The sequence below is a fragment of the Papaver somniferum genome, chromosome 7, assembly GCF_003573695.1.
Source record: "Papaver somniferum cultivar HN1 chromosome 7, ASM357369v1, whole genome shotgun sequence".
NCBI classification, from domain to species: Eukaryota; Viridiplantae; Streptophyta; class Magnoliopsida; order Ranunculales; family Papaveraceae; genus Papaver; species Papaver somniferum.
In genome coordinates, this window is record NC_039364.1 from 171153398 (window position 1) to 171297576 (window position 144179).

At 36.4% G+C, this 144179-nt stretch overlaps 4 protein-coding genes and 1 pseudogene across 4 annotated transcripts; 3 read left to right on the plus strand and 2 right to left on the minus strand.

Moving 5' to 3' along the window:
• Window positions 1–39761: 39761 nt before the first annotated feature.
• On the plus strand, window positions 39762–41446 carry LOC113295538. Its single transcript, XM_026543867.1, has 2 exons — window positions 39762–40526; window positions 40859–41446. Exons 1-2 carry the CDS (start codon window positions 39762–39764, stop codon window positions 41444–41446), a joined length of 1353 nt encoding a protein of 450 aa, XP_026399652.1.
• A 29187-nt stretch (window positions 41447–70633) lies between these two features.
• On the plus strand, window positions 70634–74079 carry LOC113299055. Its single transcript, XM_026547978.1, has 2 exons — window positions 70634–73595; window positions 73677–74079. Exons 1-2 carry the CDS (start codon window positions 73278–73280, stop codon window positions 73980–73982), a joined length of 624 nt encoding a protein of 207 aa, XP_026403763.1. The 5' UTR covers window positions 70634–73277; the 3' UTR covers window positions 73983–74079.
• Window positions 74080–75897: 1818 nt separating this feature from the next.
• LOC113299056 lies at window positions 75898–80233 on the plus strand (annotated as a pseudogene).
• Window positions 80234–95292: 15059 nt separating this feature from the next.
• Window positions 95293–95790, minus strand: LOC113295539. The gene has a single exon (XM_026543868.1). It carries the CDS (start codon window positions 95788–95790, stop codon window positions 95293–95295), a length of 498 nt encoding a protein of 165 aa, XP_026399653.1.
• Window positions 95791–111285: 15495 nt separating this feature from the next.
• Window positions 111286–112490, minus strand: LOC113295540. The gene is made up of 6 exons (XM_026543869.1): window positions 112317–112490; window positions 111928–112042; window positions 111750–111831; window positions 111603–111654; window positions 111415–111469; window positions 111286–111317 (listed from the first exon to the last, which is right to left on the minus strand). The coding sequence occupies exons 1-6, from the start codon at window positions 112488–112490 to the stop codon at window positions 111286–111288; spliced, it is 510 nt and encodes a 169-aa protein (XP_026399654.1).
• Between the last annotated feature and the right edge of the window lie 31689 nt (window positions 112491–144179).

Genomic DNA, 144179 nt, shown 5'->3' on the forward strand with positions numbered 1-144179 from the left:
AAACGAAGGTTTATTTCAAAAAATATTGTGAAAGCTCACATCTCATACATATGATAAAGTTTTGTATTTACATGAAAGCTCAGAAGCAAAATTTTATCACTGGACACAAGTTCATCATACATATTTTCCTTCGTGTCATCGTTATTTGTCTTTAAAACGAAGGATTATTCCGATTTCATGAAAATTCACTTCTTTTATGATAAAACCTTGGTACACATGAAAGCTCATAAACTATGTTTTATCACTGGACCTAGGTTCATATAAAAAAAAATCTCTTCTAAATCAGGGATTATAGTTAGTTTTCAAAACTAACGATTAAACGAACATACGTTTTCAAAAAAAACGAGAGTTTTTTCATAAAACTCACATTAATATACACACATGTATATAACTTCATCATGATCAAAGAATGAACAACCCATGATACTCATGGACATCAGCAAAAAAAAAAAAAAATGCACCTGGTCGGCCAGAATTTGGTCGGCGGCGCGCTCGGCGGAGAACTTCTCCTGCTCCTGTTGACGTGAAGGTGGTGGAGGGGTGATGGAAGCACTGGTCGTGGAGTTAAAAAAAAGGATTAATCCCTTTTATATCAATTTTATTTCCAAAACCTAATTTTCTAAGGATTTCCTTATTGGGCCCGACCCGCGAATCCTAACCAACCACGGACTCGTCGTCCAAAACAGCGGTTCACAACAATTTATGCTCATCAAACGACGCTCCAATCATGACATTGAATCCTTTATCAAGTCGTGGTTTTCTCATGCTCTCTAAATCCGGTAACGTCTCAACTTACGACTAAGTTCAATTACTAGTATTATTATTTATGGCCGGAAAATCACCATTTAATGCTGACTGAGGAACACAGCTTTCCTCAGTAAGCAGGGGACTTAATGTAGATGGTGGATTTTCGACAAAGGCTAAAATCGTAAACTCATAATTATACAAAGCTCTGATTCAGCAATCAGACGTGAGTATCGAGACACGGGTCTCTCATCGAATTCTCAACGGAGAGTACTTTCTCTCGGAGTACATGTAGATATTAGTCTCACGACTGGACAACGGCATATCTCATGAATACTGAATACTTTAAGTGATTATTTCTATATATTATCACGAGATGGACGGCTCCTAGACAGCTTTCTCTGCTAGTATAGAGTGATAACGTCTTCAGGAACAAACAACAAGTTTACCCTGACTATATAAAGGATATGACTTAGCGACAAGCTCATATCGGGATAATTAATGCTCCTAGACAGATTTCTCTGCTAGTATAGATCCACAAAGTTAATTATTCCTAATTAAGATTAATTCTGCCGTGACATTCACTACTGAATTCCCAGAATAATCTATTATTGCTCCTATTCCATGGCCGAATCCACGATTGGTCCCATGGAATGGCAATAAATGATTGTTCTGATTCTATGATCGAATTCACAGCTTGATCTCATAGAATAGAAATAACTATATTATCTCATTACTCCGATTTCATGATCGAATCCACAACTGGTCTCATAAATGGTAATAGATAAATCTTAATTACTCCGATTCTATGGTCGAATCTACGATCCCATGGAATGGTAATGCTCACTTTATTATTCTGAATTCGTAGTCGAATCCTCAGCTGATCTTATGAATTAATAATAAACATCTTATTGCTTAGTTTTGTGAATTATTCTCCACCGAATTCCACAATTAGTAATAAATAATCAACAACCGGGCGTCTGAGCTGCCTCTAAGTAAGCCCCGATTCAAATGGTGAAGGTGTATTCAACGACGATACACTAACAGTCACCGCACGAACGAGTATTTCAAAAATACAACGAAACGATGAACCTATGCAAAATAGAGAAGAAAATAATAAATAATTAAAAATATTGACCAGGGTGCTGGGAGCACGGACACACGACCGACCGACCGTGTCGTGGTCAATCCCACGCCAGTTTTATATTTTTAATGCATTTTTATTATTTTCCATGATTTGATGAAAATTCTCCTATTTTATCAAATCTCCTTCGTCTCGAGGAAACTCCTCGGTTTCATGGTACTTCCATAAATCCATAAAAAATAATATAAAATTAAGGAAAGGAGTGTGGGGCGTGACCATTGGCCAGCCGGCCATGCCTTGGTCCCAACTGGCCCCACACCCCACGGTTCCTTATTATTTTATTATTATTATTATTTCTCAAATTTCATGAAAAAACTCCTTGATTTCATGGTATTTTTGCACAAATCATCATATAATAATAAATAAAATAAAATTATGAAAAACTTGTGGGACCAGGCGACTAGCCGGCCGACCATGCCCTAGCCGGTTCCACACGCCCTTTGATTTATTATTTTATTATTATTTATCCTATTTTTCCTTGAATTCATCAAATTCCTTGATTTTATGGTATTTCTCTCAAATTAGGAAAAATTCCCTCAAATCATCAAAAATACCTAAAAAATATTAAAAAAAATTATGAAAAACTCGTGGGACCGGTTCATAGCCGGCCGGCCATGCCTCCATAGTCCCACACGTCCATGTTTTTATTATTTTAATATTTTGCTTCCATGAACTCATGAAAACTCCTTTAATTCATGGAAACTCCCTGAATTCATCAAATTTCTCAAAATTCATGAATTTTTCATAAAATCATCAAAATATTATAAAATTAAGGAAAAGGCACCATGGGACCGTGGTCACGACCGTACGACCATGCCTTGACCACGGCGGTCCCACGCCTCCTCATTCCTTATTTTATAATTATTTTTCAACATCTCATGGTGTTTTTCTCAGTTTCGTCGAAACCCTAATTTTGACATATTTTCTCGAATGGATGCTCAAATGCACGCTAGAAAATATCAAAATTCTCAGGACTGAGACGCGGATTGCTTGGGGACACGATCACGCTATCTTGACCGACCAGGATTGCCTCTTTGGCTCACGGAAGCTGGTCCCATCAATTTTCACAGTTTTGACCTAATTTGCACAATTGCTCGTATTAGGTCCAAAACTCTTCCAAACACTTTGGATTTTCATGAAGTGATCGTCAGGCGGTCATGTGACAACCCAGGGTCGGTTTCATGACTCCATGGTCGGTCCCTCGCCTCGTCATAATTAATTAGGTTTTCTCACCTAAGGCTCAGACGAGTATTTTGAATAAATGATTAAGCCAGCATTTAATCATTCTTCCACCAACAAATTGTCAACTCTTCAGGAGTTCTTCGTATTTGCTCACGTGAGCATATGGACACTACATGGTTGATCCACGGTCCCATGTAGTCGCTCCCTCCTTCGTCCCATGGTTAAACTTCTGACGAACCATCAATTGATCAAATTAGGGTTTCTGAATCCAAGGATCATCATTCCAGATTCCAACCTTAATAATTTTACGACGGCCTCATGGTCATTAATTTTATTAATTATTCTCGGTTCTACACCAGTATTCTAATTAATATTTTTGGTACGCTGCCAATAAGCCATCAGATGAGCAACACATGCTCAGACGATCAAATATTCAACAATTCATCACATGAGCAACACTTGCTCAGATGATAAATATTTGCTCAGACCAAGGAATATTGGTTCAACAATCAATATTCAACGATCCATCGAATGAGAAATACTTGCTCACTTCATCGTAAGAACTATACCTCTGTCTCATGACATGTTCAATTCATGAGTTTCAGAACATCATGTTCAACTCAGCAACTACATGGGCTCATCGTCCCATCAAACCACGAATTCATCAATTGACTAACAAACCACGAGACGTCAATCGTGTCACTTGGGGGGATATCACTTAGGGTTTTGGTCTGGTGGTCTACGGCACGTGTGTTCAAACACACGATGGAATGTGAGAAAGTCATGCAATCAGTTGAAGGAATTCACGAGGTAATGGGTGGAAAATCGACCAAGTCTCCAAACGTTGAGCAACTGGTTTCAAACACGATCTCCACTTCCCCACTCCTTGATTCCATCAACTGTCAAACTTCATGGACTCATGGTGTCTAAAATTCCAGCAATATAAATAAGTCTCTGAATCATGATTGAATCATCATCATCATCAGTATCATCAATCTCACGTCAAACTGACAACGCGAGATCATCAACTCATCAATTGAGCAACTACTCTCAATTGAACAATTTTAATCACTAAGAGCTTATCATATTCAGAATTCACACACCCACAATCTTTGATTACCATTGATTCCACACATTTTTCAGCTTCCCTCCTACAGATCAACCCATCCTCTCTTGTGACCGAATTTACTCTGGAACGGTCATTATCTTGATTTAGGCCGGAGTATTACAGATTGATCTCTCGAATCTAAAGCACCACCTTTGCAGCGGTGCATCTGTGTGAGGTTTAACATTTCGCTCGGTTTGAGGAGTCTCTTCCGTACGGTCGTCTCCTCAATTCCTCAAAAACCAGCAAATCGTTTTTCCCCATCTACAACTGGCAGGCCTGCTAATGCCCAGGCCAATCGGCATCCTTCCGACTCGCAAGCGGAGCCACCAAACGTTTACCAAAACAGTTGGTCGCGCGAGTTACAAAACCCTAATTACTATTAAGCGACATTATATTACTGCTGCAAAAGGATCTTGGCCGCCCAACTTCGCCAGCCGAATTGACCGGCCTAGATTCAATCTCAATAAACAGGCATGGTGCGGATATGTTCACCAGCGGCCCGGCTGTTGTGCTGGTTGGTATAACAACTTCCAACGCACGGCTAACACCAAAAACCGTTAGACAAAAATAGGTTGGCCACACGGCTTTTAAAAAACCTATATTAATCAAAGACGTCCATTAACTGCCGCAGATCATCTCGGCTGCCCAACTTCACTAGTCGAATCGGTAGTCCACACTCCTATTCTAGGCTTTCAACAAAATGTCGTCGTGACCATTGGCCTCTCTTCTTCCATAAGGAACAATCGGCCACGCCGCGGCCTACCCATATTGCTTCTAAACGATCACCCAAAGATTGCACAAACAACTGGGAGCATTTGGTAAACAATTTTAGTATTAGATACATGCCAAAATTTTTATATGGATGTCTAGCATAATATACTAAAAAATCACATCAATCGGATTAACGAGCTAAAAGATACATCTTAAAAGGAGAGTTAGGTCATGGCTGAAAACTGACAGAATTCCTCCTGAATTCTTCCTGAGTTTTTACTGTCGGGCTGTTTTAACCTCCTGAATGACCTCAAAACCTAAATATTCTCTCGGTGGAAGATGGGAAATTCTTTTCTGATAAGAATGGAGGGGCAGATCGTCAAAATCCGAGTTCGTATGAGAATTCTACCGCAGTTTTAGTGAGGGTCTCACATCTGAATTTTCTGATTACGAAATTTCATGAATTAGCACAAAATTCTGCAAATCATCTCAACCATCCAACTTGGCTAGCCAACTTAACCGGTTTAGATTTAATTTGGGCAAACCAATAGGATGTCAAAATGTCTACCAGCCACCATTCTCCTATAGGGACCGATCACCACATCTTTAATGTAATGGGTAGCTCCTGGAAGCTACCCACACATGACCACCCGCCACCTAGCTTGCGCGTGTGAATATGGTGGATTTTCTACAAGGGCTAAAATCGTAAACTCATAATTATACGAAGCTCTGATCCAGAAATCAGACGTGAGTATTGAGAGAAGGGTCTCTCATCGAATTCTCAACGGAGAGTACTTTCTCTCAGAATACATATAGATATGTAGCCTCACGACTGGACAACGGCATATCTCATGAATACTGAACACTTTCAGTGATTATTTCTATATAGTATTAATAGACGCATTTATGTGTCTAATTTGTCCTCAATGTTTCGTATTGTTAATACTTGTTTTCGTCCTTATTATGGTGTTTTGTGTGTTTGTAGGTATTTTTGGAAAATATTTATTGTTAGAAAATTCGGCTCGAAAAGTTGCACGGAGCACCCCCGGAGGACATTTGTTATTCGGACTCTCATCATTGGTTAAGGGGCACTCAATTACTAAGGGGCAACCCATGTCACCCCGAAAAGGCAGATGCTATTCGCACCCCAGGATCGGATAGGGAGACACCATCTTCAAAAATTTGAATTTTCATTTTGGCGGGAAATTTTCTTCTTCAACTGGCAGATGTTTCGATCGATTTTTGGACGTGATTCTGTGCGATTCAATCGCTGAAACTTTGTGGAAAGATGTGATATAACCATATTAAGCTATTTCAGGTGTTATCTCGGGCCAGAATTGGCTGAATCAAATTGTGGAGCAAAACAGGGAGCACGTCATTGTATGGAGACTGTCACGGGATTTGCATGAGTTGGAATGAGTTTGCGTATGTTAGGATGACTCTAACAACCATCTGGAGTGTGAAGGAGATAAATATAGTAATTTGGCATCTTCAGAACTCGTGGAGAAAACAAATATCTAAATTATTTTCTAAACAGACCGTGAAGAATAATGGAAGATTATATGAAGTTATGGCGAGATATTTAGGCCCTGTGGAGTATATATAGGGTGTTGGGAACTCAGAGAGGGGCTGTCGAGACTTAGGGAGGTTTAGGGAAGCTCAGAAACAAAGAAAAAAATTTACAGAGAAACTGCCGAGTTGCAGTCGGGGAAGAAGGTGAATAGTGAACTCGATAGTTGAAAACAGTCGCAGAAACCATGGCCTAAACTTTCAAATCCAAACTCTTTGTAGCAGTTTTGTAACAATTATTCCAACAATTAATAAAGTTTGCAACAGTTCACTTTCGTTCTCCCGTTACAGCGAATTTTGTAACAATTATAACTGTTACAAACTCACAGTTTCATACCTTTTCACTCTTTTGATCATCTTTTGAGCCATAGACCAATCTTTTGAGACCATGATTGATATGAGGAGCTAAACCCATCCTATGGGGAGACGGAGGAAGCTATTCTGACAATGAAAAGTGGTAAATTCTATTTTAAATAATTTATGCAATTTAAATTATGATTTTTTGCCTAGAACAAAAGAGTTTTTCCAATGATTTTTATTAAGAAATTGTTATTTTAATTGATGGTATATGCTTAACTTTGAGTTCTTGATATTCCATGCTTTCAACTTACAATTGCTTTTTTATAAAATCTATTTTTGCAATAATTAGAATCACTTAAATGGGAAATTGCATAATAATAATAATAATAATATCACTTTGGAATTGATAGAATAGTGGAACCCTTAGCCCAAGTTTCTCCAAAATCTTGACATCACTTTTTGAATCAAATTTGCAATATTTATTTAAATCTAAAAATTCTTTCCTTCACAAGTATGAAAAGAACCTATTATTTACCACTATTACAACAACTTTGAGAACACATCAAATTTTTGGCGCCGCTGCCCGGGACTTGTCTTTAGGATAGAGTTTTTAGGTTTTTTTATTTTTTTTTGTTCTTCTTTACGTTTTTGGGTTTTTGTCTTTTCCTTTCAGATTTTGGGAATTTGGAGCGAAAGAAATTTTTGCCAAAGCTTTTGGCGAATATTTAAAGACTTGAAGTAAAAGGCAAAGCGAAAGGAGCTAAAGAAGAAGAATTTTTTTTTTATAGAAAAAGAGAGAAAAAAAAAGAGAGTGTTATTTTATTAGATTGTATTAGGAATTCTTTTTATTTTGTATTTTTCTTTTTCTTTTTGCACTTTATTTTTTGGACCTTTCTTTTGGACTTTGGACATTTGGACATTAATTTTTTTTAAACCCTACGGAAGGGTAGATTAAATATTAAACTGTTTGCAGAGAAGGACGGTGATTACGATATCACCTCGGCCCCTCGGGTTCGTACACAACATAGGAGTTGTGGCCCGAGTCGACGACAACGGTTCATCCCCCGTATGGAACGGGAGGTAAGTCTGTCGAAACACTCGCGAATCCCCTGTCAGCGAGTTACTGTATTCCTTCGTTTGCATATATGATGAGGAACTGAAAAAGGTTGTTTTAAATTCCTAGTAAAGGGCAAGGACTGGCTATACAAGATAAGGGTTCGGATTTCATCACCGTTTTCTTCTTGCCCGCCTTAGGAAAACGAAACCAAACGCGAACCTAAGCTTTAAAATTTGGAATAGAACGAGACCTATAGGGTAACGAGCTTAGTAGGAAAGTCGTTCGAAAAATATTGGTTACTCTTTTAGCATACTTCAAAATTCATGATGGTTTCTGTGAGTTGAATGCGTGACTACACCTCCTTGTGATAGCGGTGAGGCCTTGGGTATCAAAGCTCCACTGATCTTCCCTCGCCTCAATTAAACTTACTTTGACTTGGATTGATTCCAGAGGGGTTTGCTTAAATTGTAACGAATTTGCTTTCGAAGGATTAGAAGCTGGTCTAGAAACAATCTAAGTGGAACCATCATGCTTTTTGTTTGCTAGAAATCAGTAGGTTTGCTGTGGTAGAGTCAGCCTTGTTTGTGTTTGCATAGAACTTCCCTTCTTTTTAGGACTTTTCTCTTTTTTTTTTTTAGAGTATGCCCGAAAGGGCTTGGAAAAGAAATACTTTTGGCCGTTTGATTAGTGACGAGCCTAGAAGTTTTTCTTGTGAAAGCGGGGAGCTCGAAGACTCTTCTTTTGAGAGCCCCGTTTTTGGAAACTTCAGTTTTAAAAATCTGTCTCTTCGTGAGGAAGGTACCCCTAGTACTTCAGCTGTGCCAGCGATAGCAACTTTGAAAGATTACATGTTCCCAACTAGGACCAACCGAGCTTCGTGCATTAAATTGTCAGCCAGTACGGCTAATTTCGAGATAAAACCTAGTATTCTTCAGATGATCCCTATATTCTTAGGAAAAGATGATGAGAACCCTTATTTTCATATTAGGGACTTTGAGGAAATCTGTGAGACAGTTAGAATAAAAGACCTCACTGATGAAGTTTTGAAACTTAAGATGTTTCCCTTTTCCTTGAGATATAAAGCCAAGACCTGGCTGAACAACCTACCACCTGAGTCCATTGAAACATGGCAGGAACTTGTTGCTTCTTTCTATATGAAATTCTACCCTAAGCATAAAACTGCAGTTGTTAGGCAGAGAATTAGTGCTAGTGTGCAACAAGAGGGAGAGTCTCTTTATAGGTTTTTAGAGAGATTCAATGATCTCCTATCCCAGTGTCCCCACCATGGATTTCATAAAATGAAACTTGTTGAGATTATTTATAATGGTTTAGACTATTCGACCAAAGCCATGGTCGAGTTTATGTGCGCTGGTGAGTTCACCAGTAAAAATGCTGATGATGCTTTTACCTTCTTAGGAGCTATCGCTGAAAAATCCAACAGTGGGAGTCTTGTGTTGAACCCCCTAAAAGACTCTTGGTTAATAGAAGTAGCACCAATGTGGTAGATACAAGCTTCGAGTCAGATGCTAAGTTTGCTGCTTTGTCTTGAAAGTTAGAAGCTTTGGAATTGAATCAGCCTAATTATAGGTCTCTTGTTGAACCTGATGGTAGGATTAGAGCCACTCAAGTCTCTAGTTGTGGAGTAGAGCCCAATAACTCGTTTTGGGAAGGTCATGTTAGTGAAGAACAAGCCCATGCTGTCTATAACAATGCTAGGTTTGAGAACCGTCAGAAGTTTGACCCATACTCAGAAACCTACAACCCTGGTTGGAGAAACCATCCTAATTTTTCTTGGTCTAAGGTCCAGAATCAAGGTCAGTCTAGTAATTCTCAGCCTCCCCCAGGTTTTGGTTATGCTAAGAACTCTTCAGGTCAACCCCAGTTTTAGAACCCTTCGGATAAAAAGATCACAAGTTTAGAAGACACTCTAGCCTCGTTTATTAAAAACTCTGATAAGATCAACCTAATGGTTTCTCAAGGGATAGAAGAAAGTAAAAAATATAGGTTATGCTAACTCCCAAGCTATTTCTGAGTTAAAAAACCAGGTTAGTCAGATAAATGAATCTTTGAGGGAAAAAGGTAAGTTTCCTAGTCAAACTCAACCCAATCCTAAAGCAGACAAAACGTACAATCATGTGAACTCTATTACAACCCTTAGGAGTGGAAAGAAAGTTGACAATAAGGTTGCCATGCCTGATAGTGAACATGTTGTAGTTCACCCTTCTGAGCCAGAAAATGAGGAGACTGATAGAGTCTCTAAAAAGACCAATGAGGGTCCTGATGAGCCCAGCTTTGTTCCCAGAGCCCCGCTCCCTCAGATGCTAGTTCCGACTAAGAGGGAGTCTAACTTTAATGATATATTGGAGGTTTTTAAGCAGGTAACTATCAACCTTCCACTACTAGATGCAATTAGGCAGATTCCCTCTTATGCCAAGTTCCTTAAGGACTTGTGTACGTGAAAGCGTAAGCTCAGTGTCCAGAAGAAAGCCTTCATAGCTAGTCATGTGAGTTCTATTATTCAGAATACCACTACTCCTAAGTATAAAGACCCAGGGTCCCATACCATTGCTTGTACAATAGGTAAATACCGTGTTGAGAAAGCGTTGCTTGACTTAGGAGCCAGTGTGAACTTACTTCCGTACCATGTGTACCTTAAGCTAGGACTTGGTGAGATGAAACCTACCCAGGTAAGACTTCAGTTAGCTGATAGGTCTGTTAAAGTTCCTCGTGGAGTGATCGAGGATGTTCTCATAGAGGTTGACAAGTTTATTTATCCATTGGATTTTATTATCCTAGATACCCAACCTATCCCTTACCCAGAGAACCAAATACCAGTGATTTTAGGTCGCCCGTTTTTAGCCGCGTCTAATGCGATCATAAACTGTCAAAATGGTATTATGAATCTATCTTTTGGTAATATGACTATTGAGTTGAATATTTTAATGTCAATAAGATACATTCTGAGCTAGATGACACGTGCATTGAAGAGGTTAACATGATAGGAACCTTAGTTCCGAAGTCTGTACCAAACACCAAATCGGAAGATCCATTAGAGAGTTGTCTAGCCCGTTTTAGCATGGATTTCGACGATGATAGCAACATTGAACAAGTAAATGCTCTGTTGGATTCTATTCCTATGTTAGATACCGATAGATGGAAATCTAAGTTTGAACCATTACTAGCTACCGAATCTACCTTAAGCCCTTATCTCAAAGAGCCTAAAGATCCTCCTAAGTTGGACCCCAATTATGCATTTGTAGGCCCATCTGAGATTTTTCCTATAACTTCCGATTTGGATAGTGATCATGAGATTAGGCCAGTAACCGTGCTTCAACACAATAAGGAAACTCTAGGGATGACCATAGAGGATATGAAACATATAAGTCATATAGCTAGTATACCTCAAAAGAATTTAGAGGATGAACCACCTGATTATAACTCAGAGAAAGCAATTGACCTTTTTCAGGAACCGGATGGTCTAGAAATTAGGAATATTGTGAATAGTTTATCTAGAGACACCCAAAACTCTAAGTTTGGGGGGTAGTGAACTAGAAGAAGCTCTAGAGTATTTTAAATACTCTCCGGATCCGGAAATTCAAGCCATAGTTAAAGGTCTTACGAAGAATAGTGATTACCCTAAATTTGGGGGTAGAGATTGTCAATTATCCCCAATAGAAGTCCCTAACTTGGGACTCAAGCCTAGTGCATCTGAGGTATCGCTTGAGTCTATTCAGACTCCACAACCTGATCCGCCTGATACTGTTCAGGAGGAAATCCATATATTAGAAACCCGTTTTTCGGATGAATCTATTTTTCAAGACACTCTTATGAAGCCCAACTGGAGGCTCTGGATAGATCCGGTTGTCTTGCAAGAAACCTTAGATGAGGATGTGCTCCTTCTGTTCATTTTTCTGAACCAGTGCAGTTGTCTCATATTGGTGTTAGCTCTATTTGGTATTATGGACCCACAACTTTTTCGGCTATTGGTATATGACTTTGGAAGGTGAAGATCCTTTTTGAGGTATTTGATGTCTGGCTGAAGACTTTAAACTTAGCACTTCTTGGGAGGTAACCCAATATCACGCAACACGGTAATATCTTTCCTCAACCCTTTTTGCTTCAAGTGGTAACAATTTCTCCTCGTTCATGCTGTTAATTTTATCATTGGAAACATTGAGGACAATGTTAGATTTAAGTTTGGGGGTATGGGAAAATCTTTTAGTTGCAATAAATAAATACGCTCCAGAGCCTAGAGATTTATGCGTATTCAGGATGGCACTAACTAATCTAAGTGGATGGAAGCATCTTGGTTGTAGGAGTTGAGGAACCAATTTGATTAGATGGAAACATCTATAAAGTCTATTCATAAAAGCACAGAGCTCAGGTGTTAGAAATAACATGATAGTTGCACCATATCTCGTTGAGTCCTTTTCATTTATTTTCTTTTTATTTTATTTTTTCATTTTAAACTATGTTTCTCTAAGTGATTAGGTGGGGAACACGATTCAAGTTGTTACCACTGCTACGGTGAATTAGAGTGACTGAGTTACTAAAAAAAAAAAAGACCAGAACAGTTAAACCAATCGGAATAAGTATTAACACTTGGATAGAAATATGCGTGTGTTCTCCCTGTTTCCGTCGCCTAAGCAAGCGTAGAATGCAGGACCCGTGGAATCTATCGTGTAATCTGCTGACAAGAAGCATGCACTTGGATCAAAAAGATCTATTCATGCCGTTACAGCGAATTTTGCAACAGTTCACTTTCGTTCTTCCGTTACAGCGAATTTTGTAACAATTATAACTGTTACAAACTCACAGTTTCATACCTTTTCACTGTTTTGATCATCTTTTGAGCCATAGACCAATCTTTTGAGACCATGATTGATATGAGTATCTAAACCCATCCTCTGGGGCGACGGAGGAAGCTATTCTGACAATGAAAAAGTGGTAATTTCTATTTTAAATAATTTATGCAATTTAAATTATGATTTTTTACCTAGAACAAAAGAGTTTTTCCAATGATTTTTATTAAGCAATTGTTATTTTAATTGATGGTATATTCTTAATTTTGAGTTCTTGATATTCCATGCTTTCAACTTACAATTGCACTTTTATAAAATCTATTTTTGCAATAATTAGAATCACTTAAATGGGAAATTGCATAATAATAATAATAATAATAATATCACTTTGGAATTGATAGAATAGTGGAACCCTTAGCCCCAGTTTCTCCAAAATCTTGACATCACTTTTTGAATCAAATTTGCAATATTTATTTATATCTAAAAATTCTTTCCTTCACAAGTCTGAAAAGAACCTATTATTTGCCACTATTACAACAACTTTGAGAACACATCAAGTATCACGAGATGGACGTATCCTAGACAGCTTGCACTGCTAGTATAGAGCGATGACGTCTTCAGGAACAAACAACAAGTTTACCCTGACTATATAAAGGATATGACTTAACGACAAGCTCATATCGGGATAAGTAATGCTCCTACACAGCTTGCTCTGCTAGTATAAATCCACAAAGTTAATTATTCCTAATTAAGATTAATTCTGCCGTGACATTCACTACTGAATTCCCAGAATAATCTATTATTGCTCCTATTGCATGGTCGAATCCACGACTGGTCCCATGGAATGGCAATAACAATTGCTCCTATTCCATGGTCGAATCCACGACTGGTCCCATGGAATGGCAATAAACAATTGTTCTGTTTCTATGATCAAATCCACGGCTTGATCTCATAGAATAACGATAACTATATTATCTCATTACTCCGATTTCATGATCGAATCCACAACTGGTCTCATAAATGGTAATAGATAAATATTAATTACTTTGATTCTATGGTCAAATCTACGATCCCATGGAATGGTAATGCTCACTTTATTATTCTAAATTCGTAGTCGAATCCTCAGCTGATCCTATGAATTAATAATAAACATCTTATTACTCAGTTTTGTGAATTATTCTCCACGGAATTCCACAATTAGTAATAAATAATCAACAACCGGGCATCTGAGCTACCTCTAAGTAAGCCCCGATCCAAATGGTGAAAGTGTGTTCAACGACGATGCACTAACAGTCACCGCACGAACGAGTATTTCAAAATACAACGAAACGATGAACCTATGCAAAATAGGGAAGAAAATAATAAATAATTAAAAATATTGACCAAGGTGCTGGGAACACGGACACACGACCAACCGACCGTGTCGTGGTCAGTCCTACGCCAGTTTTATATTTTTAATACATTATTTTCCATGATTTGATGAAAATTCTCTCATTTGATCAAATCTCCTTCGTCTCGAGGAAACTCCTCGATTTCATGGTATTGTCATAAATCCATAAAAAACAATATAAAATTAAGGAAAGGAGTGTGGGGAATGACCATGGGCCAACCGTCCATGCCTTGGTCCCAGCCGGCTCCACACCTCACGGTTCCTCATTATTTTATTATTATTATTATTTCTCTAATTTTATGAAAAAACTCCTTGATTTCATGGTATTTTGCACAAATCATCAAATAATAAATAAAATTATGAAAACTTGTGGGACCGGGCCACTAGCCGGCCGGCCATGCCCTAGCCGGTCCAACATGCCCCTTGTTTTATTATTTTATTTTATTTTTCCTTTAATTAATCAAATTCCTTGATTTCATGGTATTTCTCTCAAATTAGGAAAAATTCCCTCAAATCATGAAAAATACTTAAAAAATATTAAAAATTATGAAAACTCGTGGGACCGGGCCCTAGCCGGCCGGCCGCGCCTCCACGGTCCCACACGCCCTTGTTTTTTATTATTTTAATATTTTTCTGCTTCCCTGAACTCATGAAAACTCCTTCAATTCATGGAAACTCCCTAAATTCATCAAATTTCTCAAAATTCATGAATTTTTCATAAAATCATCAAAATATTATAAAATTAAGGAAAAGGCACCACGGGACCGTGTCCATGACCGGCCGACCATGCGTTGGCATCGGCGGTCCCACGCCTCCTTATTCCTTATTTTATAATTATTTCCATCATCTCATGGTGTTTTCCTCAGTTTCGTCAAAACCCTAATTTTGGCATATTTTCTCGAATGGATGCTCAATTGCACGCCAGAAAATATCAAAATTCTCAGGACTGAGACGCAGACGCCTTGGCGACACGAGCACGCTATCTTGACCGACCAAGATTGGCTCTTTGGCTTACAGAATCCGGTCCCATCAAGTTTCACAGTTTTGACCTAATTTGCACAATTGCACGTATTAGGTGCAAGACTCTTCCAAACACTTTGGATTTTCATGAAGTGATCATCAGGCGGTCACGTGACTACCCAGGGACGGTTTTATGACCCCATGGTCGGTCCCTCACCCCGTCATAATTAATTAGGTTTTCTCACCTAAGGCTCAGACGAGCATTTTCGAAAATAAATGATTAAACCAGCATTCAATCATTCTTTCACCAGAAAATCGTCAACTCTTCAAGAGTTCTTTGTATTTTCTCACTGAGCATATGGACACTACATGTTGATCCACGGTCCCATGTAGTTGCTCCCTTCTTCGTCCCATGGATAAACTTCTGACGAACTATGAATTGATCATCAATTGATCAAATTAGGGTTTCTGAATCCAAGGATCATCATTCCAGATTCCAACATTAATAATTTTACGACGACCTCATGGTCATTAATTTTATTAATTATGCTCGGTTCAACGACCAGTATTCTAATTAATATTTTTGGTACGCTGCCAATAATCCATCAGATGAGCAACACATGCTCAGACGATCAAATATTCAATAATTCATCACATGAGCAACACTTGCTCAGATGATAAATATTTGCTAAAACCAAGGAATATTGGTTCAAGAATCAACGATCCATCATATGAGCAATACTTCCTCACTTCATCGTAAGAACTATACCTCTGTCTCATGACATGTTCAATTCATGAGTTTCAGAACATCATGTTCAACTCAGCAACTACATGGACTCATCGTCCCATCAAACCACGAAGTCATCAATTGACTAACATACCACGAGACGTCAATCGTGTCACTTTGGGGGGATATCACTTAGGGTTTTGGTCTGGCGGTCTACGGCACGTGTGTTCAAACATACGACGGAATGTGAGCAAGTCGTGCAATCAGTTGAAGGAATTCACGAGGTAGTGGGTGGAAAATCGACCAAGTCTCCACACGTTGAGCAACTGGTTTCAAACACGATCTCCACTTCCCCACTCATTGATTCCATCAACTGTCACACTTCATGGAATCATGGTGTCTACATTTCCAGAAATATAAATAAGTCTCTGAATCATGATTGAATCAGCATCAGTATCATCAATCTCACATCAAACTGACAACACGAGATCATCAACTCATGAATTGAGCAACTACTCTCAATTGAGCAATTTCAATCACTCAGAGCTTATCGTATTCAGAATTCATACACCTACAATCTTTGATTACCATTGATTCCACACATTTCCCAGTTTCTCTCCTACAGATCAACCCATCATCTCTTGTGACCGAATTTACTCCGGAACGGTCATTGTCTTGATTTAGGCCGGATTACTACAGATTGATCTCTCGAATCTAAAGCACCCCCTTTGCAGCGGTGTATCTGTGTGAGGTTTAACATTTTGCTCGGTTCGAGGAGTCTCCTCCGTACGGTCGTCTCCTCAATTCCTTAAAAACCAGCAAATCGTTTTTCCCCATCTACAGATTGCTGACCACAGTGGGAGATCATTCTCTCGGTTGCAATCTCAATTCGGCAGGATGGTCGATCTTAGGTATGGTTCAGTTACCAATCCGGGTTCAACACCCAACTCTAACATTGCAAGTCCTAGTGGTACTCCAAGCAAGTACTACTCCTATTAACGTTGCAGGCTCTAGTGGTAGCGCTAACACCACTCCTCCGGCCAGCAATATCACGTCACATGTTATTATCACTCTTCCAAGCACTGGTGCTCCAGAGATCGCCCCTGCAAGTGACGACACTGGCGCCATCAACAATCCACTCTTCGGTTGGTCTCCTGAAGAAACCAGAGGAAATCAGCTTGATCTCATGAAGGTTCAGACTGACGTGGCTGCAACACAGAAAGAGTTGTATTCTTATCTCAAAACTCTCACAGAAAAGTTTGCGTCTGAACGAACTCAGCCTTAGCGCGAAAAAGGAGAAGCTAAAGAAACATCTTCAACTGCTGATCCTGAAATCTCTCCAATCCATGTTGTACAAGATGAAGAATTCCGCAAAGCTGCAGATGACTCTCCAGCAAAGGAACTTGCAGGCTTCATCGCTCGTGAGGACCTGGAACGCTTCATGGAGGATCGAGGAAAAGACAAAGCATCATGTTCATCGTTATCAACCTTCATACCCTGTTGCTACGCAAATAATTTCTTTCCCGAAGGGCTACACTTCCCCAACGTTCGCACTATATAACGGAACATGGAGCGCTCGAGAACACGTCTCTCGATCCCTGGAGGCACTAGGAGAGCATGAACAAAACGAAATGATCCCAATCTACAGAGCCTTTCTCTGCGACTCCAGACTCTCTCAGAACTTCATGAAGCAGCCAAACGATCAGCGACTACACCTGCTTTGCTGAGCAAAGTCTACAAGGTCGAGGAACCTCGGAGCAGCCGATGCCTGATCAACAAACAATACAATGTCCAACCTTCCATGAACGTTATTGCTCAAGCAAAAGGAAAGCTCCTGCTCAAACATGAGACATCCAACACCTCATCCTACAAAAGCATCAAGAAAGGATAACCAATCTTACACAAACCTCGATCCGGCATTAACGAAGGGGAGATGATCGGACATACTCAAACTTATCATGAAGCAGTGATCGAGTTACTAGAAGTCTGGGTTCAAGATGGTGCAATCAAATCGCTGCTCATCATAGAGAGCCAACTGAAGAAAAATGAAGAAACCCAGGTACTGTCACCTTCATAGATTCATCAAATCATCCAACAAGTAACTGCAATATTTTGAAGCAAATTTTCAAAGAGAAGGTTGATCCACAATAGCTTCAACGAGGGACTGAAGGAGTACACAAGAGTCCTCTCCCAATCAGAAGCTTTACACTCTCTCTGAACAACCTATCAAAGAGGCAGTTCAATCCTGGTCGAACGTGAATTGCTCTATCTGTCGAAGGCACGAAGGAGAGACATGTTCACAGCACTGAACACATCATGTCAACAAGTCCATTCCGAAAATACTTTTTGAGCCTCCATCCAAGGACCAAGAGGTGTACGACTGGGTACTGCTTACCACAGTCAATCTCAAAAGAAACGAATTGGGAAGAACGTTGATCGATGCTGACACCGCCATCAACAACATTCCACTGAAAACCATCGGATCCACATGCATCACTCGACAAGAAGATACTCATGCTCCATCTCAATCAGATACCTTGAAGGAGCGCTCGGAAATACTTATGGCTATATCATTCTCAAAGTGAACATAAGTTCAACCTGGACAGAAACCAAGTTTCACATAATCAGGAAGATCCAGGATATGACACGTCCTTCAGAAGAGCGTGGATCCACGCTGAAAAGATTGGTACTTACAAAGCACCTTTGGTTACATATCTCTCCAACAAAGAAAGTTCTGATCCAGAAGATTTGACGGACATTCCATCATCAGAGCACTTGGAGGAATTTCGAACTTTGACGAGATTGAAGCAAGTACCTGCAAAAGATGCATAGACATTCATCAAGAGGTTCCACACTCAGGCAAGTCTCATTCCTCCCGTGTCTACGTCATTTATTTCCTCACATGCTATGTATCATGGGGACTTAATTCTGCTAGCAACTCTGCAAGACGTTATGAATGGTAACTCCATCACATTAGTATTTTACCAAGTGGTTGAATCTGACATTTCTCTGAATCTATCACTGAGACGTTCATTGCTGAGATGATGTCCAAACATGGCAAAGAACACTTTGGGAGTTTCTACATAGCCTTGCAGGAGCGTCCATGTGTGCCACAAAAATAGAAAGCTCTGACTTCTGCACAAGTGTTGAATCCCACTGCTGCAACGAAAGGAATGCTGAATCAACAGAACAAAGTCGGGGCCCAGACGATCAAACCTAAGACATGCTTAAGGGGTATGACGCTTCAACGCTCAATCATCTAAGAAGCCTTCAAAATGGTACTCCCAATCAAAGAGTACACCTTCGATAACGGCGCCTATGGATTCAACACAAATATCTCGACACTGATTCAACACCAGCACGTCACTACATTCGATAAGTCTTCATTATATCATTATAATACTTCTGAAGTAGATGCAACATCATTCACACATGAATGTTACCAACTCCTTCAACATACACTGGGAAACCTGAGGTGATTCCGTGAAACTTCATCGACGGGACTTCTCTACATCACAAAACCCTACATGACTGAGGAACTTGTTCCCTTCACCGATCTAGAACGGAGAATTCTGCTGCTATCTTCCACAACAACGTGGATTCACTTACAAAGCCGCTTCACGATTTAGTCATGCTTTCAAGAGCACTCAGGTTGAACTCCCAGTATACCGGATTCTCAACTCACTAGTTCGTGAATGTAAAAGGCTCACTGGATGAAGGAGCAAAAATTATATCTATAATCATAGTTCTAGCCTTTTCGGTCTTTAGAGCAACTTCAACCATGGTATCAACATCAACAATAATCTCTATAGGAACACCATCCATGATCTTAGCATCGACAAGGATATCTGGAGCATAATAATTCATGGTCTCAGTACCAACGGTCTCAGGAGAAACATCCTCATGACAAGGCTCCGTCAACTAACCATTCTCTGAAGTATTGCTCGAGGAAACTGACTTCTCGAAGCACTAATGATTCATATCAAGGCGTGTAGACATGAAATATTCTCACATGAAAGTCTTTCTGAAGATTGCAGGATGGGCGGGCACAACACCAAAGTCTTCTACAAGATGTTCTCATCACCTCTACAAATGAGATACAACATACTTCAGCAAATGGGTTTACAAAAACGTACCAACGAGTGAGGAATGAGACGATACTTCCTCAACAAAATATGTTCGTCTATGTCTCTTATACAACCTACCAAAAGGGTGCATCAATCGGACGTACGAGCTGAAAGATATGGCCTTTACCGTCAGGTCTACGAAATCTGAAAAATTTGTACTGGATTAAAAATTACAAATGTGCACGCTTCATTGGATGACCTCTACAACTCCAAATTGAGTGATTCTTGTCTCATGGGATAACTCAATCTCTTAGATTCAAAATTTGGGGTCAAGCATCAAATTCCGACGTCGTATGAGGTTCCTACATCTTCCAGAGCATATAATATGCAAGCAGCAATTCTTAGACGATATTCATGACTTCCACAGTCGATCAGTGTCCACCAGGTCTTTCCACTAAGTACTTCATCAAGGTACCTCCAACTTCGACCATCTAGGTCTTTACATCAATTTTTCTACCTGGGTCCTCTATCCAAGTCTTGCCAGAAGAAGAGAAAACGAAGAGGAGAGATCTAATCAAAATACTGGGGACTGACGATCCACTGATCATGACGACCAGTTTCACAGTCCAAGACTCGTGGCACCAGACTCTCATGTACTAATCATTCATCATAAAATTAATGCTACCATCGGTACATGAAACCGTGGTCACTACATCATCCCATCTCAAGAGTAACCTCAGCTATGGTCCCATGACCGGGGTTTCAGAAGCGATGTTTCTACGACTGACAGAAGCAAGATGGCGCTGCAAGCACCATAATCATGTATCAATCAAGGGGTCCTGATATCAAACGAATCAACGACATTAAAATCCTTCACCAACCGTTCAAGACATAAGCGAATGGTTTAAGAACACAACATGAGTGTTTTACAGCAAGCTCGGCTGAGATGATTTTACACTGTCCTGTACAAACCGACGAGCTGGGAGCAATTGGTGAAGAATCGAGGGATGGGTCATATACCATTCTCTTTGTATGAAGGTCCTCTACAACATATCCAAATCAAAACAATTGGAGAAACGAGCAAAGAGTTGTGACCAAAACATTGGACCACATGCCAGCTGAAAATTTTCTGAAGATCTCGTGGAAGTTTACTGTTTCGTCGATTTCACATCCTAAACATGCTCGGAACTGGAAATTTCTTGGGCATGAGGATACATGGGTCGACCACGAAAATCCGACATCGGACGAAGATTCTACAACAATTTTAACGAAGACCTAACTTCTAAATTTTCTGATGACGAAATTCTTCATTCATCCAATCAGGAGCTACACCATCAACACAAAGCCGAACTTCATCTTCAGCCGATAGTCTCACTTGCTGAAGTCGGTAGTGCTTCTTCTAATGAGGGACGACTCTCGGATGATCGAGAGACATACTTCCAGTGTCTCTGAAAGGTTGATTTTCCTCAGTATGAGCATCCGCAGAAGTCTTCATCTTTGACTTGATATTTTTGGAGCGCTCCACGGAAGATCCCGAAGAGTGGCTGTAACCAGAAGTCACCACTATCTAAGGCGCAAGGCATGGAGTCATGGATATACCAATAATAAACACGCAACAAAAATGGTAATCCTCAACTCTTACTTATTTACGGTTTCAAGAACCTAGTGATAATAACGTAAAAACCTCGAAAAACTTGCTCGCTTCTTCAAACTTGCCAAGACGAGCAAAATTCATTATTTAAAGTCAACACCTGACTATGCGTGAAACTATGAATAATTCACATAACCTTTCATGTGAACATTCGCTGATTTTCTACATGTGTGCATACACTATAAAATTGCAAAACTCATACATACATTATTTCATCACGTATACAATTGCTTACTTTCAGCAATTGCTCAAAAATCATGACTTGATTTTCATAAAGCCGTGAACAACCCACATAAATTTTTACTATGTGAACACTCACTGATCTTCAAAAACTGTACAGACGTCCATTCTACAATTGTGAAAACTCACATATAGACATTATTTCACCATGTATAATTGTCTACTTTCAACAGTTGTTCAAAATCAAAACATTGATTTTACAAAATATATATATTCAACGTGAAACTCACGTAAATGTTAGAAATATATCTATATATTTTTGCTCCCTCACACAAACATCTGTCTTTGAAGCGAGAGTATATTTTCAAAGATTTCCGAAAGCTCGAAGATAAATTTTTTCATGAAGGCTCACAAACAAAATTTTATTACTAACAGACGCACGTCTATCGAAAAAAAAAAAACTTTTCTCTCGTACGAGCATCCACCTTTGAAACGAGAGTTTATTCCACTTTGTGAAATCTCACATATTTAAAATATAAAATTCCGATTTTCGTGAAAGCTCATAGACGAATTTTATATCATTAGACTCAGGTCTATTTTGTTTGTTCATTAAACTAACGAACGAACGAACGAGCGTCTATTCATAAAATAAGGATTTGTTTTCATGGGCCCATCCCGCGAATCCTAAAACGACCAAGGTCCTGTCTTCCAAATTAGCGGTTCAACGCCAATCTATGCTCATCAGACGATGATGCTCTATCATGCCACTGAGATCTTCATTCAAGTCACGGTATGCTCATACTATCGAAATCCGGTAACGTCTTGACTTACGACTAAGTTCAATTACTGTTATTGTTATTTATGGCTGGAAAATCACCATTTAATGCTGACAGAGGAACACAACTTTCCTCAGTAAGCAGGGGACTTAATGTAGATGGTGGATTTTCGACAAAGGCTAAGCTCTGATCCAGCAATCAGACGTGAGTATTGAGACACGGGTCTCTCATCGAATTCTCAACGGAGAGTACTTTCTCTCAGAATACATGTAGATATGTAGTCTCACGACTGGACAACGGCATATCTCATGAATACTGAACACTTTCAGTGATTATTTATATATAGTATCACGAGATGGACGGCTCCTAGACAGCTTGCTCTGCTAGTATAGAGCGATAACGTCTATAGGAAAAAATAACGAGTTTACCCTGACTATATAAAGGATATGACTTACCGACAAGCTCATATCGGGATAATTAATGCTCCTACACAGCTTGCTCTGCTAGTGTAGAGCCACAAAGTTAATTATTCCTAATTAAAATTAATTCTGCCGTGACATTCACTACTGAATTCCATAATAATCTATTATTGCTCCTATTCCATGGTCGAATCCACGACTGGTCCCATGGAATGGCAATAACAATTGCTCCTATTCCATGGTCGAATCCACGACTGGTCCATGGAATGGAAATAAACAATTGTTCTGATTATATGATCAAATCCACGGCTTGATCTCATAGAATAGCAATAACTATATTATCTCATTACTCCGATTTCATGATCGAATCCACAACTGGTCTCATAAATGGTAATAGATAAATCTTAATTACTCTGATTCTATGGTCGAATCTACGATCCCATGGAATGGTAATGCTCACTTTATTATTCTAAATTCGTAGTCGAATCCTCAGCTGATCCTATGAATTAATAATAAACATCTTATTACTCAGTTTTGTGAATTATTCTCCACGGAATTCCACAATTAGTAATAAATAATCAACAACCGGGCGTCTGAGCTACCTCTAAGTAAGCCCCGATCCAAATGGTGAAAGTATGTTCAACGACGATGCACTAACAGTCACCGCACGAACGAGTATTTCAAAATACAACGAAACGATGAACCTATGCAAAATAGGGAAGAAAATAATAAATAATTAAAAATATTGACCAAGGTGCTGGGAACACGGACACACGACCAACCGACCGTGTCGTGGTCAGTCCTACGCCAGTTTAATATTTTTGATACATTATTTTCCATGATTTGATGAAAATTCTCTCATTTGATCAAATCTCCTTCGTCTCGAGGAAACTCCTCGGTTTCATGGTATTGTCATAAATCCATAAAAAATAATATAAAATTAAGGAAAGGAGTGTGGGGCGTGACCATGGGCCAACCGGACATGCCTTGGTCCCAGTCGACCCCACACCTCACAGTTCCTCATTATTTTATTATTATTATTATTTCTCTAATTTCATGAAAAAACTCCTTGATTTCATGGTATTTTGCACAAATCATCAAATAATAAATAAAATTATGAAAACGTGTGGGACCGGGCCACTAGCCAGCCGGCCATGCCCTAGCCGGTCCCACACGCCCCTTGTTTTATTATTTTATTTTATTTTTCCTTTAATTCATCAAATTCCTTGATTTCATGGTATTTCTCTCAAATTAGGAAAAATTCCCTCAAATCATGAAAAATACTTAAAAAATATTAAAAATTATGAAAACTCGTGGGACCGGGCCCTAGCCGGCCGGCCGCGCATCCACGGTCCCACACGCCCTTTTTTTTATTATTTTAATATTTTTTGCTTCCCTGAACTCATGAAAACTCCTTCAATTCATGGAAACTCCCTAAATTCATCAAATTCTCAAAATTCATGAATTTTTCATAAAATCATCAAAATATTATAAAATTAAGGAAAAGGCACCACGGGACCGTGGCCATGACCGTCCGACCATGCCTTGGCCTCGGCGGTCCCACGCCTCCTTATTCCTTATTTTATAATTATTTCCATCATCTCATGGTGCTTTCCTCAGTTTCGTCGAAACCCTAATTTTGGCATATTTTTTCGAATGGATGCTCAATTGCACGCCATAAATATCAAAATTCTCAGGACTGAGACGCGGACGCCTTGGGGACACGAGCACGCTATCTTGACCGACCAAGATTGGCTCTTTGGCTTACAAAAGCCGGTCCCATCAAGTTTCACAGTTTTGACCTAATTTGCACAATTGCACATATTAGGTCCAAGACTTCTCCAAACACTTTGGATTTTCATGAAGTGATCATCAGGCGGTTACGTGACTACCCAGGTACGGTTTCATAACCCCGTGGTCGGTCCCTCACCCCGTCATAATTAATTAGGTTTTCTCACCTAAGGCTCAGACGAGCATTTTCGAATAAATGATTAAACCAGCATTTAATCATTCTTTCACCAACAAATTGTCAACTCTTCAGGAGTTCTTTGTATTTGCTCACGTGAGCATATCGACACTACATGGTTGATCCACGGTCCCATGTAGTCGCTCCCTTCTTCGTCCCATGGTTAAACTTCTAACGAACCATGAATTGATCATCAATTGATCAAATTAGGGTTTCTGAATCCAAGGATCATCATTCCAGATTCCAACCTTAATAATTTTACGATGACCTCATGGTCATTAATTTTATTAATTATGCTTGGTTCAACAACCAGTATTCTAATTAATATTTTTGGTACGCTGCCAATAATCCATCAGATGAGCAACACATGCTCAGACGATCAAATATTCAACAATTCATCACATGAGCAACACTTGCTCAGATGATAAATATTTGCTCAAACCAAGGAATATTGGTTCAAGAATCAACGATCCATCGAATGAGAAATACTTGCTCACTTCATCGTAAGAACTATACCTCTGTCTCATGACATGTTCAATTCATGAGTTTCAGAACATCATGTTCAACTCAGCAACTACATGGACTCATCGTCCCATCAAACCACGAAGTAATCAATTGACTAACATACCACGAGAGGTCAATCGTGTCACTTTTGGGGGATATCACTTAGGGTTTTGGTCTAGCAGTCTACGGCACGTGTGTTCACACACACGATGGAATGTGAGCAAGTCGTGCAATCAATTGAAGGAATTCACGAGGTAGTGGGTGGAAAATCGACCAAGTCTCCACACATTGAGCAACTGGTTTCAAACACGATCTCCACTTCCCCACTCCTTGATTCCATCAATTGTCACACTTCATGGGGTCGTGGTGTCTAAAATTCCAGCAATATAAATAAGTCTCTGAATCATGATTGAATCATCAGTATCAACAGTATCATCAATCTCAAGTCTCATCGACAAGACGAGATCATCAACTCATCAATTGAGCAACTACTCTCAATTGAGCAATTTCAATCATTCAGAGCTTATCATATTCAGAATTCGTACACCCACAATCTTTGATTACCATTGATTCCACACATTTCCCAGCTTCCCTGCTACAGATCAACCCATCATCTCTTGTGACCGAATTTACTCTGGAACGGTCATTGTCTTGATTTAGGCCGGAGTACTACAGATTGATCTCTTTAATCTAAATCACCCCCTTTATAGCGGTGTATCTGTGTGAGGTTTAACATTTCGCTCGGTTCGAGGAGTCTCCTCCGTACGGTCGTCTCCTCAATTCCTTAAAAACCAGCAAATCGTTTTTCCCCATCTACAACGTGATTGGTCAGAATAACTAGGTCTTGCAAACAAGACAATTCAGCAGCCTGCTGCATATTTTCCACGAAAATACTCGATACATCAAACATGTCACAAACTGGGGGATGTTCATCATGGTATTGGTCTGGCGGTTTACAGCGTGCGGCGTGCAACATTCCCATTATGAGAAAGTATCAGTAAAAGCGGATAGTTAGTGGCGGCAGAGAAGTAATGGGTGTGTACCGACCCGTCTTCCCTCATTAAAAGACGTGGTTTTCAACATTTTCACACGATCTCGCTTTTCCATCACTCAACTACTCTCATTTACTATGAGATCAGGGTGCGTTCAACTATGACTTATATAAATAGGTTTTCAACCTATTTCAACCAACAACAGAGTTTTGGTTAACAACACAGTATCCAGAAATAACACCAAGAACTGATAGCTTACATTCCGCAAGCCAGTTCCATATTATGATACAAGTCAAAAAATAGACACACCTTCAGAGTTACCCATTTTGATCTCAACACCTTCTTTGCTTCCCTCCCTATGATTAACCTTTCTCCTTCATTTTGTGACCGAAGCAAGGCTGGAACGACCATTTCTTGGTTTAGGCCAGGATTGTACAGACTGATCTCTCGAATCTAAAGTACTCCCGTGCAGTGCATTTGTTTAGGGTTTCGATTCGTTTCTCATCAACACACCCAAATTTACCAAAACCGGCAGAATCAGTTTTTACCCCAAAACAGCTAGTCGATTAAGATTATTGTGAGGTGATTGATAACACTAGGTTGTTCTTCGGGAATATAAGTATGGTTTATCAATTGGTTCCTGTTCACTTTGATTTATCAAAAGACGGAACAAAAACTCTTGGGTATTTCTGTGGGAGACAAATTTATTCAATCCTATACACTTTTCTGTGTGAGACAGATTTGTTTATCAAGTCTTCGACTTTGGTTCGTAGCAACTCTTAGTTGTGGGTGAGATCAGCAAAGGGAATCAAGTGCATAGTATCCTGCTGGGATCAGAGACGTAAGGAACGCAACTGTACCTTGAACCGATGTGAGATTGATTAGGGTTCAACTACAGTCCAGTCTGAAGTTAATTGGTAGTAGGCTAGTGTCTGTAACGGCTTAATACAGTGTGGTGTTTAATCTGGACTAGGTCTCGGGGTTTTTCTGCATTTGCGGTTTCCTCGTTAACAAAATTCTGGTGTCTGTGTTATTTATTTTCCACATTATATTTTTTTATATAATTGAAATAATACAGGTTGTGCGTTGTTCAATCAATTAGAATATCCGACCTTTTGGTTGTTGATTTAAATTGATTGACACTTGGATATTGGTCTTTGGTAACATACAAGTTTATCTCTCTTGTATTTAATCGAGACTCGCAGTTTGCTTGAGTAAGATTTAAATCGAGAGATAGAGATATACACTCTTTGATATACTTTTATCTAGATTGAGTCTGACTGTCTAGTTGATTCTCTAGAAAGTATATTAGAGTTTGTCCATACAGATTGCTAAGCGAAATATTGGGTGTGGTTGTTAGACCCCCACTTTTTCAATTGGTATCAGAGCAGGCAAACACGTTCAAGACCTTATAAGTCTGTGTTTGTAGCGATCTGACTGTATGGACAGAGGTGTTATCTCAATAAACGTACCACAAGTCTTCGATGGCTCTAATTACTTATGGTGGAAAATTGTTATGCGAGTTTTTCATCAAGCGCGTGATTTTCAATCATGGGTATATGTTGTTAATGGCTATGATGCTCCCGTTGTGGCAGTTGGAAATGTAAACGTTCCCAAGAATATTGGTGAATACATCCCTTCTGAGATACTTGCTGCAAAGCAAAATTCTGACGGTTTGAATGCCATCATACATGCCATTACCCCAAATCTTCAGCACCATATGTCAAATTGCACTAAGTCTAAAGAAGCTTGGGATATCTTAGAAACCGTTTTTGAAGGTAATACCAATGAAAAGGAAGCTAGGCTTCAAAACCTTAATTCCGATTGGGAAAACCTTCGTATGGCAGATGAAGAAACATTTGATGAGTTTAATCACAAAGTGTCTGAAATTGTTAATGCATCTTTTGCATTGGGTAAGACTATTCCTGAAAAGGACATTGTGATGAAAATTCTCAGATCGCTGCCATCTAGATACGATCTAAGAAGCATGCCATCGCTAAGGGAAATAACCTTGATAATCTCTCCAGAAATACGCTGGTTGGAAAGTTTAAGATCTTTGATCATGAACATTCATCCAAATCTAAGGATGTTGCATTCAAAGCACTAAAGGACACTAAATTACTTGATAAAAGTAAAAAAGTGTATATCTCTGAAGATGATCACTCTGAGACAGATTCATCAGATGAAGATCTTGACAAATCAATCTCGATGATTACAAGACAGTTTAGGGATCTTCTGCTGAAGAGAAGTAAACGGTTTTCCAGAGATAAGCCTAAGGCATCAGTCAAACCTCATAATCGTGTTCCTCCTAAAAATAAGGATATTTATGAAACTGATGATGAGGATATGCCTCAGTGCTTTAAGTATAAGGGATTTGGTCATTCTGCAAACGAGTGCCCAGATCGTAGAAAATACACTGGGAACAAAGGTCATGCGGCAATTCTTGATGAAATGTCTGACAACTATGATTCTAATGAAGACGAAAAATCAAGTGTTGCACTTCTTGGTGAAAATATTGATTTTGATAATTGTATCAATACATACATCAAACTTGATATTCTTTCAGAAGATAATCCAACTATTCTGGAAGATAAAGTTGACCCATCCTTTGGAAACTCTGGTTGTAATGTTTCAGGTTCCACCATGTGCCTAGCTGTTTGCACATCTCAAAATCCTGATTTTTATCCTAACTTGACGTGTTCTTATTGTTCTTTAAAGGGTCATGAACTTTCAAGGTGTTACAAGTACAAACACCAACAAAGGCACGTCAACAAACTTCAACGAAGAGCAAATCACTTAGCAAGGAAGCTTAAACTTGCTCAGAAGACCGTTGAGGTATGTAGGATTTTATCTTCGTCTAAGAAGTTCGTTTCCAAGGATATGGATAGACCAGTTGAGAAGAAAGTATGGTCAAGTCGTTTTGATAGACAAAAGTCTATGGATTCCTCTCAAGAGGAAAATGGTGGACAAATTGTCGTTCACCACAACGCAACTTGATTGTGTTGTTGTTGAAATCTTGTCTCATGTGCCTGATCAAAAGAGACAATAATTTTGTATCCTTCAAGCTTTGAGAAAAGTTTTTTTTCTTTTCTTTTCATAGATTTTCTTTCTTTGTCTATCAAACAAAAGAAAGGGTACTATCGACAATTCTACTCTTCATAGGGTTGAGAGTTGGTCGTGTACGAACCTGTTTAAAGGTTTCGAAACCCTATATTCCTTTTTCCTTCTCTGTAACCTCTTTTTATCTCATGACTACTTGTTGAGCAAATTGTGATTTCCTCTCACAAACCCATACGTTTATGGATACTCCAAGCATGATGTCTTCTGATGGAAAGGATGTTAATTTGATTGTTAAGCCATCAATCATGAAGGAAAAAAAAATCTCCGCTTGCTCCAACATTGAAAAGGAAAAGAAGGAATGTGAGGAAGCCAAGAGCCGTTCCTTCGAATTCTCAGAAGTTTTCTGATGTTCTTGATGTGTTGAAGGAGATGCGAAAGGAGATTCAACAAATAAAGGCTTTTGTGTGTAAGACTCATAAAATTCAGAAGGCCCTGGTTCGACAACATCAGCCGAGAAAGTTTATTGATATTAACTCCTATCTTCATGAACCTTATGTCCAAATGTCTGTTGATGACAAGGAGTTCGGGGACGATAAAGAATTCTTAAAAGGTCCTAATGCCTAGTAAATCTTCTATTTTATTGTTTTATTTAGAAGAATAACTAGAGGTTGGAATAGCCATTATTGTGATTACACATAGCTATGTCCAATGTTTTCATCTTCATGTTTTTAGGTTTATATTGGTTAAATTCTAAAATTGTTTGGAAGATGATTTTTGCAGTATTAATCTTTATGGTTTCATATATTGCAATATTATTATGGGATATGTGTGTTTGCGTCCGTGATTGTCCCATACTTTGTCAAAAGCAAAGTCGTTCATGAGTTGATATGCGTATATTGATAAAAGAATGAATTGACTTTTGACAAATACAAAAGTTAAGCCTATTATGTCAATTCTTGATGGAAGATAGGTTAAAATCTTTTGTTTTCAAGGATTATGACTATTGTATGTCATTGTGCAAATGGTGATGGAGAATAAAATGAATCCTTGTGTATTCCGCAGTAATTGATCTTCCCTGATCCATATTTTATGTATTACTGTGAGGCTTCGTAATGTGTCTTATGTTGAGCACTAAACAACCAAGTTGATTATTTTTATGATTAGCTTTGTTGTTGTTCTGTAAGGTACTTTATGTAGAGCATATTGAAATAAATTAATCATCTTGTTTGGTTATTTAGTATGACTCCGTAAGTTTTCTTATGTTTGAGCGTTTTTGACTGGGTTGATTATTTTCATGATTAACTTAGTCATTGCTCCATAAATTCTCTTATGTCGAGTATGACCAATTAAATTGATTACTTTTGTGATTAATTTAGTTGTGTATTTCGATTAGATTGATTATGGTTCTCTTGTGATTAATCTAATTGAATTTTTTTAAGTCTCCATAAGTTTACTTGTGTTGAGCATATTCGGTTAAATTAATTATGGGTTCTCTTATGGTTAATTTAATTGAATATTTTTGGATTCAAATTCATATTTGTATGTGATTTGTTAGGTCCAAAGAAATTCTTTTTTTCTTTGGAAATTAAGGTCGCTCTTGTTGTTCTTTCGGGAATGACATAATATGGGGGAGAGTTCTTAATTGAACTTGTGCTTAGTTGCCAAATCTTTGTGGGGAGTGTGGCTGTGGAATTTTATAGGGGTTATATTGTATCTTTATTGACTCATTGATGAATGCATTTAGATTCGGCTTTATGATTGCATCTAAATTAGATGATATATGCTTTATTTGGTCATGAAATGTCTCGTTTGGAAATTTCACTAGGATCCCGTTCTTGTACCTTTACCAATTTTAATGATAAAAAGGGGGAGAATTAATATGTAGTTCACACTACAAATATATATGGTTTTCGGATCATTATGTAAGGGGGAGTGGTTTCCATGTGAGATGGAGTATTGACTAAGGGGGGGTGACATATCACCATAGTATTGTCGTTAAAGTTGTGATACAATTGGACTTTGACGTTGTGTAATGATACTATGACACTGTATAACAATGATTGAGAACTCTTGTTTTCTCGTTGTTATAGCTACGAATTTTCAACAACGGTGATGCTAAACTTACAACCTTTTGGATCATTGGATTACTTGGAAGTGACGAAGATTTCGAGTAATGTTGAAGATTAGGCATGTGGAATAGGAGCTACAAAAGTTTATTTATATATTTTTTTGTATTCCATGTGTATTGATAGTTTTGTCACTAAAATTGACAAAGGGGGATATTGTTAGAGCATTGCTCGGTCGAACTCGCATGCGTTGCTATCTCAAGCATGTTTGTCAATGTTAGTGATCAAAACTATAAGTCTTGATTTCTAGTCTACTATAGCTAAGGTCTCGGACTAGGATATAATGTGTAGTTGATCTCAAGAACTTCATGGCAATCATCATACAAGACGAAGGACTACTCAAGGAACCGGTGGATCTTCATCAACTAAAAGGTATGTGGAGACTTGAACTTATCTATCACTCAAAAGTCTATTTATCTCCTATCTTGATACAAAAGTCGTTTTGCTATATAGACTTAGATTATACACATTTGGTATTTCGAGCCGAGTTTATCTCACCTATCCATTTCTCGAAATATGTGTTGGTAAAGCTTTCGCTTTAGCCATGATCATCTTTCCCCAGTGACGAAAGTCATGTTATGTTTCAATCACTTTGAAAATTGCTCTGACGAAAAATGGTTTGTGAATAACAACTATATAACGTCCTCTGAGAATGTTTCAATGATTGAAATGAGATTTTAGACTATATAACCGTTGGAGGATATAAGCATTAATGTGGAAACACATATATGTATAAGTCCTTATTGCTTGAACCAAAGTTTGCGAACTTTGTTGATCAAGTGAAACCGGAGAAGTGTGTGAGCTAAGTCCGCGAACCCAGTCCGCGAGCAGGCGAAGTTCTCAAACCCGAGAATTTCTGCTGGAGTTTGTGAACTCCATCCGGTAACTTAAGTCCGCGAACTTGAGTAGGTTATGTCTAAAAACAATGTTTGTGAACTTATCTTTATAAACTAAGGAATGCTATTGCAAACCGTGGCTTTATAGTTCATGAACCGATTCGAGTGAATCAAATCGTTTTTACTTCAATTGTGTCTTGTGTAGTACATGAGATTTCCTTGCAATTGAATAACTCTCTAACTAGTTCATTTGAGTCATTTGAACTAGTTATGGAGAAGAAGAATATGGTTGATGTAAAAGTTATCATATGGCTAACCTTTTGGTTAAATATTGTTGAACCAACTAATGTAAAAGTTTGGGTACGGTTACACAAGCTTACAAACGTGCATTTCATTTGTGTATAACAAGCTATGTTTTCGATCTAACGGTTGATAAATATTATCTTGAATCTAATCAAGTTTTCATCTAACGGTGAATATTGAATGCTTTGTTACTAAGCTAACATTGATTGCAAACCCTGATTAGAAAGACTATATAAGGGAGAGCTCTAGCAACTGGGAAACCTAATCCCCACACCTTACGTGTGATACTAGTTGTAAGCTAGAGTCGATTCTCCTTTAACCTTTGGTTTCTTCTTCTAAACCAGGTTAACGACTTAAAGACTTCATTAGGATTGTGAAGCCAGACCGATACTACTTTTCTTGTAGTTGTGTGATCTGATCTTGTTGTTTCTATCGTACAAGTACAATTGTAATAATTGGCTTGAGATTTCTATCTCCGATAGGCAAGATAAAAAGTAATCACAAACATCTTCGTCTCATCGTTTGTGATTCCACAATATCTTTTTCTCTGCGTCGATTAAGACTATTGTGAGGTGATTGATATTACTAGGCTGTTCTTCGGGAATATAAGTCCGGTTTATCAATTGGTTCCTGTTCACCTTGATTTATCAAAAGACAGAACAAAACTCGTAGGTATATTCGTGGGAGATGGATTTATCTATTATCGTAGACTTTTCTGTGTGATACAAATTTGTTTATTAAAGTCTTTGACTTTGGGTCGTAGCAACTCTTAGTTGTGGGTGAGATCAGCTAAGGGACTCAAGTACGTAATATCCTGCTGGGATCAGAGAGGTAGGAGCATAATTGTACCTTGGATCAGTGTGAGATTGGTTGGGGTTCAACTACAGTACAGACCGAAGTTAGTTTGGAGTAGGCTAGTGTCTATAGCGGCTTAATACAGTGTGTGTTCAATATGGACTAGGTACCGCGGTTTTTCTGCATTTGAGGTTTCCTCGTTAACAAAATTCTGGTGTCTGTGTTATTTCTTTTCCGCATTATATTTGTTATATAATTGAAATAATACAGGTTGTGTTATTTAATCAATTAGAGTATCCGACCTTTTGGTTGTTGATTTAAATTGATTGACACTTGAATATTGATCTTTGGTACCATCCAAGTTTATCTCTCTTGTATTTAATCGAGACTCGCAGTTTGCTTGAGTAAGATTTAAATCGAGAGATAGAGATATAAACTTTTTGATATACTTTTATCTAGATTGAGTCTGACTATCTAGTTGATTCTCTATAAAGTATATTGGAGTTTTTCCATACAGATTGCTAAGCGAAATATTGGGTGTGGTTGTTAGACCCCCACTTTTCACCCGCATTTTCAGTTATCACTATGGATCTTCAACAACAAAGGTGCTGAAACGAACACATGAAGAACCATATAGGAACTTAAAGAAAGAAGAATTCAAGACGATGTCGAAAAACCAAGGAAATCAAGCATGATGGATTTTGAGCTGAAAGATCGATATATTTTAAATCCATATGTATTGATGATTTTTTTATTAAAATTGACAAATGGGGAGATGTTAGCGCACTGCTCGGTCGAACTCGCAAGTTTTTCCATCTCAAGCTTGTTGTTAACGTTAGATACACAAAACTATATCTTGGTTTTTAATCTACTAAAGTTAAATCTCATACTGGATTTATATAGGTTGGTAGTTGAGTATCAGACGTCATTAATAACCCTCGAAGATTGAAGACTAAAGATCAACGAAGATACTTGGAGAAGTTCATCAACAAAGGGTATGTAAATAATGAACCATTTTGTTTACTCACATGAATTTCCATTATACGTATATGAAATAGGTCGTATAACTTCCAGTAGATTTTATATTTTCAAATAAGAAATTTCGAGTCAAGCTTGTCTTGTTAAACATCTCGAAATACGATTCAAGCAATAGATAGTTCGAAGCAATTTATTGTTCAATTACTATGTTTTGGAAATCGCCCAAGCAGCGATATGTTATATCCATAGAATTTTGGAATGTTTCAAAACATCAAAAGAGAGTTTCAAGAACTTATGGAGATTTGGATTCCACGTATTGTACCTAATACGCATACCACAGATATCAAAGGTTCCATAATATAGGTAGGCACATGTACCTAGTACGCGTACCTTATAGGTTCTAGATTCGTAAATGGGTACGTTATACATACCTAGTACACGTACTGTAAAGGATCTGATTTCGTGAACAACCAAACGGTACACATACCTAGTACTCATGCTGATTGTCCATGATTTCACGAACTGGTCATAGGTACGCCTACAGTTTCGCGTACCTACCTAGTACGAATCATGCAGATGCTTATAAATTATTTTCCTAAATATGTTTATTATTGTTACGACTCTCATAAATACTTCAAAGACATCATTGATCGCTAAAACAGTTTGTGTTGAGAATCATGATTTAAATCTTAAGAATCTAAATGAAACAATGTTTCTTTTAAGTTCGAAAGGCATATTTGGCAAGTACTATTATTATACACAGTTCCGGTATCCGGACCATAATGTATATTCTTCTATGTGATTTCATGACATATTTCTCACATGCTTACATGGAATCCTAACAAGAGTTTCATCTAAACAGGGAAAGTTATTGCTTGAATCTCAAGTTATCTTAGCTTGAATTCTAAGCAACCTCAGTCTTGAAAATCTATGAATAGAGAGACTCAATTGACTAGGAAATTCAATCCTTGATACTTCGGTATCCTAGTTGTTTGCTAGAGTCGTCCTTTATGAACCTAGGTTTCCCTTGAGAAACATAATTAGGTTTACGACTTAAAGACTTCACTTAGGGATTCGTGAAACCAGGTCTGACTATCTTTACCTTGATAGTTCGTGTATCCTGATCTTGTTCATTCTGTCATTGAGATTTTAGTAATCTTTTTCAAGAACGAGATAGATAGAAATCGCAATTTTATTTGGGCTGGGTTTATTTTGTTTTTGTTTTTTCAATTTTAACTTTGTGTAATTTGTAATTCCTTTTTAATCAATGAAATTTCATGTGATTCTGGAAAAAAAAAAAGAAAAAAAAGTAGAAATCACAAAGTCCTCTTCGTTTCAGACTTTGTGATTTCTCAAGATAGATTTCTAAAAATCTTTTTAATTGATCGGTTTAAAATTGTTCTTTAGAGGTAATTAGTAATCTAGGCTTCTCAGCTAACTGAGTGTAAGTGTTTCGGATTTGTGAGGTTTGCTAGCTTTGTTTATTGCAAACAGATTTCCAAGCTTTGAAAGATAGATAACAAGTTTCATATTTTGCATAATTCAGATTCAATTATTTGGATACAACTAGATTGATCTTGGATATTGATTTTTTAGATCGTCCAAGTGCTCGTATAAACAATCAGGTTCACAGACTCTATTGTCTATAATTTCTGAATATGAAGAGATAAAGATATTAATTCTATATACGTATTGTCAAGGATCGTTAAGTTGGTCTACCTGCAATTATATTAGGTTTTGTTCATATAGGCTTCCGAACGAAAAAAAATTAATGGTGTACTTGGTACCCTCTCCTTTTCAATAACAATTACGAACTGCTCGAATTTCATACTGCCGAGTTCTTCCGAGAAGAATATGTGTAGCAGTCATGTTTATAACGTCACATATAATTGAGTCTTCATTTCTAGGAAAATAAAAGTTCACGAGACACTGATGTGTAATATCATGAGAAGTGGAGCCATTAACCCATCCGACTGAGTAACGATTAGGAAATAACAATAACTTCTAAATATAGGATATATGTCCAAAATAACTAGAGTTATAAATAAACTAATACCTAAAATAACTAGAATTTTTTAAAAAAAAAATACAAATAAGGAAATAACTATAACTTCCATAAGATAGATATCCTACATCAGAATCAGACCTAATTTATGTTGTCAACATAAAGTATAATAAAAGTAGCGGATGAAAAAAGATGTATAAAAACTGAGTAATCAACCAAAGACTGGTGAAAACCTAGTTTAAAAATATAAAAAGTGAATTGACTAGACCAAGCTCGATGGGCTTGTTTTAAACTGTATAAAGCTTCATGTAAACGACAGACATGACTAAGAAATTTCTTATCATAAAATCCTGGAGGTTGAGACATATATACCTAAGTCACATAAGTTGTCTAGCGATAATAAGACGATTTTAGGGGCGAAAATTCGTGCGACGTTGACTTAGTCAACCTCAAATTTCTCTTCGATCTTCTACTCAATTCAAGATTTATCGCTGCAATTTTATTAGATTTTCATGTTCTCCTCTTGATTATAAGACTATCGATTTCTTTTTTTCTCTTTTTTGGTCACCTATTTTAGCAAATTGAAGCCTTTTTTGTTATGACCTAAACCTAGAAATTTTCTGAATCTTTTAAATTCTTTTTCTTAATATATTATGATATTTATAATCTCTTAGTGTTGTTTCTTTGATTTAGTTTCATCTTATCTCTGATTTGGACTTAACTCAAAGTTTATTCTCTTTGTTTTTTAAGCTAGGTCATGATCTAATGGAGGTGCAGACATAGAGATTCAGAGGTATCATCATGAGATTATCAAATCAACCGTTACTTGAGAGGAAAACTCTTCTCTAGATTTTAGGTATGGTTAATTGTTACTTCTCAACTGGAGTTATATCTTTACGCAAAAGATTCTGAATCTGATAAGGGTTAAATTAAAATTTTAGTCAAATTGAAGGTTTTTCCTGGGGTGTTTTGAGAACCTACAATAGAGTACGGATTTGATTATGCTATTACTACAAAGATTCTTATTCTCTATCAAGTTAATCTTTGGAATGATCTTAGCTGATGATGTTTTATTCTCATTATGAGTTTATCTGTATGAAGCTTTACTAGGGGTAATAGGCTTTAGTCTCTCTGGTGGTTGCTTGAGGGAGTTAATCTTCAGCTCCATTGTATTGAAAGTTGTGTTATAACATTATTAAATTATTTATTATGATATTCTTTAATAAAAAGCAGATATGAAGTAATTAAGAGAACACTAATGATTTCATTGAAGATGGGTGGAAAATTCAGATTATTTGCAACACTTGGCATATCTCCTCTTTTTCTCTCCTCTAGGCCTTTGATCTTCTGAGTATGGAGAAAATGTTTATTATTCTGTTCAGTTTCTTTCAATTAATTGTCATTCCTAAAAGAAAGTGTTGTCAAAATCTTAACTGCGGGGATGCACTCTTCTTAGTTTTCCAAGAATTTTCTTCTGCATTTGCCTTTGTTTTTCCCTTTAAATTCCCCCCTCTCCAATTTTTCTTTTCACTCATCTTTCCTTGCTGTTTTATCTTATTTCTGTCTGCATCTCTCTTGTAAGTTTGTAAATGGCAATTCTTGCTGCTCATGTTAGAATCCTTGACTTAGATGAAGATGTTGAGGAATTTCCGTTTAGGTTTCCTGCTCTGCTTTGTGATGACAGTCGTAATTATCATAAGACTTCTGTCAAGCACCATCTCAATAGAATCTGGACTATTGATTCTCCAGATTTTAAGCTTGCAAAACCTTATGTGCAAGGTATGGGTATCCAAAACCTGTTTGTTGTTATGTTTAAGAAGAGTAAGGATAGAGATATTGCTTTTCTTGCTAGGCCCACACTACTATTTGGTCAGCTTTTTGCAGTTCAACCTTTAGGGGACTTGGATTCCATTTTTGATTTGTTATGGGAAAAAACTTTAATGTCAGTCCAAATTCCAATTCCACCTGATTTAGTTAGCAAAGGGAGGGCTAGAGAGGTTTTAGATCAGATAGGATCTTTTGTTTCTGTGGATACACCTGCTGGGAATCTTAATGAAGCTAAACTGATGGTACCATTGAAATCACCTTTGACAAGAAAAGTGGTTATCAACACCAGTAGGAGAACTTATTATATGTCTGCATTTTACCCAAAATTTCCTTTTCGTGCTTGCAAGAAATGCATTGTTCTTTACCATGATGAGGAGAGATGCAGGGAGATAATATGAGAATTTTTGTCAGGGCTTTGCCTGCTCCGACGCCGAGGGATACACATGTTGCCGTTACAAATGTGATGCCTAACTTTGAAGATGGTGAAAGTTCAAATGATGTGAAGTCCAATGTTGTTGTTGCTGCTGTTGTTGTTTCAGATGATCACTCGAAGCCGTCTGCCTTCTCTGTAAGTTTGCAACCCTCTGTAGCTCTCAGAAACTATGGTTCTTCTTTCTTTGCTCTCGTTACTTCATCAGTTAATCCTAGGATTTCTTCTCTGACAATTAGGGAGCCTGTTTCGTCTCAACCTGCTACTGTTGTTCAATCCCAATCACTTATGAACTCAACTGGTTTTTCGTCTTATGAAAATATATCTTTTGAATCTGATGGACTTATGCATGATAGAAAGAGGAAAAGAGCTAGGACAGTTTTTGAATCTGTATATCTTGGCTTTAGTTCAATATCTTCTTCTTATACTATGATGCCTACTCCTCATTGGCCTCCAATTACTTCAGTGCCTTCTTTTACTCCTCCTGCTGAGGTTTCCTTTAATGCGGGTAGCTTAGGTCTTACTACTAGCCAAAGTAATTCTGATGCTAATGTGTTTTAGTCAACTTCTTGTACTGCTTATGCTCAGTCTGTTTTCACTTCTGTTGGCTTCATATTCAACCTGCCTCAGAACTGAACCACTCCTCAGAAGTTTTTATGGACTCAAGTCAGGAAAATGGATTTATTTTCAATGCCGGTCAGAATGAAGAATTCAAGGATGAGTTAGTGCTTGAACCTGTACCATTAGCTTCGCTTCCACCTGAACCTGTTGTAATTGATGAAGAGTTTGAAAAAGAAATTGATCTCATGATGATGGACTCTGACTCTATGGATGCGGAACCTCCTATGGCTCATGAACCTGTAAGTAACTTATAACTTCCCCTTTAAATTTCTTGCCTTATCAATTTCTAGTTTAGTTAACTTTTAAGTCTCACTTGCTTTTCTTTTAATGTGCTTCTATTTTTCCTGGTACTTTTGTTTTTTGTTTTCTGCCTCTTTCTAATTTTTACTAGCTTTTTGAATAGTCTTTATCTGAGCTATCATGAAGTTTTTGTGTTGGAATATCAATGATTGCTGCTTTGATAGGAAATGAATTCACCTTTTAAGTCTATTTAGGAAATACAAATTTGATGTTATCTGCCTGATTGAAACCATGGTTGATAATGATTCAGTTAAGAAATATAGCCATCACTTGCCATTTGATTCTTGGTTTGTTGTCCCCTCAGTGAGAAAATCTGGAGGTCTTGCTCTTGGATATTTTGAGAAATCTAACTTAGAAGTTATCAGTTCATCTTTCAATATGATACATGTTATGTGTGATATTACTCCTCGTATTAAAAACTGCTTGATATCTTTCGTGTATGGCTCTTTAAATATTTATGGTAGGAGAACCCAGTGGAACATATTAAGTAGCATTAACGAAGACGCAAACATACCTTGGATGTTATTAGGAGATTTCAATTTTATTTTACATGAGTCAGAAAAACAAGGTGGTATTGCTGAAAATTCTTTATCCTCAGATTTTATTAGAGCTAAAATGATGGATCTGAATATGAATGAAATTTTCTCGTTTGGTAACCCTTTTACCTGGTGCAATAGACGTTTTAAGAATCCTGCTGAGCTTATTTTAGAAAAGTTGGATAGAGGTTTTATCAATGATAAGTGGGTGTCTGTTCTTCCTCAAACTAGAGTTACAAACTTAGGTAGAGTTTATTCGGATCATACCCCTATACTTCTGAACTGTTTTCATCTGGAAAAAAAGCTAAACATTCTGTATAAGTTCTTCAAATGTTGGCAATTGAACCCTGATTTTAAGGATGTTTTGTCTAACTCTTGGTCTAAACAATTGAAAGGTTCTCCGAGCTTTATAGTTGCTGGTAAACTCCGAAATGTGAAAAATGATCTTTGTCTCTGGAATGTTAATCATTTTGGTCATCTCAAAACCACCATTCTTAGGTTCAACACTGAGATTGAAAGACTTCAATCAATGTCATATTCCCCTGAGTTAGGTTTTTTCATTTTAAACTACTCTAAGCAACTTGACTATTGGTATGAAAATGAGAATGCTTTCTATAAATAAAAAGCTAGAATAAATTACTTTTTACATTATGACAAGAATACTCAATTCTTTCATAACACTGTAAAGCTTAGAAATATGTATAACACCATTCATACGGTTAGGAATGAACAAGGCAACTGGCTAGATTCTAGGGAAAAAGTTGTATCTCTTTTTGAAAATCATTTTAAAAGGTTTTTCTCTCTTCTAACCCTGCTAATTTTGTGGATATTCAAGATGTGTTGAATGATGTTCAGCCTATAATCTCTGATGATTTGAATCTCTCTCTGGTGGAAATTCCTACACTTGATGAAATTTTTTCTACAATTAAGATTATGGAACCCTGGAAATCTCCTGGTCCGGATGGATTTTCGGCAAGGTTTTTTCGTGATAATTGGAACATTGTTTCTGATCAGGTTGTAGAGCATGTCCAGAACTTCTTTAAGACTGAGTTTTTATTGAAGAATTTGAATTACTCTTTCATAGCCCTCATTCCAAATGTGCAAAATCCTTCATCACCGAATGATTTTCGACCTATTAGTTTAGCCAACACTGTTTACAAAATTATATCTAAAATTCTAACAAATCGTCTGAAACCTTTGCTTGACACTATAATCTCTCCTTTTCAGTCAGCTTTTGTCTCTAACAGACAGATACAAGATAACATTATAATAAGCCATGAAATCTTACATTCTTTTAAAAAAATGAATAAGAGAGTTAAAAAAGGTTATATGGCCATTAAACTTGATCTTTCGAAGGCTTTCGATATATTAGAATGGTAATTTATCTTAGCGGTCTTCAAGGAACTCGGTTTTTCGGATGATTGGTGTCACTTAATTTTTCAATGCATCAGTACTGTCTCGTATTCAGTTCTTATCAATGGGTCTCCGGGGGAAGTTTTCTTTCCTTCTAGAGGTATTCGTCAAGGGGATTGTCTGTCCCCCTAAATTTTTATTCTTTGTATGGAAGCACTTTCTGAAATGCTTCTCAAAGCAGAACTGAACAGTCGGATCCAAGGTTTCAAGGTTAAAAACAACTTCCCAACTATTACTCATTTATTTTTTGCTGACGATTGTATGTTGTTCTCCAGAGCTTCAATAGCTTATGCTAGAAATCTTATGCAGATCTTGAGCAAGTTTTCTCAGGCTTCAGGTCAGGCTATTAATTTTGAAAAATCTGGTTTTTTCACTAGTGCGAATATGCATCATAAGCACATAAAATTTCTTTCTAGAACCTTGGGAATTAAATATCTGTCTAGTTCTGAAAAGTACCTAGGAACTCCTCTGTTTATTAATAGGGATAGAACAAAATCGTTTCAATTTTTAATTGACAAGTTCTATGCTAGATTGGGCAATATGAAAAAATCAAATCTGAATGGTGCTGGCAGAACTGTAGTAACTAAGCATGTTTTTTCTAGCCTTGCAACTTATCACATGTCATGTTTCCCCTTTCCGAAAAAGCTTACCGCCAAGTTTGATGTTATTCAAAGAACTTTTTGGTGGGCGAAGAAAAACCCACGTTGTGCAACTTATTTCCGATCTTGGCTTGATATTGGAAAATCAAAGAGTTGTGGTGGTCTCGGTATTCAGAATTCCTTTGCTCTGAACCGAGTGTTTATCTCTAAAATAGCTTGGAGAATTACTCAGTTTCCTGCTCACTTAATTTCTAAGTTCTTGAAAGCTAAGTATTTCCCAAAACTTTACTGGAAATTTATAAAGCTGCTGACACTTCCTCATGGATTTGGAAAGGAATAGTTAACAGCCTTAGTTTCATAAAGTCTAATGTTGTCTACAAGATTAACAATGGAACCTCTACTAGAATCTGGTCTTCCAACTGGTTGCCTAACTCTACTACCCCTCCTTTGTCTATTAATCCAAATTATCATAATTTTACTTTGGTTAGTGAGCTTATTGATTCACAAAATAATATCTGGAATGTTGGCCTTCTGAATGCTTTGTTTTGTCTTGAAGATGTTGTCAAAATTCGTTCTATGCGTCTTAACACTTTCTGTGATGATAATATTATGTGGGCTAACACAAAAGATGATAATTTCTCTATAAAGTCTCCTTATAAGGTTTTCACAAATGATTTTTGTTCTGCTGAAGATTCAAGTTTTTGGAAAAAGGTTTGTCTCTTCATTGTCTTCCTAAGATCAAGTTCTTTATGTGGAAGATGTTTGCCCATATGCTGCCTGTAAACTCTACTATGAATGCCTATAATAGTTCCATTGATACATCTTGTCCCCTTTGCTCTGGTGACTCGGAAACAGTTCTTCACCTTTTCTTTCAGTGTCCTGTGGCTTTGCATATTTGGTTTGCTCTTTCTTTGCATCATTTACTCTCTTATGATTTCCCTTGACCTGATGAGTATTCCCTTAGATGGTTTGATGTGAGGCTAGGTAAATCTCCATTTCCTGTGGGTTGGCCTAGTATATCCGCAATTGTTATGTGGTGCATTTGGAAGCTGCACTGTGAAGTAGTTTTTCAGAAACTAACTATTAATTTGGATAAAGTCATTCTTAATACTAGATGAATGATAAATACCTATATAGTTTTCCCTGTGGTGCATGTTGTTGGGAAGCCTGTAAAAACTCCCCTTCGGGATGTTAGCCATATTCTTTTCTTTGATGGCTCTTTCGAAAAATTTAACCTGGGTTTTGGCATGATCTTATGTGATGTTGCAGGTGGTTTGAAGTTTTCTCGTGCTGATTTTGGATTAGTTCCAGATGCAGTTGGTGCTGAGGCTACTGCTCTGTTTTTGGCTATCTACTGGGTCCGGGAGTTGAACTTATCCAAAGTCCTCTTCGTTAGTGACTGCCTCCAAGTTATGGATTTTGTTAATGGAGTCGGTTACTCGGCCGTATGGAGATGTAGTGATCTTCTAGCAGATTGTCGAAGTAGTCTTTCTAGTAGTAATGGGTGTAATCTTGTGTATATTAGGCATGAAAAGAATAAATTTGCAGACCGGCTTGCACACTGGGTTAGGAAGTTGTGTATTAAAGATGTTTGGTGTTCTTTTCTTCCTTTTTTGAACTATCCCGAGAGGAATGAACAAATTGTGGAAGCTTGTAAGTCCCTTCTTTGTTAAATGAAATGGTTGTTTCTCAGCAAAAAAAAAAAGACATATATACCTAATTAACAAAAGTGTCATGAAAAAATGTATTATCACTTCAAGTTGACGAGTATACTTCTGTTTATATACAACAACGAAGACAATAATATGAATGATAGTTGGATTAACAAATAAACTTGATGTTCCATCATAGTCAATCTCATAATGCTAAGAGTACCCTCTGGAAACAAGGCAAGCTTTATAATGGTTAATAGAACCATCATATTTCTGCTTAATGTGATATACAATTGTAAGTAGGGTTATTTAGTTTTTGGTACTTAGGTTTTGACCAAAAACTGGTTGGTCTAACATTTGTCCAGCCTTTGCGTTTGGTACTTAGACCAGACGTTGACCCATGTTGACTAGTTATATGATGACGTGTCTAACTATTTGACTTAGTTTATTTTTTATGCACCCCTTAAATAATTATGTATTCATTACCAGGGTCCCCAAAAATGATATACGAATACATCGTCAAAGAGATCGATTTCAAGGGAAATTTAATCGATATCTTCTTTTCTTTACACAGATTCCTGGTTTCGTAGAGTCCTTTATTTTTGAAACCTATTATAAGGCGCCAAGCTTTTGGTTTTGAGGATCCTATAGATTCAAGTGCCCCAAATGTGGATAAGGGGATATTTAATAACTTATAATAAAAAAATAAAAAATTCTTAAATAATTAACCTAAAGCCAAAAACTAAACCTAAACCTAATCCTCTTCTTTTCTCCATCGTCTCTTCTTTTTCTTCTTCCTTTTTTTTTGGTTGTTCTTCAACGACGATTCTTCGCAACTTCAATTAGATAATTACTTCATCGATTCTCCTCAAGTAATTACTTCAATTAGGTAAGAATCGAAAACCACCCTTTTTTGTTGATTTTGATCGCATAAATAGATAGGATTTGATCAGATTAGGGATTTTAAAATAGTTGCAAAATTTCATACGATTGGGAAATATTGGTTTTCCCAACCGTAAATCAATTATACGGTTGGGAAAATATAAACTCCCAACCGTATTTTAACCTGGATTTTTTTACGGTTGGGAGTCCCAACCGTATATGGTAGTTACGGTTGGGAGTCTTCAACTTTCCCAACCTTATGTTAAATTTAAAAAAAAATTGATTTTGATTTTCAAACCCTAACTATAAATTAGTCTAACTTAATTACTAATCATACTTAGTTTAGTTAATCTAATTATTAGCACTAACTAACGGAGGATATTGCCATTAACAAAATTAATAGGTTAAGGGATTTTGTTGTTTACTATTTCATGACTCTCTATTTTGTCATCTTGTAGATACTTTTAGTGTTCACACTTCTGTACGGGTCAAATTGTAGATACTTGACAGTAGCAGAACTGAGGCCCTTTACACACCCACCTAAATTACGGGGAACTTTCTTACGCTACAAATTACCTAATCCGGATGGTAAGAACTCAATGCTAAAAACCACTAATGATGGTCATTAAGAATCTCTAAGTTGGTCGTTTTTGAACATAATTCAGGCTTATGATGATAGATATGGAACAATGTCCCTAAACGAGATGTTCAATCACCCTCACATTTTCAAGCAAACAAAAGGGATCTGAAGCTGTTTGAAACAATGGGTTCTGGTGGTTATTCTTGAAGAATTGGGAGCTCGAGATGCAGTAGGAAGTTGGGTTGTTTGATTTGCAGAAGTTTGAGTGGAATTCATGCTCGAGAGAGAACAACTTTGATTCTTCTCTGTCCGTACAACTAAGAGGTGTTGTTGGTGGTTGATTGCGGCAGTAAATGGTGATGATTGAGACTAGTTTACAAGTCCCGAAAGAAATGGAGTTAGGGTTTTGATTGAACTTGAATTTGCAGGAATTGGAGAACTAGATAAAGAAGGGTTTCTTGATGCACAACAATAACATCAGTTTTTGCTATTATGGTGTTTGTACAAGTGCTTGAATGACGACCATTGTGTTAAGTGCCCATTGGGAAGCTGTAATGTATTAGTGATTTTTTTTCATTTCGTTTAGAGCTCTACTATAATCACCCATTCACCCCTCACATTTTCTACATCACAGTAATTCATGAAAGTGGGCACTTACAGATGACGATCGATTATGCGCCCATGGCGAACTTCGCTGATCCTTGGATGCTTGCTAGGCTTTATCCACCATTATATGGTTCATTTTGAGTTTGTAAGAAGGCTATTCTCCAATTTTGTGTCATACAAAAATGAGTAATTTTTTTTCATAATTTAAATGATCCAGTCTAAGCCCAAAACCCAAAAGGAATGATATTACGTAGAAATTTTAGAAGTAGGATCAGAAATTGTAATCAATTGTTGGGGCACCTGGTAGCGAATATATAACTATTTAAGGGGTGCATAAAAAATAAACCAAGTCAAATAGTTAGACACATCATCATATAACTAGTCAACGCGGGACAACGTCTGGTCCAAGTACCAAACGTAAAGGCTGGACAAATGTTAGATCAAACCTAGTTTTTTGTCAAAATTTGAGTACCAAAAACCAAATAACCCTTGTAACTAACTAAATTTATAGAGGTAACAAGTGGCTAGAATCCAAATATGATTTCGTAACAAAGCATCATATTCATCATGCATGGCAAAACATGTTTAGGACTTTTAGAGACTTGGTTGAAACAAGTGACTTCAGATGATGGAATATTAATTAATAAATAATAAACATTTAGGTGTTAGAGCATAGCTTGGTTGAACTCACCAAGCGTTGGTATGTCAAGTTTGGTTGTCATATTTTAATGACTCATAACTCATCTAAAGTCGCTTGATTGTATACTAGAGTCAACTTCGTTTAGGTTAGACTAGAAAATCTAGGAATGTTGAGAATACGAGTATTACTCCGAAGACCTGAAGAAAGTGAAGAAGAAGCACACTACAACGATAACATCATCCTTCCTCTTGAGGTTAGTAATATTGAGTTGAACTGTTTCATTCCTAACGTATCTTTCAAGTCGTGCTATATTGAAAACATAACTGCGAAGCTGTATATACTATACATATTGTATGATACTCTAGTGATGTGACATGGTCATATTTATATGATCATAGTATTAGGGAATTAGACTACGAAGTATAACACTTATCTTTTGAACTTCGTAGATATGACATCAACATAATTGTTATGATTATGTGAATGGGTTGTGGTGAAGATTTCATCCTAGGAAACAATGTTTTACATTCGTTTAAAGGAAGTACATTCATGAACTTGTTTTATGAATCGAAAGGGAAATCTCTAGGCTTATTAGTACGGCTATTCATTGCAAATCTTTGGATTACCAATATGTGTGAGATGGTAGAACCGATCGTAAATTTGTTATGTATCTTGGTATAACTAATCAGAATGCCTGAATATGATTTGGTGTGACTAGTTTTTATTAATTGGTGTAACTAATCCTAAGTAATCACCATGAGATGGTATGATCGATATTTGTAATTGGTGTGACCGATCCTAGTAATTGGTGTGACCGATCACAGAGTGTTGTGTAATCGATCCTTGTAATTGGTGTAACTGGTTCTGGTAATTGGTATAACTGATCCTGGTAATTGGTGTAACCAATCCTAGTAATTGGTGTGACCGATCACAAGCAATACCATGAGTATATGGTAACCGGTCCTGGTAATTGATGTAACCGATCATGTTAACTGATGTAACCGGTCCTAGTAACTTGTGTGACCGATCACAAGTGTTTCCATATTAAGGTATAACTGATCCTAGCGATTGGTAGAACCGATTGAACCCATGTATGTGATTTTATATTTGATCAATCACATAATGATCTTGGAATACAGGCGAACCAATTCTAAACTTGTTTGGAAGTGTGGTATAACTGATTCTAAGAATGTAAATCCATGTAAATATGAATAAGGTTTACATAGAAAAGATGTCAACATACTTTGAACACGTTCAATAACTCTTATAATTTATTGTTCAAAGATATCCCTTAGTACTCAAGGAGATCCCGTGCCGAAATAAATTGAGAATCTTTTAATTAAGGTTTTTGGTTTTATATGCTTTAATTACCAGCAATTAAATGCATATCTCTAGAGAATAAAAAATTAGTAATGTGCATTTACTAATTGGAGATTTTTTATTGAGAGATTTCGGAAATTTTGGACAAGCATTTATTGGAATTAGGAAAAACCGAATTTTGCTATTCATTGCATATCTTGAGAATATTTTCGGTTTTGGAAACTCCTTGGTGTCCAAACATCCTTGGTCTATAAATACCTAAGTTTCCATTTCTAGCAAACGATCCTAAGAGCCATGCAAACTTCATCTTTTTGTTGTTTCTGATGGAGTCGCCTATCAGGAAAGGAAAATACCCTAATTAGGCGAAATCTCTTATGACCGCTCGTTTAAAGACTTCCGCGGGATCAAGAAGTTCTACGAGTACGTTGGTGGGAAACTAGATAATTGCACTGTTATTAATTTTCGATTTATTTGATTGACTAACGGTTGTTGAAACTTTGATTGCACCTAGTTTGTTTATTCTTGAGAATCTTCTCTTCTGATATAAGATTCACTCAAACTAGATCGAAGTATCGACAGAATCTTCAGAACTGTTTGTAGATCTAAAGACATCTTGTGATAATTCATTGTTAACAGACTCCGTTCTGTGTGTGATTGATCACAAGAGATTCAAGTGGTGTTGTGCAGGTGTTATTAGTTGCGTGAGATCGACATTCTTTGAGATTTATTCTGATTGAGTGTGAATCTAAACTTAACTACTTTTGTAGTTATTGCATAAATTGATCTAACCATGGAAATGAGTTTATTAGATTAAAGGAAGAGACTTTGCGTATGACTTGAGATATCTTTATCTTGAAAGAATCGAAAGAGTTGTTACCAAACAGATTTGTTGTTCCTTTACTGTTTGGAGTACGATCCAGAGGAATTATTCCAGTGTGTGCACTCATCGAAGTCGGAAGCACAGGGATACTCAGGAAACTAAGTGAACTAGGGGTAGTTGCTTGATCTCAACTATACGAAGTTGGTTTAGATTTTGTATAACGGCTTAATTCTGAGAGTATTCAATTCTGGACTTGGTCCCGGGGTTTTTCTGCATTTGCAGTTTTCCTCGTTAACAAAATATTGTTGTGTGATTTACTTTTGTTTTCCGCAATTATATTTTTTTTATATAATTTAAAGTAAATTACACAAACGTTAACTCCGATATACTTGATAGTGATCCTATAGAGTTTGGTTAAGTCCGAACTTATTATCAGGTATCATACTTTAGTATTCGTAATGTCTCGATCTCGTATCCATAGACAATCACACAAAGTGTGAATACAGATTTGTTGCATTGTATCGACGTTGTCCATAGACGATCACTTTCGGTAAGAGGACTTATAGATGGATAAATAAAAGATTGTGGTATATTTGGGTACCCTCGTTTTTTTCGGTAGCAATATGGTACTTTGAGGCTGAATAAGATCTAAAACTTTTGTGGTTTTGAGTACCATCAAACAATCTGGTGACTATGGGATGATGAGACAATTGTGTATGCACCGACTAATAAGGAGATTCTAAAACAAGAGAAGGTGAAGAATTCAGAGTATACGATGCAATTGATGGCGGTGGCGGATATGGCGAGCAAGAGAGAGATTGATAGTTCTTGGAATCTAAAAGCGAAGCATTAGGAAAATACATTGAGAAAAAATATTTTGGATTAGGTGATATATGATAAATCAAAAGAGCAGAGGTATACAATCGGGGCAACGACAAAAAAAAATTCATGGAAGAATAACAAGATTATGCGAAATAAGATAACCAAAAGAGATCGGGAAGAACAATGAGAAATATCAAACTCATTAGAAAAAAAGAATTTCATAAAAAACAACGCGATGAGAGATACAAAAACGATTAAATAAAACAACAAGGCCCATATAACCCTTATGAGACTCACTGGAACTGATAAAAATGTACCCGACGAGTTTTAGGTTCTAACTTGTGTTTGTGTTAAGCTCGGGAACCTAAGAACGACAACCAAAAGACCTCGAGAAATTATAATCACGAACATGTGAAAGTGTAAATTATGTAAGAGAAGATTTTATAACAGAGATGGACATACGGCTAATTAAGTAGAATATGTGGTGGATGAATCTACCCAAAGATTTTCATTCGGATTATCATACCATGTGAAGGAGGTATCGGTTAACTGACTTCGGGAAATCCATCATGCACATGTTTTCATCTTTGGCGTAGGAATTCATCGACGATACGATTTCCCGTGCGTTCCCCTTGCATCCGCATGTCTTGCATTTAGGTGAGGTATACTCTAGACGACCACTTCAGACAAATATGGAAGGTCCAATAAATCGTAAATATCATGTTTTTTACTCGATTATTAGTTTAAATATACCTTGCAATTGCATCTCCAGTCACTCCTGGAAGATCATTCTTTGTACCGCCTTAGGTACACCATCATCATGTTCTCTTGCTTGCTTCATTAGTCGGCGCAGCTCTTACTGTCGCCTAATAGACTCATCCAATTCATGTTGCATCCCGTAGAGATTCTGCTCTCTTATACTTGTCGGTCCCTTTCCTTTGAGCGGATCCATATTCTTTCTGGCGCTCTGTCTCCTTGCATGATTGACGCTGAAACCATTATGCGAATGACTTTATCTTCATCGTTAACCTCTCACGCATCCTATACGATTACAATGTTCATGTTGAAAGGAAATCTATTTGTTCTGGACTCACTAGTAGCACCTGGGAACATCTTGTTGGATGAGAGACTAACATCCTGTTTGTTTGCAGCTGACTCGGCGTCTGGATCTGAGTCAACCTCTGACTCGGACCGAGTCAGCAGTCAGACCGTTTGTTTTGCATTTTGAGTCAGATCTGACTCGACCTATGACTCAGACATAACCCCTGACTCGGACCCGTTTGAGTCAGGTAACAAAATACCCCTGACTCACAGGACCAAACCACTGACTCACGTTTTTTGAGTCAGATGAGTCAGATCTGACTCAAAACAAACATATTGAGTCAGATCCAGATGAGTCAGGTGATTTCACTCAGATCCAGATGACTCAGATCCAGACGACTCAGATGAGTCAGGAGTAAACAAACATAGTGTAAGACTCCCATTTGTTTTGGACTCACTAGTAGCACCTGGGAATATCTTGCTGGATGAGAGACTAAGCCTCTCCCACTGTTGTCTAATTGTTGTTAGGATAAAATTGAGAAGGAGGCTAGTCTAAGTCACAACAAGTACTATACCCAAATAGAGAATGAGCCAAAAGGTTCATTCCCAAGTACCATTTCCTTTCCTTTCATAGTTCTCCCTCTCTCTTACCTCATCTTCACACATGTCCTTATTTTAGTATATTACTAAACTACCATTTTCCTATTTTTTAAGTTACCCTTGACTAAGGATTCCAAGATAACCCAAAAGTCAAGTTATCTTCCTTTTGGGCCTTTGAATTTGGGCAACCCAACTTCTTTAAGGGGTTGGATTTAGTCCCCAAGTCCCTTATTTTCATAAAGATAATCATATGGATTAGGGCACCCTCATTTCTCTAGGGTAGCCCTTTCTCATGTACCAACAATAATCGTTTTTCAGAGATAAACACTTTAATTGATTCTACTAGCATGCTTCTTGATATTGTTGTCATCATGACTGATCCCGAGGCTCCTTCTTCTTCGACGACGATATTGGAGAATCAGAATACATGACTTGATTGTTGCAAGTGCACTGGGTCCAATAATAATTGGATGTTCGATCTTCCTACGAGAATGAAGTCCACTGTCAATGCTCGGCGAGCCCAACTTCCTCAAATAATTTCTGATCTTAGAGAGGGTGTTAATAAAATCCAAGCAGATATTGATGCCTTTACCTATGCCCATTACAAGGCAGTGAAAGTGGCTGCGGAGATAAATAAAAATAGAACGGTTTTTTGGGGACCATGGTTATTTTGGGGGGACCATGGTTTTATTTTGGGTAAAGACATTAGAAGTAAATCTAGGTCACCCCTTATCTAGATATTTATATTAATACTTAAATTACCCTCTTGATGATAATTAGTTAGTGTTAATAATAGTTAGCGTAGTGATTAGTAAAATGATTAAGCAGAATTATTGAGAAAGTAAAGTTGGAGAAGATGAAGAAGGAAAACATGAAAAACAAAGGATTTTACCAACCACAACCGAAGGAAGAGTATTTGGGTACCCAGGTATGTTTCAAACTTAGATAATGTTGGTTGAATTGCTCCAAATTTTCAAAAAACTGTAAATTTTTAGGGTAGATTTGGGCTTGTTCGGTTACCTTATGTGAAGAACAGGTTACCGAACTCCTCTGAAAGTGTAGTTCGGTTACCTTTTCCATATACGCAGGTTACCGAACTCGTTCTTTAATGGAGGTTTTTAGTTGTTCGGTTACCTTTTTCATACACGCAGGTTACCGAACTTTGTTTATAGGACTTACAGAGTAATGTTCGGTTGGTTCGCAAACTTTAACCCAACAACATATCTAACCGAACTCCACATGTATGCAATTAGTGAAGAGTTCGGTTTGTCAATATTTTTTGCGAACAAACCGAACATAGTGGAACAAGTTCAGTTAAATTGAAACTCAACATAGTAGGCAAAATAACACAGTTCGGTTACATTGGAAAAAAATTTCTTTTTGGAATATAAGTAGAGTTCGGTTACTAGATAGTTTTAAAAAATTTTGCGAACCAACCGAACAAGGTAGGTAAAGTTCGGTTATATCATAACTCAACATAGTAGGAAAAATAACACAGTTCGGTTACATTTTTTTCTGTATTATGGGTAGAGTTCGGTTACTAACTAGTTTTAGAATATTTTGCGAACCAACCGAACTCGGAGTTCGGTTATGAAAAATTAAATTCGTGATAACCGAAGTGTTCTTCGTGTTCTTGGTTTCAGAATGTTCGGTTACAAAACTAGTTTTTTTAAAACTATTCCTAACCGAACATGCCACTTTAACATCCATTTAAACCATATTTTGATGATTTCTACTCAATTTTCCTATCCAAAAACGAATTAAAAAGATTGATGGATTTTTCAATCGAACGAGGAACGTCAAGGAAAGAGAGAAGAAGAAGAGAATAAACCTTTTTTTTTAAAACTAAAAATTTTCGATTGCTCTTTTGATTTTGATTTTGGTTAATAAATTCATTTAGATTAGATGTATATGATTAGATTTATATAGTTATTAAGTTAGTTTTAATTTAAATTAAAGTAAAGGGTAAATGGGTATTTACCTAATTTTGGGACACCCCTTATAAGTATAGGGAGGTTGGCCTAATAAGACCATGGTCCCCCAAAAAAACCATGGTCCCTAAAATATCATTCTAAAAATATTGAATAAGCCAAAGTTGTGTTGGTTGATAAAGCCCATCTTTGTTTTTTTTTTTGTATGGTTGGATCCAATTTAACATAAAAGAAAGTTCTTTAGGTATCCAGGTCAAGCAGGTTTTGGGGTGTTGTGGCGTGATAGGTGTTTAAAAACACTTCTTTAAGTATCGATTGATTATACTTTCTTAGCTAGTTTTCTTGTGAAATTGTGTTATTATCTTTCTTTTATATTTTATGGAAATTTTGGAGCTTATTACCGAAAAGAACAAGAAATCGTCCAATTAACCACAAAAGAGTCAGAATTATCATTGCATGGAAACTACTACGGACAATCACGTGGGCATATCGTACAATCGAAGCTCGTGTCAGCTAATGAAGTGATTCAAAGACCAAAAGACGTTGCTGGTTGTTCGGGAGCTAAAAGAGAATTTTACAGGGGATTAGTCCTCGACTGATTTCGGGGGAGTTGAGTGTATTTTAAATCTCAGGGATTTTGAGAGAGTTTGAGAGAGTGTAGGGAGTTTGAGAGAGTTTTGTGTTTTTGAGTTCAGGGAGTTTGGGGGAGTGTAGGGAGTTTGAGAGAGTTTATTAGAGGGAGTTTGGGGGAGTTTAAGAGAGTTCACTCCTAACTCATTCTCTTTTAAGAAACAATAAACCCTTATTTGCAAATAACATTGATCTTTAATCAAAAGAAAAAAATAAATGAAAATGATCATATCTTTGTATCAATAGTATGTTATTTTGTGCAACGAGATAAAAAATTTTCCCTTCAATTTAACGGTCTCCATACAATTCTAACTCCCTTTGTTCACGAACATTTTCCCACATATCATCCGCTATACTCTTTCTCCATGCATTAGCTTCTTGACATTGTTTTTCTTGAGTTTGTTGTGTCAAAATTTCATCGTCATTTACAAGCGTTGATGGATGGCTATCTTCCTCTTCCTCGACCGGAAACTTATCTGAACGGCATTCTTTTCGTAAGAAGTTGTGTAGTCCTGCACAAGATGTCATTATCTCTGCTTGCACCTGATACGGAAATGGAGGTTGAGACTTAAATATCAAGAAACGAGACTTCACAACACCGAACAATCTTTCAACTACATTCCTCAAAGAAGCATGACGCATGTTAAATAATTCTTCAGCCTTTTTCGCATGATTACCCGTACCAGAAAATTCTTTCAAATGATAACGTTGGCCACGAAATGGTGTTTAACAATATCGTCGGTTTGCAAAACCACCATCCCCCAAGTAATATTTACCTGAATAAAACAAAAAAAAAGAAAACTTCGTCAAGTAGAACCCGAATATAACTTAACCAAAAAACTCAAAACTTCACATTAGATAAAAGTAAAATTACCCTGCGGTATTTTCAGTCCATTTCTTTTTGTCATTGCGTCGTTAAGTATTTTCGAATCATGAGCAGACCCTTCCCATCCACTGAGCACATATATGAACTCCAAGTCGAAGTTGCAAACCGCTAACACATTTTGAGATGTAATTCCATGTCGATTCCGATAAACGGATGCATTTCTTTTCTCTACCATTGTTGGGATATGTGTACCGTCCATAGCTCCAATGCAATCCTTAAAGTAAGGAGAAAATCGTGTACTCTCACGAATTTTAAATGGAGTTGCACTTGTTGGCTTAGCCATCATCCTCGGAGCTATAGAATTTAAAGCTCGCAACATCATGTTGAAGTTTTTACTAACTGTCCACCGAGAGCGACCAAATGTGTCACGTACTGTGCAATATCGTGAACTTTGGCCAACAACGAGTAAAAATGTACCAAGCATTTCTTCAATAGAAACACATCTTGTATCACATAATGATGTAGTTTCTATAATGATACAACATAGTTTTAGAAAAATATCAGGGTACATCCTATAACTTCTTCGAAAGTCTTCTGGGTCTTGACGCAAAACTCTCCTTATATAGTTATATCCAAAAAAAGTAACTGGGCGTCTCATTGGTCTTTCAGTACGCTGACTTTGTATGTATTGCAATTGCTTGATTATATCCATCAACCATGAATGCACCGCTGAAAGTATATTCAAAAATATGGATAGTTCAAATTCATTATTGTTGCTTACCTCTTCATCATCACTGCTTTCTTCTTCTATATCAAAGGCTTCATCTTCACTATCAGTAGATAAATCCAAATCAGACATGTTCACCTAAAAAGATGATAAAAGTACTTTTTTTATTAGAATCATCATTATTTCAAAAGCATAAAAGTATATGTATATATAAATAAGCATATAGAATATAAAGTTCATAAATTCAATCATAATAACCATAAAGATGTCAACCCATAAAAATTAGTAGCAATCAATCCATAACAATAAGTTCTCAACTAGGAGAAAAGAAAAATTAAATACTAATAGTTATGAAGAAAAACGATCAAATGTTGTAACTCTAAAAGCCCATTAAACCTAATAGAAACTTGCAAAGATGACAGGTTTATGCTTTTAACTTTGAACCAATCCACAACTTTCTCTCTTCAGGAGTAAAACGTATGAATAAGTTCTTCTTGTGATTGTTGTCCAGCATTTCAATTACTTTCAGCTTATCTTCCAAAGAAATTTCATTCATGCCATAAACAAGATCCCATACTTGGTTATCTTTCTTATCCTTATCAATTCTGCGCATTTCTTTTTCAATTTTGCGGTCTTCTTTCTCTTTCGCAACAAGAGCATGCATTAAATCAATAGAAGAAGCAATCGATGAACTGTTGGCAATCAATTTCTCTAGATAATCAGACTGCCCAGTAGGATTAGTTGATTTAGAAGAGTCACCAATGTCACACCTTGGTCTTTTCTTTGGTGTCGTTTTTCTGACAGGAATTTTCTTTGTGTTCATATCTTGAGTTTCATCTTTATCTTGTTCATCACTTTCCTCTAAGCCATATCCCACGTATGATACGTTAAAAGTATTATCATATTGCTCTCGTTGAGTATAATCAACATCGAAGTAATCATCTTGTTCATCTTCCTTATCACAGGTTCTAGCACTTGTACCCTCATGGGTAAGATCAACTGTAACTTTTCCAGAAGCACATTTATTCCCAAAAACAATAAGAAAGTCACCATAGTCTTTACCATTATCTTCCCTTAAGTTAGTTTGGTTTGGATGGCTCTGTTAACATACAAAAAATAAATAAAGGATAAAGCATGAATTAGAACTCTGCACAAAATAGAAGAAAAAAATATCAAATTTAGTTTTCAGTAAGTAACACACACATACCTCAAAGTAATTGTTCCACATCTCGTCGGATCCAGTAATCATCTTGTTAGCATCATCCCAACCGAATCCAGAAGTACAAGATTTAAACAAATCCTGGTATTGACCAAATATAGTCTTCAGCCATCTATGTTTCCCTTTATAGTTCTCAAAAGATTTGTCACAACCACATGCTTGGTTAAGTTTTGGAAGTATCTCCTCTTCCACTATTCTCTTAGTAAAACATCCACTAGTGTCTTTCTTCTTCTCAAGTGTAGCTTCTACCAACAGTTCCAATAATTTCTCAGTCTCTCGAGTTGTCCATTGTTTGTAATTCGTAGTCACTTCCGTTTCCGGTTCCGTATTCTTATTCTTCCTAACATTCTTTTTCTTCTTGTTGTTTTCAGCAGGTTGGCTGGATTTTTCCATTCTATGGTGTGACATGTTAGCTACATTAGTACTTAGACTAATACTAGAACTTAACAAAGCAAGGATAGTAATAACACCAAATAGTCTAATGTAAACATGATAAAAAAATGTGATACTAGATTACACAGTACTAACACGCAGAGCTACTTAGCCAAATTGTTAATCAAAGAAAATCCCTTAGCAACTCCTTGCAACAAAAGCACCGTATGAATTGGCTAAAACACGCCAATACGGAATGAAGTACGCCACTGTATTGAACTTTGGCATATAGAATAAAAGAGAAGTATGTGTCTAAATAAGAGGACTTAACAAGTGATAGTGATTCTCAATGACACCCATGCAAAGTAGCAAGCCAATTAATGCATGATGACATAACAAATTATGAAGATAGCTGTAAAGGAATTCTGTTTCACCGAAACACAGTTTCAGATTGTCCAATCTTTGTAGTACTAATACTTACCTGATCCTCTTGAAATTTGTATGGTACACTTACAACTCAATATTACACAACACACCAAAAAATCATAGCATTCCAACGGTTCATTAAAAAGATACATTACTCAGAACCCGACTACTTTCAATACGTGCATACAGAATTCAGTTCCGGATTTCTCACACTTTGGTGTACCTAAAATGATCAGAACTTCATGAAATTTCTACAGTAGGAAACCTTCATATATACAAACATCATACTAAAATTTCAGCTTTGTCCGGTAAGCGGAGAATGAGATAAATAGGAATCAGTCCCCTATTCGGGATTTAAACTCAGCAGACCATAGTCATATATTGTGCAAGCTTTGCAGTAGAAAACGTGACCTGATCCGCGTGAACATTTTACTGTACTTCTATAACAAGGTAAACTACGACATACTCAAATTTCATCATATTCCAACGGTTGAATATAAAGATATCATTATAACAAAAGCACTGTATGAATTGGCTAAAACACGCCAATACAGAATGAAGTACGCCACTGTATTGAACTTTGGCATATAGAATATAAGAGAAGTATGTGTCTAAATAAGATGACTTAACAAGTGATAGTGATTCTCAATGACACCCATGCAAAGTAGCAAGCCAATTAATGCATGATGACATAACAAATTATGAAGATAGCTGTAAAGGAATTTTGTTTCACCGAAACATAGTTTCAGATTGTCCAATCTTTGCAGTACTAATACTTACCTGATCCTCTTAAATTTTTTATGGTACACTTACAACTCAATATTTTACAACACACTCAAAAATCATAGCATTCCAACGGTTCATTAAAAGGATACATTACTCAGAACCCGACTACTTTCAATACGTGCATACAGAATTCAGTTCCGGATTTCTCACACTTTGGTGTACCTAAAGTGATCAGAACTTCATGACATTTCTACAATAGGTAACCTTCATATATACAAACATCATACTAAAATTTAGCTTTGTCCGATAAGCGGAGAATGAGATAAATAGGAATCAGTCCCCTATTCGGGATTTAAACTCAGCAGACCATAGTCATATATTGTGCAAGCTTTGCAGTAGCAAACGTGACCTGATCCGCGTGAAAATTTTACTGTACTTCTATAACAAGGTAAAATACGAAATACTCAAATTTCATCATATTCTAACGGTTGAATTTAAAGATATCATTATAATCAAATCATGCAATTTCTTACCAAGATCTTTTGAACCACAAATTAGGGTTTTGACAGAGAGAGAGTACCCACAAAAAAAAACTATACACACAATCAAAATAAACAATCATGGAGATCAAAGATATGAAAAACAATCAAAATAGTACACAAATCAAACTATTATAAACAATCATGGAGATCAAAGAAGAAAAAAACATACCTAGAAAAAAATGTTTCCTCTTCTTTCTCCTATGGTTTTCTACGCACCAAACTCCTTCCCAAATCTCTACTCTTTTGAGAGATTTGTTGTGAGACCAAAATACACTAAAAACTCCTTCGAACTCCCCAAAGCAACCAACTCCCTATTATTGTAGGGTTTTATGACTAACAGGGAGTTCAAGAGCTTTTTTTAAACTCCCCAGCGACTAACAGGTGTTTTCTAGAGAGTTTAGGAGACTCCTCTAAACTCCCCCACGACTAACGGAGATTTGGAGAGACTCCCTCAAACTCCCCCAGAACTAACAGGAAAAAACCTAAATACATTAAAATCTCTCGAACTCTCCCACGACTAACCCCCTGTTAATTCTCTCTGGAAACAACAACATTGTGTTTAGAAGAGATGGCAGTAGTGGGTGCTGGGCCAAGCTGGCCATAAGTCATGGCCTTAACACGACAATAGTCGTGCTTATTTAATTGGTGCACTCGGTGGAAGAAAAGGTGATTGTACGTGTAAGCTAGTAGTGCTAGCATGTGCATCTGAGAAGGAGAGAAAAATTAGGTTTCCATTGAAACCCAAATGCACGAGCAGAGAATCAGGAACATTTCCTTGATCACCGGTTCGTAAGCAGAGATGGGTTATCGTTTCCGTTGAACCTGTTGCCGTCGACCAAGCTTAGCACTGCCAGCCAAAAGTCCGTCAAAAACTCTTCTCACAGTCAGCAAAGATGAAAATGCAGTTGTACTGTGGATGTTCGTTGATCGCGGAGATGGAGAAGTAACACGAGTTTGTGATGTTGAATGGACTCTGTGGTTAGATGGTATGAAGAAGGGATTTCGTGGACGGTAGTCGAGAAAAGAAATGTGGAGTCTGGACTCTTGATCGCTACTGCCATTGGTATTTGATATCGGTGACGGCAGTGGACTTGAGTTGCTTCTGTGGATGTCGAAGAAAGATATAATGAGCTCAAGTCAAGACAGCGATGAGAATGATGGCAGGTTCAGGAAGTTCTGAGTTCGAAGTCGAAAGGGAGGAGAGTTTGCTGCAGTATATGATGGCTGTGATGAATCGGTGATGGAGTTTTGTTGGGGATTGAGGCTGTTGTCAGATGCTGATGAAGTGAGAGATGCAGAGAAGAAGGCTCGAATCTTAGGGAAGGATATATACTGGCTTACAAAGAGTATGACGCTGTGATAATTATCGATGGCAGTATTGATGGTGGTTGACTGTGTGACATGAAATAAAGAGGGAACGGTTTAGCTCCGAGTCAGTGAAGATGTTGATTGAGTGTTGCTGCCATTGAGCCGAATGGAACGAGTTTGGAGCTGGTGGTCTGTGGTTGCTGCGCTCGAGATAAATCTGGATTGATGGAGAAGGTGTCGCTGTGGTTAATGGTGGGACGGTGATCTTGGCAGAGATGGAGGTGCTGCTGGTAGTCGATGGCGCAGCAAGCCAGGGATTTGAGTCTGTCAGAGAAGTCGAGAAGTAAAAGATTTTGGAGTTCAAGGATTTTCTACGGTGATGTTCCAACCGTTCGAAAAGGCAGGGAGGCTTACGGTGGAGTTTTTTTTGTCGTAGCAGAACACAGGCGAACCTACGGTGGTATTTTCCCCATCTTATACAATCACAGGGAGTAAAGAGAATTCACGGGAATATGAGTCCGAAGGAAAGATGGATTGAAAACAGGCTGTCAGTGCAAAACTGACAAGCCAATAACGAGAAATGGGCTGGGCTTCTGCCATACACAAGCAGCCTTGGACCTGACTTCTTTGTTGGGGATTTTGACGACTTTGGTGACCAGCCTTGGCCGTGAGTTGTGCTAGGAATTGTGGCGAGTTTGGCAAGCACTTTGCATGAGATGTGATGCACGGGACACAGGAGGCGTACTTTCCTTTCTTAGCTAGGTTTCCTAGTTTCTTCAAGAGGAGGTTATAAAATTCTATATATAGGGAAGCTTAGATAAAATTTGGAATATCTTGTACTCACCGTTTTTCTCCCTCTTGTGGGGGTGGGGGTGGGGGGAGGAGAACTATCTCTTTGCTATGTTCTTTTGATTATTAAGGATGAATTCAAAGTTCTAATTGTGAAGCTCAATTATTTACAAGTTTATTTCGAGTTTTAAAGTTAATCATTATGGATTGTTTTTACTATATGGAAGGTTTATGATTGATTCTTAGATTGGTTTGGGTGCGCAATTAGATTAGTCAATTAATCATTCTAATGCTAGTAGAGATTTGAGCGATCCGTAATTCTCGTTTATCTCCTACACAAGTAGAAATCGCGAGACCTTGCAGAGGGATTCTGTGGAGCAATTGCGAGTAAAGACAACACCAGTAAGTGGACCGAGCGTACCGAGTTTAACTGCTGGGATCAACCTAAATTCACAAACCCTAAAGCATTCGGTTGAGTTACACCTTGTACGCGTACCTCAGGACGGCTCAGTTGGATAGAATCTGGTAGTCGAGCGCTTCCGTATCCAGTGACAACAGGAATTTTGAGGATAGCTAAGCGTACCTGCTATTCTACGGTTGGTGACAATTGATTCTAACAAGAGATAAACGGGTACACTGTTGAGTTAACGGTTAGTAACGGCGAAGGATTTCTTAATCGTCATCCTCTTTATCTTATTATCCTTTTTATCCTTCTTTTATATCCTCGCTGATTTAGATAACATATCAATTGCATTACTCCTCGTGGGAACGATCCTTATTACCGCTTTATTACTTGTTAATTAGTGGGAAACATCTTATATTTTGTTGAGTAAACGACTCTCATCATGGCTCATCCTGTCAGTTTTGATAAGTATTTAATGCAAATTTTTGGGGGCGATATCCATGCTTTTAATATAGCTAAAGCAAGGAATATAAAGAAGATTTGGTTTAAGTACGACTCTATAAGTGTCATATTAATATTGAGGAACAAGTCTTTGGTTGGAGGTTTCAGGTGTTGTGGAAAATTGTTTTAAATTTCTTGATATGATTCAATCCATATTTTCTCATATTTAGAAAAAGTTATGCTTGTGCAGATACCCTAGCGAAATGGGGTGCCACATCTATAGAAGGACAACGGTGCTTTGATCCACCATATTCAAAATGTAATGAGGGTGGAAGGAGATGTCTTACGCAATGTAGTGAATCCCGGGTCTCGGTCTTGTCTCAGATGATCCAAGATATACTGAGACAATTTTATCTCGGTGAAATTCTGAAACCCTTATTTTTTAATTTAATACCTAATATATATATATATATATATATATAATATATATATATGCCAAGTATTTTGCACACATTACATATGTTGCTTGTAAAATATAAAGAAACAATACTAATTTTTAAGAACAGTAAAAATAAATTGAGTTTTTGAAAGTTGAATATGATTTTTATTACTAAATTTTCATATGTTAAGCTTGTCTTGGCGAGATCTCGGCCGTCTCGGCGAGTTTATCAGTAGAATCTCATCTCGCCGAGATTTAGAACTCGTCTTGGTCGAGATTGGCTATATTGGTCCTACTTATTTATAAGTTTGTTTGAGTAGTTTATTTTTACTTTTCTTTTACCTTCGGAGGTCAGGTTCTTTATGTAGGTTTATTTCAAAAAATAAGTTGATGGGCCAAAATAACCTGGCTAAATTGGGGCCTACGCCACTTGATTGGGGCCTATAGATTACTTCATCTATCCAATTCACAATGATAAGGGGTGTCTAATATTTATGTGAACTACCAAAATTACCCTCAAAAAATATTAATATTACTAAATTATCCCCATCAATCCTTAATAAACCTAACTAACAAAAATCAGTTATGTCTAACATTTATGTCTAACATAAAAACCGATTCATCTCCTCCACTCCCTCTTTTTTCATTTTTTTGAAACCAAAAATTGTCGATGATCGACGATTCAAAAACGATTAATCGTTTTCTTTCTTCCATAAAATGTCGAAACCAAGAACTAAGTATGCTACTAACATGAATCATTCTAGTGACGACAATCCCGGGCTTGTTGAAGCGATTTGAAATAGAACGAGGGAAGTGCAAGAACAATCCCAAGCCTCTCGTATCGCACAGGAGGAAGAAATGGGTCGAATCAGGTACTTTTCTATCAACCCAATCCTCTAAACTAGGTTTTAGTAACATGCTTTAGGTTAGAAATCGAGAATTTTGAAATCCAAAAATTCCAGTGTTTAGAGAATTGGATTACGTTAGTCACGAAGTAACCCGATTCTTATTAGAAACAGATTATGTTCATAAACTTATAGTCCGATTGTTCTGCATGTGAAAAAGAATCGGGGAACGTTAGTGTATAAATAGCCCGATTGTTGTTGCCAATCTTCCTGGATCTTATTTTGTTGGAATCGGATTACATATGTCTTAACAAAAATCGATTGTTAATTTTAGAAACGGAATTTATATGTATATCGAGTAAACCGATTTCATGAATCGGTTCACACTAGCACTTGTAAAAATACGATTGTTAATTTTATATGTTTGGAATCGGATTTCATATGTATATCGAGTAAACCGATTATATACCCTGACTTTAAAAATGCATCATATTCCATTGTTTTTTGTTGCTTAAATCCGTATTCTACAGGCAAAAAAATCAAGCCGAAAAGAAATATAAAAAGAAACATGACCATGCTACTCCTAAGCCTTTGGGACCTCGTCGAAAAGACGGTCAAAATTTGAATGCTTCCCACCGAAGGGGCACAGGGAGTAAATCCAAAGGGATCAGCATCAATGACCCACCACCTCGAGCGGAGCAACAAACACATGAAGAACCTGATTCTGATACACATACTGAACAAGAACGTGGCAAGGAAGATGCCAGTGGCAAGAAAGATGAGAGTGAAAGTGATGAAGAAGAAGGTGACGAGGAAGGTGATAAAGAGATAAGAGAAGTCGTTCAAGAATAAGAAGGAGACCCTAAAGGAAAAGGTCAGAAGAAAGAAGTTCCAAAGAAGAAGAAAGGTGACCACATGCCCGACGATCTGAAGATGCTTGCTCGCGGCCTTGATGATCCACCTTTAGGGATACCAGCTGATGGGGGAAATGTGTTATGGGGTTACAAAGGCAGTTGGGCCGGCTTCGTCTACAATACCATAGTAAGTACCTAAACCTTGTGCCATGTAATGTAAACATTATTATCCGTGTAGTGTTTTGATTATTGTCCATCATGGTTGTTTGGTTTTATAGGATCACAAGCATAATGTTCGTCTTATGAAGCCTGGAACGTCAGTGAGTAAGATGAGGCAGTGGCCACTTATAGGTGATGAATTAAGCAAGGGAGAAGTTCCGGAAGTGGTCGATCTAGTCAATTCTACGGGGTTGCTTTCTGTGGTCAACAATTTGAGCCACCTTACTTATGATAGACCTCTTTGTTCCGCCTTTGCCGAGAGATACTACGGGGAAACATATCTTTACATCTTCCGTTTGGAGAAATGACGATAAATCCAAATGATGCGAAGTTCATTACCGGGGTAAGCATAGAAGGTAAAGCCGTGAAGCACAAAGATTACGCGCAAGAGCTTAATTGGGACAAGATTTATGCGTGGAACAAGGAAGTGTTCCAATGAGATGAGGAGAAGACCAAGAAGGAGATGCTAGTAGGCAAGGCAAAACAGAGGATATTCCATCTCTCTAAGCCGAGGAGCAACTTTATGGGAACAAAGAAGTTTTGTCATGAGGGAAAAGTGATAAGCACGTAAGTGCTACATTTTTACGCCCATATTACATTGGCTATGTCCGGTTAATTTCTAATAATATTGTTTTAAGACTTTTGCAGGAATTACAAGTGAAATCCATTCACCCGATGGATATATGGCCAAGTTACAAGATAAAGAGGTGTTTCTACTCAAAGCACAACTCAAGCCATCTCACGGCCAAGAGTTAGTGAAAGAAAAGTCTTCATTTTCTGTTTCAAGACCCAAGCACCTCAAACCCACTAGTGGCTAAGGAGGAACAGTGAGACGTGGCTAGTTCTACTCCACATTTCGTTTGTTCTCATCAAAGAGAAATGAGGAAATTTGAGCAGCAAAAGGAGAGATTTTCAGGTCTTCAAATCAAGCAGTTGTTTCTATGAGATCAAGGGTTTCGAGTTCAAGTCAGATAAGGAGCTGGTGATGAAAGTTTGTAATGATAGTCAATTGAGAAACAATGGGTTAATTTGTGAATGAACAGAAAGGGGATCTGAGATATGCAAAATAGATGGAGACTGCTGTTAATGGGAATTGAATGGAGATGGTTAGAAGTGGTTGAATCGAATGAAAGAAAATGAAAAGATGGTAACTACTCGAATCTGTGTGATGAGGTCTGAATTGAGGGTTTCGTCCATTGATGGCAGTGGTGGTGATAAATGATGTTGTTGATTCGTGGCTGCAGTATGGGTGATAAATTGGGGTTTGTCAGGTGCTGAATCGCTGTAACTGGATTCAGTCAAGAAATCAGAGAAGCATCAACTATAGAAGGAACTGTTAGGTTAAGATTTCGATTGCTCTTGAGAAGAATCGTTGAGCTCGTCTGGGTTTGAACGAAACAAGGAAATGTGCTGACTTGAGTTCGAGTTAGGCTTAATATGGACAGGATTTTGTGCCGGAAAGGCAAACTCGAGACTTGATTTGCTGCCGTTAATGTCTACTGTTGGTTTTAAGAACGCCTAGTGTTGTGATCAGTGGATGAAGGCCTGAGAAGACATAAGAACAGATTGTTTAGAAGGTCAGAGAATGAAAAGAAGTGTTGTTGGGGATTGTCATTGCTGTTGTGTTCTTAGACAAAGTGACTGCAGTTCTTATTGTTCAGGGTGGCAGAAATTAGTGCAGTCAGCGATGGTGTTTCCAAGGTAAGTTGTGGATGGAATACCATGAAGAGAACAGAGAGAAGAAGAGATTGTGCTAGCTGTACTGGTTGTATGGTCTGTAACAGTGAATGTTTGAAGATGGAAAGTGAAGTTGGGGTCCGAGTGTTGGCTAATTTTATTATGCTGCAAAGAAGATGATTGGATAGTCAGTGAATGGAGAAAGAAAGTGAGATGATGTGGCTAGATATGGGAACTGGTGCTGGTGGCCGAGAATTAGGAGGACAGAAAGCAGAAAATGGTGCAGTGGCTGGATGTCGGTAATGCCTAAATTTGGAAACTGAGGCTGGTGCTTGGATTGGGCCTGGCGACTATCAGCTGGGTCCAGATTAGCTTTTCTATAGCGCCTTTATATACATCTGTGAACAGAGAATCGGGGGAAGCCGTTTACACAGGGAAGAAACTAGGTTTAAGTTTTCTTACTTTTGCGATGCTTTACTTGTTATTATCTATATCATTTTTGATGGCTTTTAAGAAAACCATGTCTAGCTAAATATCTTGTTAGGGTGAAGGATGAACTTGTAGGTTTAATTTACCCATGTTCTAAAACAAGGGTTTCTACAACTTTGAACTTAATGTCATTTGTTTGAGTTTCTCTACAATGATTTATCTTCTATTCAATTTCTCATATTCTATGCCAGGTATAGGCTATTGTTAGGTTGATAGAAATACTCATTGAACCTTGTTATTGATTGTTTTATGATTATTCCAAGACTGTGTGCCAAGGCAAAATCTAAAGGTAGTTCGAATATTGCTGAGCACAATGCAAGGCTGCAACTGCATAAAGTTTTGAGTACTAATAGAGAGGTGCATTTATCTAAAGAGGAGCATGAAGTTCTTCTTACAATAACGAAATTTGATATTCAACAACAGTTTGTGAAAGATTTATCTTTTCGCAAGGAGTATTGCAAGGAAATACAAGACCAATTAAAAAAAATGCAAACTCCAAAGAAGAATAATAAGAACAAAGGATGGGGTGGAAACTCTTAATGTTTTCCTTTGTTAGTTTTTCTTGTTATTTTTTTCGGGCTTTGTTGCTTATTTTTTGTTAGTTATTTTGTTGTTTTTCACCCCTTTGGTTTATGGGTGTGGGGAGGCCTTGTGCCTCTCATCTTATAATTCTTGTAATTACGTTTTTTTGCTTAATAAACTTTTTTGACCTAGCAAAAAAAAAATATGATTATTCCAAGACTGTGTATGTCATGTATACTTAGTACTATGGATGTCTATCTTCTAGGTTGAGAACAAACAAACTTTTATGATAACTCTTTCCTATAAATCCTTAACGAAATATCTTCCGTGTGTTAGTTGCTAGATTTGCAACTTCGCACAAGTAAATTTGAGACCATGTGATAGAGCATAAGTAAACATAGCTCACAACAGATTTCATAGCCCTAATACTTCCATATTCTTGATTACAATCTTTATACAATTGCTTTATTTACCTGTTAATTTATTTTCTTAGCATAACAATCTCTCAAATATTGAATTTTGGTTAGTTGGGTCTTGATATTAATTAGTAGTAGTTTCCGCACTCCTTAAGGGAACGAACCATGCTTGCTATTGTTATTTTTGACACCGTGCACTTGCGGTAAAACAAAGTCAGTCTACCGACCTATCAAGTTTTTGGCGCCGCTGCCGGGGAGTGGCTGTAAAGTACTCACTGATTGATATCATTGATTTTCTAGTCGTAGTTTAGTTTTTATTTTCTTTACATAGTTTATTTTCGTTTTTTTTTTTTTTTTAGATTTCTTTTAGTTCCTTTTTACGTAGCTTGTTTGATTATCTTTAGGTACCTTAGATTGAAGAGCACAGTTGTAATCTCTCCAAAACAGGCAGAAAAGTAAGTCTTTCGTAAAGCTTTGCAAGGTGAGTTTAGACTGAATTCTGCATTTTGATAGCATATGCAAGATCTACCAAGTAGTTGGGATAGAGAACAATTATTCGCCTTGTTAAAGTAACCCTTTATACATGACGAGAATAGATGATGAGGGTACGAACCCTCCGGTTAAAAGTTTGAGAGACTATATGTACCCAACTAGAGTCTCTCAACTCTCATGTATTGTTTTGCCTACCACCACAACAACCTATGAGATTAGAGCAAGCACCATTCAAGGACTTCCTAAATTCTACGGTAAGGAGAATGAAAATCCTTACTACCACATTAGAGATTTTGAAGAATTGTGTGGTACGATGAAATTTAAGGACTTAGCTGATGATTATCTTAGACTTAGTTTGTTCCCTTTTTGCTTAAAGGATAAGGCAAAATCATGGTTAAATGCATTAGCTCCTTCATCAGTTAGTACTTGGGATGGCATGATTAATTTATTCTTGTATAAATTCTTTCCTAGGCATAAAACTATTGCTATATGTCAAAAGTTGAATAGTTTTCCGCAACAAGAAGGAGAATCTCTTTATGATTATTTAGAGAGGTTTCATGATCTCTTGCTATAATGTCCACACCATGGATTTGATACTCCTAGGCTCACATTGATTATATATGAGGGATTAGATTTCAAAACACTCACTATGGTAGAATTACTTTGTGGCGGTAATTTCCCTGATAAGATTGCCGAAGAAGGTTATAAGTTTTTGCATGAAGTAGCCGGAAAAACCCAAGAGTGTGAGGCTAGAGATCCCATAATGACTAGTAGCAAAGGGGTTTATAGAGTTGATAGTGACTTAGACTCTGAGGCCAAGATTGTTGTTGTGTCACGAAGACTTGAGTTGTTAGAAAGAAATGCTAAAAGTAAGCTTGTTGAGTCAATTACACATACATCTCCTATTACTAATGATTTTTCTAACCAAAGAATTTCTACTTTGGAAGAAAGTATGAGTTTGTTTATGCAGGCTACTCAAAGATCTATGGAAAACTTAGAGCAACAACTAGGTCATATTACTAACCAGTTGAATGAGCGAGACAAGGATTGGTTCCCGAGTCAAATACAGCTTGACCCCAAGGGTTCTTTTGAGGTAAGCACATATGGTGGTAAGCCGACTCATCATGTCTAGGCTGTCACTACTCTCAGAAGTGGACGGGTCATTGATAATCATGTTAGTGATGCCGAGGATAATGTGCAAGATAGGAGCCCGCCTGCTATTACACAGGTTACTCCAACACAAAAAGAAACCGAGAAAGGTAATTCTGAAATTTCTTATGTTCCTCGTGCACCTTTTCCTCAAGTATTACTAACTCGTAAAAAAGGAACTAGTCTTAATGACATCTTAGAAGTATTTAAACAGGTTAAAGTCAACATTCCCCTCTTAGATGCCATTAAACAAATTCCTTCTTACGCCAAGTTTCTAAGAGATATGTGCACTGTGAAACGAAAATTGAATGTACATAAGAAAGCTTTCCTTAATGAACTGGTAAGCTCGATTATAACCCAAAAAACTCCACCCAAATTTAAGGATCCAGGTTGTCCTACGATTGCTTGCACTATAGGAGAACATAGGATTGAACATGCGTTGTTAGATTTAGGGGCCAGTGTGAATCTCTTGCCATATTCTGTGTATGTGCAATTAGAACTTGGTGCTTTAAAACCCATTAAAGTTACCCTCCATTTGGTTGATAGGTCCATTAAAATCCCTAGGGGGTGGTAGAGGATGTTCTTATACAGGTTGAAAGTTTTGTTTATCCCGTTGATTTTATTGTTTTGCATACACAGCCTGTTTCTAATCCTAATGTGCAGATTCTTGTCATCTTAGGTAGACTTTTTTTGGCTACCTCGAATGCGGTTATCAATTGTCGAAATGGAATCATGGAGCTTACTTTTGGAAATATGAAAATGGAGATAAATGTGTTTAAGCTTTTGAATTCAACTTCAATTTCTGAAACCTGTGAACATGTATGCATGGTTGATAGTGTGAATGATTATACTCACTGTTACAATGAGAATCTCGAAAACAGGTCTAAAAACTTTGCAGGTTATAAGGAGTTAACAAAAACTGAATCATCATATATTTGCTCATCTTACTTTGCTGAGCCTGGCGAACTAGTTGTTTGTGAGACTAGTAGTAGTTGTCAAGATGCTTGTGTAAGTGTGGAACATATGGATACTGGTCAGGTAACTCACAATAACAAATTAGAAACGAAAATTGTTTGCTCAGCTCCTTTTGCCAAGTCATGTGATCTTGTGCTCGTTGACATTGGTAATGCATTGTTCCTTATGATATTTAGTGAATCCGCTGACAATATTTCAGCTGATCTAAAATCTAATTGGGAGTCTCCACTGGGAATCAAAACTAGTAGACATTCTGAACTTGTTGTTTATGGGAGTGAGTTATTTATGGATTCACATATTTTTCGGGGTGTTGATAGTGTTTGCAGGTTCATGTTCACAGCTAAACTGATATTTTGGGTTGATCCCCAACTTTTCATAATTTATCTATATGCTTGGCAGGTTGCTGTTGTGTATCATCTTCGGTTATTTTTTTGAGATTACTTGCTGGCGCAAGCAGGGAACAAATATCATTCGCTTCGTGGGAGTCAACCCATCAGATTTGTTTTCTTTACTCTTATCTTTTTTTTTTTTTGCCTATTGCATATTAGAAAATTTTCACCTTAAATTTTACTTTGAATGACTCAATTTACATTGAGGACAATGTAAGATTTAAGTGTGAGGGAGTGGTTAAGTATACAAATTTGTGCTAGGTATTCACATTAATTAGAAATTTCAAAAAAAAAAAATATGATATGACCAGTTGTTGAGCGGGTCTTACAAATTTTCTTTTGCACGACATGACCAGCTGTTGAGCGGGCCATTCTGATTATGAGTGAGTCATTCTGATCATGAGTCTTGTTGTTTAGCAGACTTCTTTACACCACTATTTAGTGGTTTGGTCTAGCTGTTTAGCGGACATTTCTCAACCACTGTTTAGTGGTCCCATCTTGCTGTTTAGCAGACGTCTCTCCATATCCAGTTGTGTAGCGGATATAAATTTTTCTTATTTTGCTCGGGACTAGCAAAATATAAGTGTGGGGATATCTGATAAGTACGTAAGTACTACATTTTTACGCCCATATTTACATTGGCTAGGTCTGGTTAATTTCTAATAATATTGTTTTAAGACTTTTGCAGGAATTACAACTGAAATCCATTCACCCGATGGATATATGGCCAAGTTACAAGATAAAGAGGTGTTTCGACTCGAAGCACAACTCAAGCCATCTCACGGCCAAGAGTTGGTGAAAGAAAAGTCTTCATTTTCTGTTTCAAGGCCCAAGCACCTCAAACCCACTAGTGGCTAAGGAGGAACAGTGAGACGTGGCTAGTTCTAGTCCACATTTCGTTTGTTCTCATCAAAGAGAAATGAGGAAATTTGAGCAGCAAAAGGAGAGATTTTCAGGTCTTCAAATCAAGCAGTTGTTTCTATGAGATCAAGGGTTTCGAGTTCAAGTCAGATAAGGAGCTGGTGATGAAAGTTTGTAATGATAGTCAATTGAGAAACAATGGGTTAATTTGTGAATGAACAGAAAGGGGATCTGAGATATGCAAAATAGATGGAGACTGTTGTTAATGGGAATTGAATGGAGATGGTTAGAAGTGGTTGAATCGAATGAAGAAAATGAAAAGATGGTAACTACTCGAATCTGTGTGATGAGGTCTGAATTGAGGGTTTCGTCCATTGATGGCAGTGGTGGTGATAAATGATGTTGTTGATTCGTGGCTGCAGTATGGGGTGATAAATTGGGGTTTGTCAGGTGCTGAATCGCTGTAACTGGATTCAGTCAAGAAATCAGAGAAGCATCAACTATAGAAGGAACTGTTAGGTTAAGATTTCGATTGCTCTTGAGAAGAATCGTTGAGCTCGTCTGGGTTTGAACGAAACAAGGAAATGTGCTGACTTGAGTTCGAGTTAGGCTTAATATGGACAGGATTTTGTGCCGGAAAGGCAAACTCAAGACTTGATTTGCTGCCGTTAATGTCTACTGTTGGTTTTAAGAACGCCTAGTGTTGTGATCAGTGGATGAAGGCCTGAGAAGACATAAGAACAGATTGTTAGAAGGTCAGAGAATGAAAAGAAGTGTTGTTGGGGATTGTCATTGCTGTTGTGTTCTTAGACAAAGTGACTGCAGTTCTTATTGTTCAGGGTGGCAGAAATTAGTGCAGTCAGCGATGGTGTTTCCAGGGTAAGTTGTGGATGGAATACCATGAAGAGAACAGGGAGAAGAAGAGATTGTGCTAGCTGTACTGGTTGTATGGTCTGTAACAGTGAATGTTTGAAGATGGAAAGTGAAGTTGGGGTCCGTGTGTTGGCTAATTTTATTATGCTGCAAAGAAGATGATTGGATAGTCAGTGAATGGAGAAAGAAAGTGAGATGATGTGGCTAGATATGGAACTGGTGCTGGTGGCCGAGAATTAGGAGGACAGAAAGTAGAAAATGGTGCAGTAGCTGGACGTCGGTAATGCCTAAATTTGGAAACTGAAGCTGGTGCTTGGATTGGGCCTGGCGACTATCAGCTGGGTCCATATTAGCTTTTCTATAGCGCCTTTATATACATCTGTGAACAGAGAATCAGGGGAAGCCGTTTACACAGGGAAGAAACTAGGTTTAAGTTTTCTTACTTTTGCGATGCTTTACTTGTTATTATCTATATCATTTTTGATGGCTTTTAAGAAAACCATGTCTAGCTAAATATCTTGTTAGGGTGAAGGATGAACTTGTAGGTTTAATTTACTCATGTTCTAAAACAAGGGTTTCTACAACTTTGAGCTTAATGTCATTTGTTTGAGTTTCTCTACAATGATTTATCTTCTATTCAATTTCTCATATTCTATGCCAGGTATAGGCTATTGTTAGGTTGATAGAAATACTCATTGAACCTTGTTATTGATTGTTTTATGATTATTCCAAAACTATGTATGTCATGTATACTTAGTACTAGGGATGTCTATCTTCTAGGTTGAGAACAAACAATCTTTTATGACAACTCTTTCCTATAAATCCTTAATGAAATATCTTCCGTGTGTTAGTTGCTAGATTTGCAACTTCGCACTAGTAAATTTGAGACCCTGTGATAGAGCATAAGTAAACATATCTTACAACGGATTCCATAGCCCTAATACTTCCATATTCTTGATTACAATCTTTATACAATTGCTTTATTTACCTGTTAATTTATTTTCTTAGCATAACAATCTCTCAAATATTGAATTTTGGTTAGTTAGATTTTGATATTAATTAGTAGTAGTTTCCGCATTCCTTGAGGGAATGATCCGTGCTTGCTATTGTGTGTTATTTTTGACACCGTGCGCTTGCGGTAAAACAAAGTCGGTCTACCGACCTATCAAAAAGCGGTGACGCCGCAACGTATCATCGCAACGGCCAATGCGTATGTCCTCTATATCCTTGGAGCTGTTATCTTCCTCGACGTTTCTGGTGCCCGTGTTAACGCCAACTTTATCCAACTGTTGCAACTATTTGACAAGATACATGACTACTCTTGGGGCACTGCCATCCTTGCACACTCTTTGACGCAGTTGAGAAAGGCTTCTAGGGCTCAAAGGAACCAACTCGGAGGGAATATGGCTTTTCTGCAGGCGTGGATATATTTTCACTTCCCAATATTTGCTAAAAGGACTTTTGAGAACAAGGATTGGGACGGACAACAGTATGGAAACAAGTACACCTACAGAAGTAAGCCGAAGAAACAAAGAATGGATTATTTGAATTTGAGACGCAGTTAGACAACTTGACGACGAAGGATGTTGTCTTTGATCCTTACAAGGAGGCTTTGGCTAAAGGAAAAGGAAAGAAGGTTGGGTGCCCATAGCAAGGTGAATATCATGGGCCTTTATTTCACCCAAGAGGATATGTAATGTACAACCCGTCGAGAGTCGCAAGACAATGCGGTTACATACAAAAAATCCAAAAGGCGCACAAGGATTTCAAATTCAATGAGACAAAAACCAAAGTACATGACAGTGATACTGTCATTGTTCACCGGCCTTTCCCATCATGTGATTATTGGGATAACAGAGCATTTCACAAATATCCTTTGGTTGGTCCATCTCGAACAGATGACGAGGCAATTCCGGGTTACATGCCGTGGTACCTCAATGTTTCACATACTCGAGTGATACGAGTAGATGAGAGGCCCATGATAGAGGACAAAGATACGGCTCTCCAATACTTGGTGCGTATTGTTACTCAATTACGATTTTGTTAATGATTTTTGCATTATATATTGAATGTTTGTTATTTGAAATTGAAACAGAGAAGACGAGTCGAATACTTGGTAACCCGGGCAAAGCTAGAAATCAGGGAAGGGAAAAATGTGAAGGCCAATGAAAAGCTAATTGATGAATTGAACGGTCTCGAAAATGTAGAAGCTGGTGCAAAGTTTGGGGAGCAGGAAGAGGAGGATGATGAGGAGGATGATGAGGAGGATGATGAGGAGGAGGAGGAGCCAAAGAAGAAGAGAAAGAGAGCCCCTACCAAAAAGATGTCTGAAGGTGCATCGAGCAGCGCCCAACCTAGGAAACGAGGACGCGGTGGACATAGTCGTCCCGTTCATGAATGAATGATTATATTCATGTTTATGTCTTTAAGTATGGATAATTACGGAGTCAAAACTTATGTCTTGTCTTAAACTTATTGTCGAATTATGTTTGGCTACACTCCTAGTCTATGAATGACTTAATCTGGTTTCTAGTTTATGAATGACTTAATGTGTGTGGAAAAAAAGGGGGATTCTAGCATTTTTTCTGTCAGAATCGGTTTACATATAGTAATCCGATTCTGACAATTTCCCAGAGGTTCAGTTTCAGAATCGGTTTACATTTACCTTTATAAAACCCGATTGTGATGAAGAAAATTCCTATAACTTTTGAAGCCAAGAATCGGTTTTCATCAACCAATATGTAGCCCGATTGCTAAGAAGAAAAGTTATGTAACTTTTAGAACATCCCGATTGTTGAGAGGCACAATTTATATGATTTTGTAAGGACACAATCGGTTTATGTGGACATACATAAAATCCGATTGTTTGATTTGAATTTGAAAAAAATAGCCGTTGAGTCCTTATCTATATAAGGACAACCTCTTTCAGCCACTCTCATATCACACACTTAGCCTAGAAAATGGAATGGTAACCGTTTGAAGATTTGTGTCTCGTTAAATCCTTTGCTAATAGTTCCGTGAACGTCCGAATGAAATCTATTCAATGTTTTGGAAGAGAGTTAAAGAGTTCTTTTACGGGCGTACCGCAAATCCCAACAACCGCAAATGGAGAGACTTGGCATTTGATTCCAATACATTAAAGGGAAATGCGAGAGTACGTAATAGTTAGAAATATGGTGTACCACGATCATCCACGAGCTCCTCTTAGGGAAAAAGTGAGTAATGCGATCATTTTTATACCTATGTCAACTACACTAGTTCACATACTAACATATAAGAATTCATTGAATTTCAGCTGGAACGTTTCAACGGGCTATGGAGAATTCGTAATGAGGAAAGAAAGTTCATTCACCACAAAGAATATACAACGTTGTACCGACGTGCTCGGAGGTTCATTGATGAGCATTTGATGTGTCAAATTCTAGAATTCCCATACTGAGTCCTATATATATATATATATATATATATATATATATATATATATATATATATATATATATAGTGGGCTAATTTTCTAAACTATGTAATGAATATTTTGTTTCTGAAAGTAAGGCATAATCGGTTTACATGTGCATTAAAAATCTCCGACTTTTGAAATCGGTTTATGTGGGTATTGATAAAACTCTGATTCTGGGTTTACGTCTTCCTAAGCATAAAACTCAACCCAGAATCGGTTTACAAATGCACTAACATAAACCGATTCTGGATCGAGTAAAAACTAAATTTTTTTACAAGTTTTGATTATCGATTAATGAAAATTAATTTCAGGATTAACTTGATTAAACATTATTTAATAATCTGAATTAGTACTAATTTAATAAGGGTATATTGGGCATTAATATAAATATTGGATAAAGGGTTTCTATCAATTTTCTCCCAATGATCCTATTTTGTCATCTAGTATTAGGCCCCAATTAAGTGGTATATGTCCCAATTCAACCAGGACTAGTATTGGTTTTTAAAACTAACAAATATTCCAAATTGATTGTCAAAACAAACTCCACTAAAACCTAATATGAATCTCATGGCTTTGGTGCCGTACTCACGATTTTCCAAAAATATTCTTATTTACACAAATTAAAATATTTAGTTTTGAAGTCGTCTAAACTCTAAAGCAAATATCAATAGTCCATGAAAATTTAAAGAAATGTCATAAAAATTACAAAAGAGGTTTGTTCAGTTTTAAAATAGTGCTGGCATGACAATGACAGTCCATCTAACTTCATGAGCCAAGATAACTCTCATAGGCCTAAAACTAGTTAACTCCGACGATTGCGATACTTACTCCATAAACCATATATGATTCAATCACTTGTTCTATGAATTACGTCAAGAAAATTCATATATTCACCTCGAATAAATGCTTTTGGATCTGTATTTCCCTTTCTTTGAATCCACACTTGAACGAGTGTTTCCCCAAAATTCCTGCTTACACGTGATTAACGCAAGAGAATAGTCCTTTATGACTGGGGTGGGGAATGATCGATCAAAATTTATTCCGGAAAAACACATCCACGGTGCGCTTCAAGCGCACAGCTTTTGTTGACTTTTAAAGTTCACTGAAACATATTTTCTTTATAAATACTCTCTAGTCTCTACTCTTTTCCTGCAAAACCTCAACCTCTTCTTCTTCTTTTAAGTTTTAACAATGAAGCTCATGAGAAGCACCCAGAGAGCTCAAGTAATCCCTTTATTACTCTTGTTTATGTTCTACTTTCTCTTCTTCTTATCGTGAATCCAAGTTCCCCCCCCCCCCCCCCCCCCCTTTAATGTGGATTTTTGTTTCTAATTCTGATGTTTCTTCTCCCAGATAATTAAATTGGCTTATTCTTTAAAATCCTTATATTTTTTTCCACTTGTCTATAACGGATCTTTTTCTGCAATTGTATACTCTAAATTTCATCAAATTTGTATTTACAGGTAGTGTTTGTGTTACTTGGACTAGTAAGTTTACTATTAAGAGGAGCTGAATCGTTTGATTATACTGCCATTAATTGTCGAAAACACACAGCGTCATTGAAAGATTTTGGAGGAGTTGGTGATGGAAAGACTTCAAATACAAAGGCTTTCCGATCAGCCGTTGCATCTCTTAGCAAGTTCCAAACGACGGTGGATCTCAGCTCTTTGTTCCCCCAGGGAGATGGCTAACCGGAAGCTTTAACCTAACTAGTCATTTCACACTTTACCTTCACAAAGACGCCGTCATTCTTGCTTCTCAGGTTCGATCATTCACTTTTGCTTAATTAACTTGATAATCTGGACACCATTTTTTATTCCTTAAACATGAATAATCATCTGATAATTGAAGTCTCTTGCATTTTCCTCACTCCATGTTTGTGGACTGAGATTTTTGTTCAGCAAATAGTGAAAGTTAAACGTTCTTGTCACAGGCGGACTATTCTTCTTAAACAAGAGATCCACAAATAAATATTCGGTGTCACTACTACCAGAGTGGTTGAGAGTGATGGTTTTAAGCCTAATACACGTTAGAGTTTATCTTCAATTTTGCTAAAAAAAAGACAGCAGCATTATTTTCTTTGAGAGACTACTTTTAGATAGGAAGATTTTGGTGGAGAACATGATTCCACAATTGCATGAATCGTAAAAATAATTCAAGATATGGTAACAGCAATTGACAGATTTTAATAACAAGCAGTGATATTTAATCCTCGTGGGTATTTTTAAAAGTACAACTAGAGCTTAAGATAAGAGCTTTTTTCTAAGATCCTACTGACCGAAAAACAACAAGGCTGCTACGTGTACCAAATTCCCCTTTCCTCCGAGAGCTTCGAATGATATTAAGTTCAGTAACCTCTCCCGGAATTTGTTACCCCTGTAACAGCTGGAAAAACAGTTCTCATTAGATAAACGGAAAATCGTTTAGACTACTTTCAGGGTCGTCCAAAGATCACTTTTGATGAAAGTTGAAAAAACAACAGTAGATTTTTTTTGTCCGATAATTTTAAAAATAATGCATTACATTAAAACCAAGGTGTCAAGGGTCTCATGGCCCATGGGGCGATGTTCTAGTGGTTTTGTCATCTTGTCTGTAGACTCAATGGCGTGTTTGATGGGAGGGAATGGAATCAGTTTCCTGGAAATACAATTCCATTCCCATGTTTGGTAAATTGGATTAAAGAGCCATTAGGAATAGGATTTCCAAAAAATAAGGGAATCATAAATCCATGGGGGTGGTGGGTTTAGGATTACTCTTTTTTAGGAATAGGATTACAGGGAATAGAATTCCCTTCCCGCCAATCAAACATGCCACAAGAGTCAAGAAGGATGTCCGGGATTATTATAGATTCCAATTTATATACAATAATAATATTGAACTAAAAAAGGAAAAGAAAAGAAAAAAGTTATGGAAGGGGGCAGTTCCACCGGTGGCTATAGATGTATTAGGGTGGGTGGGAATGGGATGCTTCGGGAAAGACAGGGGTGGGTGGAAAATGATGGGAAAGAATAAGTAGAGTCATATGCCGTGTTCACTGGCATTTGTCTGTTGACTCCATTTAGTACTCCTATTTATCATAAATTGAGGTCACTGCTGCTTGTATCCAACTACTGTAATACCGCCTATAGCTATAGGTTCCCTCTTGTTCTTTTTAAGGACTCTCTTAATCTTTATTCAGACTCCAACTACGGCCAATGCATTCTCGAAGTAAGACTCGAAAGGTCTGCTTTTACGATAGGTCTAAATGTGCTTTTTGAGTTAATGACTTGAAAGCAGAAACTTAAAAACCTGACTATGGGCAAATATTAGTTCTAGGCGGACTAACAAATTAGGTAGGAGAATTTGAGGGCCTTTAAAGATGAATACCTAACATGAAATTACATGAACATGATTCTCTTAAATTTCATCTGACAATTTTCTCCATCCATAAAGTGTTTGATTTCCATGTTTGCTATCTTTCTATGCAAGAGTAGAAACATTCAAAGCCGTGTTAAAGTCTGAATAAGTTTAATTGACAATTGGTTGATGATTTAGGATCTAAGCGAATGGCCTATTATAGGCCCCCTGCCGTCCTATGGCAGAGGTAAAGACCTGCCGGGAGGACGATACAACAGCCTCATCTTTGGAACGCAGCTCACAGATGTTATAATAACAGGTACATGTTTCCTGGAAGGTTTCTATATATTAATTATATTTCACATAGAATTGATTATTTATCCACAAAGCTTGCAAAAATTTTAGATAGCATATCTGAGTCCTTCACTATGTACATGTACAATGTTAATTGGGTTTTCAAACTTGAGCATAGTTGATCCTCGCGTGCTTGTCCTTGGAGTATTCCATTAAGTTAGATATTAATTTCGTTTAATGAACTTGTAAAGTTTTGTAGGTGATATGGGAACAATAGATGGACAAGGTACTTGGTGGTGGCAAAGATACAAAACCGTACTTAAATCCAACAGGCCATACTTGATTGAAATTATGAACTCTGACCAAGTTCAGATAACCAATCTCAAGTTAATTGATTCTCCTTCATGGCACATCCATCCTGTTTACAGCAGGTTTGTTTCTACTACAGTTAATCAGATGACTTTTCTTAATTCGTTCGCACTACCAGTACTTTAACCAAACTCTCACTGTTGCTTATCTAAATTTATATGTGCAGTAACATTTTCATAAAAGGGATTACAATTGTCGCCCCTCCAGCATCCCCAAACACCGACGGGATAAATCCAGGTTCACAACAAACTTAACTCATGTATACATACACACTCTCTAATCACTACTCGATCACAATTATTAGCTTTTACATACAAAAGTAATTTCTGATCTGATCGTCCATTTCTTTGATTGTTATAGACTCGTGCTCAAATGTGCGCATTGAGGACTGCAACATTGTTTCTGGGGACGACTGTGTCTCAGTAAAAAGTGGATGGGACCAATATGGAATTGCATTTGGGAAACCAACCAAACACGTAATTATAAGAAGGCTCACTTGTACTTCTCCTAATAACGCAGTATTAACTATAGGAAGTGAGATGTCTGGTGGGATACAAGACGTTCGAGTTGAAGATATTGTAGCTATCAGAACCGAATCAGCAGTTCGAATGAAAACCGCACTAGGGCGCGGTGGATATGTCAAGGACATCTTCATCAGAAGAATGACGATGAAAACCATGAGATGGGCATTTTTAATGACAGGAAACTACAGTACCCACCCTAATAACAATTACAACAGAAAGGCTCTTCCAGTTATAGATGGAATAAGCTTTAGTGATATGGTCGGCGATAACGTTAAAATTGCAGGGCAATTGGATGGTATCAAGGGAAACCCATTTACTGGTATATGCATATCCAATGTTACACTTAGTATGCTACCAACGTCCAATTTTGCTCCGTGGACTTGTAGTGATATTAAAGGATTAACAAGTGGTGTCAGTCCTAAGCCGTCCGGTATGTTAACAGCACAAGTTGCAAAAAGATGTCCTTTCCCAACAGATATCCTACCAATCGACAGAATTCAACTTAAGAAGTGTTCTATCATTGCTAAGCTATAAACCTAGCCGTGGCCCATGAAGTGTATATTTACGTTCTTTTCACTGCGTGAACTTGTTTGTGTATTTTTGTTTTGCATCTCTTCTCTGTAATAAATAAAACTATCAGTTAAACGTTAAAAGGAGGAACAGTTGCATCAATTTACTTGCTCATCTTTATTCCAATACTTTTGGATCGAAAATCCCAGCCATTTTTTCTTATTAGGCAAATGGATAGGATTAATGAAACCACCATTCTTCAAATTATTGTTTATCGATCTTGCGCGTCTGTCTATATAAAATTAGTCCCAGACGAATACAGGTTAAGCTCACAGACAAATACAGATGAAACTACCACCATTAATGAACACCTAGCAAAAAAAAGTTGAAAAGATCCTAAGCAATAGCAGGCTTTAGCTATGGTTTTTGGGCAAATATCACACCCGTAGAAAATTTTAGGTGCCACTGTTGATTTTTGTCCTAAAATAAATGATATATTCGTTATGAAATTAGAATATAGAGAAGAAGATAACACAAAATAGAGAGGAGCAGAGAAATTCTTATTCATACGTGTGAAACAGACAAACATTAAAGCCTCTCTTGATATGGCTAGACACAAGGACATTGAGGTAATAAACCAGATTTGTCCTAGATATTTCTAACAAAATTACACGTTTATAATACTCCATGTGATGCTCAATTGTAATCTAATTTCCTCGTCAAAACATCGTTAGGAAATCCCAAATGGACAAAACCCGATCGACGGGAAAAAAAAAAATACAATTGTAAGTAACCTTAGAACAGAGCTGGACATGCATATGATGTCTCATTAAAACCTTGACAAGGAACCAGTGGAGCAAACGAAGAAAAAAGAGTACAACGCGATAAGTCGGGTAAATGCGCATTTGATTATGGCGCTCCTCTTGATGAGTACTTCAATCAAATCTTGGCTTGCAAATCTTTGAGTCGACACTTTTAGTTTCGATGAACTAATTTTTTGAGTGCAGTAGATTGCAATGTTTTTATGAAAAGTTTTCTAGCTGAAGTCTTTACTTGTGTTGCACAAGCGGTATTGTCCTCGAATAAAACTATTGTTGAGTATGTGTTATTCTTTGATACATTGAGGACTTGTATCATGGATTGCTTGTTCTCGAGATGATTTGCAGAAGTAGTTGATGTAGTTTCTTCACCAAATTCAAGATGTAGATACATTACCATAAATGAATAAAACTGTATTTGTGGTTAAACTTTAAGTGGTTCAGAAAGATATTCAAATTCCTAGGAGATGGTTATGTTGATTTGGTCTAACTAGATGATCTAGTTAATGGTGTTAATCCACCTAATAACCAAAATTGATGCAACTCCCCCTTGGATGACCACCATGTTGAACTAAATCGCCTCACTAAAACATGTTGACTTAAATTAACTCACTAAAACCTTACCATTGAAAACCCAACCGGAAAAATTATATGGTCGAAGGAAAAAACGCAAAATTTCAACATCTTGGATAAAAATTTAACGTCAAAAGGATGTTGCCTCGTTAAAACCTTGTCAGGAAAAACCACATAGGACAAAACCTGAAACGAATGGAAAAAAGTACAACTTTTGACGATTTAATTATGGATGCTAACTCTACTGTATGAGTATTGCAAAAAACAAACATCAAAATCATAACTTTAGTGTATATCATTGACAAGATTATGCAAGCATAATATTAATCTGCATATTTAAGAAGAAAATAAATATTATTTATGCTGCTAAAGCCTGGATTTTTGTGTTTTTAAGAACTCCTCAAAAGACCTATAAAATTGATATCATCAACTAACTAATCCAGATTAGTTTTGTACCAAATTTCTAAAAACACATAAAGGATTGTTAAACCTGTCATAATCGAGTAAGGTGGTTGCCTGGATATAATTTGAATCCTCCAAGAATTACAAATTTGAATATGTTCCCCGACCATATTTCTTGTGTGAATGCAATATGAATCCTTTAACGACTACCATGCCAAATGCATCGTACATGGAAAACAAACATTATTGAATCAATCCTAAGGTCTGAACACAAAACCCTCAAATCATTTTAAACGATCATACTTCTCTTATTTATAACACATTATGACTACACTAACCTATAATTAATAGCCTAGGCTTTAAGGTGTTAAGTTTTGGACTCAAAATTGATGAGTTACGGTTGGGAGATCACCTTATCACAACCTTAGAAGAACTAGATTTATGAGAAGAGTCAGAGTCAGGGTAACGGCGGGAACATCAACAATTCCAGGGGGCACTTACGTTTGGAAAGCACTTCTAACCCCACCGTAAGTGCAAATTAAGAAATATCAAGAATTTTAAAACACCATCATGTATAAGACGACTATACGAACACAACGCAAAAAGAATGAGCTTAATCAGACGTTGGATGAAGAAATTATTGCCGAAATGGTGAAGGAAGACAAAAGAGGAGATTCAGAAGCACATACGGTTGGGAAACCCAACCATAGAAAAACTCAGAAGGACTTAGGGTTAGGAAAACCAGCCGTAGATAAACTCAGGGAAACTTACGGTCGGGAAATCCAACCGTAGGTAAAGTTAGAGGAACATTCGGTTTGAAAACCAGAAAAACCCAATCGTACATAGTTCAGGTTGTGAGAATTTTGGACTTATAACACGTGTGAAACCCGGTCCCGAAAGGATTCTAAGCCCTAGATTTCGTGGGTACTATATAAGGAGAACACCAATACATTAACAAGTCGTCTTTTACATTACTTTGCAAGCTTGGAGAGGAGAAACAACACAACAGACCAAACGCTAAGGTTTCAGAGCGGTTCTCATCAATCATAATGATATATTTTCTCTTTTGTTATATGTATAACATGGATGCTACTACATCCATGAGTAGCCAGATACCAATTGATTGAGGATAAATTCTAAGTTCTAAATATGATTTGATTTAGTATATGAATATGTTTTGATTTCTTCATATTATTGTCGTTAGTGTTTAATATTAAGAGCGTTTATGATTGATTGATAGATTTTTTAGGTGGCCAACTGAATTAATTTGTTGATTTTATCTAATGCTAGAAAGGGTTTGGATATCTGTAATTCTTGAATAATTCTCTACACAAGTAGAAAACATGAGACCTTGCAGAGGGATTTCGTAAACGGAAAATGGGTCATTTTTCCAAATATTTTTAAAACATGGTTCTAATGGACGAGTAAAAATTAGTATGGGTGAAATGGACACCAAAAAAATAGCAAAAATGAAACTGGACTCATCCTGGCTTAAACTTAAAAAAGAGCGAGGATGGAACTGGATGCATCCTGATGTAAATTAAAAATAAGAAAAAGTATTTGAAAATGGGTAGAATGAAACTGTTTACATCCTGGCTATTTTTACATTCTCGTCCATTTAAACAGTATCAAATTTTATATTTCTTTTTCACCCAAGAAGTGTTGATTTTGATTTTTTTAACCAATTTAGTGTTTTGTAAAGCAATCGTGTGTAAACACAACACCAGAAGTAGTCCTAGTGTACTAAGTCTAACTACTAGGATCAAAACCCAAATTCATAAACCATAAATCATTCGAATGAATTACATTTTGTAAGCGTAACTCAAGGTGGTTCAGACAAATAGAATACGACGACTAAGCATACATGTTGTCCAGTGATTTAAATAATCTTGGGGATAACCAGGCGTACCTGTTATTCTACGGTTGGTGATAATGATGAGTCAATGAATATACTACTTTGACGAAAATTTAGTAACAATGAAATATTCCTCGATCATCTCTCTCTCTAGTGCTTACAACTCAATTTTAGTTGCTTTTTTATTTACTTTGTTTAATTTAAAAAGAATCTAAAACAAACCCCCCTGTGACCTTTTTGAGAGCTAAATCTCTCTGCTATTTGTGGAACGAACTTGACTTCCATTATATTATTTATAATTGAGTGGAAATAAGATCACTAGTTTTATTGAACCTACGACCCACATCAGTAAACAAATCAATGATAGTATTATCATAGCACATGAAATTCTACAATCGATGAAAATATCCAAAGATAAAAAGGGTTTTCTATCCCTTAAATTAGATCTTTCTAAAACATTCGGTAGGGTGGAGGGGATTTTCATTGAAAATGCCCAGCTATCCTTTGGTTTCAATTCTTCATGGGTAAACCTTATTATGTAATATATATCAAGCACCATCTTTTCCATTCTCCTCGATCACTCTCCAGGCCCAAAATTCAAAAATTCTAGAGGATTAAGATAATGAGATCCTCTCTCTCCTTACCTATTTCTAATCTACATGGAAATCCTGTCCAGACTTCTGGAAAAAGCAACTGCGGGAAAGAAAAAAAAACTCACATGGCTTAAAATCAATAGAAATTCCCCGAATACATCTCACATCTTTTTCGCATATGACTGCTTCTCGTTCATGAAAACGGATTTTGGAGAAGCTAAAAAATTATTAGACAACTTATCCATTTTAAGATACATAACGGGTCAAATAGTAAATCTATAAAAATCCGGGATTAACTTTATCCCCCGCATCTATCCTAGACACGGAAAAATAATTGCAAAAATCCTAAAAATTTCGTTCATAAAAATGATAGATATTTTGGCACCCCCCACTCTTTTTTAACAAGAATGTAAAAGAATACTTCGAACCTCTGCTACAAAGATATTACTCCACCCTACAAGGTTAGAAATCTAAATTCTCTCTCAGGCGGCACAGATAGTGCTAATAAAATCTATTCTTTAAGCCTACCCGACATATCAAATGTAAGCCCTTGCTCTCACAAAGAAACCTTAGATCAATTAGACAAGATTAAAAGGAAACAATGAGGCTTCATAAAATCTTGGGGCAGTATCTGCAAGACTATTTCTCAAGGGGTGCTAGGATTAAAAATCCACATCAATTCAATTTAGCTCTTCTCACTAAACTAGCCAGTAGACTCATCTATGAACTAGATCAATTATGGGTTCAACTTAGGAAAGCCAAATATTTCTCAAACACAAATCCTCTAGAGAATTTTCTAGAACTTCTAACTTTTCTTGGGTTTGGACTAGCATTCAAAAATGATTGCACCTTATTGAAGGTAATTTCTGAAAATGCGGGGGGTCTAACAACCACACCCAACAATTCGTTTGGCAAACTGAGAGGTTTTACTCCAATATACTTTCTATAGAATCAACTAGACAGTCAGACTCAATCTAGAGTAAAGTATATCAAAGATCTTAATATCTCTAACTCTTAATTCAATCCGCTATCAGCAAATAGAAATCTGCGAGCTCGATTGAATATAAGAGGAGTTACTTGAATGGTACCAAAGACCAATGTTCAAGTGTCAATTTGGATATTCTAATAGATTGATCTTAACGCACAACCTGTGATATTTCAATTATATAACAAAATATAATGCGGAAAAAAAATAACACAAACACCAGAATTTTGTTAAGAGGAAACCGCAAATGCAGAAAAACCCCGGGACCTAGTCCAGATTGAACACCACATTGTATTAAGCCGCTACAGACTCGAGCCTACTAACAATTAACTTAGGACTGGACTGCAGTCGAACCCTAATCAATCTCACACTGATTCAAGGTACAGTTGCGTTCCTTACGTCTCTGATAACAGCAAGATACTACGCACTTGATTCCCTTAGTTGATCTCACCTACAACCAAGAGTTGCTACGACCCAAAGTCGAAGACTTGATAAAAAAATCTGTCTCACACAGAAAAGTCTATAGATTGAATAAATCTGTCTCTTACAGAAATACCCAAGAGTTTTTGTTCCGTCTTTTGATAAATCAAGGTGAACAGGAACCAATTGATAAACCAGACTTATATTCCCAAATAACAGCCTAGTATTATCAATCAACTCATAATAATCTTAATCGACTAGCGAAGCAAGATATTGTGGAATCATAAACGATGAGACGAAGATGTTTGTGATTACTTTTACTTTCCTATCGGAGAAATTAATCTTGAGTCAATCATTTCAATTGTACCCAATACGATAAAATCGGGCAAGATCAGAACACGCAACTATAAAGAAAATAGTTGGGTCTGGCTTCACAATCCCAATGAAGTCTTTGAAGTCGTTAACCTACAGGGTCTCGATGGAAACCTAAGGTTAAAGTAGGATCACTCTAGTTTATGCAACTAGTAACACACATGAGGTGTGGGGATTAGGTTTCCCAGTTGGTAGAGTTATCCTTTATATAGTTTTCACATTAGGGTTTGCAATCCAAGTTACCTTGGTAACAAAGCATTCAATATTCACCATTAGATGAAAAATCTGATTAAACCAAGATAATATCTTTCAATTGTTAGATCGAACTTAGCTTGTTACACACAAATGAAATGTACCCTCATTTAGGTTTGTGTAACCATACCTAAACGTGTACACCATGTTGGTTCACAAATAGTTAACCGAGGTTAGCCATATGATTACTCTCATATCAACCTTATTCATCTTAACCATAACTAGTTCAAATGACTCAAATGAAACTAGTTAAACAGTTGTTCAATTGCTATATTCTCATAGAATTATACAAGAACACAATTGAAGCAAAATCGGTTTGATTCACTCGAATCGATCATGAACATTAGAGCCGCAGTTTGCAAAGATTGCATTCCTTATTATATAAATGTTTATGTTCATGTTTAAAACCAATTTTAGAACTTTAACTTTCTGCCAACAGGTACGCATACTTGAAATACCCGGACTAAGATTGAGTTACGCCAGTACGCAAACGGGTACGCAAACTTCAAATCCCAGTAGAAATTCTCTGAGATGAACCTGTACGCCAGTACGCAAACAGGTACGCATACTTAGGTTCCCGGATTTCTCAAACCAACAGGTACGCAAACGGATGTGCATACTATGGTTCCCGGACATGGATTACATATGTGCAAGAGTGCAAAACATGACATATCCAATAATGGTTAAGTGTTCTAAACTCTTATTTCAATCATTGAAAGTTTCTTAGAGGATGACAATAGCCGTTTTCACACACTATTAGCATCAAAGCAATTTTCAAGTTATTGAAATAATCATTACGAAACATTCCAAGACAACACCAAATGATTGTATCACACAAACCATGTAAGATGTTACTCGGAAATTTTCACATGATATAAGATGAACTTGGACGAAGCGAAAGCTTGCCAACACATATTTTGAGAAATATGTAAGAGAGTTAAACTCAGCTCGAAATCTCAAATGTTTATATAGAAAACTATATCGTAATACGACTTATGTCTCAATATAGGACATAGAGTAGAAATAGACTTTCCAAGTGATAGATGAGTTTAAATCTCCACATACCTTTTGTCGATGAAGTTCCACAAGCTCCCCTTAGTAGTTCTTCGTCTTCAAATGATGAACGTCGTGAAAACTAAGCTCAACTATACAATTTATGTCCTAGTCCGAGACATCTATAAATAGGCAAGAAATCAAGACTTATAGTTTTGATCACTAATATTGACAAACATGCTTGAGATAGCAACGCATGCGAGTTCGACCGAGCAGTGCTCTAACAATCTCCCCTTTATCAATTTTAGTGACAAAACTATCAATACATATGGATTGCAAAATAAATAAAAATTTGTAGCTTCTCATCCAAATGCTTGATCTCCTTGGCATCTTCAACACGACTCGAAAACTTCGTCACTTCCAAGTACTCCATGATTCTAAACGTGTTCAACTCAGCATCATAGTTGTTGAAGATCCGTAGCGATAACAATGAGAAAACAAATGCTTTCGATCATTGTTATACAGTGTCATAGTATTATTACACAGCATCAAAGTTCAATTGTATCACAACTTTGACAACAATACTATGGTGATATGTATCACTCCCCCTTAGTCAATACTTCATCTCAACATGAAAACCACTCCCCCTTACATAATGATCCGTAAACCATATGTATTTGTAGTATGAAACTATACATTAATTCTCCCCCTTTTATCAATATAAATTGGCAAAGGTACGAAAACTAGTGGGATCCTCATAAAATTTTCATAGAGATACTTCATGACCAAAAGAGAATAGCATACTAACTAATTTAGATGCAATCATAAAGCCGAAGCTAAATGCATATTCATCAAGGAGTTTATAAAAATACAAGATAACCCCTATAATATTCCACAACCGCACTCCCCACAAAGATTTGGCACTTAAGCACAAGTTCAAAAAGAACTCTCCCCCATATAATGTCATTCCTGAAAGAACAACAAAGGCGACCTTGCTTCTACAAGAAAAGAAGGATTTCTTTTGACATAACCAAATCACATGAAAACATGAATTTGTATCCAAAAATCTCAATTGAATCAACCACAAAAATGATCAAATCAGTTGGTCATGCTCGACAAAAGAGAACTTACGGAGCAACACCGTGTGTGCACAAAAATCTCGACCAATACTGCGGAATACACAAGGATTCATTCTATTTTCCATCACTATTTGCACAATGACATATAATAGACATAATCCTTTTAAACAAAAGTTTTATCCTTTCTTCCATCAAATAATGACATAAAAGGCTTTAACTTTTGTAAGTCAAGAGTTCATTCTATCTTTTATCAATACTTTCATACCGACATAATAGAGATAACTTTTGAACAAGTATGGGACAGTCCCAGGTTCACGTACGTAAACAACATATCCCATAACAATTTGCAATATATAAAATCATAAAGATTAAAATTGCAAACATCATCTTCCAAAAACTTAGAATTTAAATAAATAAATCTAAAAACATGAAGATGAAAACGTTGGACATAGCTATGTGTACTAACAATAATGGCTATTCCAAATCCTAGTTATTCTTCTAAAAACACAAGAAATAAATTCTCATAATAAGATTTACTAGATATTGAGACCTCTGAAGAATTCTTTATCGTCCCCGAACTCCTTGTTGTCAACAACCATAGGAACATAAGGTTCGTGGAGAAATGAGTCAATTCCATCAAACCTTCTAGGCTGATGATGTCGAACCAGGGCCTTCTGAATTTCGAGAGCTCTCAAAACAGAAGCCTTTATTTGCCGAATCTCCTTCCTTGTTTCCTTCAACTCTTCAAGAACACCAAAAAACTTTTAAGAATTTGAAGGAACAACTCTTGGCTTTCTCACATTCCTTCTTTTTCTTTTCAAAGTTGGAAGTAACAGAGATTTCTCTTTTTCCTTCATGATTGATAGCTTAACAATCATATTAACATCTTTTCCATCAGAAGACATGATGCTTGGAGTTTCCATGAGTGTATGGGTTTGTGAGAGGAAATCACAATTTAAGCTCAACAAGCAGTCTTAAGATAAAAAAAAATTTCAACGAAGGAAAAGGAATGTAGGGTTACGGAACCTTTAACCGCACAGGTTCACGCACGCACAATTCACAACCTTAGAGAGAGTCGAATTATCGAGAATAACCCTCTTTTATTGATTAAACAGGGAAGTCCCTTCCAATATCAATTAGATATGAAAGAATTCCAAATATCCAAAGCACAGCAAACCTACGAAAATAACAACGATATTTTTCTTTCTAAAATCCTGAAGTGTGCACATCTTGTCTCTTTTGATCAGGCACATGAGACAAGATACACAGAAACAACACAATCAAGTCGTGATGTGGTGAACGACAATCTGTCCATCATAACCCTTTTGAAAGGAATTCATAGATTCATGTCTATCAAAATGTTTAGACCATGCTCTTTTCTCTAGCGGTCTTGAACTATCTTTGAAAACCAACTTCTTTGAAGAGGATAAAATCTTACATACCTCAGCGGTTTTTTGAACAAGTTTAACCTTGTTGCTAGGCGATTTGCTCTTAGTTGAAGTTTATTGACATATCTCATCTTGTGTTTGTACTTGAAACACTTTGAAAGTTCATGACCTTTGAGTGAACAATAAGAGCATGTCAATGGATAAGATGATTCAGACGCCCGAGATGTGCAAGCTGCTAGACACAAAGTGGAACCTGAAAAATCAGACAGAGAGTTTCCAACAGAAAGGTTAATTTTTTCTTCCAGATCGGTTGAGTCTTCTTCTGGAAGAATATCGAGATTGATGTATGTATTGCTACAATTATCAAAATCAATATCTTCACTAAGAAGTGCAAGACTTGATCTTTCTTCTTCATTAGAATCATAGTGATCAGACATTTCATCAAGAGTTGCAGCAAGACCTTTGTTCCCAGTGTATTTTCTACGGTTTGGACACTCATTTGCAAAATGACCAAAACCTTTACATTTAAAGCATTTTGGCATATCCTCGTCATCAGCCTCGTCAGCATCCCTGTTTTTAGGAGGAATGCGATTGTGAGGTTTAACTGGTGTCCTAGGTTTGTCTCTGGTAAACCGTTTACTTCTATTTAATAAGAGATCTCTAAACTGTCTTGTTATCAAAGAGACTGACTTGTCAAGATCTTCATCTGATGAATCAGCCTCAGAAAGATCATCCTCAGAGACATGAACACTTTTACTTTTGTCAAGTAATTTAGTTTTCTTTTGTGCTTTGAAGGAAACATCCTTTCCGATTTCGGATGTATGCTCATGATCAAAGATATTTAGCTTTCCAACCAGCATGTTTCTGGAGAGAGCATCAAGGTTATTTCCTTCAACGATGGCATGCTTCTTAGAATCGTATCTAGATGGCAGCGATTTGAGAATTTTCATCACAATGTCCTTTTCAGGAGTAGTCTTACCCAATGCAAAGGATGCATTAACAATTTCATACACTTTGTGATTAAACTCATCAAATGAATCTTCATCTGCCATACAAAGGTTTTCCCAATCGGAATTAAGGTTTTGAATCCTAGCTTCCTTTTCACTGGTATTCCCTACGAATACGGTTTCTAAGATATCTCAAGCATCTTTAGACTGAGTGCACGTAGTCACATGGTGCTGAAGATCTGGGGTAATGGCATGTAATATGGAATTCAAACCGTCGGAGTTTTGCTTTGTATCAAGTATCTCATCAGCGTCAGATGCACCAATATCCTTAGGAACTGTCGCATTCCCTACTGCCACAACGGGAGCATCATACCCATTAACTACATAAACCCATGATTGAAAATCACGCGCTTGAAGAAAGGAACGCATAGCAATTTTCCACCACAAGTAATTTGAGCCACCGAAGACTGGTGGTACGTTTATAGATATATCACCTCTGTCCATATCAGATCGCTACAAACACATACTTATGAGGTCTTTAATGTGTTTGCCTGCTCTGATACCAATTGAAAATGCGGGGGTCTAACAACCACACCCAATAATTCTTTTGGCAATCTGAGAGGACATACTCCAATATACTTTCTAGAAAATCAACTAGACAGTCAGACTCAATCTAGAGTAAAGTATATCAAAGAGCTTGATATCTCTAACTCTTTATTCAATCCGCAATCAGCAAATAGAAATCTGCGAGCTCGATTGAATATAAGTGGAGTTACTTGAACGGTACCAAAGACCAATGTTCAACTGTCAATCAATGTAAATCAACAACCAAAGGTTGGATATTCTAATTGATTGATCTTAACGCACAACCTGTGATATTTCAATTATATAAGAAAATATAGTGCGGAAAAGAAATAACACAGACACCAGAATTTTGTTAACGAGGAAACAACAAATGAAGAAAAACCCCGGGACCTAGTCCAGATTGAACACCACAATGTATTAAGCTGCTACAGACTCTAGCCTACTACCAATTAACTTCGGACTGGACTGTAGTCGAACCCTAATTAATCTCACACTGATTCAAGGTACAGTTGTGTTCCTTACATCTATGATCCCAGCATGATACTACGCACTTGATTCCCTTAGTTGATCTCACCCACAACCAAGAGTTTCTACGACCCAAAGTCGAAGACTTGATAAACAAATTTGTCTCACACAGAAAAGTCTAAAGATTGAATAAATCTGTCTCCTACAGAAATACCCAAGAGTTTTTGTTCCGTATTTTGATAAATCAAGGTGAACATGAACCAATTGATAAACCAGACTTATATTCCCGAAGAACAACCTAGTATTATCAATCACCTCACAATAATTTTAATCGACTAGCGAAATAAGATATTGTGGAATCACAAACGATGAGACGAAGATGTTTGTGATTACTTTTATCTTTCCTATCAGAGAAATTAATCTCGAGTCAATTATATAAATTGTACTCAATACGATAGAATCGGGCAACATCAGAACACGCAACTACAAAGAAAATAGTTGGGTCTGGCTTCACAATCCCAATGAAGTCTTTGAAGTCGTTAACCTACATGGTCTCCATAGAAACCTAAGGTTAAAGGAGAATTGACTCTAGTTTATGCAACTAGTAACACACATGATGTGTGGGGATTAGGTTTCCCAGTTGCTAGAGCTCTCCTTTATATAATTTTAAAATCAGGGTTTGCAATCCAAGTTACCTTGGTAACAAAGCATTCAATATTCACCGTTAGATGAAAAACCTGATTCAACCAAGCTAATATCTTTCAACCGTTAGATCGAACTTAGATTGTTACACACAAATGAAATGTACCCTAATTTAGGTTTATGTAACCATACCTAAATGTGTACACCATGTTGGTTCACAAATAGTTAACCGAGGTTAGCCATATGATTACTTTCATATCAACCTTATTCATCTTAACCATAACTAGTTCAAATGACTTAAATGAAACTAGTTAAAGAGTTGTTCAATTGCTATATTCTCATATAATTATACAAGAACACAACTGAAGAAAAATCGGTTTGATTCACTCGAATCAATCATGAACATTATAGCCACAGTTTTCAAAGATTGTATTCCTTATTATATAAATGTTTATGTTCATGTTTAAAACCGATTTTAGAACTTTTACCTTCAAGTATGCAAACGGGTACGCATACTTGAAAAACCCAGACTAAGATTGAGTTACGCCAGTACGCAAACGGGTACGCAAACTACAAATCCCAGCAGAAATTCTCGGACATGAACTTGTACGCCAGTACTCAAATGGGTACGCATACTTAGGTTCCCGGATTTCTCAAACCAACAGGTACGGAAACGGGTGCGCATACTATGGTTCCCGGACATGGATTACATATGTGCAAGAGTGCACAACATGACATATCCAATAATGGTTAAGTGTTCTAAACTCTTATTTCAATCATTGAAACTTTCTTAGAGGATGACAATAGTCGTTTTCACACACTATTAGTACGAAACATTCCAAGACAACACTAAATGATTGTATCACACAAACCATGTAAGATGTTACTCGGCAATTTTCACATGATATAAGATGAACTTGGTCGAAGCGAAAGCTTGCCAATACATATTTCGAGATATATGTAAGCGAGTTAAACTCAGCTCGAAATCTCAAATGTGTATATAGAAAACTATATCGTAATACGACTTATGTCTCAATATAGGAGATATAGTAGAAATAGACTTTCCAAGTGATAGATAAGTTTAAGTCTCCACATAACTTTTGTCGATCAAGTTCCACAAGCTCCCCTTAATAGTTCTTCGTCTTCAAATAATGAACGCCGTGAAAACTAAAATCAACTACACAATCTATGTCCTAGTCCGAGACATCTATAAATAGGCTAGAAATCAAGACTTATAGTTTTGATCACTAATATTGACAAACATGCTTGAGATAGCAACGCATGCGAGTTCGACCGAGCAGTGCTCTAACAATTTCGTTTGGCAACTTAAAAATGGAGCTTAACGCCGACATATCCCAAAACCATCTGACAAAGTAAAGCAAATTCTAAAATTGGTTCAAGAGTTAATAACACCAAAATATAATTGGGATCAAGAAAAATTAGACGAATTTTCCCCCCAGACATTAAAGAAAAAATTCTTACAATTTGACACAAAGCAGGGAAAAAGATTAAATCAAATGGAGGCATCATTCATCAGGAGTATTTTCAGCGAAGAATATTTATTACTTTCTTATTAATCAGGAGCAAGAGAACGATAATATGTTTAATTTTCCATGGAAAAAAATATGGAGAATTAACAATTTCAAGAGTTAGATTATTTATTTGGAAATTAATCCAGAAAGCTCTACCAAATTTTAGTAGACTATCAGCTCATATTTGCACTATCTCTTCAGACTGTGCGATATGGAATTCTCAAGTTTAAGAAAACGAATAACATCCCTTCAGGTTCTAGCCTTTTCGCATGAGATATTTGGTCTGAATTCTCCTTAAACCATATTAACTCTTCAACCTACTTAGACTTGATAAGTAATTGGGTCAATAACTGGATTGCGGATCCGAATCTCTCACCAATTTTGGATAAAATTGCGACCATTCTCTGGTTTATTTGGAACATATAAGATCAATGGTGTTTTAAAAATCAGATGCAATCCGACAAGCCTGATAGAACGGGTTAATAAGTTTTCGCAATCAACGTCATCCAAAACTTCTCCACAGATTCCTATATCTTATAGTGGAAATTTCAGAAAACACAATTAGGCATACATAAACACAGATTGGATAATATTTATAGACACAACTTTCAAGAAAGAAGACGTATCAATGACTTCATGTTTATTCTATATTCAGTAGATCAAGAGGAGTTTATGCATATCTTAGCGGGTTGGGAAAAAACATTGACAACAGTTCATGCAGAAGCAAAAAGTTATCTCTTGGTTAAGAAATAATATTCTAAATGTGTCAATTATCACATTGCAAAGTCCTAGCCGATTTTATCAATATGAAATATAAGGACATTTCTTGAGAAGTTGGAAACACAAGAATAGAAGTTGAAGAAATTCTAAGCTTATTGTATATCTCTTGATTTATGAGATTTACCTTTTCCTTCAATAAAAATTTATTTATTTTTGGATCCTTTTATCTTATATACCAGTATGTAGGATAAGCATTAATGAGTTTTTTTAATTTATTTATTAATTTCGTAACATTTCTGTTGGTTCTATAGGAATTCCGGTAGAATGAAAACATAATAATCACAAAAGATTTATTCCTTTGTTACCCTTATACTTGTAGCAATGATCGTTTCTGTAGAGTCCACCTTTCCTCACGGATCACAATTTGTATTTTTCCTGTGGAATCGTTTTGATGATTTTGAAATTCTTCTCATATATTTTGTACAAATTTTGATTTTTTTTTGATGCGAAACACCATTCATTACTTAAAGTTAATTTACATAACTTAGAGTGACAGATTGTTTTTCAGTCCAGATAATATGCCTTAGTTCATCTGGAACATTACAAGTGAAAATCAAAAGAGGTTTTGTCACTACTAGCTTTCTTAGCTACACTATGAGCTACATAATTTTCCGATCTATTAACATGATTTACAACAAAACAGGAGGTATTAGACAGCAACAACTTAATGTCATTAATGATTCCTTGGTTCATCCAGTGCACTGAAGAAGTTGACTGCCTGATAGAGTTAATGACATTCAAGTTATCTCCTTCCAGAATAACTTTGTTAAGATTGCATTCTCTAGCCCACAAGATTGCTTCTTTCATGGCTAGGCACTCTGCTTGTTCGAAATCTATTCCTCCATGGAAGTATCTTCCCTTGATGGCGTAGCTTTGTCCTGTGGAATCACAGATTATTAGACCAACAACAAATTCAGAAGTATCAAGATTAAACGATGCATCCATATTGAGTTTAAAATGATCTGAAGGTGGAGGAGACCAAGTTTGAACTACTTGCTTCTCTTTCACAGATACATCTGCCATAGATTGTTGCAACATTATATTAATGGAATGAACTGTGAAATAAACATTCTGGTTTTTATTTTGGAAGACCTTACATCTATTCTTCCAAATAAACCAGGCAGTCACCATAAGTGCAGAAATCCAATTGTTATACTCTTCCAAAGAGGAATTAACATTATCATGGAACCAACTTGTAATCCAGTCCACCACATTAATGTTTTTATTGAGAACAAGAGACACATTTATGTTCATAGACAGCCATACAACTCTAGAGTGATCGCACTGAAGCAACAAATGAGTTAAAGATTCTTCTTCTATAAGGAATCTTGGACATAGAGTATCAATTGTTTGTTTGTAATTGTGCAGCTTAAGGTTTGTAGGGACAATTCTTCTAAAACACTTCCATATAAACAACTTCACTTTGTGGGGAACTCTAGACTTCCACAGTTTTCTCCAGTTCACATTATTGATAGCAGGACAAGTCTGACTTGAATCATTTTCAAGTTTAGTTAAGGCCTTATAAGTGGATTTGACTGAAAAACACCTGATCTATTTGGTTCCCAGATAAGTTTGTCTTGGCCATCCTGAACTAGATACATTCTAAAGATAAGATGAGCAATATCAGGATTGAATAGGTCATTTACTAATTGAACATTCCATCTTCTTGGATTCTCTAACATTAAGTCAAAGACAAATACAATAGTTTCCGGCTCTCTAAAAGTATCATTTGGTTTAGGAGGAGAGTCTAACCCAATAATCCATTTATCTCCCCATACAGATATGCTTCTTCCATCTCTGACTTCCCATCTACTAAACTGTCTAACATATGAAAGACCTAATTCAACATCATTCCAGACCCACGATGTGTTAGAGGGAGGTTCCCGAAGCTGAAGAAAAGTTGTATACGGAGAGTATTTGGGCTTCACAACTTGAGTACAGAGTGTGTTGTTTTCAGTACATAACCTCCGGGCTAACTTTATCAGTAGAGCTTTATTAAACCTTTCAAGATTTCTGCAAAACAATCCTCCTTCCTCTAAAGGATTACACAGAGAGCTCCAAGAGATCATATTCAGACCATGATTAGATTTGTGAGCCCACCAGAATTTTCTTTGGGACGAATCTAACTTGTATAGAATATTTTTAGGCAATCTGAAATTTCTCATGTAATAAGTAGGCATAGAGTTAGGACAGACTTGACTAGTATCGAGCGTGCTGCCTGATTTAGAGTCTTAGAATACCATCCTTGAAAATGGTGTTCGTAAGCATCTTGTATAGTCCCAAAAGAACTCACTTTAGACTTACCTAACAGAATAGGCAAACCTAAATACTTGTCTGAGGAGGAAAGTTGTTTAATACCAAGGGAATATCTGATATTAGCCTTAGTCACTTCAGATATATCACCAGTAATAAAAGCCGATGATATTAGCCTTAGAGAAGCTGATCATTTGGACAGATATATTGCAGAAGTATTGTAAACAAGATTTAACCTGGTTGATGCTAGTATGATCTTCCTGAAAAAACAACAAACAATCATCTGCAAAGAGGAGATGATTGATAGACAGTGAGTTTTTTGCTACCTTAATACCATTGATAAGCCTCTTCGACTCTGCCAGAGCTAAAGATCGAGATAGGTACTCCATTGAGATAATGAATAAATAGGGGGAAAGAGGATCCCCTTGACGACTGACTAAGACAACCATTTATCCGGGTAGAGACAATGGTTATTGAGATGCACTGAGAAATAATAATACGCCATTCATCACAAAATCCAAGAGAAAACAACATTCTGTCTTTGAAATCCCACTCAACTCTGTCGAAAGCCTTCGACATATCTAATTTAAGGGCCACTAAACCTTGTTTCTTTTTGGATTTCTTCATACTATGAACTAATTCATGGGCTATCATATGTTGTCATTTATGTACCTTCTGGGAACGTAAGCCGCTTGAGTTGGAGAAATTATTTTCTCCATCAGAGGCTTCATTCTTGTCACAAGAAGCTTAGAGATAATTTTATATGTTATATTGCAAAGGCCAATTGGTCTATAATCAAAAGGGGTAGAGGGATTTTTGTTTTTCGGAATGAGACAAGTGACTGTGTTATTTATGCTTTGCAGCATCTTTCTTGTTAAGAAGAATTGCTGAACTAAATGAACTACATCACTTCCAACAGTACTCCATTGAGTTAAAAAGAAACCAGCCAGAAATCCATCCGGCCCTGGAGAATTCCAACTAGGCATACTCTTGAGCACATTGATTATTTCATCTTCTGAAGGAATAGAGACTAAACAAGCATTTTCCTCAGGAGAGACTATGTGAGGGATGATATCAAAAGAGTTATCATCAAATTTTGGGTTCGAAGATTGGCAATACTAGAAAAATTTTTGATGGGAAGGAGCTCCATATCTTTTTGAGAATGATACCAATGACCTTGATCATCTCTTAAAGCAGATATGTGGTTTCTAGACCTCCTTCTATTGGAAAAAGAGTGAAAGAAAGTTGTATTGTTATCCGAATCTTTGAACCAATTGACTCCTGACTTTTTATGCCAAAAATCTGCTTCCAATTTCTTCCAATAATGCAACCTTTGAATAGTTATATGTATCTTGTAAGAGATAGCTTCACTATAAGGTTGATTCTGAAGAAAAGTCAACTGATCTTTGAGGTATTTAACATGAAACCCTATTTTACCAAAGTAATCTGTATTCCACCTTGAAAGTTTATTTCTAGCCTTGCATAATTTTTGATGGAGATTCATATTCTTATTAGAAGAATCCCACGAATTAGCAATAACATCAGCACAGTTAGGGTCTCTAAGCCAACATCTATAAAACTTCCACACATTTCTTGGTTTGACAGAGTCAGATTCAGTGATGAGCAGAATAGGTCTATGATCTGACCCCAAAAAAGGCAGGTGAAGAAGTTTAGAGTCAGGATAATCTCTAATCCAATTAGAGTTATGAAAATCCATATCAATACGAGCTCTTTTGAAACCTTTCCCATTTACTCTATTAGTCCAAGTATGAGAGGAACCAGCATATCCTAAATCCATTAAACCAGCATCATTTAAAAGATTGCCCACCCAATTATCAAAAGATTAACACTACTAGATGCATTTTGTCTGAAACATGAATATTAATATCACCTAAAAGAACCCATGGTTGAAAGACGTTTTCACTAATTTCTTTAATAAATTCCCATTGATGTTTCCTCAACCCATTATGAGTAGAACCATACACGCATGACAACAGCCATTCATGTTGAGAAGGGTTATCAGTAATTAACAAATGAACCTTGTTATCATTAGAGCAGACAATGTCACATGGAAAACCATTTTTCCACAGTAAAACCATTCCACCAGACAACCCAATTGAGTTGATTGCATGAGAGTTAGGATAATTAAATCTCTGCGTCAATGATCTAGCTTTATTTATTCCAACCTTAGTTTCCACCAAAAAGATTAAGTCAGGACTATAGGTTTTAATAATGTCATCCAAATGGTCTCTAGTATCTTTACCACATAGTCCTTGGACATTCTATGACAGGATTTTCATATTCGCAAGATCAGAGAAAAGCAAGTGGTAATCTTCAAATAAGACTAAAAAACCATAATGAAATAACACATATAATAAGTTGTAAGTTGTTTGAAAATAAGAATGAAAATATAGCTGGAAATAGGTGATTACCTGGCCATTAGTGCTTGAAGAAGTTGCTTTAAGTCGTTTGTGAAGGTTTTTCTCTGAAACAGTCCCATGGAATGAAGAGAGTGAGTTAGGCGATGGAGAATTGATATCCAAGCTAACATGGGCATTTGCTGAGGACTCTACGTTTAATTCAGTGGAATTATGTTCTTCACAATTTTCCTCAAAATGTGCTATGAGAGCTTGAAGAGATTGAGAACACGCATTAGAAGCATTTGGACTAGCTGGATCAATATTGTCTGCATTGTAACCATCAAAGGAAAAGTCCAGTTCTCCTAATGCAATATTAGATTTTAAATGCTCCATATGAGAATTAAGACCAGAACTCTGGCCCATGAATGAAGCATAATTCTGCATTTGGTTCTCCACATGTACATCACACCCTTTTTTAAAAGATTCATTTACTACTCTGTTTGGATTATTAGATTGTGACTCTTCAATTCTGATTCTCTTACCATAATTATATTCACCTTTCTCTTTCACAATAGGTCAAGCAAAATTAACATGCATCTTACCTCGAGTATAACGATTCTCTGCATTTACTGGAGACAAGGATGACAAAGAAATGTTTGTTACTGTGTTTTCTGCAGATTGCTCTTGTAAAGTAACCTTCTCCTTTGAAACTTCCACCAAGTATTGTGCAGGTTGGACAGCTGAAAACTCAGCGTGCATGCATGTAGGTTGATTAACCATCTCAGGCACATTAGATTGCTGCTGATTAAGATGATTCATATCAGCAGGAGATTGATCTTGTGGGTTATCCACCAGTTGATTGTCTAGCTCCCGTTGAACTTGAACTGTTGCAGAGATGCTTGTCTTGACTCCTCTCATGTATGGATTAGTCAATGAAGGAGGATCATAAATGGATGTAGTGGAAAGATATCCTCGTTGTTATTGGAGTAGATAGACTGCAATAGTCCCGCACTCAGCTTCCTTATGATCTATAATATAACAATACTCACATAGGTTAAATGGTTGCTTCTCATAGTAAAGACGGATCCAGACTTCTTCTTTTGCTGCGTTCTTAATCCAAAAACCTCTGCGAAGAGGATCACGAACATCTATGAGAACTAAAGACTTTTGTAGCTTCCCTTTAGGCACTATACAATTAGGAGGGTCAAGCTCTTTTGCTTCTCCCAGTGCAGATACTATAACTTCCACTATAGCCTTATTATAAAAACCAGGTTGCATGTTATACAAACGAAGCCAGAAGAGTTGTTTGGTGAGATCAACATGGGATGTTGGTATCTTGGGGTTCCATGGTTCAAGTACTAGAAAATCTCCATCCAGAAACCAAGGTCGAAATTTTAAAACAACTTCATACTCTTCTGATGTATGAAACTTTATGAGAAAAGTTTCGTTTTCTTCTTTTTTGATAAAAATGCCTTTGCTTTTCGACCAGAATTTCTTCAGTTGTTTATCCAATTCACCAACAGTAAAAGTTTTGGTTGAATAGAGTTTGCCCAAAAAACTAAACTTGAACTGTTCATCACCCAAGATAAGATCTTCTGTAGAGATTTGAGGAACTTTCAAAGCTCTGAGACGGTCAGTTAAAGAAACAAACTCCATATTTTTCTGAACTGGAACTATCTCCGTATCCATATTGGAAAGACTGAGAGAAAAAGAGAAGAGAAAAGAGAAAAGAACGAGGTGAAAAGGAAATATAAAGAAATTATGACCGAACATCTGATGAGTGAATGCAATACACCTGGGAACAACCTTCTTACAAGCCATTGAAGTAATATTGAAAAAATTAAATAGGCGGCTGTCTTGAATAGCACCATAAGTAGAAGAATCAATCGAAGAGATTTTCCAATCAAGTAGTAAATGAATCAACGCGTGCAGAGGGGTTATCAAAAGTAGAGCCATAATCAAACCTTGCAGAGAGATTACCGGTACCATAAGGCAAAACCACTCAAATGACCTAGCAACCTTCAAACACCATAGCCAGACCCTAGAAAAAAGAAAAACGAGCCATTATGAGTATCGAACTGAAAAGATTAAAGCGTCAGAACTAATTGATCATTAATAACAAGCAAGAGATTGTGAAATCAAAGTGGGGAAACGAGATTAGGGATGAAAATTTTCTGAGTCAATCCGATTCTTTCGCCGGGTTGATCGCCCGATTCATCCAGAGAGTTCTCTTATCAACAACCAAATAAATTCGTCACTTGATGCCTTTAATCATCAATTCTTTTCTTTGTTTCCCTCTACAAAGGCACCCAGTCAAAAACAACTTTTTTAAAAATAAAAAAACAAAAATAAATAAAAAGGTTGATGGTTTAACGCTTGTTATTTTGAGTTGCTTTAAAAGACTTTTTTTGTTTTTTGCTGAGAAAACACCCTAACTATATATTAACTTAAAAGAGAATTACAAGCATTCAACAAGGGTTCACTCCTGAGCAGATTGTTCAAAAAAGAAGAAAAAAAGACCCAGACTTCATTAATACAGTACTTCCTAACTCGGCGTGCAAGCCGTTCAGCTAGTTTTTTTTTGTACGTTTAATATATACAACCTTAAAGTCATTACTACATAAGATTAAAGATCTGCAGTCCACCAAAACACCCTTGCATCTCCACTCGACACTAACATTGTCTCCATTAACAAAATCCACTACTTGAAGACAGTCACTGATGAACATGACTTTGGACAGATTGATCTCCTTTGCCCAGGAGATAGCAAAAAAAAGTGTAGTCGCCTCAGCACCAACTGCATCATAAACCATCCCAAAGTCCGAACGCGATTGAATTATTGTTCCTGCATTATCACACAAAATCATGCCAACACCCATGTTAAAATCCTTGAAAGAACCATCAATAAATAGACAATGATCCACCAGATTAATAGGAATTTTAACTTCCTTATTATCCTTCAGAACCTTCAAAGGGTGAGATATATAAGTTTATATCATTCTTTTCGAATCTAGGATGATTTTATCTAGATTAATAGTGACTTTACTGAAAACCACATCACATCTAAATTTGCAAATACACCACATAACTATTGCACCTATACTTGGCGAATTAACAGCAAAAAGGGATTTCCCTAATCTATCATCAAACCATTCAAGAAAAAAATCTTCAATCCAGTCCAGATCAAAGTTAATTAAATGTTGAAGCGACAAACCAAACCATACATGTGCTGTCACAGGACATTGGAAGAACAAGTGTGTAACAGTTTCAAAATCATTATTGCAAAGAGGACAAGCATCATCTATAACATGATTATAGTTCTTTACAAAAGTATTGACTGGAAGCATTTGCGCAAAGATATTCCATATGAAAAACTTGATTTTAGGCAAACAATTCAGAGACCAAACATTTTTCCAAAAAGAAGCTTCTTCCCTAATTACTATGTTCATTCTTACAGACTCTATAAGCAGATTTAATTGTGTATGTTCCATCCTTAGTATGAGCCCACATAATTTGATCTTTAAGAAGAAGATTAACCTTAATAGTTTTGATCCTAATAACATCCTCAGGCAAGAATAAAGAATTTAACAGACAAACATTCCAAGAGCTTGTATGCTTATCAATGAGCTCATTAACATAAATATAGTCATTATAATTAGGATTGAGTGACACAGGTGGAGAAGTGGTACCAGGTAACCAGACAGAATCCCATATTCTTGTAGAAAAACCATCATTTATTTTATAAACTATATCAGATCTTAAGAGAACTAAACTATTAACACTACCCTTCCAAATCCAAGAAGCGGAGTCAGCTGCTTTGTCAATTTCCAACAGATTTTCATTAATGGAATACTTGTCTTTTAGAAATTTAGAAACTAAGTTCTGAATTTTGAATAATTATCCATCCAAGTTTTGCTATAAAAACTCTATTGGTAGCATAGGTATTCCTAATCCCAAACCCACCACATCTTTTATCTTTTCCTATGTCTCTCCAAGAACGAAAATAAGCGCAATGTCTAGGATCTTCCGTAGACCACCAAAAAGTTCTCTGAATAGCATCAATTTTTGAAGTAATCTTCTTAGGAAAAGGAAAACAAGACATATGATAAACTGCTAGGCTAGATAACACAAGCTTTGTAACCACAGTTCTACCAGTACCATTAAGACTAGATTTTTTAGTATTTCCTAATCTGGAATAAAAAAATTCTATTAAAAATTGAAAAGATTTTGTTTTATCTCTATTGATGAAAAGAGGAGTACCTAAGTACTTCTCAGAAGAACTCATAAATTTTATCCCTAAGGTTTTCGAGAGAAGTTTCTTATGCTTATGATGCATTTTAGAACTAGTAAAAAAACCTGATTTTTTGAAATTGATAGCATGACCTGAAGCCTTTGCAAAAACATGAATAATTTTCATCAAGTTTCTAGCATACACTAAAGAAGATTTTGAAAATAGCATGCAGTCATCTGCGAAGAATAAATGCGATATTGAGGGGCTATCTTTTCTCAGTTTGAATCCTTGAGTCAAATTATGAGCTTCACCTTTCAAAAGAAGTTGAGATAAAACTTCCATGCAGATTATAAAAATGTAAGGCGATAGACAATCACCTTGCCTAATACCTCTAGTAGCAAAAAACATTTCGCCAGGCGAACCATTAACCATAACAGAGTAAGACACATTGCTAATACATTTATATATAATTTGATACCAATCACCTGAAAATCTAGTTTTTTAAAAACGAAAAGTATAAAAGACCATTCCAGCCTATCAAAAGATTTGGAAATGTCAAGTTTAATAGAACAAAAGCTGTTTCTTTTTCCTTTAAAAGAGTGTAAGATTTCATGACTAATGATAATATTATCATGAATTTGTCTATGGGCAATAAAGGTAGATTGGAAAGGCGAAATAAGAGAATCTAACAGAGGTTTGAGACGATTTGTTAAAAATTTTGAAATGATTTTGTAAACAGTGTTAGACAAACTAATTGGTCTAAATTCATGAGGATAAGAAGGATTATTTACCTTAGGAATTAGAGCTATAAAAGAATGGTTTAGTTGTTTGAGAAGAAATTCTGTTCGAAAAAAGTTCTGAACATGAGGTATAACTTCTTTCGAAATTTCTTGCCAATTATCCCTAAAGAAACCAGCAGGAAACCCATCAGGACCCGACGATTTCCAAGGGGCCATGCCCTTAACAGTAGCATGAATTTCCTCATCAGTTGGGATAACCACCAAGATAGAATTCATATCTTCAGTTATACTAGGTTTAACATCTTTTAGAGCTTCTTCTATGTCATTTCTATTAGGATTTGATAAAGTATAAATATTCTTGAAATGGTTTGAAAGGAGAGAGAGAACTTGGTCTCTACTTTCCAACCAGTTTCCTTGATCATCTTTAATAGTGTGTATAGTGTTATACATATTTGACTATTATGAAAGAATTGAGTATTCTTATCGTAATGAGTAAAATAGTCAATCCTTGATTTTTGTTTATAAAAAGATTTTTCGATTTCATACCAATAATCTAGTCGTTTTGAGTAATTTAAAATGTAATCCCCAATATCTGGTGTATAGGAATCACTTGCAGCTTCTCAATCTCAACATTCAGTTTACTGATAGTATTTTTTAACATGACCAAAAGTTTCGATGTTCCATTTACTAAGATCAGTCTTAAGATTTCTAAGCTTTTTTTCCACAACAAAACTAGGAGAACCATTGACTTTCTTATCCCATGAATTAGTAAGAACATTTTTGAAATTTAGACTTAACTGCCAACACATGAAAAATTTATACGGGATGTAAATATTTTTTTCTTGGTGAAAACACTTGAGCATAATTGGACTATGATTAGAGTAAGCTCTTACTAGATTAATAATACGAGTTTGAGGAAGCATGTCACCCAATCGTCATTCATAGAACCCCTATCTAATTTTTCAAAGATCAGTTCAGAAGGATTTTTAAATCTTCTATTGCACCAAGTAAATGGATTACCTAAAGAAAACACCTCATTCAATTTCAACTCTGTTATTTTATTTCTGATAAAATAATCCGGGGCCAAAGAAGAATCAGCATTACCTCCCTGCTTTTCAGAACTATGAAGAATAAAATTAAAATCACTTAAAAGTAACCAAGGTCTAGAATCGTCTTCATTCATATGACCCAAGAAATTCCAATGATTTTTCATGCCAGTGATATTTAGTGCTCCATAAACAAAAGAGACCATACAGTTCTTGATACTAGGTGTTATATCACATAAAATATGAATCATATTAAGAGAACTACTGATTACCTCTATATTTGACTTAGCAAAATAACCTAAAGCTAAACCACTAGATGTTTCAACTGTTGGAACCACAAACCACGAATCAAAAGGAAGATGGTGGCTAAATTTTTTGACAGTATCATTATCTACCATTTTTTCCATAAGACAAACAACATGCGGTCTATGTTTTCTAAACAGATTTAACAAATGCAACAATTTTTTATCTGAGCAGCAACCATTCATATTCCAGCATATAAATTTCATGATTGAGTGTAGAGAAAATAATAACAAAAGAAAAAAGGAAAATTCTTTTAAAAAGTAAGAAACAAAGATTTAAAGAGATAATTGGACTTACAAGGTCATGAGCCGAAGAAGGATCTGCATCCATAGATTCCATAACATCCACCATCATGAGATTAACTTCCTTATCAAAGTCTTCATCAGTTACCACTGGTTCCGGAGGAAGAGAAGTAATTGGAGTTGGTTCTAGGACAACTGCTTTTTCTAAGAAATCTTCGACAACTGGATTGCCCATCATTGCACTGTCAGTAAACTGATTAAAAAAAAACATCTGAAGAATAGTTCACCTCTGTAGATGTATTAAAGACCACACCAGAAGACGTAAAAACAGTTTGAGACACATAGGTGCAGGATGCTGACCAAACAACACTAGCACCAACATTACCAGAGCTGGTATTTTCATTAATTCCTAGATTGAAAGAGGAGCCAACAGGAGGAGAAAATGAAGGATAAGATGACATAGGAGGCCATTGAGGAGTTGGTATAAAAGTTGAAGGTGCATTAAAAGAAATGTTACCCATAAAAACATATTCAAAAGAGGTTCTAGATCTCTTTCCCTTTCTATTATGAAACAAAGAAGCATGATCAAAAGAGAATCTCTCTTCAAAAAGAGCAAAAACAGGATTAGATGATCCCACATGACTAAGAGGTACCACAGGAAAAGAGTTGCTAGAAACAGTTAGCTCCCTAATAATTAAAGAAGATATTGCAGGAACAACAGTTGCAGTAATAGGTAGAGAAGTAGATACTGATCCTCTTAAACTAGCAGCAGGTTGAAGACTGACAGAGAAAGGTGAAAGCTGAGAGTCAACATTCCCACTAGAAGCAACCTTAGATGTTCCAAAACTTTCACCTTTCTCCAACACAGTTGCAGTCTTAGTAACAGCAACATGCGTAGCCTTTAGACTTGGTGCAGGTAATGCCTTGACAAGAATCCTCATTTGTATATCCTTGCATTTATCAGCATCATGATCAAGTGCAAAGCAATGTGTGCATGCATGAAATGGCAGTTTAGGATATAATGCAGACATATAGTATGTTTTCCTAGTAGTATTGAAAACCACTTTCTTTGTCATTGGTGTGTTCAAAGGAACCATCACTTTTGCTTCATAAAAGTTACCCATAGAAGTCTCTACTGCCATTGTTTTACCAATCAGTTCAATAATCTCTCCATATTTTCCATTGTTGATAAGAGTAGTTTGGATAGTGATCTGCACATGCATTAGAGTGGTATTCCATTATAAGTCAAAGACAGACTCTAGTTCTCCCAAAGACTGGATAGCAAACAACTGACCAAAGAGTAAAGTTGGTCTAGCAGCAACTTCCAAATCGAGATCTTTTTTATGCTTAAACATGATAACAAGTATGTTAAGAAAATTTTGAATATGCATTCCTTGAATATAAGGCTTGTCTAACTTAAAATCAGCAGAATTGATAGTCCAAACCCCATTGAGATGGTGCTTGACTGAGGTTTTGTGATAGTTTCTATACTTATCAACTAGTAAACCAGCTAGCCTAAAAGGAAAATCTTCAATATCCTCAACTAAATCAAGAACTCTAACATGTTCTTCTGCAACAGCCATTATCAGTAAAGAGCGCAAACAAACTTGGTATTGAAAATGAAAGATGGAAGTAACTTAAAGAAATAAATCTTTCTCAGAGCAAGTGAATAAAGAAGAAGATGAAGAGAAAGATCAAAGATATAATAAACATAAAAGGAATGATAAGTGATAGGAAGATAAAATATTCACTGATACTCAACAAACAAATACTTATCAGCTAAGAAATATGAAAAGACTCATGCTTAGGAGTAAGATTAATGCCAAGTGTAATAAAGGTGCTGCTAAAAAACCACGAAAGATTATTAAACTTTTATTAAAGAATTCATCAGTTATATACCTTCAGCAACAGATCTTCTGAGAAGTACCCATAAGAATAAAATAAATCCATTGTGAGATTGAGAGAATCAATAAAACTTTTACTAATATACAATCTAGTTTAAATAATATTCAACAAGTAACCACTAATTGAAAAAAGTACAGAGCAATTCATAGAGTCAAAGAAAGTAGGCAATCATGATACTAAGCATGAAAAGAAAAACAAATCAATAGCTTATTAAAAATTATGTGATCTGAATCTTATAATTCTCTTGATTAAGATAAAAAAATCTCGGTAGAATAACAATCCCTACCTAAGTAGGATCTCGTGATGCTAAAAACATTCCAACAAAGACCATTTTTCTCTGAGCAATCCTGACAATGATGAGTACTGACATAATCCAATCTTAAGAGATTCAATGTAGAAGAAGCTAGAAATTAAACCTAGCAGAAACACAAACCAAAATCCCCATATCTTCTTTCAAACACTAATCTCATGATGGTGAAAAACCATGACCCTGTGCACACTACCTCCTTCAGCTCATGACCTAATCTGAGAAACAAATAGGGGAAAAAACTTTAAAAGTTAGTCACAGGAATTGTCAATATAAAGATAAATTAAAAGTTTTTAAATTACAAAATCAAATTTAAACATTCAAAAAAAAGAGTAATTTGATTTTAAAAAATTATCGGTTCAAACTCTATTGATTAATCATGGAAGATTTAAACTCAAAACCAAATTTTCAAATTAGAATTAGGAAAAAACAGAAAGAAGAAACAAGAGAATAGAAGAACAAATTTCTTAAGAATTAACTAGCATAAAGTAAAGAAGAAACTTAGAAAATCATTAAAACTGAGAAAATTTGAAGAACAGCGTAAGAATTGATCGAAGAAGATGGATTAAAGTTCAAAGTTGACTAAGTCAATGTCGCACGACTAATCGCCATGAAATTTGAAAACTCAAAACATAATTGCTTTAAAAGATTCACGTGCAGGTATCAGTGACTAGCCAAAGAAAATAAGTAGAAGGTTCAAGAAGTTTCAGTTTCCTCATTCCTATTCCGAGTTTCTCCAGAGCATCCGACTATCGACACGAAAAGGTACGAATGTTATTCAACTATTAGTATCAAGAGTTCAAATTAATCTGGATTCTCAGGGTTTTCTTTATCTGATTGACGTAGATATTACTGTTAGGTAAGTGAATCTTATGCAAGTATATTGGAATTAAAATGGGGATTCAGAATCGATGCTTAGACTAACCCCTATGGGCTAGATTGAACTGCTAGATTGCCCAAAAAATGTTGCAAATCATGAAAAAAGTGTAGGAAAAAAGTTAACACTGATAGTTGATAGTTCTCTCACCTAGAATTTTCTCGCAGTCCAACTATCAGCTAGTTTCAAAAGCTGAACCGTTCAGCGCTGAAAAAGTAACCAAAACGCTGAACCATTCAGCGCTATATAATTTTTTCTCATGGAGAGAGAGGAAAAGATGGGGAGAGAAGAAAAAGAGGGAGAGAGAAAGAGTAAAAGAAGGAGAGAGGGAAGAAAAAGAGAGAGAGAGGCGAGAGGGAGGAAAAGAAGGAGAGAGAGAAGAAAAAAAAGAGAGAGAAAAACGTGGAAACAGAGGAAAATAAGGAGAGAGAAATAAAATTAAATGGTGAACGATGTTTTGTTCAGCGTTGAACGCTGTTTGATTCAGCTTTTCTCTGCTAGATTCGCCATCCCATAGGACTTAGGAGGTTGCCCATGTTGACGTGGATGGCCAATCTAGCAGCTAGATATCTAGCCCATATGAGTAAGCCTTACGTATTTTGTGGTTTATCGTTTATGTTTGTGAACCTTTGATGTAAATTGGCAATTTTAGCTTAACCAAAAATCCAATTGTTTTTTTTTTTTGGATCGATTTCGAAGTGTAAAGAGGGGTTGGTGTGTGAGGCCTCTTCTTTCCAACTAATCCCTAGATGAATGAAATAAAATAAATTCGTGTTGAAGTTAGTAGGTAATAGGTTTATTATCTTCTCTTATATATGAAGACTAATTTTTATATACTTAGACATTCTGTACATAGTTAGGGCCATCGTTGCACTCAAAATAGAGCTTATCCTAGGAGGTGAATTGCAGAGAAATATAACTAGGTCTTCTTGTTCAACGATTTTCTACGGTATATGGAATTGGGGGTTGTTTAGGACCTTGTAAATAGTGTTCATGTTCTCTTTCTTTTGATCCATTTGTCTAACAATATTGAAGTTAACATTTAGTCCCTCATAATACATTATTAAGCAGATTCTCTAGTCAATTAGTGTAGTTTCATGACAGCTGATTGTTCTTCTTTGTGTTTCCTAAGATATTTTTTTGTATTTACATGGGAGCTTTTTGTCCCAGATAAGGTTTATCAAAATTTTTATGATGTTGTCTTGCTGCTTGCATGTTTCGTATGCTGAACCAATCGATATGTAAACAAAAAACAGTTGTTTAATTGCTTTAAAATCGGACAGAAGGAATGTAACCGACTTTAATCGTTTTATAGTTACCTACACAAGTCCATGTTCATTCTTATTGTGTCTAGTTAATGTTTTTTTGTTTTTCCTTCATGCTATCTTTTGACTCCATCAACTGCTCAAAGAAAATTGTGTAGCTAGTGATTTCTCCTATCAAGTATTTGCGAATACCATTTATATACAGTTGCTTAAAAGTTGAATTTTATCAAATATGTGTAGTCTAAGTCTTTGAAGTGGGTAATTTACAAAATGGTGATGGCCACAAACTGGAAAACCCTCTGAGGATCCTCCAAATATGTATTTAGGAAGGATATGTGTGTAATGCATGTTTTAACTTGATGCGTTACTGTTTCAGGCTTCCTGTGCTCGAGCGTCCCATTCTTTACAGTTTACACTGCCAATAATAAAGAGAAGTTAATCTTGGCTACATGCGTGGGACTAAAGGATTATCGCCTAGAAAGTATATCCTTAAACAGATCAATTTAATAAGACAGTCGATGGGTAATTCTCACTGTACACTTTTAGAATTTTCTCTTCTACCACGTGTAATTCTCAGAGTACACACACTTCTTAGAATCTTTTAATGTGTAGGGATGTATACAACTTCTATCCAGAAGAAAGGAAATAATGAAATTACCAAAGAAGGACCAGTTACTGGCAATATACATGAACCGATTTTGGCCTTCAACAAACCTCAGCTTCCACCTGGTCTTGGGCCCATAATAATTTTCTCATTGCTGGAGACTAGACCTGATCGGGAGGAGAATGATAATGAGAAATAACAGGTAATGTGAAGCCTCCTCACTTTTTTCCTTTTCTTCACTAGTATTTGCCGTCCTCTATCTGAAGATCCTTGAAATACTGAACAGGACGTTGAGTGCGTAGCTGACCAATCGAGCAAGGAATTTCCAGAGCTTAATGTAGAAAACAAGTACTGGACGTATAAATGGCTCCACAAATAATTTGTATATTCTTAGTAGAAACTAAAGTACAGCGTAGGGCTTCTTTAGGAACTCTGTAAAGTTTAGACACCATGAGTTTTATAATGATTTTAGTTTCTCATTCGTGTCAAAACAAAGACAACATCAGGTAGCTAAAATAGATAAACATACTCTCAGTTGCTTGTGGGAATTCGTCGAATAAGGAAGTAACCAACTTCAATAGGGTCTGAGATTCTCGGTATAGACACCATGATCATGAACAAGTTTAAAATTATTAGTTAAACAAGTTACATAACAGCAGAAGTGATTTCTGGGTGTGTTTTTATGCTATGTGTGAAGTGTGAGAAAGATTGTATTACCAGTGCCATTGCTCCTGGTTTTAGAGGCGACTCATTAATAATTCTGGCATGCCTGCACAAATCCATTTAAAAGGGTATATGAGTATCTTGAAGTGTTTTGCAGTATTAATGGTGCACTTTAAACGTTTAGTTTGGATTTGTTATCACTTGATGAGAAATCTGTCTTCTTGTCTTATGCATTCGAAGAAACTGCAACCTCTGGTGAAGGGTATTTGTATATTGTTCCACTCTGCATCATATATCGTATCGTTCAGCGTATATGGACTATTTCTACTGAATACGATTGGTAGAAAGTAAATTTTGGACTAACTTGTACAAGGATTACCTAAGTGCCACATAGTAGCAATTGTGGAATCATCACCTCTGCATATGTGTTCTGTCGCAAACTTTACATTCTTACCCATGGCTTCGGTCAGCTGCGCAAAGAACTGCATAATTTCCTGCAGTAGTTTTCATTCAACCCAAGTTCCTCAACTCATTCAGTAGTATAAAACATGTTAAACTTTGAAAAGCTCCTGCAATCTAGGTGTTCTCCGGTCGGTCAATCCTAATTTTAGGTGTGAATGAAATAACTTTTGGTATGATTTCAACACAAAGCTCGGTGTGCGGGGTTTTATAGTTTAATTGCAAAGTTAAATGCACACAGAAGGATCATATGTTACACTACACTAGTTATTATGGTAGACGGTGCAATGTACACCTACTGAGGCAGACCTTTTCTCCCTCAAAGGGAACAAAAAACGTGTAATCCTCAAATATACAATCTTTTGCCATGAAATCAGTAAGGTTCCTCCAGCCCCTGGTATTGATGCATTTGTAGAACTGTTGAATTGTATCAAATGGTGATGCTGGACTAGGTTGAAAATTGGTGGTTCTACCTAGTGACATGATCCCCCAATTTTTTGTGGAGACCCGTGAACGCACTATCTTCCTCTCCAATTGGGGCCTTTTTTCTTTTCCATGTGTGTTGACGTGCCCTTGCCAAATGATTGATGGTGATTTGGGGTGTAGTTTTCCATTTATCGTTAGTCTGGATTGATTGAAAGATGAACTGAAGGATAAAAGTGGAAAACCGCAGCTGGCCATTGGCAATGGCCGAAATTATAGAGCTTGGTTTGGGATCGAGTAGTGTATAATGTCGTGGAGAAATTTGCGCTACAAGGGGACAAGAAAAGCAGAGCGTGAAAGATTGGAGCAACCAAAAGGAAATGCTTTCTTGGGCTTGTGAGATGTCGAAGAATTAAGTAAGGTACACTATTTAGGAACTATGATTTTAGGCATACCAAAAACTTTCAAGGCATACAAAATAGTTTTCCCATCCTAGGTGACTTTATAAGGGGTGTCTATTGAGTAGTTCAATTACCTATATACCCTTGAACCTAAAATCAAAAAACAAACTATCCTAAACATCTTTTCTTCTTCCTCCAGCTAAACCACCTTCCTTTTCTCTCGGATTATTTTTTTTCATCACTGTAATTAATTATCGATTCGTGAAATTTCGATCATCGGTTAAATTGAACTATATAATAGATCGTACAAAGAAAAAAGCAAACGTCAGGTGTTCTAAATCCTCTTCTAATCCATGAATTAAAGAAGAAGAATCAATTGAAGATGAAGGTATAAAAACTATAATTGAACCAGAAATTGAATCGGAAATTCAACCATTTGAAGCTCCAAATACTGAAATGAGGATAAGAAGGTATTCCCTACAAACCCAATCTTTTATTTGTTGTTTTTCATGGATTGAATGGGTTAAATTGCTAAAAACTTAGGGTTTTTGACGATTACAGTAGCGGGTTCGGCTGATAATTGAGTTGAGTTTTGAGCCGAACTGTTCTTGAAATTTTACCCTGAAAGTGTCTATGAACAGTTCGGCTAAACCGTAAATGTCAATTTTTAGCCGAACCCCAAAATGTGTATTGAATACGTCCCAGAACAGTGTCAGGTTCGGCTAATACCTTGCAAACCTTCCCGACCGAACCTGAGAAGTGAAATTTACCCCAGGTAGTTATCAGGTTCGGCTGACTCGATTAGATCACTTTCAAGCCGAACCTCTCTCTGTAAACACTTCGAAAATATTGATTTGCAGGCTCTAGGTTCGGCTAGCTCGTGTTGTTGAGTTATCAGCCGAACCTTCTCTTTGCACACTCAAGTTTTTCGATCTTGTTTTGGCCATAACTTTTTCGTCCGATGTCGGAATGACCTCATTCTTTTTGCGTTGTGTTTTTATTTTCATTCTCTTGAAGTTGAAGATAAGATATAATTGATTTTAATGAGTTTAATATGGACCTTGGTATCCAATATTCTTATCCAACTTTGAAGATAAGATCTAGTTCATTATCCAATATTGATCTTCTTTGTTCATGGACTTATTCTTGAGGTTGAAAACGATCTTGAAAGGGCAATTTCTTTTCTTCGTCTTCGTCCTATTCTTTCTCCCGGTCTTCCCAACGTATAAAGTACCCTTTTTAACCTTGCTAGCGCCGGTTCCACTACGCTCACAAATCATTTCAAACCGATCCCATCGGCTTTGTTGTCCTTTAACTAGTACACAATTTATCTTCATCGCGTGTTCCTCAAGCCAATCCAGAACTTCTGGTTTAGTTTTCCATATCTACGTTCATTCCAAAACAAGTAATTTGTAAGAAAAACTTTGGAATATTCCGACAACATTAAGGTAAACAAAAGGTTCTTACATACCAAATCATTTTGGAAGTGATCCTTTGGTATCCTCGTGAATTATGTCTACTGGATCAGGTTGATTTTCCATGGGTCCAAGCACGATCTATAAAGAATATCACAAGGTTATACACTAGAAAGGGAATATAATAACAAGGTTCAGCGCATTCGATAATCACATTATGTGCCGAACTATAAACATTTACAGGTTTCGGCTTATACGATATCCTCAATATGTGCCGAACCACGAACAATATTTTAACCCAAAAATTAACAAATTCATATTCGGCTCAGACGATAATCATATTATGTGCCGAACCTTGAACATAAAAGGTTTCGGCTGATACGATATTCTCCATATGTGCCGAACTAGTAACAATATTTCAACCCAGAAATTAAAAAATTATGTTCGGCACATACAATTTTGGATATATAAGCCGAATTAGTAATGATTCTATTCCGGGCTATTCAGGATGTTGTTCGGCTTACTATGAAACATTCATATAAGCCGAACTAGTGTCTAGCAAAAGGGTTGGAATTGGAAATTATAGGTTCGGCGCATGCAGTAAACAGAATCAGTAAGCCGAACCGTTCATCAATTGGTAGATTCGGCTCATAGATGTGAGCCGAACCTCAACCTGTTTCGCCGAACCATGATTCAAAAAAACCTAACTTTTGATAATTGAGAGCTATAGAAGTGAGATTAAGTATAGGATATAAGTGTACCTGTGTATTAGAAGCATTGGGTTCCTCATCAATGTCTTCATCATCATGATTTGGCTCATAAAAATCATCATCTTGAGTTTGTGTTTGAGTTTGAGCTTGAGTTTGAGTGGGTGTAAAATCATTCTCATAATCTAAGAAATCAGCCATTTCTGGATCATTGTTGTAGTTGATATATATTTTCCTAGGTTTTTTAGATGAATGATGACCCTCCTCATCCTCCATTGAATCAAGAATTAGAATTTTCTCACTTTCTCCTTCTCTTTCTCTCCTTCTTAACCAAACCAAAACTTTGATTTTTTTTCCTCAAATTTTTCATCTAAACAACTCTTATAATTCTGAAAATTATTTTAATCACTAAATAAAATATTTAATCACTAATCAAGATTATTAACACTAATACGTAAAGGGCAGATTTGCCATTAAAAAAATTTTGGGTTAAGGGGTTATCTGATTTTGCTATTTCACAATCTTTTTTGTCTTCAGCCAGTATGCCTTGGAAGATTTTGATATGCCCAATGTTATGGTTCCTATTTAGAGGATCAAGTAAGGAAGGTATATTTAACAGAAATGGCGTAGGACGTTTTCTCCTTTATAATTTGCGTTCGTTGCTTATATTGCCTGGTGACGGAGCCAAGACCTCTGTTCGGTGGGGTCAAATACAAGTTCCATCATAAAGGTTACTTTTTATTTTTATTTAATTTTTCTGAATAAGACATTTCATTAAAAGGACTACAAGATTCAAAGTGAGTTGCTGTTACAATAGGAGTAGAGCCATCTAATGAGAGTTCCCAATATTAGATTTATCTACTAAAAGTTGTTTAAAAAGAAACCTATTATAGGGGCTTCACATTCCAATAAAGGGGCTTCACATGGATTTCTAGTGACTAAAGAATTGATTATGGGATGTCTTGATGTAATAACAAATGTCCAAATTACTCTCCAACTAAAATAAAAACCTAAAACTAAAACATAATTATTCTTCTTCTAAACTTCCTCTCTTTCATCAACCGTAAACCATAGATTTGATAAGTTTTTTTTTTCTTTTGAGATTTGAGACCAATAAAAAAAAATTGAGTAATTAAGGTTAGGTTTACAGCTGTAATGGCTTTACGGGTAGATTCGATTTTTAAACAACTAACTGTAATAAATTTATGGTTTGGTTTGTTTTCTTAATAACTAACCGTAAAACAAAATTTGGGTACACACATTTTGTCCAACTGCTTTTACAGTTGGATTCGAGCTTACAAATTTAGCCGTAATGATATAACCTTACTATGTTATACCATCGAAACTATTTTCTCTGACTAGGTATCTACTCTAAAATTGAATCTACATAAAACAGTAGAATCTATCCTAAAAGTCGTTTAGTTTGTTTGTCTATCTAAACTATTTTGGAAATTAAATCTGTTTAGGTTGTTGGAGGAAAGATTCTTAACAAAATCTTGTTTATCTTGAAAAGATTATGATAAGTCTTGCACGTTAATTTTTTGATGTGCCTTGTTTAGTTTGTTTATCATAAATTTCTCTTGCTATCTATCTACGCATATCATTTAGTTATTTCTCATTACAAATATATCAGTCACACAAATTATATCATAACTTTCTTTTAGTTTTTCAACATGGAGCAACAAAAATAAGAGGATCCAGGTCACGACTTTTGTTAAAGCTATTTACATATGAGGCAACTGTTGCGGTGTTACAGAATTTCAGTGCAGACAAAAGCCAAAAGAAAATGAGGTAGAAAGTAGAAATCATAACTTTGGAATCAAAAAAAAATTCTAGTGTCACTGGATTTGGGGGAGGAAGAGAAGAGCAAACTTGGGGTTGTGATACTTGTGAAGCTTGTTGACAACTTGATACCTTTTTTTTCTTCCATAGATCACCATAACGATAACAGCAGCACCTACACTATTTGTTATATTTCATCTCACAAACACCCCAACTCTTTTCTATAATCTTCAACAGCCCAATGATGTCCAATAAGGCTTGAAATACCTTCACGAAAATAACCATCATCAAATCATGATTATGATCAATCACCCATGAAAATGGCAACAACCCACTTAACCCTTCATGGAGTAATTAGCTTCTTAATCTCTCGTCGAAACTGCGTGAACATAATGACAAGGTGTACGTGTGGAATCACTAACTAGTCATCGTGTTGCACAGATATAGTACATGCAAACAAAAATAAGCATAATAGTCATACATGATTTAAATCATTCAGTTTTATCTCCTTCTTTTGAAAACTTCTTTTTTTACCGCAATCCCTATAGCTAGCTAATAATTCAAGGAGCCTAGAGATTTAATACGTTTTTGCTTGCATTTGTGTGGATTCCAGTACCCCTAGCTAACTCAATCTAGAGTTTACAACCAAGATGTAATCAATTGCCATATAATGATATAAGGAGTCAAGTAAAATAGGGTTTAGCATAGAACAATACACTTCAAGCCTATACCTATACATATTCTGAATCGCAAGATTATAAGCTATAGTTTAATATGAACAACTATCAGCTATACGTAAAGATTGCTTATTGATCTTAATCTAGCATGCAGATTAGGGAATGAAAAAAATGCTCATAATATATATTACGATTAGCGGTGAACTGAAGAAGAAAAGATATATCAAAATGTTCCATCGGCTAGGTTCGAATTCAGAATTCCTAGCCGTAAGGAATCTTCAAAGTCCAAACCAGTTACCGCTAGGAGTTCTTTATTTCCTAGCCGTAAATTGTTAGAAAATACATCGGCATCTAATTTAAAATCAGTAATATCATCTACATCGTACCGTTAATCGAATTTAATGATTATCTAACTTAATTAGATAATTATCACTAATAAAAACGAGGATAATTTAGCAATTGTGAAAAATAATTACATCAAAACCAGTAAATCTAACTTAACGATTATCTCACATGATTAGAGAAGATAATTTAGTAGTTATGAAAAATAATTGGATATAGGACTTTTGAAATTACTAGCTGATAACATGTTTTTGTTGAAGCCCTCTATTAGATTGTGAAGCACCTACATTAGGTTAACATTAACTAAATAAGGGTTGTTTAATTAGTCATTACAAAATTATTTGAGATAATGAGTTTTTGATATTACTTATGGATGACCCGTTTTTGTCATATTAGATGACCCCCCTCTATTGGAATGTGACGCCACAATAATAGCCTTCTTAAAAAAACTACATGGGAGAGGTGAAGTTTCCCATTCTACAATTGAGTTTAAGGTCCTAACAAACTTGGTTAAAATATCCACAACTTGATTTCCTAATCTAGGAACAAAATGAAATCCCAAAAAGTTAGCACAAAGATGAGCTATTCTGTTTGCCTCATTGAAACAGGATTTAGCACGCCAAGAAATATCTGAGTTGTATCCATGACTAAAGTTGAAAATACTTTCACAGACCCCTTCAATACTAAAATTTTGAATCTACTTCTCCTTGGCCCAAATAGCCGCATGCAACGCTCCTATAGCCTCTGCCTCTTGTGGGTCTGAGCTTGCTGACTGCCCTGCTCGTCCTCCTTCACAATTTCTTGTGTCTCCACCTGTTACTTTGAAGGGGTTAAGTCATGGAATGGAATTGGTAGATAGGCGCTTGTCTGAGCTTATTGTTCAAGAATGTTTGACCCATATTGATCAATTTTAAAAAACTTTCCATCCACCGAAGGAATGGAGCAAAGATTTTCCGATGAAGAAGAAGATAGGAAATCTAAAATCGATATTTTAAAAGCAAATTTTGGTTGAGTTAATGGAGTTTGAAAAGAGTATGCAATGTAATGATTGGGTGCAGAAGCTATTGCAGAAATTAGAGGAGAAGATGAAGAAATTGAGATTGGGGATTCAAAAGAATCCCTAACATTTTCGAATGATGAAAATGATAGCCTTCTACCCACCAAGGGAGGGGATACAATCCTAATATGTTGAGACTTATATGGATTAGAAATGTCTTGCAAAAGAGCAGACCCAATCTGAAGCACCGATTCAGACGATCTTGACCCTTTTATGACTCTGAAAGTTTCCGAGTTAGCAGATCAGAACGATTCATCCTCTGATTCAGGCAGAGGGATAAAATTCTCCGAATAATTAAAAGGGAAAGTCCTCTTTCCTAGAACAGATGAAGATGCAAGAGGCATATCTTCATCAATGACAAAAGGTATTAATACTTCGTAGGATTGATGATTAGCTTGAAGAGCAGGTTCCTCATCCACATAGGTTCTAAAAATGTATATGAAGGTTTCACGTACACCAGGTTGGTTTAGATATGTCTCTACTGGTACTGTTATTCCATAGCAATCAAAGTTGTCTTTTGGGTTCCAAATTTGAAGTATCTCATCGTTCAGCCATTTCATATCGTTACTCGGGTAAGGAGAGTTAACTGAGATCGATATCGTAAATCTCTTCTAGTGTTCTACCATTGAGAATATCACAATTACCAATTTTGTGCCCAAAACGCAGAAAGTGCGTACAGACTTTGGAAGGAAGTTTTAAGTAGTTGAAATAAATAGAAGTGACTGGATAATTTCCTACTTTGACTAGCAGATGATCTATAAGAGGTTTTTCTATGTTCACCCAAACTAACACTCTAGGTAGGCAATCAGGTGATTCAGATCCCTTGCACACTCTTGAAACCTGACCTATTTCACTAGCAATTAAACCCAACATTTCATGACTTCTGTGCTCATGTTTAGCATTTGAAATGGTAACCCAAATAGAGATTTATTTAACTTTGTCAGTGGATATATATGTTCCTTGGTATGCGGTTGTTGCAGCTATAACATTGCCAAATGGATACCAAAGTCCATTTGTCGAAATCCAAAGATAGTTTGCTTCATTTCGAAAAGTGATGATGAAGAGGTTCAGATCTAATTCTCTTATTTTAAAACCCAAGTGAACTCCCCAAAAGTTATTCAAAGCTCCTCTAACTTCCCATTGTTTCAAAATTTCAGTAGAAAAAACCCTAACTAATATATTATATGGTTTTATGCCAAAGTCTCTGATGAACAATGGTGGAGTAGGAAGAAAACCTGTATTACTGTGATTGGGAAAACGCTGAGCTAAGGAGAGACCACTTAGATGTTTTTAAAGGTTTAGATGATCCCCCATTGGAAGAGAGTAGAAAGAGCGAGAAAGAATCAGTATGTTGATAACCATAAACCTTAGTGAAGGTTTTTATAAATATGTAGGAGGGGTCAGGGCAAGTTGGTTAATGTGAGGATTGATTTGTTGTAGAACCCGTGAATGTTGTTAAGATCGAAAACAAAGATTATATAATTTATTAGCCAATCTTTAATCGACAACTTCTTAAAAATTCAAGTTTAAACTGATGCATAAGGTACTTATAAGGAGAGGTTATCAGAAAACCTTTGACTAAACTAGATTTTGGGATATGTATCATCCTAGGTGAAAAGGCGAGGGTACCCAAATATACCTCAAGCTAAAACTTTTCCTACCTATAAGTCCTTTCTCCGAAAGTGATTGTCTATGGACTGAGTCGAGACAATACAACTACTCGGTTCACACTTCGTGTGATCGTCTATGGATACGAGATTGAGACAATACAACAACGAAGTATGTTACTTGATAAAAAGGTTCGGAGTTAACCAAACACAATAGGATTCACTTATCAAGTAAATAGGAATTAACGTTTGTGTGATTTACTTTAATTATAATAAAAAAATTATAATGCGGAAATATAAAGTAAATGACACAACAAGATTTTGTTAACGAGGAAACCGCAAATGCAGAAAAACCCGGGACTTTTTCCAGAATTGAATACTCTCAGGATTAAGCCGCTACACAAAATTACACCTAACTTCGTATAGTTGAGACCAAGCAATTAAACCTATAGTTCACCTAGTTCCGTCTGTATTCCCATGCCTCCGACCTTAGTCACATACTTGGAACAATTCCTTTGGTTCGTATTCCGAACAGTAAAGTAACAACAAATCTGTTTGGTATCAACTCTATTCGACCAAGTGATATGAGTCAAACAAAGGCTCTTCTGTTTATCTTAACATAAACTCCTTCGTCAGGTTCTTAGATCTATCTTATATTCAATTACCGAAGTAATCGTTTAAGATTAAGCCAACAACACTATTAATCCAAAGAATTGTGTTGATGTCGATCTACTCAATTAATCAATCCAATCTATCACAAAGATAAACCGATTATTAACTGGATCCTCTTTTTCCGAAACAAGTATTGTGCACACCAAAGATTATGAACCCACAAATCATAAATCTTCATCGTCTTCAAATCTTCTTAGATCTTCAATAAAAACCTGCACACAATCACTTGAATCTCTTGTGATCAATCACGCACAGGACGGAGTCTGTTAACAACGGATTATCACAAGATCGTCTTTAGAACTAACAACAGTCTAAAGATCCCTGTCGAAACTCTGAACTAGTTTGAGTGAACCTTATATCGGAAAAGAAAATTCTCAAGCATAAACAAACTAGGTGCAATCAAAGTTCAACCACCGTTAGTCAATCAAATCAATGAAAACAAAAGATAAATCGCAATTATCTAGTTTCCCACCAACGGTACACCTATAGCTTCTCAATCCCAAAGAAGACTTTAAATTGAGAAGCCGTAAGAGATTTCGCCTAATTAGGTTACTCTCCTCTCCGAATAGGCGGCTACACCAGTAACAACACAACAAAGAGGAAGCATGTTGTTACGAGGGATTAGTTTGCAAGAAAGGAAAACTTCAAGTATTTATAGACAAAGAAGTTTGGACACCAAGGAATTTCAAAAACCGAAAATATTCTCAAGATATTCATTAAAGCACAAATTCGGTTTCCATAATTCTTGGAAATGCTATGTCCAAAATAATGATCGAAATCTCTCGGAAAATCTCTAATTAGTAAATGCACATTAATTAAAAGATTCTTAACTTATTTATGTTTCGATCCTGGGATTCTCTTCCCTTAGGTATTAAGGAATAACTTTGAACAATTAAAGAAATAAACATTCATAGCACGTGTTCAAAGTATGTCGACATCTTAACTTTGTAAGCTATCTTTCACACTTACAACCTTGAAACCGATTTGCCACACTTCCAGACAAGTTTAGAAATGGTTCATCTGACTTTCAAGAACTATGTGATTAATCAAATAACATTCAATCACAATCATGGGTTAACGGTTCTACCAAAACAAATTTCGGTTCTACCTTCCATGTGAGTATTGTGCATAGTCACACTAGCTTTCCAAAATTCGGTTGACTAGGTACTAGGATCGATTCCCCACATATATATGGTATCTAACTTATATGTGTTTCACATGTCCATAGGATCGGTTCCCCTTTGCTTAAAAACGTGTTGCACATGTCCATAGAATCGGTTCCCCTTTCTGTTATAAACCTTGCTTCACCTCATACAAGGATCGGTTCCCCTTTGTGATGTACTGCACCTCTTACTAGGATCGGTTCCCCTTTCCCATATTTGGTCAGACAAAAAATCACAACCCGATCATACCATCTCAGGTGATTACATAAGATCGGTTTCACTAATAAAAGTCATACCAATACATAAGTCAGGCCTTTGTGAATAGTTCTACCAAGAACACAACAAGTCGTGAACGGTTATACTCAATCACACATATTGGTTGTTCATAAGATATGCAATGAATAACAAAACCAATAACGCCTGGCGATTTCCTTTTCGATTCACAAACAAGTTTATGAACTTACTTCCTTAGAACACATGTAAAACATTGTTCCCTAAGATGAAATCCTCACCTCACGCCCATACATAATCACAATATCATTCAAATGATTATGGTGATGTCTTATTTACAAAGTTTAATGGTTAAGCAATAAACTTCGTAATGTATTCCTTAATACTATGTCTATCTAGAGTTCAAATATGCTTCGCAGTTTTTTTTTCAATATGCACGACTTGAAAGATAGTTAGGGAATAAAATAATTCAAGTCAAATATCACTAACCTCAAGTGGAAGGATGATTTTTGTCGTTGTAGATCATTGCTTCTTCGCATCTTCAAGTCTTCGCAATACTTGTAAAGTCTCAAATCCTAATACTTTCAAGCTAACCTATACGAAGTTGACTCTAGTACATAATCAAGCGACTCTTAACATGAGTTTTGATTCACTAAAATATGACAACCAAGCTTGACATACCAACGCTTGGTGGGTTCAACCGAGTTATGCTCTAACACTCCCCCTTTGTCAATTTTAGTGACAAAACTATCAATACATATGGATTACAAAATAGATAGAAATTGTAGCTTCTCATCCAAATGCTTGATATCCTTGGCATCTTCAACGCGACTTGAAATCTTATTCACTTCCAAGTACTCCATGATCCTAAAGGTTGTAAGTTAAGCATCACAGTTGTTGAAGATCCGTAGCTATAACAATGAGAAAACAAAATGCTCTCAATCATTGTTATACAGTGTCGTAATATTATTACACCCAAAGTTCAATTGTATCACAACTTTGACAACCATACTATGGTGATATGTATCACTCCCCCTTAGTCAATACTTCATCTCAACATGAAAACCACTCCCACTTACATAATGATCCGTAAACCATATGTATTTGTAGTATCACACTACACATTAATTCTCCCCCTTTTTGTCAATATAAATTGGCAAAGGTACGAAAACTAGTGGGATCCTCATGAAATTTTCACATAGATACTTCATGACCAAAAGAGAATACCATATCAACTTATTTAGATGCCATCATAAAGCCGAAGCTAAATGCATTCATCAAGGATTTTATAAAGATATAAGATAACCCCTAATATTCCACAGCCGCACTCCCCACAAAAATTTGGCAATTAAGCACAAGTTCAAAATGAACTCTCCCCCATAAAATGTCATTCCCGAAAGAACAACAAAGACAACCTTGTTTTTAACAAGAAAAGAGGGATTTCTTTTGGATAACTCAAATCACATGAAAACATGAATTTGCATCCAAAATATTCTATTGAATTAACCACAAGAGAACCCGTGATTAATGCAATTGAAAAAATACAACCAAATTAATCACAAGAAAAACCATGATTAATTTAATTGGAATACACAACCAAATTAACCACAACGTGATCAATTCAATTTGTCATGCTCGACATAAGAGAACAAAGAAATACCTATTTCGTATCCATTAAAAACAATAGTAGTCTATAGGCTCCTGATAGACTTGAATTTCTATTGCTTTGCCTTTAGTAGGTTTAATGTATTTCAATGACTCAAAAAGAGATCAGAGGATTTTTTGGAAATAAAGTGAATCGAAAGAAATCTTAAAAGTTGAGAAGACTTGAGAATCACTAAAATTAAAGAAATAAAGAACCGAAAGGTTTAAACACGCAAGCTCCATAAATGCCTAGATTTTGATAATCCTTTACTGGTATATAAACAAGACTAAGACACACATATAAAACACTCAAATTGAAACAATAAAAACAGAGAACTTTTCTTGTTTAACCATGGCTTGTGATCATATAGAAGTATCAGTGAATGCGCCAGTTTCTATTACTAGGGTTATGCGGTGCAGGGAGAATCATCCACATCGAGTTCAGTATTACTTTTGTTATCTTTGTGGTATTGATGTTTTTCTTCATTCTGAACAGGCTAAGTGGCTTGCCTACTGTAATATGAGCCAAGAGGAAAAGGATAATATTGCTACAAGTATCAAGTCAGAGATTCAGTTTAAGATGGAAGCAGGGATGACAATAAATGCTGTTATTTTTTGTAGTGATATGCCTTCAAGATTTGACTATGACTATATGAAAAGAATGGAAGCCAGGTATAGCTGGAATAAAGGGAAGGGACATTATGAAGAGGCCGAACAAGCAGAAGCTAGGGGAGATATAACATACTAATCACTTATGGAGAATAAGATGGAGATTGATTTCTAGTGTGATTATCTATGTTTTTATTATTATCTTATGTTGGTTTTAGTTAGAGCACTGCTCGGTCGAACTCGCAAGCGTTGCTATCTCAAGCTTGTTTGTCAAGTTTAGTTGCCAACACTATAAGTTTTGATTTCTAGTCTACTTATAGATAAGTCTCGGATTAGGATAGAAAGTGTAGTTGAGCTTTAGACTTCACGGCGTTCATCGATTGAAGACGAAGAACTACTAAGGGTAGCTTGTGGAACTTCATCAACGAAAGGTATGTGGAGACTTGAACTCATCTATCACTCAAAAATCTATCTACTCTATCTCCTTTTTGAGACAAAAGTCGTATAGCTATACAGACTTCGATTATACACATTTGATATTTCGAGATGAGTTTAACTCGCTTACATATTTCTCAAAATATGTGTTGGTAAGCTTTCGCTTTAACCAAGTTTATCTTATATTCTTGACGAAAGTCAAAATATGATCATGTGAAAATTGCTTGGTAACATCTTATATTATTTGTGTGAGACAGTCATTTGGTGTAGACTCGGAATGTTTCGTATTGATCTATCGATCACTTGAAAATTGCTTCGAAGGTAATAGTTTGTGTGAGACAGCTATTGCTGTCTTCCAAGAATGTTTCAATGATTGAAATGAGAGTTTTGAATAATTAACCATGATTGGATATAGCACATTATGCGTACTTGTATGCTAACTGTTGCAAGTTATTCTAAGTCCGGGAACGATAGTATGCATACCAGTATGCGTACTGGTTGGTTTAATGAAAGTCTGGGAACTTAGTATGCATACCCGTATGCATACTGGCGTAAGATCGTGTCCGGAAATTCAACTGAGTTTGGAAGGTATGCGTACCCGTTTGCATACTGGTGAACCAAAACCAATTCCGACCACTTAGGTATGCGTACTCGTTTGCATACTTGAGTAGGTTACGTTCTAAAATCGGTTTGTTCATGAACTAATACATTTATATAATAAGGAATGCAATCTTTGGAAAACCGTGGCTATAATATTCATTAATTTATTCGAGTGAATCAAAATCGATTTTGCTTCAATTGTGTCTTGTGTACTTCTATGAGATTATAAACAATTGCACAACTCTAGAACTAGTTTCATTTGAGTCATTTGAACTAGTTGTGTTAAGATGAACAAGGTTGATATGAAAGTGTTCATATGGCTAACTTCGTTTAATTATTATTGAGCCAACAAGGTGTACACGTTTAGGTAAGGTTACCCATATCTAAAGGAAGTCACTTTTCATTTCTGTGTAACAAGCTAAGTTTGATCTAACGGTTGAAAGATATCAGGTTTTCATCTAACGGTGAATATTGAATGCTTCGTTACTAAGGTAACATTAATTGCAAACTCTGATGTGAAGACTATATAAGGGAGAACTATAGAAACTGGAAAACCTAATCCCCACACCTCATATGTGATTCTAGTTGCAACTAGAGTCGATTCTCCTTTAACCTAGGTTTTTCTAAAACCATTATAGGATAACGACTTAAAGACTTCATTGGGATTATGAATCCAGACCCAATTATTTTCTCTGTAGTTGTGTGTTCTGATCTTGTTGTTTTCTATCATATTGAGTACTATCTTATTTAAGATTCGCTCGAGATTTAATCTTCGATAGACAAGATAAAAAGTAGTCACAAACATCTTCGTCTCAATCTCCGATAGGCAAGATAAAAAGTAGTCACAAACATCTTCGTCTCATCGTTTGTGATTCCACAATATCTTGTTTCACTACCATACGATTAAGATTATTGTGAGGTGATTGATGTTACTAGGCTGTTCTTCGGGAATATAAGTTTGGTGTATCAATCGGTTCATGTTCACCTTGATTTATCAAAATACGGAACAAAACTCATAGGTATTTCTGTGGGAGACAAATTTATCTATTCAATAGACATTTCTGTGTGAGACAGATTGGTTTATCAAGTCTTCGACTTTGGGTCGTAGCAACTCTTAGTTGTGGGTGAGATCAGCTAAGGGAATCAAGTGCGTAGTGTCCTTTCGGGATTCAGAGACGTAAGGAACACGACTATACCTTGATCAGTGTGAGATTGGTTATGCTCAACTACATTCCCGTCCGAAGTTAACTTGGAGTAGGCTAGTGTATGTAGCGGCTTAATACAGTGCGGTGTTCAAATCTGGACTAGGTCCAGGGGTTTTTCTGAATTTGCAGTTTTCTCGTTAACAAAATTTCTGGTGTGTGCGTTATTTCTTTTCCGCATTATATTTTTTATATAATTGAAATATCAAAGGTTGTGCGTAGTTCAATCAATTAGATAATCCAACCTTTGGTTGTTGATATAAATTGATTGACACTTGAACATTGGTCTTTGGTACCGTACAAGTTATTTCACATAATAATCAGGCTCGCGGATTCCAATCTGTTTGATTTGCTGATTACATTGTGAAACAGAGATATAACTCTTGGATATATTTCCATTGATTGAGTCTGACTGTCTAGTTGATTATCTTGGAATTATATTGGAGTTTGTACATACATATTGCTAAAACTAAATATTGGGTGAGGTTGTTAGACCCCCACTTTTTCAATTGGTTTCAGAACAGGCAAACACGTTTAAGACGTTATAAGTCTGTGTTTGTAGCAATCTGACTTTATGGACATAAGTGCTATCTCTACAAACGTAACACCAGTCTTCGATGGATCGAATTACTCATGGTGGAAAATTGTTATGCGTGCTTTTCTTCAAGCTCGTGATTTTCAAACATGGGTACGTGTTGTTAATGTCTATGATCTTCCGATTGTTACAGAAGGCGATGTAACTGTTTCAAAGGATATTGGTAGATATGAACCTGACGAGATTCTTGCTGCGACGCAAAATTCTGACGGGTTAAATGTTATCATACATGCCATTACCCCAGATATTCAGCACCATGTGACTACATGCACTAAGTCTAAAGAAGCTTGGGATATCTTGGAAACTGTATTCGGAGGAAATTCCTCTGAGAAAGAATCTAGGCTTCAAAACTTATTTTCTGATTGGGAAAATCTTCGTATGGCTGATGAAGATTCATTTGATGAGTTTAATCACAAAGAGTGTGAAATTGTTAATGCATGTTTTGCATTGGGTAAAACTATTCCTGAAAAGGATATTGTGATGAAAATTCGCAGATCATTGATATCCAAATACGATTCTAAGAAGCATGCCATCGTTGAAGGAAATAACCTTTACACTCTTTCCATAAATTCACTTGTTGGAAAGCTAAAAAAATTCGATCTTGAACTGAGTAGAAGAGAAAAACTTCACATGTCTTGTAATCATGTTACTACATCTGAAGTTAAGTCTCGTTGTCCTGGATTGATTGATACATAGGATGAGAATTGCTTTAATTCAACCCTTTCACTGTTTGTACAACAGTTAAAGAAAACTCTAAGACAGAGGAAAAGAAAGTCTCAAAAGAATTTGTCTCCAATCAATAAAAAGGATAGAAAAGTTCACAAAAACTATGATAATGGAACTTGTTCCATGTACTCTGGTTATTCTAATAAGGAGGTTAGTGAGTTAACCAAAGCATGGATGACAACTCTTAACTACTATCCTGACGAAGAATCCCGTGAATGTTCTATCACTTACTTTGCTGATTGTCACACTTGTCCCTCAAACAACTCTGATTGTACCATGATAAACAATCTACCTTCCCATAAAACAAAATTGATCTTTTAACCAAGGATATGCACTCAATGAAGAGTATGTTTCAACTGGAAAAGGAAGCATGGATTAAAAGGATTGAAAATATGGAAAATCAACTGAAAAAATTAAGACAAGAGAAAGCGACTTCTCGCAATCGTGATTTCAAGAAGAAAAATCGATTAACTTCGATAAACCCTCTTAAACTCAATCAACATATTACTCCTGAAATCATGTCTGACTCAAAACTTTCTTCTAATGAGAAAGACATTAATTACAATAGCACAACAAATCAACTGTGTCCATTGTATGAAAACCAGGATCACCAAGAGTTGGTGTGCACAAAGGTTCTTAAATCTCTTTCCAATAATTCATGTTATCAGAAGGAGAAAAGAAAATCTCATAAGAAATCTACATCACTTTCAAAAGAGATTGTCAGAACCATTCATAGTTTACGAAAATCGGTAAACAAGGTATTCAGTATAATATAACAAAAGAAAAATCCTTGATCGTCTCCCTATAAAAAGATATCAGGATCATCTCCCTAATCGTTTTCAGTACACTACAGTTCCTCTTCTCGTAAGAATCCACTCGATCCACTATTGGATGGGAAAAATTACGATCTGTAATAAGTTCTGAGATTGTTCTTGTTTTCCCTTGGACAAGGACTATAATCTTCAAGAAGGGTGTGAATTGATTTCTGTTATTTTATGTTTTGTTTCTATTCTTTTCTTCCATCTCTGGAACTATAGTGTCTGAAGTCAAGAACCATTTATGTGCTTACACGGTTTTCCTAATAAACTCTTTTCTGATTATCCTAAATTCTCTTAGGGTATTTGTCAAAGGAATTTTTAGGAATTTGCTTTTTATCTTCTTCTCTATAAGAGTGAAAGAATTCTTCTTCTAAGCAATCATTTCATTTTCTCCATCATGTCATCATCAAGTCTATCCAGTAAAGAATATGATGTCTGGATTGTTCTATTTCCCTCTAAGAAAGTTCGTTTTGGTTCCTCCGATAATGAGATATGTCAAGACAAACGTGGTTCCTCTTCTGCTGAGAATCCTTCTGTCTCTCATTTTGAAAAACTCTCATTAATTATAAATCTTGTCTTAGAACAAGTACGTTCTTTGAAGAGTGAACTCGAATCTTCGACCAAAAGACTTGAGGACAAGATGAATAATCTCGAATCCAGGATTGATCTAATCAAAGACGAGCTTGATGATTATAGGGAATATGAGAAGAGTCTTCAAAGTAAGTAAAATGATTTTTGTGTAGTTACTTGCTTAGATAATGTTTAGGAAACTTCTTATGAGAATTTATTCTTATGTTTTAAGAAGGATAACTAGGGTTTGGAATAGCAATTATTGTGAGTACACATAGCTATTGCCAACGATTTTCATCTTGCAATGTTTTTAGATTTATTTATTTAAATTCTAAAGTTTATTTGGAAGATGATTTTGCAGTATTAATCTTTATTGGTTTTATACATTGTAAAAATTGTTATGGGATATGTGTGTGTTTGCGTCCATGAACTATGATTGTCCCATATATGTCAAAATTTAAGTCTATTGTATGTCTTTATGCAAATATTGATGGAAAATAGAGTGAACTTTTGATAGCAAAGATTAAGTCTATGATATGATTATGCAAATATTGATGAAAATAGAATGAATCTTTGAATATTCCGCAGTATTGATCTTTCACTGATCCACTTCTATGTGAAAGTACTATGCGGCTCCGTAAGTTCTCTTATGTTGAGAATTTTCGATTAAATTAATCATGGGTTCTCTTGTGGTTAATTTAATTGATTTTTTTGGATACATATTCATGTTTCATGTAATTTGTTATGTCCAAAGAAATCATTCTTTTCTTGTAAAAGTAAGGTCGCTCTTGTTGTTCCCTCGGGAATGACATTTTATGGGGGAGAGTTCTTAATTGAACTTGTGCTTAATTGCAAAATCTTTGTGAGGAGTGCGGCTGTGGAATATTGTAGGAGTTTTCTTGTATTTTATAAACTCCTTGATGAATACACTAAGTTTCGATTATGTGAAATCATCGAAACAAAGTTGATATGTTCTATTTTAGTCATGAAGTATCTCCATGAGATTTTCATTATGATCCCACTAGCTTTCGTACCTTTGCCAATTTATATTGACAAAAAAGGGAAGAATTAATGTGTAGTTCACACTACAAATACATATGGTTTACGGATCTTTATATAAGGGGGAGTGGTTTTCATTGTGAGATGAAGTATTGACTAAGGGGGAGTGATACATATCACCATAGTATTGTTGTCAAAGTTGTGATACAATTGGACTTTGATGTGTAATAATACTATGACATTGTATAACAATGATTGAGAGCTACTGTTTTCTCATTGTTATAGCTACGGATCTTCAACGAATATGATGTTGAGTTGAACACGTTCAAAATCACTGGAGTACTGGGAAGTGACGAAGATTTCGAGTAATGTTGAATAATCAAGGAAATCAAATATTTGGATGAGAATCTAGGTTTTTCTAAAGCCATTATAGGTTAACGACTTAAAGACTTCATTGGGATTCTGAAGCCAAACCCAACTATTTTCTCTGTAGTCGCGTGTTCTGATCTTGCAGTTTCCAATCGTATTGAGTACTATCTTCTTTAAGATTTGCTCGAGATTTAATCTCCAACAGGCAAGATAAAAAGTAGCCACAACCATCTTCGTCTCATCGTTTGTGATTCCACAGTATCTTGTTTCGCTACCATACGATTAAGATTATTGTGAGGTGATTGATATTTTTAGGCTCTTCTTCGGGAATATAAGTCCGGTGTATCGGTTGGTTCTTGTTCACCTTGATTTATCAAAAGACGGAACAAAACTCGTAGGTATTTCTGTGGGAGACAAATTTATCTATTCAATAGACTTTTCTGTGTGAGACTGATTGGTTTATCAAGTCTTCGACTTTGGGTCATAGCAAATCTTAGTTGTGGGTGAGATCAGCTAGGTAATCAAGTGCGTAGAGCCCTACTTGGATTCAGAGACGTAAGCAATGCGACTGTACCTTAATCAGTCTAAGATTGGTTAGGGATCAACTACATTCCAGACCGAAGTTAACTTGGAGTAGGCTAGTGTCTGTAGCGTCTTAATACAGTGTGGTGTTCAAATCTTGACTAGATCCCGGGGTTTTCTGCATTTGCGGTTGTTAGAGCACTGCTCGGTCTAACTAGCATGCGTTGCTATCTCAAGCATGTTTGTCAATGTTAGTGATCAAAACTATAAGTCTTGATTTCTAGCCTATTTATAGATGTCTCGGACTAGGACATAGATAATGTACTTGAGCTTAGATTTCACAGATATGAATACGAAGAACTACTAAGGGGAGATTGTGGAACTTCTTCAACAAAAGGTATGTGGAGACTTGAACTCATCTATCACTTGGAAAGTCTATTTATACTATCTCCTATATTGAGATATAAGTCGTGTTAAGATATAGTTTTCTCTATACACATTTGAGATTTCGAGCTGAGTATATCTCGCTTACATATTTCTCGAAATATGTGTTGGTAAGCCTTCGCTTCGAACAAGTTCATCTTATATCATGAGAGAATTATCGAGTAACATCTTACATGGTTTGTGTGATACAATCATTGATGTAGGCTTGGAATGTTTCGATAATGATTATTTTAATATCTTGAAAATTGCTTTGATGCTAATAGTGTGTGAAAACGGCTACTGTCATTATAGAAGAATGTTTCAATGATTGAAATAAAGAGTTGATAATGTAACCATGTTTGGATATAAGCATATATAGTATGTTCGCACATTAGTGTATAAATCCATAAACCGGGAACCTAGTGTATGCATATGTGTGTATACCAAATTGGTGAAGGAGACAACATAAGTATGCGTACCCGTACGCATACTGGTAGAATTTTTCGAACCGTAAATATCTGCTGAGTTTGGGAATTACAAACTCCTAAACTAGTCATCTTAAGTATGTGTACCCGTACGCATACTGGCGGAAGTTTTCGAACCGAAAATTTCTGCTGAGTTTGGAAACTAAACAAACTCAAATCCGGTTGCTTAAGTATGCATACCCGTACGCATACTTGAGCTGATTACTTTGTCAAATCAGTCAGTTCATGGACTTAAACATTTAAATCATAAGGAATGCAATCTTTGCAAACCGTGGCTATAATGTTCATGATTGATTCTAGTGAATCAAACCGATTTGGTTTCAATTGTGTTTTCTATAGCAATTGAACAACTCTTTAAATAGTTGCATTTGAGTCATTTGAACTAGTTATGGTTAAGATGAATAAGGTTGATATGAGAGTAATCATATGGCTAATCTCGGTTAACTATTTGTGAACCAACATGGTGTACACGTTTAGGTACGATTACATAAAACTAAATGAGGGTACATTTCGTTTTTGTGTAACAAGCTAAGTTCGATCTAACGGTTGAAAGATATTAGCTTGGTTGAATCAGGTTTGTCATCTAACGTTAAATATTGAATTATTTGTTACCAAGGTAACTTGGATTGCAAACCCTGATTTGAAAACTATATAAAGGAGAACTCTAGCAAGTGGGAAACCTAATCCCCACACCTCCTGTGTGCTACTAGTTGCATAACTAGAGTCAATTCTCCTTTAACCTTAGGTTTCTTCTCGAGATCATGTAGGTTAACGACTTGAAGACTTCATTGGGATTGTGAAGCCAGATCCAACTATTATCTTTGTAGTTGCGTGATCTGATCTTGTTGTTTCTATCGTGTTGAGTGCAATTGACATAATTGGCTCGAGATTTTATATCTCCGACAGGAAAGATAGAAAAGTAATCACAAACGCTTCGTCTCATCGTTTGTGATTCCACAATAACTTGTTTCGCTAGTCGATTAAGTTTATTGTGAGATGATTGATAATTCTAGGTTGTTATTCGTGAATATAAGTCCGGTTTATCGTTTGGTTCACTTGATTTATCAAAAGACGGAACAAAAACTCTTGGGTATTTCTGTGGGAGACAGATTTATTCAATCCTATAGACTTTTCTGTGTGAGACAGATTTGTCTATCAAGTCTTCGACTTTGGGTCGTAGCAACTCTTGGTTGTGGGTCATATCAACTAAGGGAATCAAGTGCATAGTATCCTGCTGGGATCAGAGACGTAAGGAGCGCAACCGTACCTTGAATCAGTGTGAGATTGATTAGGGTTCAACTACAGTCCAGTCCGAAGTTAAATGGTAGTAGGCTATTGTCTGTAGAGGCTTAATACAGTGTGGTGTTCAATCTGGACTAGGTCCTGGGGTTTTTCTGCATTTGCGGTTTCCTCGTTAACAAAATTCTGGTGTCTGTGTTATTTCTTTTCCGCATTATATTTTGTTATATAATTGAAATATCACAGGTTGTGCGTTAATATCAATCAATTAGAATATCCAACCTTGGGTTGTTGATTTACAATGATTGACATTTGAAAATTGGTCTTTGGTACCGTTCAAGTACTTCCTCTTATATTCAATCGGGCTCGCAGATTTCTATTTTCCGATTGCGGATTGAATTAAGAGTTAGAAATATTAAGCTCTTTGATATACTTTACTCTAAATTGAGTCTGACTGTCTAGTTGATTCTCTAGAAAATATATTGGAGTAAGTCCTCTCAGATTGGTGTGGTTGTCAGACCCCCGCATTTTCAATTGGTATCACAGTAGGAAAACACGTTAAAGACCTTACAAGTATGTGTTTGTAGCAATCTGATATGGACAGAGGTGCTATCTCTATAAACGTACCACCAGTCTTCGATAACTCAAATTACTTATGGTGGAAAATTGTTATGCGTGCCTTTCTTCAAGCGCGTGATTTTCAATCATGGGTTTATGTAGTTAATGTCTATGAGGCTCCCGTTGTGGCAATATGTAATGCAACTGTTCCAAAGAACATTGGTGCACATGATGCTGCAGAGATACTTGTGATATTAATTTTTGAATGATGTTGTAGTAATGAGGTTCAAACTCTCGGACTTGTGAAGATTAAATTTAAAGATTTAATAAAATTATATACAAAAATATTAACAAAGTGGGTGAGAGGTATGAGAAAATAACCAACACACTGATTCCACTATTACACATGAATTAATGATGGTAAATAATACAAAACTCTAATTATCTTTTAAGTCCTTTATATCTTAACTCACTAATAATCAAGCAAATTCTCAAACATCAATTTTATCCCTTAAGCATAGATTATCTAAACAAAGCATAACCTATCTAATTGAATCACAACTGATTAGGAAAATTACGGAAACAATTTAAAACTCTGCAAAAGCAGTGATTGAGTGAATTATAATTAAATATTAGAGAAAATAAAATAGTTACCAATTATTCATGCGTAAATAGCTTCCTCATTGCCTTGGTTGTGGGAGAATTAGCCGCTCATCATGTTGGAAACACGCTCAAAAATCATTATTATTGCTCAAAGAGTGTTTACAAATGATGAAAAGGGAGAAATAATTCAAAACCGGGTTTGTAACAATTATATTTGTTACAAACCAGAGAACTACGACCCTCGGCAAATAAGACTGTCACTGTAACAAATAAGACTGTCGGGCGACAGTCGCTGAAACTGTAGCAAAATAAGACTGCTATGTGTGGGTCTTATGTTCTTCGTGTTCTTGGTGCAGAAGCAGCAACAGCAGAAACGAGTTTGGGAAAACTCGAATTTCTTCTTCTCTGGCTCTCTTCATCCCTCCAGGCTCTCGAAACCCTCTCTAGGACTACCAAGGAATCTATTTAAAGAAAAAACACGCGTTGAATCTCCTCCATTAATCCCAAATAATCTTCTTTTACTCGTGATATTTTCTTTCTTTTTTTATCAATGATTTTGATTTTTACGCATCTGCGGCTGGATTAAATTCTTTATAAATCTTCTTCACGTTCCAAAGTGTTGATTAAGGCTTCCAAACACGTGCAGTACACGTTTAGATTCACCACAACTCGTGTAAGCTCATGTTTTTCCTCCAACTCCCTGTTTGGATTAAACCAATTTATCCAGACAAATTTGATCGAAACAAACACCCATACTAGCTTTGTTAGGACATATCACAACTACCCATTAAGTTTCAGCCCTTTAGTCTACCCAGAACTCCTTCAAGAATCGATCGAAAGTTACACAGTTGAGAATAAAATTTTCCCGCCAAAACGAATTTTTGAAATGTTGAAGATGGTGTCCCCCTAACCAAACTGGGGGTGCGAATAACAGGCGCCCAACTGAGGTGCCCCTTATCCAAATTGAGGGTGTCTTTAGTACTTTTCTCCGGGAGTCCAAATAGCACTTTTTGAGCAACTTTTTCCACACAAGTGTATTTCTCCAAAAACACCTACAAACACACAAAGCATCAAAATTAGTACAAAAATCGAGCATTAACAATAGAGACATTGAGTAAAATTTAGACACAAAAATGTGTCTATCAAATACCCCCAAACTTATTATTTGCTAGTCCTCGAGAAAAACTAACAAAAAATAAAACCGAGTTAATCTCGGGAGGGTTTACCAGAGGTGTACCCAAAAAACCATGACTTCTAATTGGTCACAAGTATCCAAAGAGCTATGAGGACATACATATTCTCAACCTATCTCCAAGTAACTAGAATGCCAGAGAAATTAAAGGTGTCAGCTCTAAAGCTGACTGAAGAAAAGGGGAGACACATCCGAAACACTGCTAGATAAAGAGATATCCGCTACACAGCTAGATAAACATTGTAAGATGCGTCCGCTGCTTTACAGCTGGATAAGATTAGGAGAGAGATAAAGATGAGAGGGACATCTGCTACACAGCTGGACTAATTACGTGTGATGAGTTAAACCAGTGCTAGAAATATCTTGTGCCAGATTGAAAGCGGACTAACAAAGCAACCAAATGTATCTTTCTTCGACTCTCTCATAGTGCTCAGTAGAAACAACGTCTTCTTCGGTCTTCAACTGTTGATGATAAACTATCGAACCTCATAGAACCTTGAAAATTAACTCTTCTCTTCGATTTCTTCTTGACTTATAAATTTCTACTTCCCTTTGGCCTTATTGAACAAAACGTAACGATGATTTTTTTCATTTTTTTTTTTGGAAACACAAATTACAAGACAACAATTTACATGGCCATGAGAGAAGGACTTTCAAAACTTGGATCTTCGCAACTTGTGATGTCTTGGTATCATGGATTCTAACAACTTATATCATTTGCTCTTATAACTTCAACTTTGATTTTTGAATTATTCTTTTCTATTGTTGCTTCTAAACCTAAAACGTCTTCAACTTTCTTCATATATTTTGATGTCGCTACGCTTGTTGATGATGATAAGTTTCAACTGAGAGAGAGTCGCAATCCAGTAACTAAGACTACATTGTGAGGTTGCTTTGTCTTTCTGGCATTTCCTGACTACTTTCCTTTCCATCATCTATGGTTAGGTCCATCACGGTTACCCTCTAAAAGGAACAAGTTCTCTCCTGAATTTCAAGGATCTCAATGTCTTTTTCTTTAATGTCTCTAAAGGTTGTTATCCCTAGCATTCCAATTTCTATCTTTTCGGTGAGAAACAGTATGTAAACTTAGCTAACCGGATACCATATGACGCTAGAAGTTTGAAAAGTGCAACTAAAAAGTTCTTCCCCACCCCCAAACTTAAATCTAACATTGTCCTCGATGTTCTAAAGATAAAATTAAAATCATGAACAAGGAGAAACTGTTACCACTTGAAGAAAAAGATTTAAGGAAAGATATTACCATGTTGCATGAGCATGGGTTACCTCCCAAGAAGTGCTAAGTTTAAAGTCTTCAGCCAGACTTAGGAAAGGATTAGTCAACTCGAACCGTATAACAGTAGTCGAAATAACTGTGGGTCTTCAAAACAAAATAGAGTTGTCCAAAGGAAATTGCAGTAAACCAAGAAAATTAACAAGACTAGCATGCCCTTACCTAGTTTCCTGATTAAGACAACTACATCTAATTGTGGTTCAGGTTCTATAAAAGGGTATAAATATATTTCTTTAGGCTGCAACTCCTCAAAAGTGAGATCCGAATTATTAGGTCCTAGAGTCTGTAAAAACTCAAATAAAAATTTAGAAGCACATAAAAACAACCTGAATAATTGGGGATCCTCTAAGTCAATTAGATTTGACTCACAAAGTTGACCATAATAATGGTCATTCTTAAGAAAATGTGCCGACCCTAATATCCTAAAGTAATTAGGTTTAGTCTCAAAACTTAAATACCGACACAACTGAAAATCATATGTTCCCACAATTAGAAGAAAAGTTTTTGGTGGGAAAACAAAGTCAATCTTGGTATCATAGCCTGGGTTAACCACATCAACCAGAGGATGGGTCTCTAACAACTGAGCTTCTTTCTGGACATCATTAGGTTCGGTAAAACATGTATGAAGATAATCTTGTAAGATGGTTGAGGCATAAATGTCAAGTCCTACACGAGGGAACTTTCTAAGAGTTAAAGAACACGGAGAATGATAATCACCCCCAAACTTAGAGTTTTCTGTGTCTCTACAAAGACTAGTCACAACTTCCCTAATTTCTAGGTCATCAGATTCCTGGAAATGGTCAATTGATTCTTCTAAGTTGGGTTCATCCTCACTCATTTCTACGAGTTTATCATCTTCTAAGACTAGTGTTTCTAAATCGCTAGATTCTAAAACAGTACTCTCAGGGTAAACTCTTTCCTCTAAATCATTATCGGCTTTGTAAACAGGAAATACTACATCGTCTAAAACGGAGGTATCTCTAGTAAAATCCTCTTCCTTTTGAATAGGTGAATAATTATTAAAATTATTTGGATTTGAACTAGAAATAATATTATTATTAAAGAGCTCATTGGGAGTAACAGATTCCTCATCACTATGCCTATATATTTCAGATTCTTCATCAATACTATCCTCATCACAGTCCTTATTATAATAACATGAAAAAGGTCGAACCTCATCAAAACAAGTAGTGTTACCAATTCTAACCTCGTCATCTGGATTATGTGAATAAAAACTATCATTATTTTCGAGGGTGGTATTGGCAAAACTACACTGGAAATTAAGACTATCCTGAGCAAGTTTTTACACAATCCTATTTGTATTCTCAGTAAATTTCTTGAGGGTCTCTTCTAGAGATATCTTAGTTGACCGCTCTACGGACTCTTCTGGGAGAAGAATATTATAAGTATCTTTCATAAATAACTTCCATGCTGACTCATTGAAACTCTTGAGAGACTCTTCTGGAGAAATAGAAGGATTGTTTTGCTCGTATGACCTGTGGGTATGTGGATAGTAATTGGGCTCAAAATGGTATGGACCATAACCTTCAAAAGTTTCTCTTTCCCAATCATTATTCACACTATGGTCATAAAAAGGATAATGTCCAAGCTGCTTAGTCGGATACTCATTGTATTGGCTATTATAATACCAGTTCGACATCCTAACCGCAAGGGAATTCTACACAATCACAAATAAGGCTGACTCGACCAAATCAAACCTATAAAATTTAGCAAACAACAAGCATGATGGCTCCACTTAAATTGTTTCTAGACCAGCTTCTAATCTTTCGAAAAGGAATTCGTTACAATATGAGCGAACCTCTCTGGAATCAATCCGAGTATAAGTAAGTTGAATTGAGACGAGGGAAGCTGCGAGGAGCTTTGATACCCAAGGTTTCACCGGTATTATAAGGCGGCGCAGTCACGCATTCAACTCGCAGAAACCATCATGAACTTCAAAGTATGCTCAAAAGAGTAACCAATATTTTTCGAACGACTTTCCTATTAAGCTCGTTACCTTATAGGTCTCGTTCTAGTCAAAATTTTAAGCTTAGGTTTGCGTTTGGTTTCGTTTTCCTAAGGCGGGCAAGAAGGAAACGGTGATGAAATCTGAGTCCTTATCTTAATTTTGCCAGGCCTTGCCCTTTACTAGGAAATTAAAACAACCGTATTCAAATCCTCAACATATATTCACCTTAAGGCATACAATAAACCCGCTGACAGGGGATTCGCTGGTGTTTCGAAAGATTACCTCCCGTACCAGACGGGCGCAGAACCGCTGAAGTCGACTCGGGCCACGACTCCTATGTCATGTGCGAACCCGAGGGGCCGAGACGATATTGTAACCGTCGTCCTTCCCTGCAAACAGTTTTATATTTAATGTACCCTTCCTTAGGGTTTAAAAAAAAAATTGTCCAAGTCCAAAGTCCAAATAAAGTGCAAAAGAAAAGAAATAAAAAAAAAATAATTACAAAAAACGGAAGGTCTCTAAAAAAAATAAAATAAATTTTCTCTCTTTTTTTAATTTTTCTTTCGCTCTTTTTTTTTTTGCTTTGTCTTTTTCCTTCTCTTTTGGCTTTAAGCTTTGATTCCAAGTCTTTAGTATCCAACTTCAAAACTGTAATACAAAGACACACCCAAAGAAACGTAAAAAGAACAAATGAAATAAAAAAAAAAACCTAAAAATTCAACCTAAGCACAAATCTGCGTCGGCGGCGCCAAAAATTGATATTAATTTTTGAATGATGTTGTAGTAATGAGGTTCAAACTCTCGGACTTGTGAAGATTAAATTTAAAGATTTAATAAAATTATATACAAAAATATTAACAAAGTGGGCGAGAGTTATGAGAAAATAACCAAGACACTGATTCCACTATTACACATGAATTAATGATGGTAAATAATCCAAAACTCTAATTATCTTTTAAGTCTTTTATATCTTAACTCACTAATAATCAAGCAAATTCTCAAACATCAATTGTATCCCTTAAGCATAGATTATCTAAACAAAGCATAACCTATCTAATTGAATCACAACTGATTAGGAAAATTACGCAAACAATTTAAAACTCTGCAAAAGCAGTGATTGAGTGAATTATAATTAAATATTAGAGAAAATAAAATAGTTACCAATTATTCATGCGTAAATAGCTTCCTCATTGCCTTGGTTGTGGGAGAATTAGCCGCTCATCATGTTGGAAACACGCTCAAAAATCATTATTATTGCTCAAAGAGTGTTTACAAATGATGAAAAGGGAGAAATAATTCAAAACCGGGTTTGTAACAATTATATTTGTTACAAACCAGAGAACTACGACCCTCGGCAAATAAGACTGTCACTGTAACAGTAACAAATAAGACTGTCACTGTAACAAATAAGACTGTCGGGCGACAGTCGCTGAAACTGTACCAAAATAAGACTGTGGGTCTTATGTTCTTCGTGTTCTTGGTGCAGCAGCAGCAACAGCAGAAACCGAGTTTGGGAAAACTCGAATTTCTTCTTCTCTGGCTCTCCTCAGCCCCCCAGACTCTCGACACCCTCTCTAGGACTCCCATGGAATCTATTTAAAGAAAAAATACGCGTTGAATATCCTCCATTAATCCCAAATAATCTTCTTTTACTCGGGATATTTTCTTTCTTTTTTTATCAATGATTTTGATTTTTACGCATCTGCGGCTGGATTAAATTCCTTATAAATCTTCTTCACGTTCCAAAGTGTTGATTAAGGCTTCCAAACACGTGCAGTACACGTTTAGATTCACCACAACTCGTGTAAGCTCATGTTTTTCCTCCAACTCCCTGTTTGGATTAAACCAAGTTATCCAGACAAATTTGATCGAAACAAACACCCATACTAGCTTTGTTAGGACATATCACAACTACCCATTAAGTTTCAGCCCTTTAGTCTACCCAGAACTCCTTCAAGAATCGATCGAAAGTTACACAATTGAGAATAAAATTTTCCCGCCAAAACGAATTTTTGAAATGTTGAAGATGGTGTCCCCCTAACCAAACTAGGGGTGCGAATAGCAGGTGCCAACTGAGGTGCCCCTTATCCAAATTTAGGGTGCCTTTAGTACTTTTCTTCGGGAGTCCAAATAGCACTTTTTGAGCAACTTTTTCCACACAAGTGTATTTCTCCAAAAACACCTACAAACACACAAAGCATCAAAATTAGTACAAAAATCGAGCACTAACAATAGAGACATTGAGTACAATTTAGACACAAAAATGTGTCTATCAACTTGCTGCAAAGCAAAACTCCGACGATTTGAATGCCATCATACATGACATTACCCCAGATCTTCAGCACCATGTAACTACGTGTACTCGGTCTAAAGATGCTTGGGATATCTTAGAAACCGTATTTGAAGGAAATACCAGTGAAAAGAAAGCTAGGCTTCAAAACCTTAATTCTGATTGGGAAAACCTTCGTATGGCAGATGAAGATTCATTTGATGAGTTTAATCACAAAGTGTCTGAAATTGTTAATGCATCTTTTGCACTAGGTAAGACTATTCCTGAAAAGGATATTGTGATGAAAATTCTCAAACCGCTGCCATCTAGATACGATTCTAAGAAGCATGCCACCGTTGAAGGAAATAACCTTGATGCTCTCTCCAGAAATACGCTGGTTGGAAATCTAAATATCTTTGATCATGAGCATACACCCAAAGTTGGAAAGGATGTTTCCTTCAAAGCACAAAGGAATACTAAATTACTTGACAAAAGTAAAAGTGTTTATGTCTCTGAGGATGATCTTTCTGAGACTGATTCATCAGATCAAGATCTTGACAAATCAATCTCTATGATCACAAGACAGTTTAGGGATCTTCTATTGAAGAGAAGTAAACGGTTCTCCAGAGAGAAACCTAGGTCGTCAGTTAAACCTCACAATCGCATTCCTCCTAAAAACAGGGATGCTGACGAGGCTGATGATGAGGATATGCCACAGTGATTTAAGTGTAAAGGTTTTGGTCATTTTACGAATGAGTGTCCGAACCGTAGAAAATACGCTGGAAACAAAGGTATTGCTGCAACCCTTGATAAAATGTCTGATCAATATGATTCCAACGAAGACGAAAAATCAAGAGTGATGCGATGCAGAGATAATCATCTGTATCAGATTCAATACTACATCTATGCTAAGTGTGGTAATGAAGATTTCCTACATCCTGATCAGGCACAATGGTTGGCCTACTGCAATCTAAGAAAAGAGAAGAAAAACAAGTTGGATCCTAGCGCTGAAAGAAGGATTCAGATAATGATGGAGCGGGGAAAATCACTCGACGCTATTGTATATCTTAAGGAGATGTCACCTGGGTTTGAGATTAGAACTAGGATTATATCAAAAAAAAGAAAAACAATGTTGTAAAAGCAAATCGAAGTGCCTGGTTATCAGAAAATTTGATTTCCTGGATAGGTTAAGATATGTAAACCCAAAATATATACCCTTTTCTACACCTTGAAAAATCCCCAATTGATGATTAAGGTTTTGAGAATACTATTATTCCTAAATATTCCCAAAAACTAATACTCTGCCCAGAGAAGATAGAAAATAACAAGAAATTAGATTGTGCAATCAGTCAAAATTCATTTTGTGCAGTCAGCCAAAACCGGTTTTGTAGGTTTAAATCAAAATCAAAAGAAAGAAGATATGAGAAAGTTAGTTTTAAGAAATTTAGCACTCTGATGTAAAATCTGAGGACTTAAACATCAAGCAGAGAGATGATATAAAAGAAACATAATTTTTAAAAGAAAGTAAATGAGAGTTGTGCATTTTGAAACATTTTGGGTCTCCATTAAATTGTCGCCTATCATGTTCCTCCCATTCCATTACCACTTCAAGCTAAGGATTCGACACAAGTAGATGAACTACTCATTGACCATGATAGTTTCAGGAAGATTTGAGAGAAAAAAGGTTGGAGAAAAATAGCCGTTGGAGAGGAGAGAGGGGAGAGCTCAGAGAAATCACGTTTTCACCCCAACCTCCCTAAAATTTATTGATTTAGCTCTATGACAAAGAAAAATACCCGTTGTACCATCGCATTAGCCCCCATAAGAAGCTTAACTTTCTGAAAAACCAAGATATTCAACACTAAGATGAGAAAACAAGCGGAAATGCTAAATTGACGGCAATTGGTCCCGAGATTAAATCCCGATTGAGAGAGAGTTTGGGTCCCACCTTTACCATTAGCAATCCCAATACTTATAACAGATACTAAAGGTCATTGGAACCCCTCGCGGAATATATTTCGGTACAAAATGCGGTGACTCTAGCATCTCCCGAAAACAAGTGGGTCTACGGACCCAGTTGTACCTGTTTGCCTCCTTCGTTGAATGGGTGTGAGATTCGCCATAATCCCTTTCCACACACCATGCGGTTTTTAATGCATGGCTGGGTGAGAGAAGGGATCATGGATAACCACCATTATCTGGTATTTTCTTTCACGGTTTACCAAAAGCATAGCGGGACAACATGCTTATAGGGCCTCATTTGAGGATAACACTCGCATTCACACTCATTTTACTAGAAGATCTTATAAATCCTGTATTTTTTGGGAGGTACTTAGATTCTTCAAGAATCCTGTTTTGAGGCATACAATATTCTTCCGAGGCATATTTAATGGTGATAAGATATAGTCATTGGGTAAAAAACCATCACCGTTTATCCACCCTTTTTTTGATAACCTATCCTTACTTAATTAATCCCAACGATTACGATTAGATGTAACGATAATGATTAATTAGCAATGTTGATTTATTAAAGTTAAGTTATTAGTGTTACATTATTAGAAAAATCTGATTTTTGTG

Excerpts from the sequence above, each read along its gene's own strand:
- LOC113295540 (XM_026543869.1), bottom strand. The coding sequence starts at position 112,490 with ATGTCACTAGGTAGAACCACCAATTTTCAACCTAGTCCAGCATCACCA. Across the intron at positions 112,043-112,316 it reads TTCCCTTTGAGGGAGAAAAG|GAAATTATGCAGTTCTTTGC; the intron begins GTCTGCCTCAGT and ends AAACTACTGCAG. Across the intron at positions 111,470-111,602 it reads AACCAGGAGCAATGGCACTG|ACCCTATTGAAGTTGGTTAC; the intron begins GTAATACAATCT and ends CGAGAATCTCAG.
- LOC113295539 (XM_026543868.1), bottom strand. The coding sequence starts at position 95,790 with ATGTTGCAACAATCTATGGCAGATGTATCTGTGAAAGAGAAGCAAGTA.
- LOC113299055 (XM_026547978.1), top strand. The coding sequence starts at position 73,278 with ATGTACAACCCGTCGAGAGTCGCAAGACAATGCGGTTACATACAAAAA. Across the intron at positions 73,596-73,676 it reads ATACGGCTCTCCAATACTTG|AGAAGACGAGTCGAATACTT; the intron begins GTGCGTATTGTT and ends AAATTGAAACAG.
- LOC113295538 (XM_026543867.1), top strand. The coding sequence starts at position 39,762 with ATGGTTGATAATGATTCAGTTAAGAAATATAGCCATCACTTGCCATTT. Across the intron at positions 40,527-40,858 it reads ATGATCTTTGTCTCTGGAAT|GTTTTTCTCTCTTCTAACCC; the intron begins GTTAATCATTTT and ends TCATTTTAAAAG.